This window comes from Perca flavescens, chromosome 14, assembly GCF_004354835.1.
Source record: "Perca flavescens isolate YP-PL-M2 chromosome 14, PFLA_1.0, whole genome shotgun sequence".
Taxonomy (NCBI): domain Eukaryota; kingdom Metazoa; phylum Chordata; class Actinopteri; order Perciformes; family Percidae; genus Perca; species Perca flavescens.
Window position 1 is genome coordinate 16,521,058 of NC_041344.1, and position 112,296 is coordinate 16,633,353.

General features: G+C 39.5%; 1 protein-coding gene and 1 long non-coding RNA gene across 2 annotated transcripts; one reads left to right on the top strand and one right to left on the bottom strand.

Annotated features, from left to right (window-relative positions):
* Positions 1–5,615: 5,615 nt before the first annotated feature.
* Positions 5,616–8,023, bottom strand: LOC114568606 (uncharacterized). The gene is made up of 3 exons (XR_003694295.1): positions 7,986–8,023; positions 6,835–7,040; positions 5,616–6,010 (listed from the first exon to the last, which is right to left on the bottom strand). It is a non-coding gene; the product is annotated as an uncharacterized LOC114568606 (long non-coding RNA).
* A 27,674-nt stretch (positions 8,024–35,697) lies between these two features.
* Positions 35,698–64,791, top strand: LOC114568605 (teashirt homolog 1-like). The gene is given in 4 exon segments (XM_028598200.1): positions 35,698–36,020; positions 36,176–36,804; positions 61,243–62,777; positions 62,779–64,791. Coding segments are annotated over 3 exon segments (3,390 nt in total). The 5' UTR covers positions 35,698–36,020; positions 36,176–36,764; the 3' UTR covers positions 64,594–64,791.
* The last annotated feature ends 47,505 nt before the right edge of the window (positions 64,792–112,296 follow it).

The window sequence follows — 112,296 nt, forward strand, 5'->3', positions numbered from 1 at the left end:
GCTATGTAGATGGCAGTGTGCCGTTTTCGTGGTCAGGTGAGCAGTGCTGGGCAACGATCCTGCTGTTGGTACTCCATTCATTATGCACAAAAATGGTGCCTCTGGTCTTGCCGGAGTTCTTGTCTCGATCTTGCTGGTAGGTAGCTTGGCCTGCTAGCTGCCGACAACAATCCACGGAGCGCCCGGTCTGGCTATGTCCTCCAGGATGTTATGAGCCACCTGGAAGGCTCTCGTAACGGCTGTGTTGTATCGTAGTCCTATATTGATTAGTTCAGTGTGGCTGTACTTGTATAAATATACACCGACAGGAGAGCTAGTAGTCGCTGCACAATCGCACGCCGCCATCTTTGTTGACATTAGTGAACGTGTAGCATTCCAATGCGTAGATGAAAATGGTTTTACTTGTGCCATTCACAGCCGTGCATAATGAAACTTGATTACCAAATGAAGAGCAGATAACAGACCATCTTGTCCTGGAAAATGATATTGTTGTCTTGGAGTGCCAGAGCATGCATATATGGCATCCAACTGCAGATGATGTGCCAATGTTTTTGGATGAGAATCTGGAGAAGATTGCTATGAATGTGTAGTGAAATAATAGATGTCAACATAACTTAAACTTCTAAAGATTTGAACCACTTAAAGGAACACGCCGACTTATTGGGAATTTAGCTTATTCACCATGTTCCTATTTACATGTTGTGATTTGTAGAGTCACAGCATGTACAAAAAACAACGTAACATGAGACACAGCCGTCTTTTAACTGTAAACAAACCGGGAACTATATTCTCAGGCGGAAGAATATAGTACTTGGGCGGAGTGATATGCTCGCAGCAAGCCTGTCTGAGAATATAGTTCCCGGTTTGTTTACTGTTAGAAGATGGCTGTGTCTCATGTTATGTTGTTTTTTGTACACGCTGTGACTATACAAATCACAACATGTAAATAGGAACATGTTGGCGTTATTTTGTCACTTTTGTCACAATTGGGAGCAGTAGGCTAGTTGGAACCAGTTACCTGCAGGATCTGTGCTGGGCTAAGCTAATGCTGGAACCGTCAGACCGCGTTACAGCACTCACGGAGATGAGAAGGGTATGTATAGACTTGTCTTACTCTGGGGGTTACAGTGAATAAGCTAAATTGCCAATAAGTTGGCGTGTTCCTTTTAAAGTGGTAGCATAAAAAGTTATTGCCTATTAGTTTTCTTAGAAGCAAAAAAAACTTGAATTGAGTATAATTTCATCACAATGTCCACAATAGATGGTTGTGTGTAATGGTGTTGTGCTTTCAGTGTGTGTGTTCATTTATGTTCCGCACACAGTCTGATTTGTTGCCATTGAATCTAAGATATTAATATCTACAAAGGGCAATTTGATTGTCAGAATATAAACTAGTGCTGCACAATATATGTATGTGTGTGTGTGTATATATATATATATATATATATATATATATATTTTTTTTTTTTTATCGTTATAGCGATATCAACTTGCGCAATAAACACATCGCGAAAGGCTGCGACATATTGCAAAAGACACTCCAAGATTTTTTTTGTTAGTTTAAAGAAAATATCAGTAGAAAACTACACTTTCAAATGTAACAGTGTTTTTTTTAGGAGTGCCTTTTATGTTCAATTCAATCACCAATTTGTTCAATAACATTAAATTTATTAAATTAATTTTTTTCATTTTTGAAAATTCAACAAACAATTTGCTGTATTTTAGCACAATACTGAAAGGAGCAGAAAGGCAAAACTGAGTACACTTTAATATCTGTGTATTTATTGCATGTAATATCTTTATCCTGATATTCAACGTTATCGCATATTGCATATTTTCCTCATATCGTGCAGCTCTAATATAAACCATACATATAGTTTTAATTTTCATATAAATGCCTGTGTAACACATTCATACATGCCCCTCTGTGTGCGAGAGAGAAAAGCAATAGCTGTCAGGATGTGATGACTCAATTTCTTGACAAGCCTGGCACTAAGCAGCCATTTGTAAAGTGAAGAAGGTACTGGCTGATGAGGAACTGCCACTGCCTATTAATTCAAGCAAACAGAGGGCACATGGAGAGAAGGGCTTGCACAGAAGTTGTCGTGTTTTATCTCAAGTGGTAGAAGAAGCACTATTCTGCTCTTGTCGGTGCACACAAGTTAGCTCATCAGTTTGCCTCTGACCAGCAGTATTTCAAAAACTAGGGATTGTATTGGCATTACCTTTGCTGTATACACTTATGCTCACAGGAAGAAAAAAACTTATGGATTTGGGTGAATCTATACCCTTTTACTGTTACACTAAACTTGGGCTGCCCTTGAACAAATATAATGTGATTGCATTAAAAGGAACCGCTAACATGGAACATTATTAGACAGGTTTCAGAAAGGCCTGTACAATATTTAAAGTGATACTCCACTTATGCCATGCATGTATCTTAGAAAGGTCACTTTTTAAAGTTTGCACTTTGCCCCCCAAAGAACGGAGAGGATTGACAAAAGTCACTGTATAATAGATTTTTAATAGTGACATGTTGTCATGACAGAAAGGTATATCAAACATCCATAAAATCTTCTGAAACCCCCTCTACAGTATGCTTCACAACTCTGCTTAATAACATTTCTTTGTCCAAAATTCTGTAATCAACAAGTTGATTTTTTTAAAAAGAAATCTAAAGCCAACTATATCATACATCTATATTGTTTAGTGCTTTTCCATCACCTTACAAGCCTTACATTTACTGTTTTGTTCTCGCTGGTTGAATTATTATTTTTACTCTTCCCCTGTGCTGGATATATAGTATCTCTCCGTTATGCTGTTTTGCCAGGTTTATCAGTGGGAATAAGAATAACACCCAATAAACAACAAATGTGAAAAGAAATATAAGCTAAGAAAACATTGTGTAACTTCATGTACAGTATCTGAATGTACTGTATGTGAAAGACCTCAGAGATCTGATTCAAGGTTGTTCAGTGGACATAATAGTGTCCTCTATAGCTTATCTTCACTCAATCCCTGTATCACAACTGACAGAGAGAAAATAGCCACATTCTATGTACAGTACAACACACACACACACACACACACACACACACACACACACACACTAATCTATTCCCTATGAGATATAGATAACCCCAGAAACCACAGGTACCACACAAACAAATCACAAGAAGTTCACTTTATCAGCAGCAAAAGGAGACCTGGCAACCTGTCTCCTCGCTATTGTTAATCGTTCTTTCTCTCTCTCTCCAGCCTCCATCTGTCTTCCCCCCTTTTCTTACTCCCATGATCTCTCTCCCTCTCTCTCTTCCCTTCCCTCACACTCTCTCTCTCCCTCTCTCACTCTTTCCTTGAAGCCCGCAATTTAATAACATCAAGTGCTGTCAGAGGAGGCATTGAAAAATGGCTTCTATAAAACATAACGGCCTTAATCAGAGTGCGCCGAGGATTCTCCCTGCTGCCGCCGATCCCCCTCCTCCTTTTTCCCCTGAATCCCCGCCTCTAATGAATTAATGTTGAAATATGCAGGGGCTCAGTAGTCATTAGATGTGCGCCGTGAGACGTGATTTAAGATGGCTGCCTTTATGTGTCTGCCAGGCAAGATGGAGCGGGACGGGCCTGGCTGGACAGTGATTGTCTTGGCTGACTGAGTCAAAAGTGCTTTAAGACCTTTTCTTTGGTTAGGCTGATGGGTTACTACAGAAGTATTTCTAAGAGAGTATTGTTGTTCTATGCTTTTGTTTCTTTTTAAATAGGAAAAGCAGGGATGTGCTTCACATTTCTGGGATGTTGTCTCATCTCTGGGTCAAGTGGACACAGGGGTACACAGGGCTGATAAGTTCAGGAGATGTATGTCCTTCCTCCACTGGCTCAGTATAGCATGCTTCAGCCATGCTACGGCATTCTATGATCATATGCATTCCCACCATGCCAACAAAGCTCAAAGTAACTGCTCTGATCTGTAATATCAGGGCCCTGATTGGCTTAATGTGCATGGTCATGTACCGCAGGCTAAGCGACAAAGGATTTCTATATTTCACCTTAAGAATTAATTTTTGTAGCTTAGGTGTAACATACTGTACATAAGAATCAATTGGAGTTATTTTACTCCTACTCTCTCACTCGTTATATCTCATTGATGTGTTAAACCTGTATTAACTGTTTTTTTAGCCACTTAGGGGCAGCAAAAACAAGTTGTGAACACAACATTGACATATCGTCACCTTTTGAGTTGATATGGTGAAATTGTTAGCAGTTTCTTATTTACACATCCAGCAGATACTGAGCAACATTATCATTCATTTGGAGTTGTGTTTCTGTTACTGATGTAAGTCTAATCACTCTCTTTTAGCTCTCTACCAACTTCTGAGGGAATTATCCGGCTCTTTTCTCACAAGCTTGGCACATACTGTGTCTGTCTGCCGTTTGTTGCAGAGTAGGAAGTGTACAGTGGGTTTTTAGAGCTTTTCCGCTTAAAATGGCTGCCTGCTGCAGCCAAAAACAAAAAACAGCAAAGTTGCAGCCGGACACCTGGACAATGAAACAAACAAACAATGAAACTCACTGTAAAATTCTGTAAAGCCGAGGGAAGCTGCAGATTTGGGTGATAATTCTCTGTAGATTCATCACAACCCCTTTCACATCGTCATTTGATACATTCTTCTCAGAATAATATTGATTATAGTTGCTTTAAGGCATTTTAGCTGAACTCTTCCTTTTGCTGCTTCACATCAACAGCTGTCTGCTGACCAGATTTGGGAGACGGTACTTTTTTGTGAAGGAGCAACAGGAAGTGTGGACAGCGTCACCGAGGTTAGAGACTACTTTGATAAATCAAAGCTAGTCTCTGTATAGATTGTATGTTATAGTTTGATCCGTTTTAAGGAAAATAAGAGGAAAATGATTTTTGCTGCACCCCAAGGACTCTGACCACAATTGTTCAGTGTGAAGAGTGTTGAAACAATCAGTTTATTAAGTAATCAATTAAGTAATCCTCTAAACAAATATGCCAAAACATTTGGTTTGGTTGGCTATGGTTTGAGCTTTACAACATTCTTGCATTCTTAGTCTTCTACAATAATACATTGAATAGTTGAGGTGGTTGAGGGGTTTGAATTGTTGATTTTCTTGATTTCAATGGTTTTCATTTTTTCTTTCTTCAATGTTTTATTAGGTCTCACATAATACATAACTTGTTCAGTCTAAGTCTCATACTGCTAATGGTGTAATATTGAGATTACTTTTAAGTATGGTAATGGTTTAATATTGATATTGTAATTTGTTCTCAATGAGAAAACTCAAAATGTAAAGGCTGTTATAAGGCTGTTGGTCATGCATCTCATCAGTGCGCTCTACAGAATTCATAAAATCCATGATACTACTTCAATATGAGCCTTACCGTCAAACATTCTTCAGAATGTGTTAAAAAAGGAACATCAAAGTGAAGATGCTGTAACTTTTCTGAACATTTCTTGACAATGTTTCATTACTGCTGGGCAGGTCTATAATCTATTTTCTTTGAGACTTCCTTCTTAAGTCGTGATCACACAAATATGAGAGCTTTCATTCTGACGGCAGGGCGAAAATTTATTAATAAATAAACACTGCATTTTTACATTCATCAACATGCGGTAAGAATAGCTCTAATTATCACAGGTGAATTAACACTTTCATTTTTGTGTCAAAAAATTAATTGTATCTCTTAACAGCTATTCCCAGGGGGAAGTTGAAGAAGAGAATGAGGAAGGTAAAAGGAGAAAAAAAACAGTGCAGACCACCAGGAGTGCTAATTGCTGCTTTCAAAGCCTTGCATCAGTGTTACTGTCTTTCCACAAGAGCGTACAGTGTCCCACAGAGAGATGCCGTAGGTAAAACCTTGTAACAAATACAAGGATGTCAAGTTTTGATCTTCAGGACCTGGCAGGGAAGTTCTCTTCATCTTCACTTAACCAGGCAAGCTGACCGAGAACAAGCTGTATTTAGAACAGCAACAGCGTGAGGTAACCTGTAGTGAGATAGGACTAAACTGCGTAAGTCATGTATTTGCATGCCCGTTATGAATCTTGACTTTGATCATTGTGTACACATATTTATGGACCTATCAGTTATCAGGGAAAAGGCTTTATGACTGTGTGCAAAATCACAGGACAAAATGTGAAACAGAAAATATAGATTTTGTGGTCCAGTCTTTCTGTTAAAGGTTAAAACATACATATTGCACTGTATCGGGAGAGAGAAACGGCTGCAACTCAGGATTATTTTAATTATCAGTTAATCTGTCAATTATGAATCAATTCATTGTTTGGGAACTCTGTGATGGGCATTTTTCACTACGTTCTCACAACCAGAGCCCAAGGTGATGCCTTCATATTCTTTATTTTTTTTGCCCAACTAGCACCCCAAAACCAAAATACAGAATATTCAAGTTACTATCACATAAAATGGAGAAAAGCAGCAAATCCTCACATTTGAGAAGCTGGGAATCGATTAATGGACTCATTGTTTCAGCTCTACTGTGAAGTAGCCTGTGATCCTTTTTTTATTTTTTTAGAAGGAAAAAGAGGTGAAGACTGAATAACCTTATGACAAAATGGGTAGACTCTCTCACTTTTCCTTTTAAATCTATGTGTATGTTCCTCTGACTGACAGAATATTTGAATGGGCATGCCCTACAGTATATGAGTGTCTTTAACTCTTCTCCCATTTTGTGTGTTTATGTCTGAGTGAATATCCTAGTACCTCATATGTGACTGAATGACAGAATGAGTGGGAGGTAAATGTAGGGATCACTTCATGCATGCGTACTGTGTGCATGTGTGGTCAACCCACCAGTGAATACCACTGCATTAGCTAGGCCATTAGCACATTTAGCTGTCTGTAATGCCCGACTGTTAGTGACACGTTTGGGTCCCCCCTCCACTTAGCCACCGCATTTGATAGACTGGACTGACATGCCAGGTGACAGTAATGTCACCTGGCATGTGAGAGTGGTGCCACTGCTCTGGAGACCACATGAGATGTTGTTGGCCTTCCATCTAAAAAAGTAAAAATGAGGTTCCTGTCAGGTATATCATTACAGTAACATTTAAACAATAATAACACGAGTGAGATATACATGCAATATAAACACTGATGTGCTGCTGTTGTAGACTCATACATTTACAGTGTGATACGTTTAGACAACTATCTGACCAAAAAGGGTTTGAATATTCTCAATCCACAAAAGTTCCATAAAAAGATTAAAGCCTGTGTAGCCAAGGCCTGATATACTGTAGCTCATGCCTTTGTGCCATAGACCTTTATGCATAAAAAGCCACAATAGGGCATAGCTACCAACACTCCCGTTTTTTCCCAGGTTTCTCCCGTTTTTTAGCCCTATCTCCCGGACCCCTCCCGGTTTGTTATTTCTCCCGGGAAATTCCCGTAATTTGCATGGTCCAAACTCCTTTTTATAAATAATCAGACCAATATGTTTGTTTAATGTTGACCAGTTGCCAGATCTTGTATGAAACTCATCCTATTCACACAATCCACACACCATATACAATTTTCAACCTGTTTGTCACCTCAACCTGGCAACCTATAACCCAGTTGCGCAGTTGATCTTTGCGCAAGCTTCCGGAAAGTTCAGACCAGAAAGCGAGCAGATAAAAATGGCAGGTGAAGGTGGTGTTCCCGCAAAAAAATCAAAATATAGCTGTTTCAGTGTTGACAGTGTTGGGCGCAACAATTTCCATGCATCTTACAGAGTCATATCAACAACCTCCACGCTTTTTGTAAGGTGTGTCACATTGATTTCATAGTAGCGCACGGCAGGGAAAATGACATTACCCAGCACATTAAAACAGCAGCACCATCGCGCAAAAGAAGCACATAAGGGCACACGGGTGATTTCATCCTTCTTCACGAAAGAACAGACAGAGGCAGAAAACGTGAAGCAATCTGAACTCAAGATGGCAATGTTGGTAGCACAGACTTACAGTCAGGGAGTAAGCTTCGCTTCAGAACTCGAACCTCCTATGGCGCCATTTTGATGCTACAAAGAGATCACCTCCCGTTAGCGCTCCACTGATTAGCATTCATTTTGACGGCACTTGACAGTGAATAACTTTACATCTGAAGTTTAAAGACTCTATTTGTCCATTGTTTAGTTCTAAATAAACACGACAATGTATAAAGGGCTCCATTACCTTGTACCTCACGTTATGGCTCCGTAGCAGACGTTTTTGTAAAAATAGGCTAACGATTGTGTCGCATAGTAGAGGAATTACCGTATAGTACAGGAGAAGCTTGCAGGCAGTTTCGACTTACATGAGCTGTTTAGGTTTAATTACTAATGTTAACTAGCATTTTAGTTAGCAATAATTAGCCTGTGCCCATGTTATCTCCTTAAATATACCTACACTCTCCGTCTCTGTAAGATTGTGAATGATTGAGATTTCTCTTGGCATAGCTACAGAAGACTTACAACTTTCAGACACGTTGCTAACGTCACATTTACGTCGTCTCTCTGTTGGAGGCTGCGCAGTAAAGCTGGCCATCAGCGGAAAAGTGCTTCTCTTAGCCTTCACTGGTCTCCGTCCAGAGCAACGGGGTCTATTGGTCCATTATTTACTGTCTATGCTTACAGTACACTTAACAGTAACACCCTGCCCCCCCAATGACACTATACATTCTGATCCTTGCACGCTGCGTTCACTTTGCAAGTTCTTAAAAAAATGAGAACATAATCAGTACTTTGTCACATATTTCATCTACACAGAAATATAAAACATAGACTTTACCATCTGGTTATTTCATATGGACTATTGAATTACCAGAAAACATGCTATGTCGTGTTATCAGAGATGTTCACAAGTCCTTTTTTGGAAGTCCAAGTCGAGTCTCAAGTCTTTGAGCTCAAGTCCAAGTCAAGTCTTAAGTCTTTGAGGGGCAAGTTCAAGTCAAGTCTCAAGTCTTTTGCCACGAGTCCAAGTCAAGTCTCAAGTCTCTGGCCATCTGATCTTTCCCTAACACTGTATTGTAAATCTTATGAATTCAAAGTATGCCCTGTAGCTACCATCCATACAGTACAGTATCAAAATCAGTTGTAGGATAACTTCATGGGGTCTACTTAACACATCCCTCTCGCCCTTGGACCTGGTGAAATATTAACCTAAGTCTGTCACATCATATGGATACAACTATAAAGATACAATGTGCCTGTTCCCAGCATTAGCACAACACTTTGCAATGGTGTCGAAGTGGAAATCAAGAGAATAGTGGCAGCGCCACACCAGTTACAGAACAACATGCATCTCAGTGTCAGTCCAAATTACGCACAATAAACAGTTTGAACTCACTGATGTAATGCCATTTATTTATTTTCTGTTAGTACGCTCAGTTATTGAAAGCAAAACTACGAACAAAAGGCACAACTCCGGGAGGACTTGGTGTCGCCATCGTCAATGCATTTTTTTTATATGTGAGTGCGCGCAGATGAGGCATAGCGCATGCGTTACGTTGCACATTATGGCAAAGGGCAGGGGACATGCAGCTTGTCATACGTTTCCCCAACGTGTATGCGCCATTAAAAGAAAATAGAAATACATTAGTAAATTTAGAGTTAAAAAGCAATAATTGCATGAAAACAGGTTGTTGGAGAGTCTCAAAGCTCAAGTCCGAGTCAAGTCTGAAATCTTTTGGGTCGAGTCAGAGTCAAGTCTGAAGTCAGCTGTTTGTGCGACTTAAGTGCGACTCGAGTCCGAGTCTCAGACTTGAGTCCCCATCTCTGCGTGTTATAGCCTATATCATTATCGAGATATGAAATGATCTATATCAGGATAGAAGATTCAGGACAGATTTTGGCTATATCGCCCAGCCCTAAGCAACAATGTTTATAATGAATAGGTAAGTAAGTGATGCTAACAAATGCCAGATATTGTTAGATCCTTGTTTAAAGAATGTCTTCTTTCTACATAGATTTTTAGCAACCAATTTTAAGGACGTGTTTTCGGTAAGCACGTATATTTTCAATCTATTCAGTATCTAAAAACAAGGCCAATAATGGAGAAGTATTTGCAAGGAGAACACGTACAGTTGAAGTGACATAAGAAGATAATTACACTGGTTATATGCACAAGCTGAGGTGTACGTTGAGAAAATACATTTCTTTTCTCATTCTCCTCCAGTGTCTAACTACATGCTGTGGTTAGACACTGGACTGTCACTGTCAGACTAATCCGTAGGTTTAAATCCAAATGTGGATGATGTGAAGTGCTCCTCAATCTTGGCTCAATAGACTGCACACTGCCAGTTCACCATAAATGAGGCCATTTGATGAGCTAAGTTTGGACACAAGAGCCTAATGGCGGCATTAAAGAGCAGACCTGGAAGAATAGATGGCCGGAAATCAGTCACTTTAATCACCTGTTTCATTATTTAATAAATGGATGCCACCTGGTTGTACATGAAGGGTGTCAATGGGATCCTGGGTCTGAAGAGGAGTTAGGCATCCTAAAGCAGGGCTTTGGTGAGTCCAGTCCAGAGAATCCTCTTTATTTTCAGCAGAGGCAGGAACGCATTTGTCTGGCTCAGACTGTGTGTTTGCTTTTTTGAGAGATAGTTTTCTATAGAAATTGATAATATCTGTGTTGGTCCAATTCATCTTTGGAAATGAGGTCATTTCTTTAATCTCCTTCACTGGAGATTGCATCGTTATGATGAAAATCCAAAGAAACTGTCTTCACAGGGGTTGGAAGGTGTAGCGGTATTACAATCTGTTACTTCAAGTTCTGCTTTACTTTATGTGTTTGGCTGATTGAATGATTGGGGGCAGCCAGATGCAAGCTGGAGCCCTAGTTGGGTCTGAATCTGGATCAGTTTTTTTCTCTACATGAGCAAGATAACTATCTTGCATATCATGTTTTCTGTATAGTGCAGAGTTAATTATGAATTTGAAGAAACATCAAAATGCATGAAAAATTTGACCCTGCTTCCTTTTAAAGATGACCTATGCTTGTGTGAACAGTTCATCTCAGCTTCTTTTTTATTTAACCGTAATGTTGAAGGACAGCACAAACAAAACTGACCTCAGCTTTAGTTGAACCATTTGAATTCTGGGTAAAGGTCAGGATACAGGAAAGGTAACCCAAGCTTATAGGATGATCCACGCTCTCGCATCCCAATGCAGTCCTACCGTCCACTTTTCATAGGCGCACACCACAGAGGAGATAAGAGAGAGAATAAGCTGTCAGCAGGCTGAGTTTGCCCGTCCCCTCTATATTCTTCACATTACTACAGAGGGAACAATGTGTCTGCAGTGGCAGGTGGCCATAGTTCATAATGTGCTGATGCTGACCAAGTGTCAGTTTGATCCATGGGATCGGTGAGTGGGATGGGGCTGTGGCTCCTGAATTCTTAAGCAAGCAACTGTGTGGTGCTCCTATGGGGATGGTTGGAGACATGATACAGATGAGACCGGCAACTATCTGCCTAATGGCAGACAGATACAAGGTAGAGAGAGCGGAAAAGAGAGATGGAGAGGAAAAAAGACAGAAGACAGGACAGATGAAGGGTTGAGTATTACGTTTGAAAAAGGCACAAAGGCAGGTACTGCACTTGTCATTCAGTGTTATTTGTCATCAAGGGCCTGTAACCGTGAAACTAATGTACTGTATCTGTCCCACAAACAGTAAACGTTAAGTGTTTGTAGGCCATTGTGTCGTAACAGTTGATGTGTGTTTGAATCAACTGCTGAGGCTAAAGATGTGCCTCATAAAAGAGTTCCTCCATTTGTGGGTTAGAAAGCAAACAAAGTCCTCAACACTGTCTGCCAGTATTATTACCTATGTGATAATGCATGATGGGGCATTCTGATGTAAGATTTTAATGAAAGAGATGAAAACCGAGATGGCCAGTTAGCAAAGGGAACCAGGGAGTCTGTTTATAAAATGTCTTTAATTATTTTAGTTGGATGTATTCGGTTTAACACATTGAAAGGCAGGGCAATAAAAACAATACAAATGCTGATCGCAATAGACAAATGTTCTTAATCGCATCACAGAAACAAAGCTATTTCTAACCATTCATATGTCAATCCTTTAAGGAATGGAAAGGCCACTTCACAAAATAGGCACAAGGTTTGATAAGCTTGATAAACACACCACATGCCCTTGTTTTGGTTTTAGAAGTGAGGTGAAAGAGACGACGCGCTCATTCATTGTAACATGATCACATGATAACATACACAACTAGAGGGGCACTCGGAGAGCGCAGATCTCTGCCAAGGCATGACCAATATCACAATGTTTAAGCAGTGTAAATTTTCCCAGTCGGCAACTAATTTTTGCGATTTTCCCGACACCATATGCACAAATGCTCAATCTTGCAATGTTAACTAAGGTGAAAAATTATTTGTGTATTCGCCACGTGATTCATATCAATTTCAAGGTTCTTCCTTGGCCCATGCTATATGCTTCTACCAAGTTTCATGAAATTGGGCCAGTAGTTTTCTATTTTCCTGCTGACAGACCGACCAACAAACAAACCAACAAACGGACAAATCAAACCTAAAATAAAACCTCCTTGGTGTAGGTAATAATAATACACGTCATATTCAGATTCTGAACCTACTAATAGGGAATTTTAAGGGAAAGCTCAAAAATATCTACTTAATTTGTATCATGAAATATATTGAGATCAACTTTTCAAAAATTGTTTCCATATCGCTCAGCCGTAACCCAAAGTTAGTTCAGCTAACTAGTAATGTAGCATAGGTACTGTTGCTGTAGTTACTTGCGGTGATTTAGATCAATGGTTAAAGGGCTGACTGGACTGTTTGAGGTGTCCTGAAATTTTACTGGACAACTACCAGCCAACCAGAAACAAGCATTTTATGTAGCTATGGTAAGATACTATCTTATTTAGAGGCAGTATTTCAGGTTGCATGTCTGTGTGCAGAATTTAAAATACATTTTTGAACATTGTGTTATATACTGCAGAAGTGGATTTGTTAAACCACAGCAGCCTAGGTAGAGAGACATACTTTTAGTCTGTAGCGCTGACACAAATAAACTCAACTTTGGACATAGTTAGGATACAGTTGTTTACACACACACACACACACACACACACACACACACACACACACACACACACACACACACACACACACTCCTTGGGGCAGGTTTTACAGTGAGCGATGAGCCGAGTGAGGGTGATCAAAGCAACAAAGCACAGCACACATCTTGAGCAAAAAAAAAGTGTGACTCACACACGCATTGACAAAGCTACTTTATCAGTCTCAGGATCTGACTCAACTGCATTTACATAATTCAACAAACTGTCACATTCACAAATGCCCACTGGAGCCCGAGTCATTTGTTTGAAATAGATAAATTAATTAAGTGATGAGTAAAATATTTACAGTGACAATATTTTAATGTCACCTAAACAATGCACGTGATGAACTGTAACATGCCACAGTATGTGTGGATTTAATAAAATGTTCACTCAATGAAGCTTGTTTTCAATAGCTTGAGTGTTTTTAGTTAATCAGTGAAAGGAAAGTCAGATAGTGTCGTGTGAATCTGATGGTAATGGTAGATAACAGAAAAAATGCAGATAATCAGACTTATTTTTTAAGGATGTTTCACCTACAGCTAACAAAAATATGTTTTTGTGCGCAGGTATGTTTATGTATACAGCTCGGTAATGTTTTCTTTTCCTTTGTACATATTGTACTGTGTCGGTGGGTTTACCCTCCACAACATCCCTGACCCCAGCTCATCTTCTCTCATTGTCCCTCTTTACGCCCTCCCTCCTCTTTTATTTCCAACTACTCCCTTCTTCCCTCTTTCTCTCTTTCTCTTTTGCTCTTCCTCTGCGATTTATTGCACGGGGCAGGCAGACAGCAGAGAAACCTCCCTGTATGGAACGATCTGTCATCTCAACATTATCATCCAAACACACCGCCTTCCATATTGTGCTACAAGGGCTTGGGCAAATTGCTATTTTTATGGGACATGATAAAGGAAATGCTACCTTATGTTCACATTTTTTACTGCCCAATGTTAGAGCAGGACATGCCATGATTCACTATATTGGAAGTGTGTGTGTGTGTGTGTGTGTGTGTGTGTGTGTGTGTGTGTGTGTGTGTGTGTGTGTGTGTGTAGGTTGAAAGGGAGAAAAGGGACATGAATATTGTTGTAAAATTGTCAACCATTAGACAGTTCTACAGAGGTTTCACTCAATAGATCCTCTAGTTATGTCAGTCATAACCGCAATGAGGCATGAGAGTCTTGCACGGTTGGTTTAAATTAGAGAAAATAAATTAAGTGATACATTAATTTCATTAACAAATGGCAACACTACTGTATATAGTATATGTTTAATCTCTGTTTCAAATGGATTACACATCTAATATTTCTAATCTATTTGGGTCAACTACTTGTTCTCATAAATCAAAAAGCCAGAGAGCCAGAAAGGGTAAAAGGGTGAAATAAAATGTGTGAGAGAGAGAAAAAAAATAACTCTAAAGGCAAAAGGTAAACCTATTACCATGTTCTGTGGGTAAGACAAGTGCATGTTGACTTCATCTGTCTGCTCTCTTTTCTCCTCTCTTCTCCTCTCCTGTCTTTTTCCTCTCCTTCAATCCTTCTCTCCCCGAGCCCTCGGCATGCCTGACAGCCAGTGCATCACCAAACTGACAGGCCCTCAAACCGTGGCCAAGAAAGCGAGCATTAATTAAGTCATTGCTGGACTGTAATTTCCTTGAGAAGTAAAAAAATTTCCTCACACGCGAAAAGGTTACCAAGACCTTTTCTGTGTCAAAATTACCATGCGTCATGAATATTAATGCGCTTAATGAAGACAACCTTTGGTTCATCAAGAATGTTCCAGTAGCAGGTGCCAAGCTGATAAACTCACTCGGTGAAGGCTGTTTTTTCAGTTTTTCTTCTATCTCTTTCTTCTTCTCTCAGTTTTATGTCAGATCCTTAGAGAGTCAGTTATTTAAATCAACATCTTGCTATCAGAATTTACTGACTCACATGAAAACACACACACACACACACACACACACACACACACACACACACACACACACACACACACACACACACACACACACACACACACACACACATACATCTTAACACCTTCTCCTCTTATTCACTTTTCCTTGTCCTTGGGTTTGTTTCTGAGGCCGGCTGCCTTTGGTCGTCAGATTTTCAAAAAAAATGTTGATTTATAACCTTTTATTTCTAAGACTGTGCGAGAGAATAAACTCACACATGCCCTGTACATTTAGCTGCTTAAGTTCAGTCAAGCCTGTTAGCAAGCCAGTTGAATCCTTAAACATGTTTCAGACATGCTCCATAAGAAATCCTGAATGTGTAAGTGAATGTTTTAATATTTGAAAGTTCCAATGAAAATCATGAAATATTTTTGGATTTAAGTGTGTAACATAACAGGAGTTGTTCGGCTTCAGGGAACATTTTTAAGTTTGAGTCAGGCAAACTCCCTGCAAGCAGTCTCCTCGTGTGATAAAATATCACACAAGAAGGCGGGGGACCATAATTTTGGAAGCTATGACGAACTGCCGAAAACGCATATTAACTGGAAATTTAGAATGAGTTTTTGCACAGACAAAGGACAGTGGATCAGTGGAGTTAATTGCTAGCACTAGCAAATAATTACTGTTAGCTTATAGACCACCATTTTCCGTTAGTTTGACTCTATACATAATAATAAATAAATAAATAATTAAGGGAAATTATGTTTAGGGCCTTTTTACATCAAATTGCATTGTGCCTGGGCTGTGCTTTCTTTTGTGTCACTATCAATTAGCACAAGAAGTCCAAAGTAAAATAATTTCATATCACATAATATGGGATTTGCAAAGGACTTGTCAAAGAAACTTGTCTTAACAACATGGATTGTTTTGTCTGTAGCTGATAAACCCGTTTTTGCATTGCTGTCTACTGTATAACTTGTCACGGCGGGCAGCACTGTATGACTTGAGAGTTTATTTGGCCTCAGAGGAAAACCAGTGATTTGCATGATCGGGGTGATTCATATTAAAGATGACTGCTGTCTTCACTTCATACCCAGATATCACTGAGTGACCACAATCATATTCCTTTTTAATTTTTAAACATTGATTTTGAAATAACCATTCGTAAACAGTGATGGCGATGCTACATCTTACCGGGTGAGAAAAAGTCACCATGTGGCATTGACAGAGTCTTTGGTCTCTCTAGCTCTGTGGCTGAGCTGCCCCTGTACTCCTCCTCCTCCTCTGCCACGCCGCTGCCTATTATTTCTGTTGTGTAATTGAGATGCAGAAACATTGACAGAACTCATTTATGGCAATAGAGAACTGTGTAATGTGGAAGGGAACACAGATTATTACATCAACAAGCTCACACACACACATACACACCCACATACATACATACACACACACACACACACACACACACACACACACACACACACACAAAAGCAGATGGACACATGTAATTTTGCACCATGTTTGAAGAGCTTCAATTGTTCTGTACTTATGGTCTCATGTAGCCAGGGAGGCAGAGGTGAAAACATGTTGGCTGATTGCTTCCCACCCTGTTGCATCCCTGTGAGTGTGTGCACAGGTGTTTATTGTGAGAATCGCACATCAGTACGGCTATGAGGGACTGGCTATTGAAATGGGATTGCAGTCTTGTCTGGTGCTTTCATTAAGCCAACAAATCAAGCCATTTAAACAAGAAAATGGCAACAAAAACTCAAATCAGAGAGGTTTATCTGTGTCAAAATGCTAAGAAATCTCTTGAGTCTTTTGTCTCCCTTTCATATTGCTCTTCATATTCTTCCTGCATCAGGATGACAAAGAAGGTGGTTCATCCTCTTGAGACAAAGGACCTCACTCACACACATGTGGACACACTCTCAAACACGCACGCATACTCACACATACGCAAGAGCACTGAGGTCTGCTGTCATACACCTCTCATTAATTCCTACCTGTCAGCCGGCTCCCCCTACCGTATCGGCCCCCCGAAAGGTGACAGCTTTCCAATGACTGACAAAGGCTCTTTAGGTGATACAGAAGATCCCTAGCAACCGCCGGCTTCTGTAAAGTGCCCCTCAAATGTCACTTTTGCTGCTCCGAGACGTTCGCACACACACACCCACACATAGTATTTTTAAAACAGAGGCCTGCTCTCAAGTCGTCAACCATCTTTGACATCCAGAGGCAATGGATGTCACAGAGGCCTCAGCTCTTAAAGCTTTTAACATCCGAGAGAGATGGCGTTGTTTGACAGTGCTATTGGTGGATGCTATTGCTGCGTGTCGTTTCCCCCCCCAAGTGCATTGGATTTGCTTGTTTTTTTCTGTTGTACGAGGCAGATAAGGAAGAGCAAGAAACAGAACCAAACTTTCCATCCGTGTCCATTCAGCTGTCACACGTTGAGTGGCAACAGCAAGCAATATTGGTGTCGACTGCTAGTAGTTGGGAAGGGTCAAGTACATAGAAATGTTGGCTTCTTGTATTGACGTTATTCAGCTGTCGAGGCTCATTCCAGAGTGCAACCTTACCAGTGTTCAGTGTTATCTGTGTTGTAGAGCTGGTAATAGTGGGCAGAGAAGTGTAAAATATGTGTCTGTGGTAAAACTTCACACCACTTCACGAGGAACCGCACTTCTTCTTCAAGACCTTCAATATTCGTCCTAATAGTTGTCCCCCACCACCTGTCTCCATTTGACACAATTGACTGCAAACGTTAACGCCACTTTCTCTCAGAGTGACTTGAATTACTTAGATTAGTCTAATCTAAACACAGAGATGCGTCCAATAACTTTGTTTATAAATCCCATAAAAAAGGAGCTTCTGATTACCTTAACATGTCTTGTCTCATAATCATCAGATTTAGAATATTCATCAGTATAAAAGTAATCAAGGTGATTGTTATATTGGTGACTGGTATAGCCAAAGCAAGGGGACTTCTCATGAAACAGACTAACAAACTATATGTTTCACCTAAAAATGAAAAATCTACTTACTCTAAAATCATTAATTGATCTAAAAGTGGCATTATTAAAAAGTATGAAGAACTGGGCTTAAAACATCTATGTCAGCAGGAGGGCTGGAAAAGCATCTGGAACTAAAACTTACAACAATTTTGTAATGATGTAGTTAAGGCTAGCAGCAGCTTTACACTGGTTGCTGCAGTTTGAAAGTTGTGTGTGTGTGTGTGTGTGTGTGTGTGTGTGTGTGTGTGTGTGTGTGTGTGTGTGTGTGTGTGTGTGAGATTATCAAATTAGCAAGTATTACACACTGTGACTCAAATGAAAATCACCACAGGATATCACTGCTCAGAGAACAAAAGCCTTTGGTCTGTTGGTACGCTGTACACTTTCAACCAACCACTCCTGTGTAACTCAGAGGGTCGAGCGTGTTGCCTATTGACTTTATTGGGTCTGTCAATGTTTAAAATGTACACAGCAAGTATGCACGAGTGTTGGACTTATTGTTGGTATTTTTAGCCCTGATGCACTTTATCACAGAGTAGTGTATGTATATACTGTATATAATAATGGCATTTAACTGATAACACATCAGATTTTTTATAATCATAATCACCTTGTTAGATGTTAACTGGATTTAAGAGATTGAGTCCAAAAGCTGTCAGACCTTCTTCACATGAAAATCGGTGTGTAAAAAAGATGAGAAGAGCAAATGATGTTAAGATATGAAAAAGTGCCCCAGAAACCAATTATCACAAGAAATGGAGCAAAATGATTTCACATTCTTATGCACGCAGAGGATGTCGTGCAGGTTTAAATTAACTCCATCAGTAAACCAGATGATTACAGTAAACAACCACAATGTGACAAGGGCTCTGAGCAAATAGCTAGCTTCTCTCTATCCTTCATTTGAATGCAAATAGATTAAATGTGCAGGTACAGATTTGTAAGACTGACAAGTGTAGAATGTCTGTCAGTGGGGAAAACGATAAACTAAATCTACAACCCTGTTTTCTGCTTCACTGATGACAGAGACGACTGGGAAGTAACTGCTGATACTCTTACCATGCTGATTTTACACACTACTGCATATGTTGACCTACTCCTATAAAACCCTTACAGGTCATTTAACAGAAGAATGGCTGATAATAAGTTATACACAGTTGCATCATTTGCTTCTTGTAATTTCTGAAATATTTTGTTATAACGTGGTTTATCTCCTTGTATCTGTCATTTAATCCGTTTCCAAGGTTATTTACTGCGTTGGAGTCAGTCATGTTGCACTTTGAACCTTGCTGCAAGATGATAATGGAGATTCAGTTTTACACTCTCCAACACCAAGGGACTATCACCCTTTAAGAATGAGGAACATGTTGAGAATATATAGCTCAGGGATCCCTGCAGAAATTAATTATATAACCTATTGTAGCATGCTTCAAAAGTTCACGGTGCATGAAAAACTTAATATGCATGGCCTTCACCTTTACAGGCTCATAAAATTGTAGAGTTGTGCTTAATTCTTTTTTTAATAATATGACAGTGATAATTTATTAAGACCGGCATATGTTAATAGCACTCTACATGGCTGAGACTTTAAAAAGTTGAGTTTGATGTCCACTCACACAACCACAGAAAGGTCAATACTATTTTTTAATATGGCTCTAAAGATATTCATGTTCTCAGTCACACTTTTAATTTGGACTTTGTGGACAGCAGTGGAATTAATACTACTGTATTAAAAAAAAAAAATCAGGGGTTTGGGGTTTTGTGTGTGTAAAATACATTATCACAATCAAGGTTTTTCTGTGATTACATTGTATGATTTAGTGGGATAACCTGTGTGAGTTGACAATACATAAGGGAAGTACAACTGTGACATTATACACAGGCTCACATGGTAACTATACTCACACTTTTGTCATAAAAGTTAATTTGATTCCTCGCAAACCAGCTGCCTTTTTCATGGTAGTCTGTAATGTAAAAGATTTGCCGTTTAACATTATGTTTATATATAAGTAACCTATATTATTATTTTCAGTTTGTATATTTGTTCAGTGTAGACAAGATATCTACTACCTCAATGTTCTACTCAACCCATATCTTCACTGTGCTGTCTGTGTGATAGGCTAAACAAACTGAAATTTAAAAAATGACCAATTAAAAAACAAAAACCTTGTCATGCACATGTATTAGCTGGATGTATGAAGTCAGGGCTGTGCGTGTTCTCAGACCAGACCAGGGCAGGTCTGCCTATACTACGTGATTACGCCTCTCTGACAACCCAGCAGCCTGGTAAGGTCAAGCCCTACAGAGTGTCAGAGAGGTGGGATGATGATGTATCTCAGTGATGCCTCAGTTTTTAACCTCTTGACTTTGTTGTTTTTCTCCTTTGCGTCAGTGTCAACTATTTTGCCCATCTACCGGGGATGTGTCTCAGTTGGACAGTCCAACTATTAACCCTCTGTATACCTGGGCAGTAAAAACCTTTCTCCTTCTCATACTTTCTGTTGGTTGTTCCTCATATTTTGGCAGCACGGCAGCCCAGTGGTTACTGCTGTGGCCTCACAGCAAGAAGGTTCTGGGTTCAAATCCAGGCCTTTCTGTGTGGAGTTTGCATGTTCTCCCTCTGCGTGGGTTTTCTCTGGGTTCTCCAGTTTCCCCCACCACTAAAATTATGTTCCCCTCCCTCTCCCTAACTAGCTGATGTGTGGTGAGCGTTCTGGCGTCTGGCGTCGTAAGGCGTTGTATGGCTGCCGTGCATCACCCAGGTGGGTGCTACACATTAGTGGTGTTAGAGAGCAGTCCCCACCCCCCCTCCCACCAAATGCGCTTTGAGTGTCTATGATAAAGCGCTATATAAATATAATAAAATTAAAAAAATTAAAATAAAATATTCACTCAAAACTAAATTTGGTGAATTTTCCACCTTTATTCTACTACTTTCTAATGATGCAACACAGGCTATATTTGACTCAAAAGTGACTTCTCCAAACATTTGAAGGCTGTTTAAAGACCATACATTTGTTGTAAACTATATTATGTTCATAGATGAGTTTACTCTGAAATCACCCACATTAGGTTTCCATAGTCGGGAACATTTTTGGAAAAATCTCTACAAATTTCAGTGGCAGACGTTTGTTAGAAGACACCATTTACTGGCATAATGCAACAAATCAGGCATCATTTTGAGACATGGAATATTGACCCCTGTGCTGGTTTCACACACTAAGAGGTGATTTAATAAAACTAAGTTGTTTTTTTCCATTTTTCTTGCCAGTTAAATTCGATAACATTACTTTGTGTCCACTCCAGATAGAATTCCATTGTGTGTGCACTATGGAGGTATTCAGGGTCAAAGTTCAATTTACTTAGCTGTGAATTCTGGTGAAAAGATTTAGAAATTGCTTGCCACTATGGTTTAAGCAGCTGCTCTCTCCATTGGAATTCAAAATGCTAAATGTCACACTTGTGCGTTTGGTGGGAAAGCCATGTTGTTGTGATGTATCACAAATGTTAATGTGTATGCTACCTTAATCTTGTGAAATGAACAGGTCTCTCCAAAACGTAAAACGCCCACAGAATTTACTATCCATCCTTAAAAGAGTTAGCTCTTTAATAACAAGTCCTGTGTGTTGTACTGTCATGGGAGCACATCTAGTAATATATTTATCATAAATGCACCATCATAGTCATCAGATGATAGTCCTGTCATTTTAGAATGAAACAACCCACAAAGACAAGTCTTTATAGCAAAAGCCGTTTACACACAGTGTATTTATTAACTCACATATGCTGCATTTTCGTCACAAAAACAGAGAGATGTACTCTTCTCCGTGATGATCGCAAGTGGCTTCAAGGTGACAACAGCTGCTGTGATCCGGATGTCTTGCCCTAAGCCAATCTTCCTGTGTGCTGCTGCCTCGGTAGAGATGTCTCTTGTTGTTAGCATGTAGTAGCGGATATTTCAGCGGATAATGCTGCAGACTTCGCTGGAGAAGCTGAGGTCAGGAAATCGGCTATTCTTAGTGTGACCTCAGTCATAATTCCCATTATGTCTGAAAACAAATGGGTATAACTCAAATCCCAAAATGAGAGTCTAAATTGTACAGTAAAAACATTGGTAAATCTGTGTTTGTCAGATAATTTGAGTTAGGACAACACAATGGGACGCTGCTATGCCAGATTTTTCTCGTTTCCCTCTTGGTGTTGGTGTGTCTTTGCATCAGCGTCTCTGTATGAGCAATGGGGAGGGAGGAAAGAAGCTTGTGTGTGTGTGTGTGTGTGTGTGTGTGTGTGCGTGTGCGTGCTGTGGTCGGTGTGTATGTGGGGAGCGGTGCATGTGTCTGTGCTCAGGTGGCACATACCCTAGGTAAATCATTTCAGATCCATTTATTCAGAAGCCTGTGTGCAGACGACACCTGCACAACGCTGCCAAAGAAGTGCCACAATGTCAGCGACTTCGTTTGCAGCTCTGACCTCCCCCGGCTGCCGTGTGTGTGTCAATGTGCGTGTGTTTTTGTGTAAGCATATATATATACATTCATGTGTCTATTCGTATTCTGTGTCTTTATGTTGCTCAGTCAAATGTCTTATTTAGAGAGAGAAATAACAGCAGAGGAAGCTCTTCTGTCATCTGAACGTCTGTGTTATTGCTGTGTTGCTTTCAGTGATTCCTGCTTTAAATCTAGCTTCACTCCCGAGGATGATTAGTTAATTTAATTACTCTAATGAATGCTAAAAAGGAGGATTGTTTGGTTCTTTAGTAGCAAATTAATTTTTTTAAACGCCTGAGATCAAATTGATGGTATTTTTAGTCTGGATGAATTTTCTTTTTTTTTTTTTTTTATATGACAGCTGTCTTAATCTGTGTTCAAAATGAGCTCGTTTGTGTGTGTCATTTGCGCGCTGACAGTCAGTTGTGACAGTTGTAAAGTGTTCTTGAAAAAGCGCCCGACGTGGACACTCAAGACAGCCAGACGAAAGATTTGCAGGTCTGTGATGTCTGTGTGTCAAATTACTTATCTCACTAAGCATATGCTGGCACTTCAGAATCATATACTTCAAACCCGCGGCCTTCAAAAGCGTCAAAACGGACTGTCTTATTCAACACATCAGTCATGTAGCCACCAGCAAAATGAGCGAGATGTCATTTGCACTCAACAAAAAGCTTCCCGAGACATTTAAAGACACTCTTGATGACTGTTTCAATTTGGAGAGACTGTTAATGATATCGTCTCAGCTGCCTTTTGCCGAGGGTTTTTTGGAAGATACAAGTAAACGACAAAGAGTACTTAGATGTGCACTTCAGCTAAAGCTTTGCCAATTATTCATTTGAATCCTGAAGACAATTAGTAAATTACTATGGCACCCATTATCCAGCTGTTGCCCTGGATTTTTGAAGAGCGAGCCAATCGTAGGGTCAATTTAATCTGCCAGTTAAGACAAAACATAAAATAATGATTCTCTCTCTATCACACTATCACACATGTTGTGTGCCAATAAAAGTCTTCTTTTGTGTGATGAGCCTAAAATAAAATTCTACAAATAATATTGACCTAATAATAGAGAAAAACGACAAAAATATCTTTACCAAACACCCGCTGTGCTTTCTTATTCACAGTTTTCGTTAGTTTGAACACACACACACACACACACACACACACACACACACACACACACAGGCCTTGAGCTCCGAGCTTGGTTTGTAATGTTCCAAGTGTGAGATAGGGTTAAACTATTTCATTGCACTAATTGGCCAGTGTCATTTCTGACGTTTGGATAAACAGCGGAAAAGAGAGAAAGCTGAGACAAATGATGGCTAATTAAACGTGTGTGTGTGTGTGTGTGTGTGTGTGTGTGTGTGTGTGTGTGTGTGTGTGTGTGTGTGTGTGTGTGTGTGTGTGTGTGTGTGTGTGTGTGTGTGTGTGTGTGTGTGTGTGTGTGTGTGTGTGTGTGTGTGTGCGCGCAGAGAGAGAGTTTTGACAGAAACCATCTGACAAAAAAATGACTAAACGAAACACCCAGCTTGACAAAAGCAACAACTACTTCTTGCGATGGAAACTTAACATAAAGAGAAAACTACTTTCTGCTTTCTTTGAAATCCTCAACTTCTCTCTAATTGGGTTTCATTCAGTGCTGACTGGGAGGGAAAGGGAAACAATGATTGGACACATTTAGTTTGGAGTATATTGGCAGGAGCAAGCAATTTTAGGCTTCAACTAGAAGTGTTTTATCCTGGTAAGAAGTTTTCTTACTATTTTATTTCCTAAATTGAATGAGAATTTTCATTAAATAGCAGGCAAAGGTGTATATGTAAATCTTTCTCTAGTTATCCCTGGCCCTCACGGCTGCTAATGATCTGATAAAACAAAACTCTGATAAAACCCCATCTTAAAGGAACAAGAAAAAGGAAGATAGAGAGAACAAATGGGGAAGCAAACTCTTAAAATGAGCTGAGGCATGTCTGAACTCCGACCAACAGGGGACATTTGTTTTCAGAGGTAGCGTGTTGGCCCACCACATCATCCCCGGGGAGATATCTTCCTCACCATTTCTCTGCTACTTCACCTCGTGTTACAGCCTCTCTCTCTCTGTCTGACTGACTCACACATGTGGACGCACACACACAAACATACACACATGCTCACATACAATCCCTCAAACCCTCGCCCAACCCCCCCAACTCGCCTTTCTCGCATTTGACCACTTGTCAAGGGATGTTTATGGGCCATTGTTTGCAGTGCTGATGATCATTGTCACCGGTTGATTCCATTACCCATAGTCCTCTGATGGATGGGGCCTACCCTGACGTCCACTGATACGGGTGTCCTTGACCACTGGGGCAGACGCAGTGAACGGAGGGGGGGTGGAGAGTCGGATCTTCTTTTTTTTTATTCAGTAGAAACAATGTATCATACTATTGAAAATATTTTAAGGTGCTTGATTTGCTGGTGGAATGAGGCACAACTGTGGTAGAAAATAGTTTCTAAAATAGTTCCAAAAAATGTTTAAGCATGCTCAGCACATTTCTGAAATGTTGGCAAAATAAAATATGAATCAGTGTGTTTCAAACAACAAAGTGACAAGATTATATATTTGATAGATGATTTTTTTTTTTTTTTTTTTTTACATTATTATCGAAAAAGGAAATTGGATTTCAGTGTGGGCATTAGCTAGCCTAGAAATCTAGACGCACCCTAGCGGCAGCAAATTTAATTTGCAGCCAGGGGGGTCTAGGCACTCTCCGTTGACTTGCGAGCTGGAAAAAAAAAAAAAACTGGTCAGGCCAATCACATCGTGTATGGAGTCGGTAGGCGGGCTTATGGCTGCTGCTGGGAACAGCGGTCTTCTGGAAGACTTGGAGTTAAGCTTTTCTTTGAGAAAAGAACAAAGAACGGCATTCTTAAAAAAGGAAGATGTGTTCGGAGTTTTGCCGACCGGATACGGCAAAAGTTTAATCTATCAACTAGCTTCACTACCTTCTTCGTTGCTCTGCCTGGTTGTAGCGCTATCCTATTACATGCAGAGGGAATTTGAAAGACAACCGTTTATCCCGCCCCTCAGATTGAGCTCTGTCAATGGTGAGTTCCCAGACCCTACATCTTGATGTGGGTCTGGCTTGTCAGGCTAGGCATTAGCTGTAAATTAAATGACAAAAGACATTGTAACTGTACGTACTCCCGATACAACCAAAGTTCTATTTATTCTTTAGTCTCAGTAACATTGAAGCAACGTCAAAGTAGCCTAAAAACCGGACCTCCCATTTAAACAGACTTCCAGCCGTCCAGCAGTTGGATGGACCAATCACAACTGGGGCGGGTTGGTCTGGCTATCTCTGAAAGGTGTATTTCAGAAAAAACTAAATAATTTTCCAGTATGGGAACTTTTCCACCTTGGCTGAGCATCAAAACATTTTTACAGTGTTTGGGCCTTTTTTTAAATTTCTTGCATTTCCACTCATTGTTTTTTATGTGCAAAATGAAACCGTATAAAAACAGGTGGATGGAAACATACCTAATTGGAGTCTTCTCTACTGATTTAAAGAAATCAATACATTTCATAAACAAATAACGCAATTATTAATAACAATCATTTCTCTTTTTATTGCACTATTTGCACATTAAAGCTGTACATTTCATATTTATATATTATTACTGTATATTTGTTTTTATTATATATGTTTAAAGTCTTGATAATATGTTGTTTTTATTGTTGTTTGTATACCTGGAGTGGTAACGAAAATAATTTCCCCCTGGGATTATTAAAGTATTTCTGATTCTGATTCTGAATAACTGTTAATACCCAGACTGAGGTCGTAGTTTAAGGCATGAACAAAGCCCGCTTATCTAATAACACAAGTTTGTTAGTTGTCTGATAGTTAACGTCCAGAATGATGTGAGGTACAAGAATAATAGGAAAACAATATGAAAGAAAATGCAGGGACTTTGTTGGTGAATTTAAAGGACTCCCTAATGCAATGTATTAAACGCAGTGTTAGTTCTTCCTTCAAACGCGTCACTTCAGACAAACCACTCTGTTGATTAAGAGTTTAAATGACAAGAGTAATTTTAAAGAAAGATATTTAATCATGTTCTGTTTATCGAGTTTTACGTACTCTGTTTACGACCTTAATTCATATAATAAGAGTTAACATTGATTCTTGTAGTAATTTGTGTAGCTGTCCTCTGGTCTTAATCACATTATTACAGTGCATGTAAACACACCGAGGGGTTGCCCGTGGTCCGGCCTCCTGCAGTGCTCAAGTGTCACAACATTATTTGAAGATTTCTTCACCATCTCATTGAATTAGTGCTCCACACTCACTTAAAACAGATGAGCTTGGAGTGAGGGAATTGTTCACAGGTCACACATCACAGGCAGACAACTGCAATTACTGATGGGAGAAGATGGGTTTGGATTTAACCAGGCCGAGGCCACGATGTAGTGTCAGTGAAGGATTGGCTGTGGTGTTTGGTGACGGCGTATGAAGCAGTGTTGATAGCTAAAACATTTACCGCGGCTCCAGCTATCGTAATTTTTCACAGGGCCGGGGCGTCATTGATCAGGATATCTGGCGGAGGGGAACGTGTAGTTAAAGGCACATGTTTAACAAGCTTCTCCCAAAATTTGTCACTTAAAGACTTTCCATTATTATTCTGAACAAAGACAGAGTCGTTTTCTATCCCTCAGATCTGTCTTTTGTCAACCCATCCTCGCTGGACAGATTGCTTTTTGTTAGGAAACAGCTTTGCTGGATCAGACGAAATATTGTTCTCGGATAGAAACAAGGCCACATGCTGCACTTTGAGGTAGATATTAGCCCCATTTTGTTAAAGTGTCTTAATGATGGTTGAGTTAAACCATTTCTATAACTATCGAATGGACTGTCTTGTCCTTGTTCCTTTAAGACAATGCCAACGTGCAAAAAAAGCAGGAAAACCCAAGCCTCCAATAAAACTAACATTAATGGCACTGCAATATGCAAAGCTATGCTAATTTTATGCATACTGTCAACCTACATAGTGGCTGTTCTTCGGTCATTTCAAAAGATATGACTGCAATTAGACGACAGTTGATTGAAATCATTTGCTTTTTATGATTCTGGTACTTTTGAGAGCTGACAGGGTGTTGTACAATTCGCTGACAGTATATTTTCTCTGCACGTGGAGATTAACTGCTATTATTGACCCTGATGCATCCAACGGGTAATACATTTCAAACAAACTGCTCACTATCTCAGTGATTTGCATGTGGTGTGTCATGTACCATATTCCCTGATTACCTAATGATTTATGCTTAAATATAATGCACATAAGGTCTTTCAAAGCAATATGTGTACCGTACCTTTACAGTGACTTAACATGTCGGAGACAGAGAAAAATTGAAATGATAGTTTAAGGGCTGCGGGGAAAAGAGAAGTCTTATCAGTTAAGACTTTCTTTGTATGTAGGATTTTTTTCCCCTTCTTTCCTTGGAAGGCAGGGGTGCAGCTGATGAATTCTTAAGCAGATCTGGCTGATAATTGTATTTCATAACTGTCATGCGGAGAGGGACTGTCCGCTGAGAAGCTATTTGTGTCACTGCATCTCTCTCCCTCTCCGTCTCTCCCTCTCTCTCTGCAGCCTCTTCAATAAAACTCAAATCACGACAGAGATTGTTAAGTCTACCTCCAAGATTATTAAATCCAAATGGAGAATTTACGGGTGACACTTCATAACAATTAATCTGAGATGCTTGATTAATAAAGTTGGCTCACCCCCCTTCCCCTCTTTCTCTCTCTCATTCTTTTCTGTCTTCACCCTCCCCATCACTAAAGTTGTCCTGTTTGAGTGGGATGGAGGAGGAGGGGAACAGACGTACGGTTGGCAGGATGGTTGTCAGGGACGACATGAGTGTCATTCTTTTTGATTAATGGAGCATTGTGACCCCGCCCCTAACCCTCCTTCTTTCCCAGCATGCCCACTCTCACCTCTGCAAAGCCGCCCCCCAATAACAGGTAAAAATAGATGTGGGCCATGTTATGTTCTCCCATTTGAATTCAAGCTAGACATTACCTGATAGGGAAAAAGTAAGAAGGTAAGAAATAAAGGACAAAAATGGAAAGAAATATAGAAAAAAGTGAAGAGAGAAGTGGAAGGAAAGAATACAAAAATAATAGAAGAAAAAAAATTTGAGAAATGGAAAGACGCAAAAAGAACAAACTAAAGAAAGGAAGGCTAAAAAGGGAAAAGGAAAGAAAGAAGGGAAGTATAAAGACAGATTTTTGGAGAATGTCACCTACCTAACCTTGTCACCATGTTGAGTCAGCTGTGATTAATTAGTTGAGTGAGAGTGAGCAATTAGGTCAGGAGTTTGGGGTGTGTATGAGTACAAATGTGAGTATGGATATGTCAGTATCAAGATCTTTTCATGACCAAAGTATGTGTAAGCAGTATGTACAACATATGAAACGGTTTCTTTTTTTGCTTCCCCTTCCCTTTCCATGAGGACAAGAACAAGAAAAATCCAGTCTGACAAAAGTACAAACAACAGTAAATAAATATTTCATAATTATAAATAAATAAGTTAGGTGATGGTTAAAACATGAAGAAGGAAGACAAAATGGCAAAATATAAATGCATAAATTAAAATAAAAGGCATGTTACAAGTTCAGTTTATCGGCTTCCTCGTTTTCAAAAAAGCATTTTAGGATTGATTCCTTAATGGAATACTGAATCTTTTCTAATGAGATGTGGTGGCAGTGGCTCTCTCCACTTCAGAGTGGATGTCCTACAGTAGCAAGTGGCAAACAGAACCATCACAATGGCATGAGGGCCACACATGTGAACATACCATGGGGTGACCTCAAACAGTGCAGAGTGCTGATTGTTTTGATTGTTTTTGTATAAGTGTTAAAGATGGATTTCCAAATGGCTGTTTTCCATCGGTCCCATGACAGTCCGCTCTCATCTCACACAATCCTGCTTTGCAGCAATAAAGCCAATGTACAATTTTGAACAGTTTGATATGCGACTTGCATTTGAATTCTGTGTCAAATCTGAATTTACAACAAAATGCAAATGGTCATATAGTCACAGTTTTTGCTTGGTTTGCAATAAAGAAAACCGGGGTAAAAATAAGTGTTTTTATTAAAGTGCCCCTGTGGTGTATTTTTGCAGAAATGTGGCTCTAGATTCCTTTGAAAGAGTTTGAGGATAAGAAACCCTTAAACAAATCCCTGAACCAGTAAAGGCTTACAAAAGATCATATTTAACAATGATGGCTATATATTTTCCTTTTTGCAATTAAAGAGTCCCTCTGTGTAATTTAATGCTTCTTTTCAAGTGTCGGGTCCCCTGAGACTTGGCCTGTAGCTATGCTATCGCTCTTGGTGATTATCATTAATGAATGTCGGCTAGGACCATCCCTCAATGTGACTAGGGAGGAAACAAAAGCCCTAATTAAAGGTTCCTATTCATAAATATATGCCTCAAACTGCACGGATCGACAGGCGCTGTGCACACAAGTCATTTTAATGTCGGAAAAAGCACCTTTTTAAGAGCGTTTTCTTCCTTAATGTACAGCACACCAGCAGCAATGACAAATTTCTGCAGCCAAAGCCCGCAGCAAGAGATCTGTGCAATTTGAGATTCACAGATTTAAATTTAGGGGTAAAGATGAAGATTAGGATGCACTAATTTGACATGTAAGAAGGCTGAAAGCAAAATAGCTTGACTCCTAACTGTAGTCTTACTGTATATCGGAACATTATGATACAGTTTTTGCATGTAATCCTCAAGAGACTCTGGTGTGTTTTATCACAAAAGGTTATAGGGAGCTCCTTGTTTTAAGATGTCATACTGTGCATGGAAACGTATTCCTCTATCTAAGTGGAAATATTTACAAAAATAAAATGTTTAGCTGATTACAGGATGTCACTGAAAAAGAAAATAATCCTCATTGCTTGTGTTCTCTCATAAAAAGCTATTTTAATCATTTTATTTGCTCCAAATGCAGACTGACAACTGCTCTCTCAAACACTAGTGGTTGCATCGTCACATCAGTTTCCCAGACAAAGCTATTGGTAATTGTTACGTGAAGAAAATCATGTTAACATTGAGGATAATATTGAGTCTGTCTAAATGTTGTATTTTTTTTCTTTGGGGCTCAAAGAGTCTTGTCGGAAAAAGGAGCTTGGTGAGATAAACATTTGGCTGCTTCTCTTTCCTCCTTAATGGCAGAAAAATGCTAATTGGAGTGCATGTGTCAAGGAAAACAAAAGGGAAAGGCAGAAGAGAGGAAGTGTGTGTGTGTGTGTGTGTGTGTGTGTGTGTGTGTGTGTGTGTGTGTGTGTGTGTGTGTGTGTGTGTGTGTGTGTGTGTGTGTGTGTGTGTGTGTGTGTGCGTCAGAAAGGCTGGTATTTTGAAACGTGAAATGTGTCACTTTATATGGCCGAGTTAGGAAGGATTTTTTTAGCAAGGTTGTTTCCAGGAAGCAGGAAATCTCAAATAAAGTTCTGCCTGTGGTGGTATGTAGCTCATGTTTAAAAGAAGAAACAAAACCTCTCTGACGCTGAGGTATATATTCTGCTGAACAATTATTTCATAGTTCATGTAAACAATCTGAAGTTGCGTCCACTCCTTTCAGCTTTCTTGTTGCTATAAAATAACACCTTGAATCCCTGCGAGACTCGGATCCTTTAATAAAATCAGAAAAAAGCTCAGGTGGGGATTACAAACCTTTAATTGCATTGTCAAAACTACAGCAACATATCATTTTTTTAAGTCTACACATTAAACAAGTCATGGAAAAGTAAATCTCAATAAAATATCAAAACCTCTCTCTCCCTCTCTCTCTCTCTCTCCATACTCAAACTTGGCATTTTAATTATGCAGTCTTATCTGATAGATGTGGAGATATAGCTCATGTCAAAGTTAGAGCCTCTTCTTTATTAATTTTTTATTATATATTCTTATATTCAGCCTGTCAATGAGTGTCTAGAATCTGATAGGACCCATCATTGATTGAAGATTACTCAAGATTATGAAGAGAAGCCTTATCATAAGCTGTAAGCCTTTGTCATTCCAAATGTTAACTTATTTGAATGACACTAAGGGAAAAGATTACACTCGATTTCAGTCCACCAAGAATAAGTTTATATTAGTAAGTTTTGACATGAGAGGTTTATGGCTGCAAAATAGTCCGGGTGGTTAGCCACAGGCCAAAATCTGCCATACAACATTAATTATTTATGAATATTAAAAGGTAGGCATTAAATTCTTGGTTTATATCATGATGATTTTTGTTGATATTTGCTAAATATATCCTTGTGTTTTAACTGAAATGCATCAATTTTACCAAATAAAGCAAAGATTTAAAGGATAGCATATGTATATAGTAATCTGTATACTTTCAGTACAAAAACGTGTCTATACTGCAAAGCAACCAGTTCCACTAAAACCGGTTGCCAGCTTGTTTAATGGTGTCAAATAAGAATGCTAAATTAATTAAATCATGCTACAGTGTGTGGCTCCGACACACGTTTTATATTATTTTAGTGTGGAATTTCTCTGTGACTGTGATGATGATGATAAAACTACGGGAGAAGTATAGAGATGGAAGGTGAAGATGATGAAGAATGGAGAAGACAAAGAGGAAGAAAAAAGGAGAGAAGGTATATATTTACTGTGATAATGTTTCCAGACATTTTTAAAGTTGCATATTTCTTTGTGTTGCATGATTTCAGCAAAATGTGAACACAAACCTCAAAGCATGGTTTTATTTTTTTATCATTTTTTATTTTAAACTCCATTAGATTTTACAAATAATTTGCAGAATTGATAGATGGCATACAGAAAATGGTCCAAAGGAAAATAGCTAAGTTGGAATTGTAACCCTGGGAGTTGAAAAATGTGTATTACAGTTGACAACATTTATATTTGACACATACATTTTAATAATGAGGTTTCTCACTCACTATAAAACGTATTTGATTACATTTATATGAGTAAATGTATACTGATGGCATATGATTTACACTAGTTTTGTTTTATTCCTATATGGGAACCACACAATATTATTCAGTTAAAGAATTTACATGAAAAAAAGTATTTTTGTCAAGATTTGGTCATATGAGTTTAAACAAGGTCCCTCACCTCATTTGACAACCTGCAGAGCTCTTTTGCAATATGATCATCCAGTAGATCTTATAAAGAGCTTCTCTTTGTTCATGATCACGTCAGACCTAGGAGAAAAAAAGACAAGAGACAAAAGAAAGTAGAGAATAATACATGTGAAATACGTGACGACTACATGGATGTTGTCACCCGCTCTGAGGGACTATCACCACACAGAAGAGAGGGAAACGGGATGACGTGTTAGCACGCTGTCACTGTGCCACAGTATATTGAAGAGGAGCTTCATGTATACAAGTTGGGGGTGGTGGGAAACAACTGTTTGTGCGTTCAGCTTTTGTCATACATGCACATGGACATGTGTGGTTGCATCACGGGTGGTGTGTAACTACTGTAGCAAGCAATTTGGATCATGATGTCCTGATTGTGTGTGGCTTTCTGTTTTGAAAAATACGTACATAATAGAAGTCACTGTACATCGAACACATTGGTCATAGGTTATAAAGAGAGTAGTGCAAATTCCCAAACAGTATGTGTATGTGTGTGTATATATATATACGTATGTATATGTATATGTATATATATATATATATATATATAGACCTACGAGAATATTGTCAAAAAATAAATAATATATATATATATATATATATATATATATATATATATATATATATATATTATTTATTTTTTGAAATTGCTGTGAAGTTTAAATTTCTGTGACTTTCAGGGATGAGTATTTAGTAAATTCTTTTAAAATAAAACCCCAACTGATACACACAAATACACATCAAATGACACTCGTGGAAATCAAAATGTTGGGCTTTCACAGTAGTTGTATATGTGCCATCTAAAGAGATGTGGGACAAGAAGAAAAGAGAGAAAGAAGCAAGACACTATGAAAGGAAGAGAAAGACACTGTGAAACAAAGGTATGCTACAGACAGAACAATTGTTCGTAATAACAGAACACTTTGTCATTTTAACATGAAACATGAAAATGTTGAACTTGAACTTGCTCTCATTCTGAATAAGTCCTGCTCATGCAGACATTTCACTGCACAGATGGTTACTACCCCTGCCTCATGAACCACATGTCCCCCCCTGCTGGCCCAGGATCAGCTCCTGCACAAGCTTCTCTGCTGTGATCCCTCTACTGTGTCACTGCTCCCTAAAAACACGCAACCTTTAAAACAAGAAAGGATGCCCTACTCACTAAATTAACACCAACAAAGTAAAATGACTACATTAATATAGTCTATTGTATATTCTGACAGAAGCTTCATGTTTTTCTCAGTGTTTAGTCACTGACCTCAACATTTTCACAATACCTTTCCTCACACTGCATGAGTTTGCCTCACAGAAAAGCAAAGCATTTTACTTAATATCCAACAACAGTATTTGCAATTATTTTAAGTAAACTAGCATAGGCTGCAAAATAAAGCATTCAAATTAAACCTTGCATGGGTTTCATGTTTCTATATGATCAGGTTTTCAATTTGATCAGTCTGAATAAGTACATTTTAAATTAGGGTAAAGCATCTCAAAGACAAAGTACAATAATTGATTATCTGCAGCTCGTCTGTCTGTCTGTCTGTCTGCTTGCCTGCCTGCCTGTCTGTCTGTAGACTTCGGGATGGAAATAGTGACGTAACTCGGCTCCATCAATCAGCGGGCAGGCCGCGTTGACAGACAGGGATAGACAGATGTTGGGGCGGTACTTGGTATTTCTTTTACCACATAATAGACTACCTCAGACATCCTCTCTGCGCAGTTGATCAGTTTTTGCAGCCAGGCAGTGGCTCAAAAAGCGCAAAGACGCAAAAATGTTCACAAAACGGCTTCACTGCTGTGCGTAATGAGGAGGAGACACCCGGCTGTTTCTTGCCTGTTCACTGAGAAAACGTGAGGTTGGATGGGTTAAATTCAGAAACTCACCAGAATCCGTTAAACCAGGACGTGTTGCAGAAAGTTGTAATCCAGTTTCTTGTAAATGATCCGGTCCAAACCTTCGGTCGTAGCCCGGACTGGAGCGGGTGTAACTGGGTGGATGATGTCCTAAAGTCGTATGGCTGGCCGCAAACGGAAGAAGAGCGCATCCAGTCTAAACGGAGCCAGCTCTTGTGCCATCCGAGTTATGCTGTGATTCTATCACTCAGTAATAAAAACAAACTTTAGGATTGTTTCTCTTCTATCTTCACTATCCTCTTCAGTAGTAAACGGATAAATCATGCTGTCTCATTTTGAGATAACATTAACCTACTTGTGTGCCCTTTATAAACACTTTATGGTGGATAATAGTTAGGATGGAGTGTAGGCTATTAATGGAGCCTCTTGTGGATTCAGAGCCCCTCCCCTTAACCACAAGCCTCGCTAAAAAGGTGTAACGAATCGATCTGCAGCCTCCTTTGTCCCGCTAAAGAGGTCACCGAAAAGCTCCACATTTTAGCAAACTTTGGAGCAAAGCTAAGAGCTGATCTGCACTGCACACTGTCTGAGTGAAACTACGAATTTTCTTACTTTATGTGCCTGAGGGAATCGTGTTTTCACAGTTTAAACAGTTTTACATGAATTATTATTGATTGGTGTTTCAGGGTATAATCCCAATAATCAGTCAGGCCTTATTTCACTGTGCTTAGTTGTAGCAAAGATTATCCTCGTGTCCATCAACAAAGTCTAAAAGGTTTATTGGTGATTTTAGCGATTATATGTGGACCTTTTTATTTGTATATTTTTTTTGCAAATTAAAAAGGCAGGATTTGTATTGTCGATGGAAAATATGATGCAGTTCTCACCTAATAGGCCTACTATATCTTAACTGGCTGTGAAATAGCAGCAGTGACTACACCAAATCTGATTTAGATTGTAGAAATGTCTCTCTCTCACACACACACAGGCTGCACGTCAACTTTTTGAGGCACCTCTCATTCATTTGTTTGAGTGCAAGTTTACAAATCGGCCACTTGCACGTTCACGAACAGGACGCGCTTCTCCTGTAGTAGCCTATTATGTGCGGAGAGGCGTTGAAATGAAAGCCATCCCAGTGAACAATTAGAGCAGCAGATTGACAGGTGGGCTCTGACTGTCAGGGTGACGCTTGTGGAGGGGTGGAGTAAAGGAGAGGCCGGAAAGGCAGCTGGATGTGTCTGTCTATCAGTGGGAGCTGTCTGAACGCACCGAGCATCACCAATGTGCGCACATTGCACTGCGGAGAATATCCAGGGACGCTCGTTGCGCTTTTTAGAATAAATAACAAATAAAAAGCAGGAAACAATAACAACGTTATCTCACAGTCTGCGGCTCAGAGGGCGGGCCTGCTCGTTGTGTTTTGGGATGACTTTCTGAGAAATTCGTCAAGTGTCCGTGTTGACAATCGGACGGACAGCATAGCCTATATGTGAGTATTTCCTTATCCAAGGGGTGTTTTCAGGGAGACTGGGTGTGAGCTGATTGCTGCGGGCTTTCTCCGCGCGCACACTTGACTGATTGACACACACACAGCCCGGCTAACGTGTTACTCTTTCCTCTCTTTTTCCTGATTTCATCCCAAAGACTAGCGGAGATTGGAGCCCGGAGCTGGCACTTGGTCTGACGGAGGGAGCGAAACACTACAGCGCAGTTTGGACTCATCTCTACCGCCGAGTGAGTTAAAACGCAAGAAGATGAGCTCCGTTTTCTTCACTTTTGCTGTGAATAGAGGTATGAAATATTCCATTGAGGGGTGTTGATGGAAACGCGGCGAGGAGCTCCCGTAGCTGTCCATATCCCCACTCGATAGACTGAGATCCGCACGGAGCTTTCCGCCAGGTTTTCGTCGAGCCAGCCTGCGATGACTTTCTGTGATCGGCAGAAGTTAACGGACGAGCCCCCTTTTTGCTTTACATGATTTGTAATCTTTGTTTTCTCACCGGACATATTGATTATAAAATGATCAGTAGATATTAAACCTCCACTTCGGTTAAACAAAAAAAAAACTGACTGACTGATTTCACCCTGCGAGGGATCTACACTTTGATTCTAACATCCCGCTGAAGAAGTGAGGAAACGCTTCTGGCTTTGATTTCCTCCCTTGGTTTCCTCTCCAGCGTGTCTGCTATTTTGATCTCTGCATGAAAAGTCAAGCGGAAAGTCTTGCAGCAGCATGCCGAGGAGAAAGCAGCAAGCACCGCGGCGGTCAGCAGGTAAGCTCCGGCTCTTCAAACAAACCCCCCCCTGATCACAAGCACACACACTTTATTCTCCCCACAGTAACGATAGCCAGCCAGGAATTAGACTCAGTATGCAGACAAGTTTACACAGCAGCGTATAGGCCAGATGCAGGACACAGTACAAGGACAGTAGTAGCCTATAGTCAGAAGGCTATGTGCATTCACTGTTGAGCAAAGCAGAATGTCATTATGCAGTTTTCCAACATCTAAACGGCACATAAGTTAATTTCTACTAATCTAAGGCGTGTTTGACTGGCAACAGCATTGTTTCATTTAGCCAGCCACGCTTCGATGCCAATTCTGCCTCTTGAGAAATGAATGCGCTCAGCTGCACTTCAGTTTCAACGCTTTAAAGCTGATCGTCCACTAGGTTGCCAGCATCCAAGTTCTCCAAACAAAGCTTGTCTTATCTCATTTTTACAGGCTAACGTGTTTGATGTGTTGGTGCCAGTAAAAAAAAAAAAAAAAAAGAAAAGAAAGCAAGCGAAAAAACAGAGAAAGAAAAGTGGCGTATTTTCAGCTTGTGTTCCGCTCTGGGATTGCCATCCTTGATTTGATGCTTGATTGATCGCCTGTCATGCGACTGCCTTTGATCTATTCAGTCCTGATAAACATCAGTAAACCATTCACCATAGAGACACGCATGCGCTCCGGCAACTGGACTCCCTCAAAGGATAACTTTTTGCCCCCGCCGAGGAGCAAAGAAAAGACAAATTGAAAGAAAAGTTCTCAACCGGGATAAATACTTTGCGATTAATACCCAAGGGGGCGGGAACAAGGGAGGACGGGTGCTGGGGCGTTACGAGATCACAGAGAAGCATCTCATGCAGAAATAGCCCCAAAACTGCAGCGTGAAGTGTTGAGGTTACCTCTAATGGTCACTTCAAGTTCTTGACCTGACCTCTGTGTTCAAATCTTAGAAATAGGAAGTGTTGTAAATCTCTCATGAATGTTTACGAGGCAGGCTGCAACAACATCATTATATACATCTGTATATACAATCCCTATTTGGTAACAAAAACTTGCTTAAAATAAATGTAAATTTAAGTATTTAGGTGTGTTTCAGATGAGCATCTGCCATACCTCAATAGGTAAATTGTAAGCACACATTTTAATTTAACAGGCATTATTTTGTTATGTTTTCTTATAAAAAGGGCCCAAAAGCAAATAATTACTATTTTCATAGAAATGCTATGCCACAATCTCTGTTTGGGCACCTACGTATTGCCGTTTGACAGTCATGCCTACATGTTGTCGTTAAGTTGACCAGACGTGAACTGTTCTGAGAGAGAATCGCATGTTTGCCTGAATCCATTTGATGTCCCTGGGCGATGTGTGTGATTGACATGCATTTCTAAATGACGGGGAGAAAAGAGGAGCCTTTGAAGTAGTGCAGTAATGACCAAAGCCGAATAAAACAGCTGTAGAATGTTAAGCAGGCGGTGGAAATGTGAGGTTAAGCAGACTTAATCAAGGTTGTGACAGAAAGACTTTGAACTCAGTGGGGCTGTAATTTCTAATTGACGCCAGGCTTTAGTGATAGATAGAGAGAAATGTGTTTGAAGAACAAGCCTGAAAGTGAATAGTGTTGGTTTATACCTCCGCCACAAATAGTAGTGAAATCCCCAAAAGAGAGCATACAAAAAAGAAAGTGTATCCTGTGTTCCAGCCTCTTCTGGTCACTCAGCCGAGCTCTGAAGTGGCCCCATTCCGGCTCAGCTTTTGAATATTGATTTAATTGTCTGTTTTTGTGACAGACACATACATCACAGGCAGTAATGGTCAATCCCAGCTTGGCAGGCATTGTCTCTGTTATTTCCAGTGCATGACATATGGTCAATCCAAAAACTTTAACACCTCTACTGGTGTGTGTGTGTGTGTGTGTGTGTGTGTGTGTGTGTGTGTGTGTGTGTGTGTGTGTGTGTGTGTGTGTGTGTGTGTGTGTGTGTGTGTGTGTGTGTGTGCGTGCGCGCGCGCGCGCTTCTTCAGTGAATTGGTGTACACATCTTTAAACACAGGCTATTTTTTTTACAATACATTAGAGAGAGAGAGAGAGAGAGAGAGAGAGAGAGAGAGAGAGAGAGAGATGTAATGGCTCTTTTTATGCCATTTCAAATAGGCTCTGTTTCATCAGTCACAGTGAGGATTTCAAACCCTGTAATGGCGCTGTACCCTATCGAGTTTATGACCAGTGACAATACATCAGTGTTCTTTCATTTGGAACGACATTACTGCATCTGTTAGTTTTGGCAGTTGAGTTCAGTGCAGTGCAATTTGAGCAGCAGAGACTTTGCTGCAGTCATTTGTCGTCATTTTCAGTTTTTTTTCTTGTCTCCTCTCACTGAAGTGCTGTTGTGTTGTAAGTTCTCACAGGACCTTAAGGTAAACAATGTAGTGATATCAAGTAAATATGATGAGAATTAAGTTTGGTTTCTCTGTCTCTGATGAATTCTCATGTTGACCATTCCAGGATAAGACAGCAGCAACAACAAAGTGTAAAGCTAATGCTATTGTGCCAGTATAATTGCCTTTGATTACGTGCAATCAAAGTTAGCGCTGAAACAATAAATCAATCCACAGAAAATGAATATCAATAAATAAATAATCAGTAATTGTTTACGTCAATTATCACGTAAACAAAAAACCAAACATTATCTGCTTCTAGCTCCTCAGATGGGAGTTTTGCTGCTTTTCTCTGTTTAATATCATCGTAAAATGTATATATTTGTTTTTTGGAACGTTTGTTGGACAAAACAAACCAGTTGAATACATTACCTTGGGATGTGGGAACTTTTAAGCGTAATTTTTCAGTATTTTCTAACGTTTTAGAGACTAATCGATCAATAAAAAACAATCGTAACTGCAGTAATCGGCACCAATTTTTATTGCTGTTTAAAGAAAACCGTGCATGATATCTGACTGTTTGCATCAGTAGCATTAGCATATTTAAATATGACAACATACTGTACATATTACATCTAGATAAGCAGTAATTAGTTTACTTTGTATTGGATACAAGATATACAAAGAAGCCATAATTCAGTATGTGCCATGATACTGAGGTCACAGTTTTGATTGCTGTTGGGAAATTAATGGTATTGCTGCACGTCTGCTCTCGCTTTAAGTTTGCCAGCCACAATATCTTATATCAAACACTGTCACTCTAAGTAATGAATCTGTCAACTAATCATTCAACACGTCAGTGTGATTACAGTGCGACACTATGTTGAATTTATTCCTCAGAAGCTAAAAAGGTCTACCTGGAAGAAAATATCATTTTTTATTACCTGTCCTGCACAACATTTAGTTTAACGGAGACACAGGAAGAGGCGGGGCAAACTGTTAGTGTCCAATCCACAGTGGGATGGACCAGGATTCAGGTCTATAAGTGTATGGGATTGAGGTCTTTATACTCACTGTTCTTTGGTTGAATTAGGAAGGGAGTCTGAAATCCACTCAGTTTCCTTTCACTCTTAGATGTGTCAGTTTGAAAATATTTGATCCTGTGCTGGATTCTTATCTCCACTGAGAGCAGAGAGAGCAGATTTTACACTGACAGAAGTAGTACGGGTCATGAAGGGAGAGAAAGTGACATGCTGTGATACTGTCAAACATGACCGTGTGAAAATGTGTTCCTTTATAGCCGAGGACCGTAATTAGTTTGCCTTTGTCTCCTCTTGATAGAAATGTTAGGCAACTGGCTAGGTTTCGGCCACTCACACACCAATGTCATTAATTAAAAAGTTTAACACGCTAAACATAAATCATATATGATTCAGTGTCTCCAATAAACGGACTTCAGTGCTGCATTTTAATGATCTGTCTGCATAGCTTAGCTCAGCACGTGTTTAATTAAAGCGCTCTGCAACATTTGTCCATATTGTAGACACAATGACATACACACTGAATGCACAGACAGTGCCTTGCCTTGTGAGCTTCTCCACTGATATCAGCGGCTGCCTAAACAGATCCCCCCTTTACTGCCATTATCACTACCTCAATGCAAAAGGAGTCTCTTAATTATGACTCGTGGGTGGGGGAGAAGTTGAGCTTCCCTTCTTCCCGACGGCATCGTTAGCCGCGGTCCCTAATTATCCAGGTAGCTGACGGATCAGTGACAGGGGCCCGCCGATTAATGCTTACAAATTCAGCAAGGTGTCAAGTCTGCAAGCTGCCTTGATATAATCCACTGGGTGTTAGCCACTTCTAATACACACACCCCTAGTTGTTCCAATGCAACAGCAGAGGTTGCTTGCAGCGTGAAGTGACAAACCGAGATTTGTGACTTGTGAAGCGAAAACCGTGCTGGACACAAATAGCCCTATAACGAGTTTATGAATGGTCGTAGTCTCAAGTCTGGATGTACACTTACGCTTAGTACACTGTAAATAGTCAGTACAGTTTATGCAGTGCAGGTAGTTTTAAAAAAAATAGCTGAACTGGCTCCCATTGAATGTGAAAGATTTTCTTAATACTTTGCCTTTTCCTCTGATCTTTCTAGTAACAGCTTTTTGGTTTGTTTGACAGAACAGGAACAAAGTTCTAAGCCGAGCAGCATTAATATATTTTGTTGTTGTTGTTATTTTGCATTGTATTTCCTCTGCAGAAATTTTGCTCACGGCACCTGTCAACTAAGAAGCCATCGCCTTGGAACCTTGTGTTGGTTTTATCAGGATGTTTAGGATAAAGTATTTAATAACATTTGTCAGGAGTTGAAACTGCGCTGTGGAAAAAAAAGTTTTTTGAAGTGAAAAGTCTGTAGATGAGAATCGAGCATGTCGGTGTGTTTATGTGTTTGTGTGTGTACGAGTCACTGAGCAAGACGAGCAGTTTGCACAACCCTGCGTGCGTGTGTATGAATGTAAAATATTCTGATCCTGTGATCCTAAAGCAGTGTATGTAAAGTGTCATTATCAAGTGACATTGACTGAAGGAGTCAGTGGATATATTTTCTATCCCACACGCCGCTACACCCGCAGTTTCATTTGCATGTGGTGTCAGAGCCAGTAGGCCTTCAGGAAATCAAAGACGCACACTAATATGCGCACTAGCACAACTACACTCTCTGTCCTCATCTTCGTAGAGGTTAAGTGACAAATGAAGATCGATGACTGCTCTTATGGAAAAGAGAGGGTCGGATTGAAAATATGTGGGAATTAGGCTCGCCAGCAGGGTGACGATGTAAAGGCATTCAGGGCTGCAGCCGCAAAGGTAAAACTATCCCAGAGCTTAATGAGGTTCAGAGGAAGCAGGAAAACCTGGATTTTCACTCAAGCATGACACAAGGAGCTTTGACAAAGAACGCAAGAAAACAAGGTCATTTTTTTTTGCAGGAATAAAACTCACTAGCATCCTCACTCTTAAACACATCCTGCATGTATTTATTGTCTGTGATTTGTAGTGCATCTGTTTTCCATTCACAAAGATATCTTGGCTCTGAGTCAAAACAGCTGCACAACAAAAGCCACAATGTACAGTGGGGATGTAAAATAATAATAACCGGAATAATAACAAGAAAGAAATTATTCACATGACTTATCCTTGAGGGCTTTAGAGCTCCGGTTGCTGATTATTGTGAAGCACACACACAGTTTTGCTACTGATTAAGTAAAATAGTCATTTGGGTGAAATCACAGGCACAGTTTACAAAATAAATTCTATTGATTGCTTTATACGTTTATATTAGCTGCAATCTTATTCACCATTGTATCCAACACAAACATGGATTTCACAAATCATATGTGACTGTGGGCCTTCATCCTTTTTTGATGAAGCTGCAGACTTTGGAATATTCTCACTATTTCTGTAAGCTTTGGCAAAGCAGCAAAGGATTGTGGGCAATCAGACACCCAAAGTGGGCCAGCTGCAATTGCTTCTTCACTCAAACATTTATCTGACAGTTTCTCTGATAATTCAAGCTGTTTTATAATCGCACAAAAGAAACATGTGGGAAAAGGAAAGAAAGATGTAGAAAAGAAAGAGAAAAATGGGAAATGATGATTTAAGGCAAGAAGACGGGAGGTCCAGGGTACACTCAGAGGTCAGTATGTACTCACGGGAGCCTCAAGTCTAGCGTGTGCTTTCTGTGTGTGTTTTCGGTTTTCCCATATTTCCTTTGCAATACAGCAGTCTTGTATGTCTGTCATCTAAGTACTGTAATGTTACACCAGAGTATCTGTATGGATTGTGTGTGTCCTTGCATGATTGATGCTCTGTCGGCCAGACAGACGCCACTATTGGAGAGACAAAGTTAGCCAGTGTTGCCTGCTGTAATCTAATTTGTCCAAAGCCAAAAAGACTCTGCCCTGATTCGTTTTTTTTGTTTCAGCATTTTACCCGGGTGAGCTCAGAAATTACTCTGCATTCTTTTTTCTTTTTCATTTTTTGTGCTACACTTGATGTATTATAAATTGCCACTGAGGCGGCGCCTGTTGCAGTAATCATGGTGATCATGCTAGAGATAAGGCTGGAGATACATGGCCACCATAGCAGGCGCAGGGAAGTTTAAATTACTCTTGGTACTCCTTTTTATTGACTCTCTTGCTCCCCCGTATTGCTGATACTTGAGTCAAAAGCTGAGACTGGAAAACTGCCTTTGATTCACAAAGTAAACATTAAAAAAACCATGTGTTAAGGTTAGTGAGTTGCCACTGGAGGACCTGTGCCACCCAGCCCTGAAGTTGTGCTGCTTCTGTTAACCAGCCTTGAATATCTGGGTTGAAGCAGGGTGGGTAAGAGAGGGTGTGGGTGAGGGGAAGAAGACAACAGAGAGAAAGGAGGTCTGTGAAGAAAAGGTATTAAAAGTGACAGATGAACAGGACTTGGGTAGACGTTCTCCTGCAGCAGCTGTGACTGCTGCCATTGCTCTGACAGGTGTCAATTAAGAATTACTGCCGAGGCCCTGTAGTCATTTTTTCCTGCCCAGCTGTCTGTCTGTGTGCCTTTTTGAGAAATAACACTTTACCCTTGTCACTGCTTTAGCGCTTAGCCACGGATGCCCCAGAAAATGAGAGCATGGCGGGCACGCTAATCGATAACCATTGTATTAGCAATTATTTTGCCCATTGATTTACAGTGGGGCAGCAACTCCCACTTTATTACCTGCTGATTATACGCCTGTGCTATACTGCAGACACGCACGGCAACACATACACTTTGCTGTTGCCAGGTAAATATATATTTTATCCTTAGAGCTAAGTACATAACAAAAAGAATCATACATTTCCTTCTTGATTGTCAAAGTTTAGTTTCTTTTAAGGACAGTTAAATTATGTTTTAAATTATACCAAGTCTGGTTACAGAAACCACTTTCACCACTAAATATGACTGCTACAGTAATACACAATTTGTATTCAGTCGAGACCACCTGATTGTGACCTTGTGGGTTAAGGTCCTTGTAGTCTCGCATTGCCAGAAACTTCCTCCACAGCGCCGCACGGAGCCCCGGTGCCGCTGCAAAATAGCCTCAGGACAGAACTTGTTTTTGGGGAATGTGTATGTTCCAAAGTTGTTTTAGCAGAAAACTCTGATTCGAAAGATAGTCCAGCTAGCTGTCTCGAGTTACCTTGCAGCGAAGAGGAGCAGTTAACTATCGTCCTCATAAATTGACCGGAGTTTAAAATTCCAACACTAAGAAAACTTAAGGTAACGGCCATCCAGCCGAAAAGAAGGACATACAGTGGAATTTCTGGCAGCAACGGAGCAATCCCTGAAGTGGAAGGTCGTGGATATGGACTAAGGTCCTTGAATAAAACAGCATGATGTTTAAGTTACGAATGAACCAATCTGTTCCGTATTGGGGCCTATAATGACCTAAATAAGCAGATCAGTTATTAAAATATAGTTGCCTCATCAATAGTATCAGGAGAGAAGAATTTGGCCCCTAGTAAACATAATATCCCTAGTTTGATCTCAACTTTTGATTTATTTACTTAAATTCTTTAACTTAAAGCTAATGAATTGAAAAGTTCTTACTGATTTCAAAAAGGGATGCTAGCATGCTAACAATATCTACAATTTGCAGGGAGGCTTGAAACAATTGTAGAAACTGTATAGCAAAGAGAAATATGAGTCATTTCAATGCACTAACTACTGCAGTACTCTTTGGCTGAATATTGTATCTCAGCAGAAATTCCATTAAAGTTCACTTTTCAGGAAAGTGAAAACTTTGTAATAGAGTTGCATCAATTCTTCACGCCAAACTATAAAGAAACCCTAAAAAGGCTGGAGGCATACAAATAGAATTAGTGTATTTTCTTTTCATTTTTATGTGGTTGCCAATGCAAAGGCTGGATATGGGCTGGAATATTTATGCATATGATATCTGTGCACTGTTGGTGCTTTGAATATAACCCCATGTAATCATAAGGAGAACATTAATCAAACGTATGCAAACTAAGCAGCAGCTAGTGCTAAAGTTTATTTTCCCCTCATAGCTCTAAAGATGGTTGTACTACATGTATAGCGTGCTATCAAGAAGCAGTACTGTATATCATGAGAAAAAAAGGTACTTGTTTTTATCACAAGGATAAAAGCTGGCCTCAGCGTAATCCAAACAGCAGTTGTTGCAAGTGGACGAAGTCAGGGGGCGGAAAGTTCTATCCCCAAAGGGGTGTTTACTTAACTGATAAGGTGGGTTGAGAAGTAATGAATATCATTTTTTGGACACAAATTTACTGCAAATAAGCCATGTGAGAATGAATACAGTTAACAGTAGGGGGTGTAAAAATTAGCTTTTGTAAACAATCAGTTTACAGTTTTTTTAAGTAACTTTTAAATGAATTGTAATAAAAGAAATAGAGTAATAAAATGCTGCTGCAAACTACTACAAATAAGTTATCCAATAAATAAAGATTTAAAAAATATATAAAACATATAATAAAATATATATAAATAATGCAGTTATTACTTGTTCATAAAGAGCGGAGTATGACTTTATGGCTGAAATACCGGGCCTCAAACACCTTCACCATGTCGTGTTTAAAACCTGTGTTTTTAACAACTGAATATGGTCGTATATCAGTTGCTATAAAAACACCAATAGAATTTGTTAATGCTTTGACCCGATCTTAATTACCCACAAAAGTCTGTTTAAATGTCAAGGACATTCTTCTTGTAGCAGCGATATTCACATTCACGTGGTGCTGTTTCAAGTGAGTTAGCAAGTATGACGTGTTGCCAGCCACATTCCCGATCACTAATGAGCAATTACTTTCGTCTTATCCACTTGTTTTTGTCGTTTTTGTATTTCACCGAGAAACCCAAGTGTTCCCAAACAGGAGACCTCAATGACAACAGAGGGTCTTCAAGCTCTGGCTTCTTTACATTGGCCATGACGCTAGCTAGCTAGCGGGAGGCTTGTGGTGGATGTCAATACCCGATGTGAGTCGAGTGCAGATGTGAGTTGCGCATGCTCAGATTTAAACGGTTTACGGCATAACGCCAAGGGATCCGGATCCGGCTGCAAGCAAGGTGTCACAAGGTGGGCACATCTGTGTCACACTGAAATGGTGGGTGTGTCTGTGTCATACTGAAATTTGTGAAATTCATAAAATAATAAACCTTTCTCATTACAAACAATAACAGAAGATGGAAATCATTTCAAAAACGTTTTCACTATCTGTGATTGTTTGATTGCTACTGTAGCTCAAAACGCCATTCAAGTGACAGTCTTTGTTGTGTTTGATTGCTAACTTGTAGCCAGCAGTGAACGAACTTTGTTATTTTTATTGTATTGACATTACAGAAGTCTCTTGTTAGCAGGTTCTTGTAGGCTACTTCAGCCTCTAATCTAGAACTGACATCAGGGATCATGCCGTGAAAATGTGATGCCTTACGCTAAATGATAAATTACTGCTATGTAATGTACCTAGAGCTGGGCGATTTGTTTCCCTAAAAAACTCAATTTACGATTCGATCCCCCCTTCCATTTAAAACAAAATAACTGCGAACTGTAAATATATTTTAAAAATATATATTTATTATATTTAATTAAAGTGCATCAACATAAACTAAATTGCAAAGGCAAACCCTTTCTCTAAGTGAAAAGTCACTGTGCAGTGTGCAACAAAGATTGTTAAACATCCAAATTATTTATACTGTATTTGGATTAAAAAAAATCTAAAAAAGTCGATTTTTTGAAAATATGAATCTATTTGACCAACCAACTCAAGTTTTAAATCAAATCGATTTTTTTCCCAGCCCTAAATGTATCTGACGCATGCGCAACTCACATCTGCACTCGACTCACATTGGGTAGTGACAGCGGAGACTAAACAAACTTTTGGTCTATCACTTAATATGTTCGTGTGGGAACTCAGAATTGAAGTATGTTCCACACGCAAAACAAGCATTTCTGTTAAAGATTGCATACTGTGTACTGTTCCGAAAGTCCTGTACCAAAATGGTCCGGTACATGTACCTTTACACTCCTTGAGAGTGGACGCTGGGGAAGGTCTTGCTGCAGCCTGGTGTAGTGCCATTGCCATCCTCTCCTCACCTTTTTATCTATATCTCAGCTTTCTCTCTCTCTCTCTCTCTCTCTCTCTCTCTCTCTCTCTCTCTCTCTCTCTCTCTCTCTCTCTCTCTCTCTCTCTCTCTCTTCGTTTTTGGAATTACTGGCCCTCTCTATCTCCCTGTAAGCCTTTTCTCATCTTCCTATCTGTCATCAATCTCTATCTTACTGACTCAATTCTCCTCTACACTGCTCATATTTTCTTTCATCTTCTTCCCTGTCTCTGGCGCTCATCTATCGCTCTCCCTCGCACCGGATGCTCAAAAGTCAGTGAACAGGTTACAAGAACCTGAACCCGACATTGGAAAAGGAGAGTGTAATATACCCTTTTAGGCCCACTGGCCCTGTTCTCATATCTCAAGAACCTCTTTTTGCAATAGTCTGATTTCAGCAACATCCTGCAGTTGCACTTCTGAGTTGTGAAAATTGGAGAGGTCACAGGGCAGTTAAGTCTTCAAGTCATCTTCTTTGAAGTCTAAACACATGACTGTCACATATTTTCCAAGAGACATTTCCATTCCCATAAGGCATGTTGCTCAGGAAAATAATCAAAGTGTATTTTGTTGCTATTCAGTTTTGTTTGACTCTTACATTTGAAAGAAAACCTTTGACCACAATTTGCCCGGGGTTACACAAAGTAATCACTTAACATTCGTCAGCTTGATGGGCAGTTTAAAGGGAATATGTCTCTGGATTCCAGTCGATTCAATAACACCACATGCTACCCCCCAAAAAATTCCTCCCAAATCGTTCCTGAGCCGCCGTGTTGTCTCAGACAGTGACAATCGCAGGGGGGGTGTAAGCTCAACTCTGTCCCTCTAAGTCGTCTGTCTCAGAGAGAACAACAGGAGGCCTCTTGTACACCCGAACGTCTTCCCCTGTTAGTGTGTCTCTCTCGTCCTTTAGTCCCTTGCACAGGAAACCAGCTCTGTCTTTCTAACTTGTTGTCCACTTGAGCATCTGTTTCTGATCACCTTTCTGACCCAACTGTCTTGTTTACTTGTCTGTCTCTGGTCCATCTGCCTCTCAATGGTACATAATGACAGGACTGCCCCTGCATCAAACTAACCACCCTGAAAACATTTAAATAATGTTTGTATGATAGTCTGTACAACATTGAACTTTGACGTTATTATAACAATGAATGTCGTCTGGTGTAGCCAGTTGTTGAATTTAACTAAATACATTTACTCAAGTGCTTTATTTAAGTACAATTCAAACATACTCGAGTATTTTTACTTTATTCTGTTACTTCACTACATTTTAGAATAAGGTATTGTAATTTTTACTCTACTACATTTATCTGACAGCTGGAGTTACAAGTTACTTAATTGGAGTCTTGTAGTCACTGTGAGGTTGCCAGGTAACCAGCCGAGACACTAGGAAGTTACTGTGCCAGGCCAAGAAATAGTTATAACATAACCCCCTATAAAACTACAAATTGTTGTTTCTACACATCAGTTTTTATACGGATACAACAAACGTGATGTAAAATGTTAATTACTGAGCATTAGAGGTACTATTAGGTGGATTTTTGTTTGATTCAGTGTGCTACAATTTGATTTAAGGTTGCAATTTTGAGATTATTTTGATTATCAATTGAACTGCCAATTATTTTGTTGAATATTCAATTAATTGTTTGGTCTATAAAATTCTGAAAAAAAGTTGAAAAATTGCTATCACATCTTACTAAAGCCCCAATGTGATGTCATCAAATTGCCTGTTTTGTCAGACTAACAGCCCGGAACCCAGATATAGTTTGCTCTCACAAAAGATTAAGAAAAGTTACAAATCCTCACAATGAAGAAGCAGGAACTTGGAAATGTTTGACATTTTTTCTTCAAAACAATTAATATAACATTAGAGAAGCTTGATACACCATAATGCACTTTTTTATCCCATACATATGTAAAACATTAATTAAAACGGCATAAACATTAGTATCCATCAGGAAAACTTTCAGATGAATTCACTTTCACCATCATATATAAACACAGCAGAAGTATACAAATTTATAAGTTAAAGTTTAGGTTAAATGTTAGTATGATTTCCATCTTTCTTCTCCCCAACAAGAGAAAGAAATGTGTGCAACTTTGAACTTGCTTGAGGGGTCTCTGGCATCCTTCTGAAAAAAACTCAGCTCTAGACTTTGCTCTAATCTAAAAAACTTGTCATAATAACGTATCAGCGTGAGAAGCAGGAGGTGCATTGTAGGCCTGGAATGGTTGGATCGACTGTAAAATGACAACATAATTAACAACCACGTTGATATATCAGGTTACTTTATTTCGCAAGAAGAACTGGACAATATCTGTTACGTAAATACTTTTGTGTGCACAGGGTGAAGCTTTTGTCAGGAGGGAGAATATGCATGTCAGGATTGGTTAATTAAACTTGGTCAAACTGAAAAACATGAAGGAGCAGAATGGCTTGCGCTAATTAACATCAAGTTTATCAAGTTCGGTCAATTATCTCGTTAGTCTCTCTCCTCCAGTATCTTCACCACGGTATATAACAGCCAGAGAGAGGGGCTGAATTGTATGATTTTAAAAGATAAAATCACTACATATGTAAGAACTGCTTGTTTTCTCACCCGTTTTATAGCAATCTGCATTAAATACAAAAAGGATTGTGTTCGCTGCGAGTGACAAAGTTTTCTGTAAGACAGCATTATTGTCCATCTAGGACACTTGCATCTAAAGCTATACCAGCATCCCTGGTTGTTGGAGAAATCTCAAAACTTATCATCCTATTTCCAAAAAGACAATGTATGACATTGTGCCGTGAGGTTCAATTATAAAAGTTCAGAACAGTTTGTGCTAAGCTGTTAAAAGTGCTCTCCTTGTGACAGGAAATTAACACACACAACTGGACAGGCCTGTTGGAATAGAAGTTGGTTGAAAAAAAGACGTTTTCACATATTCATAGGAAGCCTTAAAACTATTTTAAAACTACAGTCAGACATTTTTAGCCTCGCAGTGCCAGACAGTGGAGCTACTGTGGAAGCAGTGCTGATGGCACAATCCTGAGAGGGTAAAAATGTGCACCCCTCCTCTTGATATTTGGGCTCTATTATGTATGGAGGAGCGGAGTGTCTACATGACCGGGGCCAGAGAGCTAGAAAGGACTGAGTGAGGCACTATTGTGTGTGTGTGTGTGTGTGTGTGTGTGTGTGTGTGTGTGTGTGTGTGTGTGTGTGTGTGTGTGTGTGTGTGTGTGTGTGTGTGTTAAAGGGGTGAAAAAAGAGTGACAGCAGACAAAAAAGAACCAAGGAGGAAAGAGGGGGGCAAGGGAGAGGGGGAGGTAGGGATGAGGGAGTGGAAAAAGAGGAGGCAAAGCAACAGAGGAGTGAAAGAGAAATGACTTGAGGGGTTGAGGGATGGAGAGAGAGGTGAATAAAGCGAGAGAGAAAAGTATCAAGGCAATGGAGAAGAAAAAAAGAGAGATAGTGAAAGCAGTTGGATAGTGGAGGAGAGAGAGAGAGAGGGGGAGGATGTCACCCATGGCTGCCACTCATCACTCACAGCTTAATGATGCTGTTTTTTTTTCCTTCTCCCGCTTCTTTTCTGTGGGAGAGGAGGGGGGAGGGAGTTCTGCCCAATCAAACAGGGTCATACAGAGTTCACAACCTCCAGGTGGGACTGTCCTCCACCAGGGAAATGTGTAGCTGTAAGGACCGTCTGAACCTGGAGATAGTTTAGTGACATCGTTTTGAGAAATTCTTACCAACAAATCTGGTGAGGTTTGGAATAGTTTTAGGATTAAGGGTAATCAAAGTTGTGGCGAAGGTTAAAACGAGCATGCTCATATGCAGAAAGCAGACTGGAAGATGCAGTTTTTTTGTTAATGTCTAACACTTCTGTAAACATGGTTAAGGTTTTGTTTTCTCTGCCTGTCAGCCTCTTTATGTTGGTTAAGGTGCAAATGCCTTGTCCAAAATTTGTGTTCATGTGTTTACATATTTACATGAAGCATGTGTGTTTACGTGTGTGTGTGTACGCACATTTGTTTTCGAGAAAACCACTCCGGCTGTCTGTTGCTTCCTTCTGGGATTGGCTTGATTCCTGTGTGTGTGTGTGTGTATTGTGTATTGTGTGTGTGTGTTGTGTGCGCGCTCAGCTCCTCTTGTCCTCTCACTCCTTACGGATTCTGGGAAGCATCAGCCGTTTAAAACTCAAACGGCAGGATTTTATCCTTTGCTCTCCTCCTCGCACCAAATTTGGTGAACAGCTGGGGCGGCCACGGCGATGATTTGTCTCCCTCTGCCCGTCTGCCTGACAGGTTGAGAGAGACACACGCACACACACACACACACACACAGAGACACATGTACACAGACACTCACTAATAGGCACATACACACAATTAAACATGCACTGTGTATCACAGACGACAGGCACAAACACACAGACACATACCCCTTATAAGAGGCCATGTTCTCAGGGTGCTGCCAAAACACTCTGATTTCCTTTAGCCTGGGCGGCCATACATCAGCTCAGGGCCTCCCAGCCCGGATGGCAGGGGCTGACAGAATGACATGTGTCATTTATCAAACGAGGGGCGCCAGGCCTCAGGAAAAGAGCAGACCGCCGCGTGACAAAGCCCCCGAGAGCTCTCCTCCACTCGCAACGAGGGGAGTGTGTCATGGGATAGACACTGACAAATCTGCGGAGATAGAACACACATGGATACACGCTGACACCAACACACAAGCAGAGGAAACACACACTGAGAGGCACTTCCAGCACAGATACAAACCCAGTGATAACACTTTATATCCAAGCTACATTATGGCTTTAAAAGCAGTTTTTTTGCTTTTGTTTAAAGAAAGAAAAGTCTTGTTAAACACTCAACTAAAGCAAAAAAAAATATTTTCTGGATTTGAACGTGCTGGCACTGGACCTACAAACACACATACCCACACATACACCCACATATATGTTTCCCTTGCAGGAAGAAAAGCTGCATGCCAAAGCTTCTCCTGTTGCCAGCAGCAGGCCTGTCTGTGTGCCCGTCCTTCTTAATGAACGGTCACTGGCTGCCGAAAGGAACTCTCTTAGTTGGCAACGCCGCTCCATCTCTTTCCTTTTATATCCATGCCACCAGATACTCACAATATCCCTCTTTTCTTCTGCATTATGTCTCCCTCCTCTTCATTCCTTCCCTTCCCTCTACCCTCTCTCTGTCGTGATCCCCCTCCACCCTAGTTTACTCTTTCCATAGCCTGTTCATTTGTCTTCATAAGCCTAATTTATTTTCTCTGTCAAATGCAAGCTGACAGCCATCAGTCTCTCACACACACACACACACACACACACCTGACATGCAGACAAATACACTACCGTACGCACAAATGCACATAGCTGTTTTCTCGCTTTTTTTATTCATTTACTCCGTTTCTACACACACACAACCAATGTTACCTCACACTGCTCTGAGGTCAGCTCTGCAGTCATATACCCTCTGTTTTACCCCTGTCCTCCACCCCCTCCAACCCCCAAAACCCTCCCATTAACATTACTGAAGATGGATGTGTCTTCATAGCCGAGATTGATTGCGGATATAGCGTGTGTGTGTGTGTGTGTGTGTGTGTGTGTGTGTGTGTGTGTGTGTGTGTGTGTGTGTGTGTGTGTGTGTGTGTGTGTGTGTGTGTGTGTGTGTGTGTGTGTGTGTGTGTGTGTGTGTGTGTGTGTGTGTGTGCGCTTCTGCGTGCGTGTGTGTGCTTCTGCGTGCGTGTGTGCGCTAGATAGAGGGCACTTTGGGAGGCAGCTTGGAGCTGAAATGTGAAGGAGGCAGGCTTTTCTCTCGTTTCCAGAACCTTCCAGCCGTTCGTTGTCTGTCCGCAGTCTGATATTGTGCTCTGTTGAAGGATTGCTTCCTCTCTTCCTGCCTCTTTCTCTGACTGTGAAGCTGTTCATAGCCATTGTACGCATACACACACACACAGGCATGCATAGTCGCACACAGGCTAAAATGGCTACTGATACTAGTCCACTTTGAGAGCCCAGTACATAATTTACTGACTTTCTCCAGGGACCGTTTTTCAGCCCCTAATCCCTCCTCCCTCCTATCATTTCTTCTTTTGTCACTTTATTGCCATGGTCATCAGCAAAGGGAGAAAAAAAGCTCCACACATACACACTCCAAACTGCTGTGTGGTACAGCGTATGCTTTTGTTATATTGTTTTGTTACGCCCCTATGCTATTCATCACGCTTTAAATCCTAAACTAGTGTTGAAATGAAACAGTAGAACTTTGTTTAATGGAGCTCCAGACTTCAGCACTAACTCGTCATTTGAATGAATGAAAAAAGAAAATGTGGCGATGCATAAAGGATAGTGTTTTTGATGGCGCACAATTACTGGAATTTCCCTGGTGACACATGCAGCTAAAAGCACTAAAATGTTTGGGGACGTTTGGTTGTCCTGACTAGCCTCCTGCCCTGAGGGTTTGTGGTTCTTATTAATTTCCCAAAATTGACTTTATGGTTTTTAAAGTTATGATTTCTTTGTCTGTCTCTGAGGTCATGTTCTCACAAAGTCCTCTGCATTCTTGTGTTCAGGCTTGTAATGCATATCTGCTGTTTGTTTTGTTTTTGAATTTCTTACCTAGAAGTGGGTATTGGGTAGAGAGGAGCTGATAAGTTAGCAACTGAGCTAATGAGCTTGCTAGCGGATAGTTAGCATGCTCGCTATCTCAGTGAGCATTTTGACTAAGCTCTTTTTTTAGAATGAAATTATGTTAAATCTTGAAAACTAAATGCCAAGGGGAGCAAACAACCCATTGTAAAGAGTAGAAAGAAGCCCTGAGAGCTCACGAAGAGTAGGAAGAGGAATGACCAAAAAAGTCATAAAAAACATATCCAGACACTCAAGGTTGGTTACAAAAAATAAAAGGCCTTTCATTTATTTGGCAAGACATTGAAAACTACACAAACGCAAATCGGCTTGAGCCTTCCTCAGGGTGTGAGCTGAGAGCTATTGTGACTGACTAGCACTAGTGTTTTCATCTAGCTAGCTTGTAAGTTGTTAGCTCTCCAGTTACAGTCACCAACTAACTCTGCAAGTGTTTAGCTAGTCACCAGCCAAATATTTTGCAAAGACTCATGGATGAATTTTACAGTGCCATTTTCTGCTGTGAGTGGGTCTTTAGAGTAAAGGATAAGATTCGGGGAACTGTGTGTATGTATTTTTTTCTCTCCCTCTGTCTCTTTTGCTTCTCTATGTTTTGTTCCTCAGCAGTGTACAAAGTGGATGGCCTCTGTGAATTGAGGGGAGGTCTGACAGCGTGGAGAAGGTTGATTGATGGCTTATTGTACAACCGGACTCGGCTAGACTGAACTGGTTAGGTTGTGACCCTGTTTTGGCCCTGTGCCCTATCATTTTCTACTTTTTTTTTTGCTCTCTTTTCCCTGTATCTCACGGTCTACCTATGTCACTATCTGACACTCAGCAACACATACAGTGCATAAATATACACCTATGTTCAGACGGTAAACACACTTCCGCTTTGTGCTTCTCCCCCCCTCTTTGCTGCACTAAACTCATCATTGTTGCCATCATTCATTCTTCGCTGTTTCCTTTCTTCCTTCCTCTGCCCACTTTGTTTTCTTTGTCCCTGCTCCTTCAGGACAGGTTTTGTCCCATGAGTCATTTTATCAGGTTTCATTTTACAGCCCCTATTCAGTCTAAAACACTGGCCTCTCTCAAGAAAAGCTCATTACGACCCTAATAGTCAAATCCAATTGCCAGCATAAGAATCCACCAACAACAACTGCTGTTCAACAAATTCATGAGAGACAAATTTAACCTAACACCAGACACACTAGTTTAAATAGTGCTTTGGCCTGTTTTTCTGTTTTTTCCTACAATGATTTTCTGCTTCTATTCTCCACACAACCATAGTGATTTATGGTAATTATCCATCTTTGGGGTCATCCATCAACTGGTTGTTGCTAGGCGATGGGAGCAGCTGTTGTTTAGTCGGGGTAAGCTCCACTGTCAGGGGGAATGCAGGTGAATTCAAAAGACGGCATCTATGAAGAAATGTTGAAACTCTGTTATTTTGTTAGTTTGTGATTCATTCTCTTCTGATTTAAACAGAACACCTTTCTGTCATGTAACAGCCACCCCTGATTGAACCAAAATAAAACACCTTAAATAACCTAAATGGTTAAAGATGTGTGCAATCCCCCAAAGGGCAAAACTATAACATTACAACAATACAGATATTTAAATCGGAATTTTGATGAGGCTTACTTCTTATGGATGGTAAAGAAAGTGACAATATTTTCTTTAAAAATATCAAACAAATGGCATCTGTCTAATGCAGTCTACATTGAATCCGCGCTTGGCATTGGTTGTGTAATTCTCACTCACATCATCTTTAATTAGCATTAGTTATGCTTTATCTGTACTTTGCCTGAAAACAAACCAGATGGTTTGAAATATGTGTGCAGCACAAGAGCAATGTTCAATTGTTGGGTGTGGGGGGTTTTGGCTGAAAAGCAGAGAGGGCTGGAATCTGCCGTGCTGATGATCTAATGGCTGTTGTTTCATCTCAGAGCAAGCAGGCACTGACAGTTCAGGGAAAAAGGTGATTTATAGACCACAGTCACTGTCATGGCGTGTCGAAACTGCCTCACTGGAGATCTGAACAAACAAGGCCAGAAAGAAAGAGAAAAAAGAAGTGGAGAAATGTGCAAAGCAATTAAAGAAAGAACTGGAAATCCTTTTCTTCAGAAGAAAATGGCTGCAGTTCTCAGATTTGTTGATTTCTTTCATCACTGATCTATTCTTTGAGCAGCCATCATTTGGTCTTTCTCAGTCACACATATCCTACTAGTAGTGGCCATAATGAAGTTGAGCAAGAGGTAAAATGTATGCATGTCTATGTGACCCATTTAAAAAGGCTATTAGCATAATATGAGTTCAAGTAATTGCAAATTACTTGGAAACATGTGAAAGCCCTCAGGACAGTCAAATGTTTAGGAAAAGGTCATTTATCTTAATTTATCTTCTATAAATACTAACTCGATAGTAACAGAAAAGTGTTGTTTGCACATGTAGCTACCAGCATGAAGAGCAGACTGTGCTGGCTGTTTTGTTTTCCCCAACTGGAAGAGTCATAGAAGCTGAGAAGGTGGATTTGTACGACACAAGCTATTAGAGGCCCCGGAGCTATTGTGCCATATGGTGGACTATTTTATGTGGGTTAGGGGAGGGGGGCAGTTAGGTAGGTTTTTAGATGTCTGGATAAGCAAGCTGCGGGTTAAATTATTGCTAATACATGGTATCCTTGGCAACCCTTATCTATATACTGTAGCTTTGTACTGAGTTGGGAGACGGTGGCGATATTAAACACTCACTTGAATTTAGCCCTGCAAAGTTGCTTTCCTCAAATTGAGCAACAGTCTGAAATCCCGTTACTAGAAAGACAAAAAGAAAACCTTGGTTGATACGATTTATGATTTAACTAACTTTCCAATAATTTGGATGACATGCAAATCTCCCATCATTGATTATTGATATATGATGGCAGAAATTTGATGTCTCTGATGAGCAGAATTGTATGAAAAGCGCTATTAGTTTGGTAGTTGACTGTTGGGTCTGTGCCAGTTTGCCTCAGTGTGCGTTGTACACAGAGTAGTCCAAAGAGAGTGTCAGGTCCTATGAAACCACAGCCGCGACTATCCCAGAGAGAGAAAAAAGAGCAAGAATGAATAGGACGGGGGAGAGCAGAGAGAGAGAGACAGAGATTGCCTGACATACTAAGCATTACCATAATTGGCTTTTCTACATGATAGGACAGAGGAAATAATAATGTCATTTTATTTACAGCCTTCTCTCTGCTGAAACACACACACACTCATGCACGCCGTACAGGTCAATGACACACACTGATCAGGCCTGTCCAAAGCCATCAGAGGTGAGTGGCAGGGAATGGAGGGGCCGGTGACAAAGCGAAACGGGAGAGAGAAATAAGACTGCTTCGCCAGAGCTCCCATTTTGAAGGGCCACTAAACGGTATGAGGGAGCCTCGCCTGCTGCCCCGCTCCGAATGCAGCGCTCAGCCACGCAGGGTAAATCAGCAGGGTGAAAGCTGGCGGAATTGGACATTAGCACTGCAAATGAGAGCCAGGATTGCCCTCTTCTCCGAGACAACATGAATAAATGAAGGTTTAGAGGTGTGTGTGTGTGTGTGTGTGTGTGTGTGTGTGTGGGGGGGGGGTGTCAGAAAGAGATAGGTGGTAAAAAACAAAATGTGATCGTGCCAGTGCCATGTCATACTCAAGTTATCTCACCTGGTCTGGTGTTTTCTCTTAGAACTTCTCAGTATGTCTGACACCAAGTGTTGCTGGATCTGTATCTATAATAAAAACATATTTTAGTATGTTGTGCTATTGGGCATTCAAAGTCATAATTAATGTAACTTTAAATTGAAAATGAATTCACAATTGTCTGTTATAATATTTCTTCCTACTGTTTGGCAGTAATGTAATGATTGTGTGTATAGGCTAAGTTAGGGCTGGGCTTTGTTTGACATTTTAGATACTAGTCGTGATGAAATACCTGAATTTCTTTCAACAAACTTGAATTAATATCTTAACAAAAGCAGCCAGACACATACTTCACTTAAATACAGTTTGGTTTCAAATTGGCAAAATTATGATTTAAAGCAGTAAATATCCAATTTGAGAATTAAAAAAAACAAGATTATGAATCTGCCCAGACATTCAATGCCAACTTTTGGGACTCGTTGCTATGGACACATTTCAGTTGATAAGAAGAAGTATTGAGGTTTGATATCAAGGCCTACACATGTACATGTTTGCATGATTATTGCATGTGTGTTACATGAGTTTTGGTAGCAAGGAAATTGTTTTCTTAACTGTGTTCTCCGCTCAGTCACATTTGCTCTTTCAAATGTTAATTAAATGCAAGGTGTGTGTGTGTGTGTGTGTGTGTGTGTGTGTGTGTGTGTGTGTGTGTGTGTGTGTGTGTGTGTGTGTGTGTGTGTGTGTGTGTGTGTGTGTGTGTGTGTGTGTGTGTGTGTGTGTGTGTGTGTGTGTGTGTGTGTGCTGCATCTGTAATATTTGTGTCCCTTTACTATTTTTTCTTTATGTGGACATAAATAAATGGTTAAAGTGTGTGTGGACCTCGCATAGCTTCCTGCCTGTAGATTAGGGGGTGAGGTGTGCGTGTGTGAAAGAGAGAGAGACCAGGGGGATGTCCTACTGTGGTGTCACCTGTCTCCAGCAGGAAATCCTGGACTCTGGGCACAACAATACTGACAGGCTCCTCTCCAGACGCAGATGGCTTCGCTTTCCCCCCGCCAGCCACATTGCATCCCTGCATGCACCTGACACACCGTGACACTTGACACACACAAGTGATCAACCACACCTATCCTACACACACTTACAAACGCGCGCACACAGCAGAAATTTCACTTCTTTCTCTCTCCTGATATTTTGTACATAGTTTGTTGGCTGTTGTTTAACTTGTTTCCCTGTCACGTGAAATATGTGCACACACCACACACATAACACACACCTCTTGTTCGCTGGCCTAAACACATCTTTTCTTCTCTCTTTTCAAAACTTCCCCTCTTTTCCCTATCCTCCCTGACAGCACAAAGTGGGCTTACGTTTTTGACTGACAACCACAACAGACACCTTCCCCTACCCCCCCCGTTTTAATCCTATCCCTCTCTCCCTCCCTACCTCCCTCTCCTCTTCGTCTTTTGTTCTGTGTGACGCTCGAAAGCCGCCGTGTCAGCATCTTTTCCATCTCTGATTGCCTTATTAGCCGGCGGTGGCACCCGCAGCTTTTCTGACACAGATGGTGAAGAAGAAGCTCGAGCAGGGGGGTGAAAAAAATGGCTGACTTGTGTTTGTTGTTACTTTCCCCTCCCACCTCTTCTTGAGCTTGTTTGCGTGGACACTGACACCTTGGGCTGACACTGACACACTCCTGACACTGATGCCTGTCAAGACAACATACGGAGGATGGCAGGGAAAGACTAAAATTTAGTGTCAGTGTTTCCGTGTGTGTGTGTGTGTGTGTGTGTGTGTGTGTGTGTGTGTGTGTGTGTGTGTGTGTGTGTGTGTGTGTGTTTGCACTGCTGTCAGGCTTTTCTCACTTTGTCAGCCAAGCTGCTTTGTCTTTAACTATTTTCACCACATTGACTTTGAATAGGTTCAGGTTGGCATTTATTTCAATACAGTGGGCTGCATCTTGATAGGGAGGACTAGACATGTTGAAAGAAAGCTGTGCAGCTGCATTAGCAAAAGATTAAAATCTTCTAATTTAGTGACTAACTCAAGTAAATGATCTCCGTGTAGCCTGTGTATAATTACAAGCTTACAGTTAAGAGCAAAAATGGCACAGGAATAGTTTAATTAAGAAGAGGAAGGGTGTACATTTGAGCATGTACATTCTCTCTCTCTCACTCACACACACACACACACACTTTCACATACATACAAGGCTGAGAGTTGCAGCTGTTGGACCTCAAGCTTTTCCCAGGCAGCAGTAACTGGCACCTCACAAACATCAGGTATTACGTCCATTCCGATTATGGGATAGAGAGCTACATGCTGTTTGAAGCTGACAGCACATCTGCCTCCTCACTGGAGACTGATTCTGGCACCTCAGACAAGCATCTTACAAGGAATGGATTGGGGGAGCTGCCTTAGCATATTTAACCCTCTATTTGTCCCTCTCCCTGCCTCTGTAATATTTCTCTCTTAATCTGGTTTTTCTATCGTAGAGAATTATTCCTTTTAATTTATAATTTTTCTTTATCTTTGTCATCTTGAGTTTAAAATGAATTGTAATGCAGATTTTATCATTTTCTAAACTAGTTATTTCTAAAAACAGTTACCAAGAGTGGGCAGCCATTTTCCATTGATACTCTAAATCTGTCTTTTTTTCTTTTAAAATGGCACACTTGAAGCTGTGGGTACTCTGGGAGCATAGGCAGTAACAACACGGCTTGTCATGTCCACTGGCCGTTTCCTAGCATCACGCTGTGAGGACTTCCACAGCCGATGCCAAGTTGACTCCAGCCAACCATGGCTTGGCAAGGCTGATGCAGCTGGCATTTTCCTCCACTATCTCTTACTTGTGAATCCATAGTATGTGCGGTATGTTGGAAGAATAGAGCAAATCAATGTCAGGAAAAGATCTATGTTGGTTATACAGCAGCAAAACAGACAATGAAATACGGAGTGTATAGCTGTACGCAGACTGCTCTGGCATTTCAATTTGCTGATAAGGGAAATGTTTTATATTTGATAAATATACTGAAATGTTTGCACATATGCAGTAAATTCATCTTATTAATTAATTGTTCACACTCAGTATATATTGTGAATGAAACATCAAAGTGAGTCTTTAACTGCACAATAAGTGAGGCATGTTTTCCTCTTTCCTGTTATTTTTTTTTTCAATTGTGAAGAGATAAAAATATCTTCATATTCTATTGAGATCTAACAGCTCTCACCACATGATTAATAAGTATTATCTTCACTGAGGATTTGTTCTCTATATAATTTGAAATGTTGCTTGTTTTTAGTTTTTAAACTAAGCGGAAACATTTCTGTGTCTCATCTCTGCTCTCTACCCTTGCTGAGCTGTAGTGTTCAATAGCTTCATTAGGCAGCGCAGTGAAGAGGACTATCCGTCATTGTCAAGATATGGATGTTGGCCACTTTATTTTATATATACCTGTGTCCTCTGCTGGGACAATTGACAAAAATCTCTTTAGGATTATTGCACATACCATCTTCATACAGTATGAGGGATATATGCATAATTAATGTTATTCTAATGTATAAAAAATATATTTATAAACAATATAATGTCAATTTCCTGCTTTTTTGTGTTTTCCAGCTTATGGACCGGAAGACGATTTTAAAGCGGATAAGATTGATGAAGAGGAACATCTGCAAGATGATGGCCTTTCTCTGGATGGTCAAGATGCAGACTATCTTTTCAATGATGACGAGGATGCAGGAGATCGTTACAGCTGCCAAAACTCTCCACTCAGCAATGGCACCAACCCAGACGCTGGGTACGCCTCTCCGCTCAGCACCACCAGTGATCATCTGGCCGACCTTAAGACCACGTCCTCCTTTAATGATCAGGACAAGGTAGAGGAGAAGCTAGGGGAGAGCACAGAGTCCATCAATGGCCTCTCACTACAGGACAGTCTGGCAAAAATGAAATCTGTCTATGCAAACCTGATCTCTGATGCCTCCTGGTCCAGTATTGCTCTGGACATGCTTAAAAGTAAACAAAGTAAAAATTACGCAGCTAACAACGACAATGGGAGCAATCACAAAGAGAGCAATGGGTTCCTTAACAGTCACAGCCCAGGCAACATCCATCTGAAGAGCAGATGTAGTACTAGCAATGCCTCAGCCACTACTAATATTACCATCAGCAGTACCAGTACCAGAGCAGTGTCAAGCAACAGCAACAGTGGCTCCAGTGTAAGCTCTGGAAGCACAGGAGGATTATCTTATGATTGGCACCAGGCAGCATTGGCCAAAACCCTACAGCATACCCCATACCAGCTCCTTCCTGAAGCAAGCCTTTTCAGCACTGTGCAGCTTTACAGGCAAAACAATAAGCTCTATGGCCCTGTCTTTACAGGTGCCAGCAAGTTCAGGTGCAAGGACTGTAGTGGTGCATATGACACTTTGGTTGGCCTGACGGTGCACATGAACGAGACGGGCCACTACCGTGATGACAATAAAGATACTGAGGATGATCGAAGCAAGAGGTGGTCCAAGCCACGAAAGCGTTCTCTGCTAGAGATGGAAGGCAAAGAAGATGCCCAGAAAGTTCTTAAATGCATGTACTGTGGCCACTCTTTTGAATCCTTGCAAGACCTTAGTGTTCACATGATCAAAACTAAACACTATCAGAAAGTGCCTCTAAAAGAACCAATGCCAGCCCTTACCTCAAAGCTGGTACCCCCAACCAAAAAAAGAGCATTTCAAGACTTGATGTCCCCGAGCTCGCCAGAGTCTGTTTCATCTGGCATACTCCTGGGAGAGTCTCCCAAAGACCAAAAAGTGGCCAATCCTTATGTCACTCCAAACAATCGATACGGTTACCAAAACGGTGCCAGTTATACTTGGCAGTTTGAGGCACGCAAGGCACAAATTCTCAAATGCATGGAATGTGGCAGTTCACATGACACCTTGCAACAACTGACAGCCCATATGATGGTCACAGGGCACTTTCTCAAAGTAACCAATTCAGCCTCTAAAAAGGGTAAGCAGTTAGTTTTTGATCCTGTCATTGAGGAGAAATTTCAGTCAATTCCTCTTCCACCGACTACGACAAGACTACCAGCACCCAATGGGAAGTCACAGCCTGATTCCCCATTGCAGCCAACTAGCCCTGAGGAGAAAAAACGAAGAAACAAATGATGAAGAGGCAGAGGAGGAAAAAATGGACGTGATGGAACCAGAGAAAAAAATAAAAGAAGAGAAAGAAGATCCTCCTGAAAAAGCTGATAAACCTAGAAAGGCCAGATCTTACCAATATCTAAGAGAAGAAGACTTGGATGAGGCACCTAAAGGTGGCTTGGACATCCTAAAATCTTTAGAGAATACAGTTTCAAGTGCAATCAGCAAGGCCCAAACAGGCACACCAACCTGGGGTGGATACCCCAGCATTCATGCCGCCTATCAGCTCCATGGATCCTTGAAGTCTGCTTTGCCATCATGTGCACAAGTTCAACCTTTGTTCAGCAGCAACAGTTTAAAGTTACTGTCCTCTGATTTAGGCACTCTGATCCATTCACCAAATAGCCCCTCTCCACCTCCCAGTCACAAGAGCAATGTGCTGGCCATGGAGGAGCTAGTTGAGAAAGTGACAGGAAAAACTTCTATAAAGATTGAAAAAGAGGAAAAACCTTTACAGAGTAAGTGCAGGTCTGCGAAGTCGCCATTGCCAAATCCTAAGGACAAACATGCTTCACCCAATCCAGAAAACCGCTCAAAAGCAGTGACAAATACTGCAGTAAAGGACGAGAGTCGAGGCAAAGAAGGAGAGCAGACAGAAAGTAAAGGAGAGACCCCAATAAAGAGTGAAGTTGATTCACCAAAAAAGCCTGTAAGCAACGGCTGCAATAACCTGAGCATCATCACTGATCACTCACCTGAACAACCACTTGTCAACCCTCTCAGTGCTTTGCAGTCTATCATGAACAACCACTTGGGGAAAGCTACAAAAGCGGCTACCCCCTTCGTAGACCCCTTTGCAATGCTTTATAAGATCAACAGCAACTCTGCTCAGACTAAGTCAGCAGACCCTGTGAGTCAGTACTATGATGATGATGATGATGATCAGCCCATGGACTTGACAAAATCCAAAAACACCAATGGAAGTACACCTAAGGGTACTTCTACAACAAACAACAATGGCAGCATAAACAACAGCAAACCAGCCTTCAAAGATTTCTCACAGTCTTCATCTCCACCTCTACGGGAGAATGCTTTGATGGATATTTCAGACATGGTAAAAAATCTGACGGGCCGTTTAACACCAAAGTCTACGACCCCTTCTTCCGTCTCTGAGAAATCAGACATTGATGGCTGTACTTTTGAGGACAGCTTGGAGGAGCTGTCTCCCATCCAAAGACGGAAAGGCCGACAGTCGAACTGGAATCCACAGCACCTCCTGATTCTCCAGGCCCAGTTTGTCTCTAGTCTTAGGGAGACTCCTGAGGGAAAGTTTGTTATCAGTGACTTGGGACCCCAGGAACGAGTCCACATCTGTAAATTCACTGGTCTCTCAATGACTACTATCTCACATTGGCTGGCCAATGTTAAATACCAGTTAAAGCGGACAGGTGGCACAAAGTTCCTAAAAAATATTGACTCTGGCCAACCTCTGTTTTTGTGCAATGACTGTGCTTCCCAGTTCAGGACTCCTTCCTCCTACATTCACCATTTGGAGTCCCACCTTGGGTTTACCCTGAAGGACCTCTCAAAGCTTTCCATAGATTTAATAGAGCAGCAAGCAGTCAACAGAATAGAGGACAAGACTTTCAGTTCCTCTGGACTTACAGAAGAAGACACTGGCTCAATATATCAGTGCAAACTGTGCAATCGAACATTTGTGAGCAAACATGCAATCAAATTGCACCTTTGCAAAACACATGGAAAGTCGCCAGAGGACCATCTTATCTTTGTGAAAAAGTTGGAAAGGTTTGACAAACAATGAAGCTAAAGCTGATGGCATGACAGATTACTGTTGCACTATAACTCTAAACTACATTCATAGCTACAGTCATAATAAATAGTGCCACAACTGTATTGAGCATTGTTACGACAGATATTGTAATGAAAACATGGTTGCTTTAATACCACATTCTGTAATTATTCAGTTATCCATAAATGGCAGGACCTTGCACTGCAGAGGCTCAAAGCTACATTGTAGGAGTTGAATTTTTGGTGACAAAAACGTACCAAATTGGTGCAGCAGCCATGGCACTATATAGTCACTGACTGATTCTTGCTTTCCTAATGCACTGCATCTCATCTGAGCCTTTGGGAAAAGTCCATCTGTTGTTTTAAAACTGGAACACGCTCTTATTTTAATCACTCATTTTGAATGATTTTTTCAAGATGAATATATTTCAACACAACTTGCATATTATTTATGAGACAGTTTGTGCATGTTTTTTTTATGTAAAACAGTGAGCATATTATGTCTAATGAACTTTCAACCAGGAAGATAAAACTGATATCCCTGTTTAACAAATTGCAGGTATAGCCATTTATATGAAGGTATATGGTTGTAGCCATGTGAAAGAAAATATTAAGATGACATCAGCACTTTAAGGAAGTGTAAATTGATGAAGAAATGTGTGGGTAAAAATGGCAACACATCACCCTTTTGAGTTTTAATTCCCTTGACTAATATGGCAATTTGGGGGACTAACTATAATGTTGTTTTGTATTTGCCATTAAATCACAAAAATTCTTACAAAATGTTTTGAATATTTGTTTCTCTAGTAAAATATAATTTCCTGGTTGTTTCAACATGTACAGTATTTGCGTTAGTAGGCTACCAATTTTATTATTGTGAAGACAGTTGTAAAATAATGAAGTTTAAAAGTTATTGTATGAATAATCAGCAAGTATGTATACATGTATGTCAGCATATCTTGCTCTTTACAGTTCAACATTATTTGTACTGTGTGCATTTTTATAATGTTATTTTCTAGACAAATATGTATAAAACTACAGAATATTGTCGGACCACAATGTCATTTTTCAGTGAAAAGTAGGTCCTTCAATGTGGTTTACATAAAATGACACAACTTTACTGGCATCTGCTCTGATGCATGGTCCTGTACATACATAACATTGAAAAAATAAATTCTCACCGAATGATAGATTTCCAGGTTTTATCATCCAATACCAATTATTCAGAATGGCAATCTGCTATCCTCAGTTGTAAAATAAACTCCATTTCCTGGATTAAATTGTTGTGTTGTTTGAGTGATTTTGGAAGATTGTGAAATCCAGACTGACCTAAAACACAATATCATACTGCAAACTCTTGCCAATATTTTTTTCCAATAATGTTTGTTCTGTTGTCCTTCTTTTCAATGCTTATTTTTAGGTGCTATGAATGGTTTTCTAAAGAAGACTTTCTTAGAAGATTTTTAACAGACTATTTCTCTGCTGCATTTATATATTTTAAAACAAACTATATGACAATATCCAAAGTAAGTTCTGTGAAGCTGAAAGAAACAAGTTTATTAGTTAGTTTATTAGTTATGTTATGAATTGTTGCTTTATGCTCCACATCAAAATCATAATCTTTTTGTATTTTATATAGGAACAGGGGCTTAACCCACCTGGCAGTCAACAAATTGCATCCTGACCCAGGTGTAAAAAGAGGTTGGCACAAAACAAAATTGTCCCGCTGCAAGCATCCCATTTAAGTGGTCCCCATACTACAAGGTAGAGGGTGATCTTATCCAGATTGCACTGAAATGTCCATCCAACCATCTACTGTACTGTCAGGATCAAAAAAAACAATCCAGTGTGACAGCCTGGGTTTTGACAGCGCTCTGACAGCCCTTGGACTCCGGCTTTAAGCAGACAAACAGACTTTTTCTGGATGTGTGTATAATGGAACTCTTCCTGTGGGATTGAAAGGCTCAAAAGTGGCGAGTTTGAACAATTCAGGGCATTTTGGGGGAGGAACACTAGGTTCATATCTGGCATTCACCCCTCCCATTTTCAGGTAGGATTTAATTGCGATGCACCAACAGAGCCTTGACTGGCTTTATTGGGACTAAGCAACAGCCACACATTTTGTCCTCAAAAAGTGCTTGCTGCCGCACACTGGACCATCTCCAGGGAGGGAGGGAGCTGCAGCTTTTCCACTGTAAACCACAGCTCTTCCTAATCTGAGCAACTTCCATAAGAACTGAAGTGTATTTGAAACAGTGTCTCCTGCAACAGTTTTCAAAGATCACCCTGCAGGCTTGTGATCTTTGACTCTTACATAGCTACGAGCTCAGTCTCCTCAGGTGCCAGACAGAGCTTGAGTCCCTTGGGTGAGGATAATCGCAGCTTCTTCCAGACTGCACACCCTCATTACTTTTTAAGGGGAAGCAGACTGCAGGGTTCAAGTCCACTGCTGTGCCACTGAATCAAAGCTGAGGAGGGAGCTGAGCCAGCTCAGAGCTCCAAAGAATGATCCACGTCCTTTTAACATTACCTAACTAGCAGAGGCCATATGCATGAATATGGACGGTTTAAACTAATTCCATTTATTTCAGGGCTGTCGATTTTTTAACAAATCTTATAAAAGTATCTTTCAGTTAACTTTCAGAATAATTTAAAAAACCAACAACTTTACAATATACAGAATATGTATACTGGGTAATTAAATCGTTTTACATTTTTGATTATTTAGCTAATTTAAATATGCATACCTTGCGTCTTAAAAAAAACCAACACACTTTTAACTTGAACTTAAAGTTGCAGTTTTACGGGAGGTTACGTGCTGGACTATTTCTTGTCAAGACGCAGTGACTTCCTGGAGAATGGTATCCATCTTCTCATCTAGCTCTCATAAAGAAAGCTAATAAAAATATTTCCCAAACTGTTGAACTATTCCTTTTTGGTATTAGCTTTCTGTTTTTTATGTTGGTCCGTTACAGTAATGTACCGGCAGGTGCTACGAGAGAAAAGGCAATTTTGCAAAGTATATGAAGCAGACATCACTTGCTGCATTAATGAGTGAGCAAAATTATTACATTTTTGCTTTTACAGGGTAGAGCAAAAGGTCTAGTTTAACGGGCTGGTAGGATGATGGTCAAAAATACACTGTAGCATATACAGTACATGCTCAGCACAAATGCTCTAATGCAGCCTGGTAGCTTGTGAGCACGAACATCTTTTGCATAGTTCTTTTACTACGTGGCATCTTGTTAGTATGACACATTTTCATATAGTGGTAAATGAATGAGTTTTTTTTTTAAGTTCAGACACTATGATGAGCTCCAATTCAATGAATGTGTATGAGCAATTTCAAATAGAGACATAATAATTTTTAGGCGAAAAAAAGTGAATAAAACATTGTCATAAAAAAAAAACTGGATTTGACTTTATGGTTTAACATAGAGCTAAGCTTTATAGTTCAGCTAGTGAGACACCTGATAAGAGAGGCTATGGCATGTCTCTACTGAAGGTATTTAAGTCGACATGCTCCCACCCTACGCAGCTCTTGAACACTAGCCTAAGGCATTTTCCCCAAGAAACAATAGCGTTCCAGTGCCTCACAGCATGCTCTCTGTGGCAGGGAAACATAAGAAGCAGCAGTGAGAAATACAGAGAAGAGTCACATACAATAGAAGTCACATATGATAGACGGCAGCGTGCAGGAGCTAATGTACAGAAAGTTAACAAATGTGTGGAACAAGGAAGACTGATTACCAGAAACGTGATACAAAGGATATGAAACAATTTGGGAGGACCTTCAACTTCTTTTTCATTAATTCTTGTCTCTATAAAGAAACTTTGAAGTTTAGAAAAACTTCAGACAGTCAGAAAAGAGCATAATCCACTTTTAACTTTGAGGAATTTTCTAGTTTACTTTTTGTGCATGACTTTCTCCATTTTCTTTTTTTAAATGTGCTGTTGGTCTGAATTTTGCAGTGAAGACTGTCAATGTGGCAAACAGTATACATTTAAACATTGGAATTTGTCAGAACAAAACATGTTTCAATTTACATACAAATGAAAATCATTGATTAATTGATCACTTTTGAATGAAAGAATAATTAGTTGCAACCTTGACCTTCAATGGCCTTTATAATCAGGCAAAAAAGCAACTACAAGGCTTATAAATTCAAAGTTTGAACATGTAGTGCACATACTACACCATTACATAGGATTACACACAATCTACTTTATAGCTGCTTTTGTAGAGTAACTACTTTGAGGTGTCCAATTCAGGATTGTTGAGTCAATACATTTATTATGATGTCGTCTCATACATGGTCTCTAAAACAAGCCATCTTTGTCTTGTCACAACCGATACAAAAGCTCCATGTACGACTTTGTCAGGCAATCAACGTTTTGTTTGTTTTCTCTCGTGACTCTCGTTCGCTTTAAGAGCAAACACAAAATAAATTGGCTCCATGTCATCACCATTACCAGGTGAGCAGAGGCTCACGAGACAGCAGCACAAATCTAAGCTTAAACAAAAGGATGTTTATGACAAGAGGTGTCCTGATGCAGGGTGTTATCCATGTATAATAGCCATAATGGAAAGCTTCGATTCGCAGTAAGCTGCTCTGCTACTGGGTGGTAACATCTGTACATCCATGAAGTATTACTTGTCAGCAAGATGCACACGAAGGTGCGGGGCAGTGTTAGAATCCTTGTGACATGCATATTGTGTGTAATCATGCCGACAGCAGGGATTTGGTGAATTAGCATAATGCTCTCTTGTGCCCTCTCACTGCTTTCTGGACAACCTTGTGTTGATCACAGCTCTTTACAACAAGACCTCACTTTCAAAACATGTGTGCTCTCTAGAGGGAAGGATATCTAGAGACATTTCTCTCCTGATGTGGAGAACATGCGGCCCAACAAAATCCTTTCATGTAAGTGGTTTCATAATGAAAAAAGTTTCTGGAGCCACATTTCTGTGTTTCTAATTCTTCTTTTAGAGCTAGGCTATAAGCTATTTATTAATGAATCAAGTACTCATCAGCACTAGTTCATTCTAAATAAGCATTTATCTATTATTTTATTGTCAGTGTTCGTTGTTCTTACTCTTGCTGGTTGCTACGCTCAGCCTGTAGTCAATAGTCTGGTGGTCAAGCTAAGTGTTAAAGAATATTCAGGTGTTGTTGATCATTCATTCTTTGATATTAGCATGAATCACTTCATCCCAGGTGACAACTCTAGCTTGATGGTGTCTGAAGTTGTAAGGCGTCAATCAGAAGTGAACTTACTTGTTTCTCACATAAAAAATAATTATTCCTGAAGTGACTCATTTCTTTTTACTGCAGACATTCTGACAGCAAAACAATATAGCACCTTAAATTTTTGTAAAAAACATTAAACAGGATTTGAAGAGAAGCGGAAGGTTTCAAATCACCCGAGACATCTCATCATGGACAGAGAGTTCAATCCGATTGCTTGTTGACACGTTTGTCCCCGCTGAGATCTGCAGGCAGTCAAAACCATCTTGTAAAGTGTTGTGTACCTGTCAGGAATGAGCCTTGTTTTGGAAGATACAGACGACATAATTCATCAGGCCGAGGGAGAGGCTCTTGAAGAATGGAGAAGTGACAAAGTCGATTCTTTCGAGAATAATGACGGCTGCCAGCGTGCTGAATGGATGGAGTGTCTTTTAGGATCTATCAAAGCCTTTTACCATTGCTGTAAAGCCCACAGGTGTGATGTGAAGCGCCGTCACTGTTGTGTCAAAGTATCCAAAATATTTAGACATTATATATAAATGCATTGTTTTTGTGGATGCCGTAATTTCACCATTATATCATTTCATTTAATCATTCGATGGAGTGGACCTTCTGCAAAAAAGTGGGCACACAATAAAAGAGCACTTGAGAAAAGAGCTGTGGTGGAAGACGTATTTAAATCACACTATAAAAATACTCCATTATAAGTAAAAGTACAGAATTTAGCAACAAAATATACCTGAAGTATCAAAGTAAAAATACTCATTATGCTGATTGGCCCCTGTGAGTGTTATATTATGCATAGCCATATTATGTGCCATTATTATGAATAAATGTAAGCGGTACTTCAATGTCATAACTTAGTAAGTTAATAATGTTAACTACCTCATGTACCTTAGATTGTATTTAGTCATATCATTGTTATGCAAACTGTACATTTTGAAAAGTAAGTATAATTGAAAAATAAATATAGTGAAGTAAAAAGTACAATATTTCTCTCTGAAATGTAGTGAAGTAGAAGTATAAAGTACCATAAAATGGATTTACTCAAGTACCTCAAATTTGTACTGAAGTACAGTACTTGAGTAAATGTACCGCTTTCACTGCAAAAGAGACCCTTCTTTAGTATGGTTTCCACTACAGGGTTAAACAGATCTGTTTTCAATTTGTAAGACTTCTTTATGACCATAACATAGGTTTGATTCCATCTTCTTGTCAATTTATACTGTATTTATGTTTTATATGAGCTAAAGCTATAAAAATGCTTTCTATTTTATGTGATTTACAATTTCTGAATCAGCTTTTGTGAATAAAGGGTAACTCTCTAACGGGGGCAGCAGGGTGCTTCTATGTGTTTAGTAACGGACTCTGCATGTTCCTATTGGAGTTCGGATATGTGCTATTTAGGACCTAAGAAAAAGTAAATAGGTTACATTTGTGGTGCTGTGGTTCCTCTCACAAATTCCTCATTATTTTGAACTATTCTTGGTATTGGTTGCCAGGTTTGAATGTCAAATGTCGTATTTATTTCATCTTGAGCTGTGGGAGAACCCACTGTCATGTGGTTGGGTTTAGACCCCCGGACAGTGTGACGAGTCTCATTCACATTCTGTCCAAACCTGACATCATTTGCATGAGAATAAGCCCAAACTCTGCAAACGTGACACTTCCTAGACAAGGGATCACAACTTGGCTGTCATATTAGGCCGGTAAATTCAGGTGACATGGATCCTGTGTCCTCATCTGGGCCAACCTGACAGTGGTTCATGTTCCCTGCTGTCTTTTTCTGAGGGGCTTTGTGAGGAGGGGGTTGCTTTTAATCAGCATGACGAACCCTGCCACCCCCGCGTGCGTGCACACACACACACACACTTACATTCACACACATATGTGAGGGTGGGCATATGCTGAGGGGCAGTGGGCTGGCCGTTGTGCCATCATTAGTCCAAGCCTACACGGCAAGCTTCTGACACATGTCGAAGGCGCTTCATTCGACCTACAGAAGGTGCATCCGCATTATGCAAAGGTAGCAGTGTCTTTATGTGCAGCACTACTGTCAGAGGCTTGAAGGAAGAACTGAGGAAGGAAGTACAGGGACCTAAGGAGGGGGTGAGAGAGAGAGAGGTGGGGGGGAGGAACAGACATGGAGAGAGAGAAGCTGAAATCAATGAGAGAAGTGGAGCGATCTGTTTTAAGTGATAATTATGTGCTGCAAAATCATATTTTCTAAATATATGAAAATAAATGGCTGATTTCACTTGTTTCTGATTCAAATAGGTTAAACAGTATTCTTGAATCTAGTGAAACACAAATTATACCTTATGTGAAGGTGTTATTTTAACACAGCATGAAATTATCACTCCTCATTGTCTCAATTTCTTTAGACTTTTGACTGAGGTTTCTTTTTTTTAATGATGTAGCAGTGAGAGGGCGTTTGTAGTGGCGAAGACAATAGGTTGTTTTTTTTTGTCACCTGTGCCCTCTGGCATTTTGATGACTCACTCTGAATTGGACTGTGTTCAAGTTACAGGCATAGTAGGACACGTGTCAGTGATGATCAAATGCTGCAGTGCAGCAACATTAGTGTCATGGACTGCATGACGCCTGCTCACGCCAGGGAAAAGTGCACATGGTTGTGTTTATTAAGTATTTTTGTGGCTTTAGTGTGTAATACATGCATGAAGCAATCGTATTGGATTGCTTCCAGACTATTTGTGATCACACTTGTATCTCTTCAGCAGAAAAATATGACCTTTCTTATTGTAATTGTATACATACAGTATGTGGCTGTGACCCAGCAATATATAAAATAATTAACATTAGCTTCACCTTTACCAGCTGCAAGATTAAAGTGATGTACACTTTAAAGCGTCAATAATTATAAACCAGTTATATAGTGTGTACGATTCTGAAATGGGTCATTCTGCATAATTAGTGTACTTTTGGTACTTTTACTTGAGTACGATTTTGAATGCAAGACTTTTATTTATAACAGAGTATTTTTTCACTGTAGTATTTTTACTTTTAATTAAGTAAAAGATCTGAATACTTCTTCCACCACTGCCTACGACCAACTATTGCAACACGTTCTCATACCTAAATGACAGAATAGGTATTTGTGGAATATTTACTTTATTTACATTTCTCATCCTGCATGGCACAGTGCACTTTGAGTGTCTTCAACTATGGACTAAACTTTTGCACTATTTTCCTACACACACATATACCTTTTTCTCATCTTTTGTAGTTTTTCCAACACTGTCCCTTTAAACTCCATTTTAATTTAAAAGCAGCTACTTTATTTGGTTATTTTTCTACTGTTCTATTTACTTTGTACAAATGAATTATTGGCTCACAAAGAACATTTCTTATTGAAATATCATCTTACCAATGAGTGCATTTGTAAAAAAACATAAATAAGAGTGTCAAAGATGTGAGGCTGCCTTTGTCGCAGTAGACGCTGATAATTACAAACTCGCTTTAATTTTGATGCTTTTTTTAAATGATTGGCTGACTGGAGGTTGACTGCCATCCCATCTGATGCATGCATGCTCTGCTCTCAGGACAAAATGCTCTCATCTGTACAGACAGACAGGTAAAAGTTTGAAAGAGACATGAAGCAAAAGGAGTCATAAATTATTACGTCATCTGTGTTCCTCTTTCGCCTGGCTTCAAACATACGCTCAACGACTTACTCGTCTTTAAGAGATGTGTTAATAGAAGAACCAACAATCCACTTAATGCCCAAAGTGAAGGGTAGAGTCATTTTTACAAGTCCAGAGATGAGATTCTGCTTTCATTGCCCACGTCAGTATAATGATTTAGTACCAGGCCCTGCCAGTCCTTTGTCACTTGGGCACTGCAATCTTTCTCTGTCAGTTGCCAGGGGGAAGGACTGAGATTCCGTTTTTCCAATAACACTAAATGCATCGCCAACAGTGCATGGTCCAATACCTCATGAATATGAATATACATATAAATAGACAAGTTGAGGAGGCGGATGGATGTTGGCCTGTCACTTTTGCCTTGCCTAACATCTCCACTGAGGGTAAGTTGTGTCCTGGATTCACAGCACAAGCAACTTCCTGCAAAGGCACACCAAGGCTTACCTTCTTCTCTCTTGTACTGTGTTAAAGGCATTGCATGTAGCACTGTTTTATTTTCACGCCCCAAATTAAGTCGCAATCATTATCAGTGAGTTAGTCATCTCTTTAATTAACAGTTATCCAACAATCATGATCACAGTTGAATAGAGTGATAGAGAAATGACAGGAGAGCGGTGGAGGAGTGACACGCTGTGTGGACTTTGTTCTAAACTGTATTAATATGATGAGTTAGTTTGATGAGCTAAACACACCCAAACAGCTGTTTTCATACAGAGGGGCCGCCTGCAACTGGGTGGATCTAATCTGAGACCATTACAACTCAGATAAGAGATTGAATATGAGATGTTTATATTGTGACTTAAGGGGAACTATGCTTTATTAAAGAATGAGAACTGACAACTAGTGTGTGTGGGTTTACTAGATTAATTACTGTGTTGTACTCTCTCTGGGAAAATGATGTTCATCTTTCACTAGTTTCTTTCTTCCTCACATGAGAGACTATATTACTAATTTGACAGCTAGTCTATACTTTTGGGAATGCAGTTTCCTCTTTTGTGTATTAATTCATTATACAAAACCAAATGGCATCTCATCTTTTTCTGATATGTAATCAATATCAGTAGAATCACTTTTTTTTCAGTGAAGACTTCAAAGAACAACTCCTGTCTTCACCCTGTTATTGGAAGTGTGTTTAGTTACTGCATAACTGTGCACTTAAGCTAAGCAGCAATAAATTAATTTCCATCCAACTTTTTTTTTTGCATATTCATATTCTCAATTTACGCATAAACAACCTGAGTGTTAATGCAGAAAAAAAGAAAATATCACAAAAACGTTTTAACGCTTGGCTGAGGTGGAGAAGTTGGGGTATCAATAAAAAAATCAGAACAGACTTGGACAAATAAATTACATATGTCTATTTAAGTTTAGGCTTTACTGGAGAGATGAAAAATGGCAGCAATCGAAAACATCAGATCTGTGTGGACTGACACAGATGACAAACATAAATGCCATATTTTCGTCTTGTTTTTCATTGTTTAACGTTGACTTGCTTTTACAGTAATTATACATTCTAGTTGCACCCCATCTTCTGCAATGGATTAATGGCACCTGACTGAAGCATTAGTGCCACCACCTGCTTATCTCGATGTGCTCAACATAATATTCTCTTAAAGCTATAGTGTGTAGTTTCTGTCACCCCCATAAGGAATTCTAAGTAATGACGACAACACTGTCGGCGTGTCCACATGATACAAGCCTTCTGTGATCGCGCACCACCCACCCCTCCTCCACACAGTTGCTAGTAGCCAAGGAGGACACGGAGGATTAAAAAAACATGATGGACTCTTCAGAAGAGGTAATTATCTTCACTTGAGTTTCTGCGTGCGAAAGTCGCCTGACGACACAATCTTTTGAACATACTGAGAAATACAGAGAGAGTTGCGTGGAGCTGATAGTCTAAATTAACTTTGTAGCAACTCATTTGGCAATGGCTTGAATGTAAAGGACGTTTATTAATATCAAAAGGTTACGCACTAAAGCTTTAACAGCAGCAGATGGAAATGCACATTAATTAGCCTTTTCTTTTGCAGACCTTATGAAAAATATATTAAAATGTGCGCTTCATTAGGATGAAAACCTGGCTATTCTAACAAATCACAAGTTTGTTAGATCTTAGGTCGATGAAGTTCAGTTAGTTTCTTAAATCGTGACACCTATCTATGTATCCCCCAAAATTGCAGCTCTATGTCATTTGATGAATGAAAGGAAGTCTTCTGAAGGTCCTATAAATAGATATTGCAGTCATCTCTGTTAGATGGCCTATAAAGGCTTCATTTGATGCTCTTCAAACAACGCTGTTCAATGCAATGTAGTACACTCAAATTCAGACAGACACTTCCAAATGTATGTTCTCAAAAACTAATGAATTCCTGTCTGTTGACCTTTGCCAGGATGCTCGTTGAAAAATGTGTATATTGATTACATACTTTGTTCAACAACTATGCTGGAGGAGAGGATAGTAGTTGACTAATTCAGAAATCTTAAGTACAAAAATTGCAGAACAAATACATAGCTTCTCTAAAGATCACCTGTCAGCTCCGTTAAAATCCTTTATCAAATTGGAGGGCATCGAATAGTCGTAACACCACTCAATCCTCTGAATAAAAGAGGAACTTTATTGTGAAATGTATCTGTTGGTGCACCGGTGAAGCTTTTGATTTGAGCCTCCTTCCAGTGAAACTACACATATTGCTCTTGTCATACCTGTCCAGCACACAATGCAAGGAGAGCTTTGTTTGTCAAGACACTCACCAAACTTGGCTCTCCAACTCCTGGTTTTACTCCCACACTGTCACTATCTGGCTCACTTCTCCACCGCCGTGGGAGTATTAACGCGTGACATTTACAATGGCCTTAACACAACACGCTTAGATTGAGTTCCTCATTCTGCCTATACGCGTCTCCTCTTACCTTCACTCTGAGTTAAGCCAACCCCACTGCTGGGAAAGAGATGTGACAAAACCAGGGGGAAGGCAAGTGGAAAATAAGGAAGCGCCAAAGCCTAGCTGCCACTCAGCGACAGGCGTTTTGACAATCATAGGCTGTCATCACTTTCTGATCAGACCTGTCAGCAAGAAATGCGGCAACAAGACAGCGCTGCAGAAAGAACATCCGCATGTCTCCCTCCTTACTGTACACACACACACACACACACACACACACACACACACACACACACACACACACACATTGTTCAGAGTTGTGTTATTTATGTACACACAGATCACACCAAGACATGCAAACATCAAACATTTCAGAAAGTGCTACGTACCGACCCTAAGAATAAAACAGGTTTGGTTACACAGTGAATTGGCTGCGCTTCCTGCCAGTGCTGTAGGGATTTCCCCCCAAAAAAGCCCAGAAAGGCTGCGTACAGTGGCTTGCAAACTGACAGCTGATGAAAAAAATTATTTTTGATACAATTGGAAGAAGAATTTCAGTACTGAGCTTGATTAATGTGACACTATGGTCAGCGATCAACTCCATTAATCATTTAAGTGCAGCTTTCTTACTTAAGACATATTTAATTGAGTGAATCCAGTGTTGGAATGTAACTAAGTACATTTACTTAAGTTCAAGTTTATTAGCCATTTCAACAGTGCAGTTGATAGGGATTTATCTTGGTGTGCCCACATATACCACCTAATTGACAACACCGACATAACAACACATTGCACACATTTACCTCACATATTGACATCAAATGCACAGACATAAACTTAAACAACACATATTGCACTTTAAAGTGTGTAAACGGGTTGTGGACCAGTCCATAAAGTGCTTGGTGCAGGAGGCACAAGCCAGAGCTCGCGACTACTGTACTTAAGTACAAATGTAAGGTACTTTTGAGTTTTTTTCTTTTCATGCCACTTTCTACTTGTACTCCACTACATTTCAGAGAGATATATTGTACTTTTTACTCCACTACATTTATCTTACAGCTTTAGTTACAAGTTTCCTTACAAATAAGATTTTTGCACACAAAACACATGTATTTATTTGATAAAATATGATGTTTTATTACAAATTAAGCTACCCGACAATATAACAGCCTACAAGTCCAGCTGAAAATATAGACCATCAAACACAGAACTGTTGGGATCGTTTCCAGTTTCTAAACTGTGAGGATTATTAAGAGTACTTTTACTTTTAGTAACACACTTAAAGTACATTTTCCTGATGATACTTACACATATTTAGTTAAGTAACATTTTCAATGCAGGACTTTTACTTGTAACGGAATATTTTTACATTATGATATTAGTGCTTTTACTTAAAAAAGTAAAGGATCTGAGTACTTTTTCCACCACTGAGTGAATCACATAGAATCACTCTCTTGTGCTTGTTGTTCTCTGTCTTAGCCACAGTGTTAAATCCTGAAATTTAAAGAGTAACCAAAATGCTGCGGTAGTTTGAAAACAAAATAGAGCTAAAACAGACTCATGAGGCAAACTGAGAGAGTCGTATGAAATTCCATCCAATAGATCCCATTATCATTCTCCATCCAAACAGAGGAAAACAAGAAACAGAGAAATGAAATAACATCTGTCATGTCATCTGAGTCTAACTGACAGTCAAAGGAGCCAAGCTGCCATCTGCGTGAATAATGGAAATGAAAGGGGATGTCTAAAGCATTATTTATTTGAATTTTTTTAAAGACACAAAGTGGCGGGAGGACATTGTCTCACTTGCTTCATCATTTTTTAAGAATTTAAAAAAATGTGAAGAGTCCATCATTACACTGCAGCTATGGCGTTTTTGAAACCAATGATGACATCAAAAGAGACTCCAGCTTCATGATGTATATTTATTTATATGCTGCTGCTGTTCATTAGCTGCACATATGTCACTGCTGATGATCATTATAACACTAACTGCCACTAGAGCTGGAAAATTATGCTGGAGCTCCGAAAGACATCAGAGAGGCCTGAGTGGCAGCTGTCAACCCAAAACGACATCTGAAACGAAACAGTCTTAACACACAAGTCATGTCAGTGTAAAGTGGTTTAGTCAATGAATAAAACACTAGAAGTGTCTAATGTTTGGATCCAAAGTGTGCTTTAAACCTCAATCAGCTTTCCCCTTGTTTATGGTTGAAATGACAATTCAGTGGCCGGGTTAGCTCAGTTGGTAGAGCAGGCGCACATGTACAGAGGTTTACTCCTCGAAGCAGTGGCCGAGGGTTGGACTCCGACCTGCAGCCCTTTGCTGCAAGTCATTCCCCCTCTCTCTCCCCTTTCATGTCTTCAGCTGTCCTGTGGAAATAAAGGCCTAAAAATGCCCAAAAAATTATCTTTAAAAAAATAAATAAAGACAATTCTATTAAACTTGAACTTTAATAATGAACTCATTTAAGCAATCATTAAAATGTAATATAAAATGCGTGTAAAATCTGTGTAAGAAAATTAAGTGCAGGGATTCAAACTTTTATTAAATCTAATTTACATAAAACCTCGAACAAATAAGGTTTACCTAAAAATCAAACCAGCAAGTTTGTCTGGCTTCTTTCTTATTTTTATGTAACATTTGTTGTAAGTCAACACCAGTATGTCAAGCTGCCATTTCTTCAACAAAATCCTTTGAATAAAAAAACCTAAATAAATACTGTGTACTGTAAATAATATTTTCTTGGCACGACTCAACGGATTTTTTTTAACCCATCCTTTATTTATCTCGCTTTCTTTATTTTGCACACCATACTAGATCTTTTTATGAAACATTGAGAGGCATAAATTAAATTCAAACAGAAATGGTTGTCAATCCCAAACACAACATTTAAAATTTACAACATGTGACCAGACAGTTGATTTCTTATTTTCTATAACATTAAATATTATACCTTTTTCATTCAGCCCTTCTTGCACAATTTCCACTGTCACCTTTTTCTTTTGTTTCCAATGTTATATTATTCCCCTGCTGCTTTTGTCATTTGCGCAACCTCGACCTGGTTCGGAATCTAATGGGGTCCTTTAATAAACTCGTTACGTCTTTACCATGTCAATTGTGGAATAGTTATTGGAGATTGAATAGATAGTACATTTCACACTAGAGGTAAACAGAGAGAAAATAAAGCAAATAGCGCTGATGAGTTTGCACTGTAGCTGTACAGGACTAGGGGTTTGAGTAAAGTGTATTACACTTTGTGCAGATAGATTGTAAAGAACAGGTACAGATTAGGGAAGTGTTTTTGTGTTAATTGTATGGTCCCATACAAGGAGTAGGATATACAAGTCGGGACATTTTTACCAGCTGAGAGGAAAGGTTGTATCCTTGTCAGAACTTTCATTATCTTTCTGTACGTAGTTTACTGCAGATTGTGTCATCAGTGCAAACTCAGGTGTACATACAGGTGTATACTTTTCTTAAAAAAAAAAAATAGTTTTTGTTTTGTAATTTGGTGTCCTCTTCAAGCTGCTGCAGCTACATTGTGGAAAAAATGACTTTTCACTTGAAATCAAGGTGGTTCTTCCTGCCAACTTCACATAATTAGAAACATCTTTTCCTGGGCGCCGCGAGCCTGCCTCGGCCCAAAACTCCACACAGTACTGTCCTGGATTACATTTCTCACCCCCCCCCTTTCTCCCCTCATATCCCATGAGGTACCATTGTGCTCCAGGATGATTATGACAAGAGAAACAAGGAAACAAGAGGGGATGGTCCGGTGCTGTGGCAGGCGAGGACCAATAGTCTTTCCTGCCACCATCTAGCAGGAAATAAACAACAAACAAGACAACACTGGGATGATCTAAATCAGGGCTACTGCAACAGCTTCCTGTTCTTGTTTTTGTTCCTTGCACTAACAACTAAACAAACACAGCTCCCACAACCTTGTGAGTGACTGTTAGCCTTCATCGTGTTTCTCTTTTTTCTTCTTCAGCTCTGTTCCTCCCACTCAGACATCACTCCGACACACATCAGTGTTGAGTAACTTCCCTGCTGCTTGATGAACCCATGGTAAGTGTGCAGCATCTGAGGACGTGTTTGTGGCAGCTCTCGGTGTCAAGGTGTTTGCAGATATTAAGTGATTGTTACACTAGACTAATTAAAAAGGTGCATTTCAAAAGCAGTAAATGAATATGCAAATGGTCTGTGTCTGCGCCTCGTTTTCTGAAGCAGTGATAACAATGTGGCTCTAAGCTCTTCTCTTAACTGTAATTTCTTGATCCACCATGACAAACAAACAGAAACGATAATCCTATTATATTTTTAATGGTACAGTTTTGTTTTCTCGAGGCAGTCTGTGAGAGACATTGTGTTTTTGTGTGCAGTTGTGTTCTTCACCATCACTGACAGAACTTGAAATCAATTTTCAGCCACTTCTGTTTGAGTCTGCACAGTTTTGTTCAGCTTATTCCTGCTTCTTTATGTCTTCATTGTTGTGATGTGTTTACATCCTTGTACCGGTCAACTAAAGAAAGCACAGTTTTCTTCTCCAGGGCAGAATTTACATTAAGTAGCTTAGCATCACTCTGGGTTTATTATATGCTGCCATTTTTCATTACTCTAGTAAAGATACGTCCATTTGTTTTGGAAGGTTTTACAAAAATTGACATTTGGAATATTCTGTTGTCTTTCTTATTAAAGCATTTGAATTAATGTCTCTTCAGTGAAAAGTTGTTTTATCCACATGATGCACTCTGCTTTATTAACATCAAACATAACAGGCTGTGTTGTGTACTTGTGGCTGTCAAGAAAGTCAAACCAAATATAATTCAACTGCCTCCCATTGTTATACATTAGAGGCAGGAATAAGCCATCTGTAATAGTGGTGGAGTAATAATTTACATTTTTAACCTGCATGGACTATAAATTATCTACTTATACCACATTATAGCTATGTCATAAATTACTGCATATTAGATGTATGTGCAAAGTATTAAAATGTGTGTGTTGTGTGTATATATATATATATATATATATATAAATATAAAATGTGTGTGCATACTTTTGACAAAAATAATTGAGCCAGTCAGAAAAGTAGTCAAAGCAACCCAATGTGCACCACATCAGTTCCATAGCAACAATCTAGTCCGAGGACAATTGTTCAATAAGAACAGACATCAAGGTAAGAGGTAAGTGTTGTTTTATTAGCATTATTTATCTTGAGAACAACATTAAAAAAGAACCACTCCATTTAAACCAAAATAAATGTTGATTCCTTATGCATTCGTAATTGAAAACATTATTTATAAAACATAAATATATCACAATTAGCTGACCTGCTGTGCACTGCCTTCTAAGACTCCCTAGCTTACATTAGATATGAATTTGGATTATTATAATATATAGGAGTACCTTTTGGACACTGTATCTATTTTTTCCCATAATTAGTACCCAATTACAGTATTCTTTCAAGGAAATGACTGATTATTGGGATTTCTTTAGGAAAAAACAGACCCCTAAAATAAAGTGTTAACTTGACATTTATGTGGTATTGGCATCTCTTAATAATTACTCTGATAATAAGCATACATTTGCACATTCAATCTGTGGTTATGTACAAAAATACCAGCCCAGTATAAGAATTACATCTCACTATTTACGTCCAATGTCCAATTGTTAGTGATAGTGTATGAAGTAGTAATTTGCGCTAATTGACAGAGCAATCTCAGGGTCCACTTACTGGCTAGTTCTGGAGCTTTTAACCACATTGCACAGTCTTCATCAGCAGATGGAGTTTGCTCAGATAGTGTGATATGGCTGAAGTGGACCTTGGGTTGAGATTGTTTCATCAGACTGCTGTTTTATAAGTCAATATAATGTCAAAACACTATGAAATGCCATCATTATTTGTCAGTATTTTTCCCTGAAGAACTTTTCTACACCGTATGTGCATCTCTCTCTCCTCAAACCAGGTTTTGACAGTCACCTCTCAGCCTGCCAAGTTCATACAAATGGCCACTCATGTTTGCATTCAGCAGCACCAGTCACAGCTGCTTGGACGTCTGACAGGCCGTCTGGAGTTCAGCCATCCTGTCTGTGTTGACAGCTTCTGCTATTAAGGACACCAGCAGTCCACGGCTTCCCACTGAGCTACTGACTGGTTAAGAGAACACCGTGTGTGAGTGTGTTTTCCTTCTAAACTCCTCAGCTTTAAAGTCTTCAATGTGAAACGTGAGTGCAGTTATATTATAATATTTGTCTATCTGCAGCGAGGTCAGAGGTCATAGCTGGATGAAGGATTTTGTTTGCTTAAAGACACAACGGACAGAAAAAGAAAGAGAAACCCCAGGTCTTTCAGATATAAGTAACTTTCAGTGTGTGCATTAAGACCGAGAAGAGCTAAAAACGGCAAATTAAGCACACAATGTCAACGCTATAAGCAGGATAGCTTCAAGAAACAACTTTGACAACCAATGGCACATTCATTTCCCAACTAATACCTGAACTAAATACCCTATTCCTCTTAAACTCCAAAGGCGTATTATGTTTTTTTTATGCCATGTGTCCTAATCAGTGAATAATAGTAAAAAAAAAATCATCTTGAATAAACAGCACAGGGTACTTATGTTGACAATGTAGGAGTTTTATTTGAAAATGTGTTACCTTCTCCTCTAGCAATCAAGAAAAGTCAACTTGTAATTATTGTGGAAGTGTTTGTTTGAATCTTAGTCGACAGAGGTATTTAAGAGTCTGAGCCAAATCCTCATGCAGTCTCCCTTGAACCCGACAGAAGACACCGAGACCCCTTTAATCTTGGCGGTAATGCACTGACAAGCTCTTCTGACGCACCTTTCATTTGAAATGTTTTAATGTCTCTTCACATTCTGCTCCTGTCGTCTCCCTCTCCTTTGCTTCTTCATTCTCCTCATCCCTCTTTCTGGAGGTAGGCGTTGTCAAACATATGAAAAAAAAAGAAGTTTGAACTAACTTCTGAGGAGCATCAGTCCAGCTTTAATCAGAATTTAGTGCAGCTTTTTTGGAGAAGTTCATTTATTAAAGTGATGGCATTTGTAACATCCTGCTCTGCACCTGTTTTTGCATTCCCAAGAGAGGACAAACCCAATCATTCCCAGTTCTCCTCCGTTAGAAGCTGGCATGTACAGCATTGTATCCATTGCATGAACATCCAAGCGCAGATAATGAGATAATGGGCCCCTGGGCACAGACATGCAAAAGGCCCCACCATCTTCCCAACATAGACTTTGTGATGCTTTTGCCTTTCTTTTGTTGTTCTTTTGCTTTGTAGTCGTGTATTTGTGGTTTTGCGTCTCTTTACAGTCATTTTATGTTTCATTGTGCTCATTTTGCGTCTCTTTGCAGTTGCTTTGTGTCCCCTTGTATTAATTTTACGTTTCTTTTAAGGTCATTTTGTGTTTTTTTGTGGTTGGTATGTGTCTCTTCAAGTGACATTTTGCAGGTAAAGCCCAGGGAGCACCCTTGGGTCTCTTCAAGTTACATTTTGCAGGTAAAACCCCATTTTGAGGGCTGAGGGTCAGGAGACTGGATGTTTTTGTGATGCACAATCTCATGATGTAGTCCTGCCTGGCATTGCTTTAATGCAAGGCAGCCAAAGATTTATCACAATTTCCATTTTCGCCATGTGTCTATCCAAGAGGCTTATTGTCTAGTGGTGTAATAATGGCTTTTGTTTGGCCATTCCAATCTTCTGTCTGTTTCCAGTTATACTTTTATGAAAGCCTTCAGTGCAGTATGAAGCTTTGAAGATGATTAGATTGTTCTATGATGAAACTATAAGCAAAATAGAAAAAGAAAAGTTTCAAGGTTTTATTTTTCTCTTGTACTAATAAAGCGATGAAATTGACCTATAACATTAATTACCAGTCTCTGTTTCCTCCCTGAGGCTACGTAATGGACCTATTAAACAGTGATCCTTAATCTCATGCACTTTGTTAATTGGAGCTTCTTAATTGTCTGTTTTTTTTCAGACATCAGACTTGTGTAAGAGGATTGAAATGCTTCACGTACTGTACTTTTGAAACTGATTTGTCTTAATACCAAACTAGACAGCTGAAAGATTTTGAGGGCTGTGTAGCTGAAGGTATGAGGGGTTATGGGGTCTAAACTGTCAGTGTCCCACTGTGTCCACCACAGGGGTGCACAACTTGCCATATGGAGAGGAATTCAGATGTTTTAACATGAGACATTTGGATGCTGCTTTGATCCAAAGCACATCACAGTATTATAGTGATATATGGAGGGTATCAAGAGTATGCATAGCTGCCAGGAGAACCTGGGTTCATTCAACTTGTGCTCTTGACTGTATGAGGATTTTGATGTTCATTTGGGCCCTCAATTTTCTCAATACTTTCTTAGTATTTTCCAAGACGTGTCCTGTAAAGAAATAAATTAGAATTAATTAAATTTTACTTGAGTGTAAGTGGACCTTTTCTTTCAAGTACATTGCTATTCCCCCTATTATTTGTACAATATCACATAGTACTTTTCAGGAAACTGGAAATTATTCCTTTCCCAATTACCTTGTGGTGAAAAACATAATCCCTGCCTGTATATTCCGAGGCAACATTTTCTTTTGAGTGTTTCGGCAACACAAGTACTTTGGTTAAGGTTGGGGAAATATTGTGGTTTCAGTTAGATGTTAATAAACACATTGTACCTTTTCTGTATTAAATATTAAACAAGATGATCTTCCCTTATCTTACCTATCCCTAACCCCAAGTGTTGCCTAAACATAAACATAAACATACCATATAAAAGTTTAGTAATTCTGTAGTCACTATGAGCAGATATTGTATTGCAAGATAAGATAATTGGGCAGAAAACCAATTAAATACAGGAATTACCTTACCTTGAAAATGTATTTTAAGTTGTTTTAGTTGGTTGTTTAGTTCTTCTTTAATCAATACAAATATTATGTTGGAGTCAGATCAGCTACAGCCAGAGTCAACTCACAGAGCAATGACATTACTAGATGTGTATTGTGCTTGTAGACATCGAATTTCTGCAGATTAGAGAGAGACAACCATTAGAATTTGTGCCTCATCCGCTCTGACCTAAGCAGAACCATGTACTACAAATATAGATGGTTTTACTCAGTTTGTAAAAGTAAGGATAACGATCCAATAGTTCAAACACGTTACACTGTATTCCACAGCTTCAAGTGTCTTTCCATTGTCATGGTCATAAATATTGATATATAGGCTACTGCAAATCCTGCCCATTAAGAATCTGAAGACACTTAAGAAAGTTAGATCTCTGAGCATTTTGTTGCACAATAGTTTATCTTTTAGTGCTTGTAGGAATCAAAACACAACTGATTTGAAGCCCTCAATGCTGCCCAATAAAACTTGTTCGAACAACATTTTTACAACACTCCCTGCCTTGAGAAGTTCAAAAATATAAAATGTTATATCCTGAAGACAATGATTGTTGGGCTGATGTAATTTAGTGGCAATTAAAGGCCGTAGCATCTTGACCTCGTCTGCAAAAATACACAAATGCACAGATGCACACACACCCACACACTCACAAAAGCATCATTAATGTATTTCACTTCAAAGTCTTGGCAATTTTCTAATGACATTCACACTCCTCCAGGGTCAAACAACATCTCACTGACTCCGTATCAATTATTAAATATTTTAAGCAGCATCCCGCCTCCACCTCCGTCACCCCCTTGAGACAGATGCCGTTATCATTTTTGTCAGAGTCACTTTCCATCTGCATTTGTCATCCCCGCACACATTTACGAGTTATCAATCGCTGTGTCAGGATGCAAAATAACTGATGTTCTTTGGGGCGGGACTGGATGGGACTATCTGGGGCTTTCAATCAATGCATATTCTCTCTCTCTCTCTCTCTCTCTCTCTCTCTCTCTTTCCCTATGCCAATACTCCCTCATAAATCTCAAAGCATTGTGGGGCTGTAATGTATTTGTGGGGGGTGGAGGCTCGGCTGTGGGTGCAGATGGGGTGGGGGGTCCTGGTGACAGAAGCAGTAGTTATATTATCAAACATTACACCTTAGGGCGAACACGGTATCAAGGGCTTTCAGACTGTGTAAGCTCGGCACGGTGGCAAAGGAGGAGGCACGACTACAGCACGCAGGACAAGAAGGGATTACTTTCTGTCGTCCATAAATCAACTCTCCAGCTAAACTAATCTCTCTGGCTGGATGGCAGAGTAAATACTCAGGGTATAGGGATGTAATGTGTGCTTGATGCATCTGGTTATGGCTGCCTGGCTGCACACAGGAAGGGTGAGAAGCACTCCGCCAGCAGTTACAAGTTTGTTAATGTATACTTTCCTGCCTGCTATATCCTTCTCTATCTTGTTTTAGATGATTGTGGTGGGTCGGCCAGCTGCACAGTGGTGATAGTGTGTGAGTGTGTGTGTGTGTGTGTGTGTGTGTGTGTGTGTGTGTGTGTGTGTGTGTGTGTGTGTGTGTGTGTGTGTGTGTGTGTGTCATCTCCCATTACTGAATATTGGTAATAGATAACAATAAAGCATTTAAGCTGTCCAATGAGTTGATGATGATTTGACAGGGCAGGCAGATGACCGGATGATGTTGAATGAAACGTATAGGGAAAATTCAGTTTTTGCATGTATTGTATGTATGTATTTAATAGTGCAATATGTAATATTATATGTAATACTGGCAGCTAGCGGTTAAAATAGTTACTGCACTACCAATTCAAAATACTGGAGAGTCGTCTCCCCCGCCCCCTCCTGCTCAGACTCGAAATTCATGGAGGTTGCCAGGCTGAGACCGCAGCATTCACAACAATGTTGCTAGACGCTTTTCTCACATAGCCAGACATTACTCCACAGCACAGCGGAGTAGCTAACGGTAGATGCTGGCTATATTGACAGTCATAAAAGCCCGTGCTCACGCGGAGCTCTGTAACCAACTGACACACACTTTTTTGGCTTAAAATTACAGTATGAACCGCTAGAAACACAACAACCTCACTGTCCTCTCCACACGCCAATCAGGCACACTTCCTCGGCTTAAAATTACAATATGAAACGCTAAAAATACCACTACCTTGCCGACGAAACACACTTCATTGGCTTAGAATTACGGCAACAATCGCTAAATACACTGCAAACTCACAGTCCTCTCTTTCCGATTTACAGCCCCCCTCTCGTGGCTTAAAAAACTCACATTGTCGGCTGCAGCCGCTGAACTACACGTTGTAAACAGCCATGGGCTGCATGCCTGGTCCTCCCGGTAACGTAAGCTGGCAGTTAGCAGGGTTAGCATGGCGGCGTTAGCCAGGACCAGTCGGGATCACTTTACTGGCTATGTCTCAATTGTTTTTGCGAGTAACCAACTTGGGTACTCTAGCTATATAATTCAATGTGAGTACACAAATGTTGAAATGACAAAAAATGGCCATTCCTAGTGGCTGTGATAAATTAGCCTGAAGCTAATGCTTACCTGTTCAGGAGGAAATAAGCCAACTCTGCGTCCTTTTGGGCTCTAAGCTGTCTCCATCTTTCAAATACATCTCCAATATTTACCAGGGGGTTGTTACGTCTCTGGTCACGCACCTGTTAGAAACATGCTGTTTTGTTTTTTTATGTCATGTAGAATCTATCTCAGTTGATCCTGTTCGTTTGTTTGCTGCTTTCATGGCTGTACTACCGTTACAGCTGTAGCGCGCTGGGTTTACGTTTTTACAGGTATACCTGGCAACCCGGCCTGGCTGTCAAACTGGGCCGTTGATAACAACACACAGATCAAAACATAAACATAAATTCCGTCACGGAATGTAAATTTCAAAAAGAAAAAATACTGACAGAAAAGATAGTATTTCAGTTTAACATGTTTCCTAAATATCTAATGAGGCACTGGTGTCATTTTTGGATTTATTACAGTACAAATATTACATATTGGACCTTTAATTTAGTTATCACAACCTCAGTACCTCAGGCCTCAGTACTGTAATTCAGACAAAGTCTATTTCTTAGCTGAGCAAGTTGTCTGCTGGTTGCTGGTAACCTCCCTGTGAGAACAAGACTCCAGGAAGTAACTTTGCGTGGCCCATGTCTCCAGTCTTTATGCTATGCTATTCTATGCCAAGATAAACTAAACCATATCTTGGCTGTAGCTTCTTACTTGAAATATAATCATTTGCTCAGTTTAATTATGGCAAAAAAATTTGATTTGGTTCATAACTAACAAGATTGTAAAATGTTAAGTTTTTGCAATAATAATATCAGTCTGTGCAGTGTAAAATTTCCTTCAAATGTAATGTCGCCATTTTTAGAAATTTTCTAAAACTGTGCTTCTCAGCTTTTACTTCTCGTCTGCTTTATGATGACCTGGAATTTAAAACATCCTCAGCAGTTTGACAGATGGTTGCATAGTGCATAGTACAGCAGAGTACATGAGGCTCCTTAATGTCCGAGCAGTAGGAGGGGCAACATAATGAGAAGCCAAGCCGAGTCTTCACAGTAGCAATTTAAGTTCAAATCAGACCTCAGGGAAACAAAGAAAGCCCTGGTGACATGTAGCCCGCTCAGAGTAAATCACCTCTTACATTGTGTCTCGGCTCACCTGATAACTCGGTAGGTTTCTACATTTCCCTTTGAAAAGGATTTTGTCACTCAGGTTGAGGACACCACTGGGGCCTCAGAACCCTAAATGACTATTTGAAATTGTAGCACGGACAATTGTGCATAATCTTGCACTGTGGAAAACAATAATTGACCCAGAAGATGCATAAATGTTTTTTGTTAGAAATGATCTGAACAGATGTACAGATGGTTTTCACTGTTTCTGGTTCAGTTTAAAATAAAATAAACCAAATCAGAGTTACAGCTTGTGTTACATTGTAAGGAGCAGACTTTAAATAATTAGTTGATTAATGAATTAGGTAACCAAAAGAAGATTAACCGTCATATTTCAAGCAAAAAACTAATGCCCAAAAAAAGCCAAATGTTTGATGGTATCAACATCTCAATTATGGGGAATTGCTGCTTTTTCTTGTCATAAATGAAAGTAATCTGAATATCTTTGGGGTTTGGACTTCACATTAGCCTGAAAAATTACCTTTTTCTTATAGTTTTCTGACATTTTATAGACAAAGTGATTAATCAAGATTAATTGGCAGATTAATTAATAATAAAAAAAAACATCTGTTATAAAAACAGGATGGACTATTGATGGTATAGTGCAGACAAGGATGGTTTAGCATTAGTTTAACATGTTAGCGTGAAAACATTTGCTAATTAGCATAACGTACAATTGAGGCTGATGGAAATGTCATTCATCTTTGGTTTAAAAACCAAAGTACCCAACAAATTAAAATTTGACCTGATAATTGCACTAGAGGAATCGCACACTGATTCCAGGGGATCACCGAAGTCATTAGGAAGTTTTAGTTAACATTTGAAATGTGTAGACAACATGATATTGGATGCTGTTGAATGCAGGCTAAAAGGATTTTGGGAGCTGGGAACCTACACTCCCCCTCACCTTTCCCTTCTCTGCTGAACAAATACTAGTTAAATGATGTCTGTACGTGTGATGTTATGTGAGTGATAAAATAGACCAGGAAGTGAAGCATCAACATGATCTACAGGACACTGAGATGTGGCACATGCTGTAGTGAAACCCCAATAGCATCTCTTGACCTTCCTTGTGAATGCTAACATGCATTTACCTCCTTTTCATTCCAGCAAACAGAGCTGTTTGCTTGTATGTCGACTTATATATGTCTGAATGTCACTGCCCAAATCCAGCTGGCCAGTCGCAATATTGCATTATTCATAAAACATAAACACACAAAATAGATTCCACTGGTCCACTCCCTCCAAAGTCAGAAGATTAATGAGTCACTCTTTAGGTTATAATTCAAAGTTCATCCTCACATACATCATATTTTGAAGCACATAGATTATAAGAGAGAGAACATTTATCATATGACAGGGCATACACAAGCTCTCCTGCACACATAACACACACTCAGACATGCACACACAGGACTCCCGTCTCCCGCTACGCGCACACACACACACACACACACACACACACACACACACACACACACACACACACACACACACACACACACACACACACACACACACATACACACACACTCATGCACACTCATGCACACACAATTTGTTTTAACACAAGGCCCCACCAGAGTGAACCTCCTCTTTCACATCCAGTTATTCTAATTTTATTCAGACACATCTCCTCTGAAGCATTAAAGTGCCGTTTGCAAAAACAGATGAGAGATAATAGTCTAAGAAACTGGTCATTCCTATACTCTGCTGCCCTGTGAGAGCAAGAAAGATGATAATCATTCATCACAATAATCAAACCATGAGACAAACGCAGGATTTGATGCAGCTTCCTGCAACACCTGAATAAATACACTGGCACTTTTAAGTTAAGAATTTATGAACAGAAAACTGCAATTTGCCTGTGGAATAATTTAAAATAAAATGCGATACAATGCTATTTGTAAGCTTCTCTAGCCTTGTGTCTTTCATAGCATTTGCGTGACGGGCCTGTTAGCAGCCATTCACATACTGTATCTATCTTAATGTCAGTACAAAGAACTGTTCCTTAAAGTTTTCTTTGTGATTATATGTGTCTGTTATGCTGACTTGTTTTAGTAACTATCTGGTAAGTAACTATTTCCTTGCTGAATTTAAGTTTAGTTGTCATTGTTTTATTTCATTTTTTTGTGAGATGTCTTTATAAACCAACATAAAGGCATATTTGTTAGAGAAATAGTTAGACATAGACAGGGTAGCTGTGGCTCAGGTGGTAGAGCGGTCGTCTGCTGAAGGTTGGTGGTTCGATCCCTGGCCCTTGCAGTCTACATGTTGAAGTGTCCTTGGGCAAGACACTGAACCCTGAATTGCCCCCAATGTTGCGCCATTGGTGTATGAATGTTTATCTAATAAGCAGGTGGCACCTGGTATGGCAGCCTCTGCCACCAGTGTATGAGTGTGTGTGTGTGTGTGTGTGTGTGTGTGTGTGTATGGTTCCTGTAGTATGTAAAGCGCTTTGAGTAGTTAAGACTAGAAAAGCACTATATAATGCAGTGCATTTTATAGTGCACCAGTTAAACACCAGCCTGGCTCTGTCCAGTGTGCAGTGACTTCCTGGTTTTCTGGCAACTGCTCCCGGCCAAGTAATAGTGTGACACTTAACTCTCCGTAAAACCACAACTTGTCAGATTAATCAAACAAGATACAACATGTTTATTTGTGAGCTTTAGAGGTGGTGAAAGGCGGATCTTGTTACCATTGGACACAGCCAGGGTAGTCTATATCCTCGATGTTCCACTTCCAGGATTGCTCCGGTGCTGCAAGAAATTCTTGCTGGATGCATGTATTTTTGCCGATGTCCGTTTCCTTACGCTTTCTTTGTGTTGGAATTTTAAACTCCGGTGGATTTATGAGGACTATGGTTACCTGGTCCTCAGATCTCTGCAGGGTAAATCCAGACAGCTAGCTAGACTATCTGTCCAATCTGAGTTTTCTCTTGCACGACTAAAACAACTTTTGATCGTACACGTTCCACCAAAACAAGTTCCTTCCCGAGGCTATTTTGCAGTGGCTCCGCACGGAGTTTAGCACCACCCATGACAATTGTGATTGGTTTAAAGCAGTGGTTCCCAACCTGGGGTCCGGGCACCCCCAGGGGGGGCGGCAAAGATCACAGGGGGGGCGCAAGTCTTTATCTGGTTTGAGGTTGAGGAAAAAAAATATATATATATTTGCACATGTTAAACAAATTGTGATAATACACTACAATATATAATGTATACAAAAGTATTTTGTTGTATCCTCGTTTTTCCTGCCGCCACGGCATCACTATTTTATAAATGAAACATGGAAGAGAATCTTAACCGTGCTGATAACTCCTCTGTATCAAAAAAGAAAGTAAGGCTCTATCTGGAGAGTTACCTCAACTTTGGTTTCGGGGGGGCTCAGCTTTTCTTAGACATGAGTAGGGGGGCGCCAAGGAAAAAAGGTTGGGAACCACTGGTTTAAAGAAATGCCAATAAACCAGAGCATGTTTTTCTCCCATCCCGGAATGCTATGTGGACTAGACTCTCCTTCACACTGTGGAGGAGAGTCTGGCAAAGCAAGACTACAGCCAGGGTAGCGGTTTCCCAGCATCAAACTTCTCATCTAATTCTTGGCAAGAAAGTAAGGAAGTGTATTTGTAAAATGTACCATGTTGTTTGTAGAAGATCCATATATTTTAGGAACAAAACTTAATGGTACCAGGCATTGAGAATAAAATGGCAAAACCCTGACAGTGACAGTTACATTCATGGAGCGCATAAACATGCATGAAAATGACAAAAAAGGGATGACGGGCTCATCAAAAATAATTCATCTCAGAATACAAATCGGGTACATTGGATTAGCTGCTGGTCACAAATGAAACACAGACTTCATCAACTTTCTAGCAATTTGTACTGACAGCTGATAACCTCTCAAACATCCGAGCAAACATTAACCCTGCCTCTCAAAATGATAGACTGTATTATGTTCTAATCTTCCCTCAAATACTTGATAAGAAAGGCTAATTTGAGTGCTGATGGAGTTGAGAATACAGCTGAAGCTCAAGAATAAATACAGATATCATATCATAATCACAAAGAGGCCTGACTGCACACATTTAGAAACAAATTGGTCTCTTCACAAGTCCAATCACAGTTTTAGAGAGTTGATGCCGGCAGATTGAATTCTCTCTAAATTGGCATGGCAATGTCACAGATGCCACTTCAAATGAGGTTTGAACATATATTCATTCTGTAGCTCATTGGCTCATGTTAATCCTCTCCATTTGCCACTTGTCAGAGGCAAGTGTCATTTAGTGTTGCCATCATCGCACAGTATTTCAGCCTTTCATCAACTCACACAAGACGTGTCAGTCTTTCAATCAGGCAAAGAGGTTTCAGATCAGCTTAAACTTTTTTTTGGACACTGATTAGATAATAAATTATGCCAGAAATGTATCCAATTTGGCAAAATATGAAGGCTTTGTAAAATGATTTATAGCTCAAGAGTTTGTGGTGTTTGGATGTAGTTTACAAATCCTCAAGCACTGATGGACTTCTCCACACCACCATACATATTACAAGGGCATGCAACTGAGCATACTCTGTCCTTACTGGCATATACTGTTAAAAAATGTGCCTTACCACGATGTGTCACGCTGCAGTGGGGGCAAATCGGCTCTGATTGAAAGCTCCAGAACAGCTACTAAATGGACCTTGAGGTGAGATTGTTTGGTCAACTCTTATTTCTAAGGTCAAGAATGACATTTAAAACTCAACTTGTGAGCCCACATGTTCGAGAACAATTCCTTAAAGTGCTGAAATTTGGAAAATGTTATTTTTGTGGGAATTAGACAAACTCCATCTGCTAATGAAGATCATGGAATGGATGTTAAGGGAGCCATGAAAGCACCAGAACAGCTACTAAATGGACCTTAAAGTGAAATTATTTTGTCAAGGATCCTTGTTCTGCTCATCCAACATCACACCTATCTGCATTGTTATCCCCATCATGGCACTTATTATAGAGCTCACCAGCTCCAATGAGAGGCTCCAGGGATGTAGGTGAGAGAGACTAGTGTAGGTTACACAGTACATTTAACCCCAACATCAAACACAAGCCAAACAACAGCAAGCACATTGGGAACCAACTCTTGGAAAACATATCATCCCACACAAACATAGGCTACGTTTAATGACCTGACGCCTGTAAGTGTGCTTCAACACTCACATTACAAACTCTCCTGGCTGCAACATAGATTAGCCTATATCAAATGCACCCTCTGATGAAGCCGATCTATCTATGATATAAACCCGTCAGAGCCCCGCCCACTCGTTTACCATGCGGCTCACCTGCGGGACAACAGGTGTGCTAAATATGCTGTAAAGCTGCGGCAAACTCTTGCTGCTGCTGTTTATACAGCGTTTCTAAAGGAATCATGTTTGCAAACAGTGCACACATGTCACTTTAGGGTTGCTTTCGGAAGGAAATGTTACCGTTTGTTTCTGCTTCTGAAATCAGCTGAAGGCTTCCCTGAACACTTCAAACCAATAGTGGAGTTTTTTTTTCCCACTGCTGTCGCTGCAAATTGGGATTACATCAAATCAGATCATACTCTACAGCTTCCCTTCATAGATGTAGGCTAAGTGTTTGCTGCTCCTGCTAACATGCATATTGTGAGTTGTTCTCTTGGCTCTGTTTAGTTGGTGTTTGCATGCAGGAACTTGAAGCTATGAGGCTTCTGACCTGCTGATGTGCACTTCTGACATCTGACATCTGCTGTATTTCTGCTGTCACGCTGCTGCTGTCTGTGTGGATTATTTTCTTCGGCATTATTTCTTTGGTGGTGGCTATGTAATGTGTTGCAATAAAAAAGAAAAAAAAAAAGGAAACTCACATTTGAGTATTCATAATGGGTTGCGTGACATATTTGCTCCTTGGCTGCTTGCTGTTTTTGTTTTGCAGTTTTGTTATTGTCTCAATGCAAACTTTGAGTTTCCAGTAGAGGATTTAATTGTATGTTGGATTTAGGGATCTAAATATAAATATTGTTTTGCAGCATTTTTTCCTGTGATGTGTCTGGGGAAAATCATACTTTTTGACACTTTCTTGATTCTACCCATTTCCTCCACCTCATGTTCCGTGAAGTATTCGAGAAACATTCAAACTCAAAGCGTGGGTTGTATGTCAGCTTGCTTTATACAGTAGGTGCATTTAACTGATGAGCTCCTGATCTGTGCTTTATGCTGCTGCTAAACCCAGCTGCACTCATTTCTCATTTTAAGATTACAGTATACCCATGTACTCTTGGTCATCTGATTCTTATTTGGAGTTTATGAAGTTTATAATTATCTGCTGCATAATTGATGCTTATGTCTTAGCCATCTGCTGCTGCATACTGTACCAGGTCAAGATCTTTCTAACTCCATTTATTACACTATATTCCTATTCAGTAGTTGGAAGTGCTTTGTTAGGTAATAGCCACATAGATATTACACATAATAGTTGATGTTGGGCTTTGTATTTAATGAGTTATGAGGTAGATATTACATTCACAAATATTAAAGGTGCTCTAAGCGATGTTGGATGACGTCACTTCGTTTGTCAAACAAAACGGAGGCTAGCTCGCCCCTCCCTCCTCCTCGTCCCGTCCCCTCCCCCTCCCTTCCGCGCACTAACCCCCCCACCCCCACCCCCAAATCTTTCTAGTCGGTTATTGGCTGGAACACTGTCTGTTATGTTTCGTGGTGCAAGTTGGCGCAGTTTGTTTTTGTTGCCGTTTGTGGAGCCTGGGCTGTCTAGAGACCGCGTTTTTTTTACAGTGTGTTCAGGGGACAGGCAGCTCGTGGATAGTAAGGAGATGTTTGCTGTATGTGACAAAAAATGTTGTAGCCTAAAAAATGTGTGACATCGCATAGAGCACCTTTTAACTTTGGACATAATAGATCTGTTCCACATAAGTTAAAAGACAAGTTAAGTTATACTGAAGCTGTCTTTTCTTCACACATGTATTGCTTCCTTTATTTATTTGCAGTTTATATCTGTAATGGCCAGTTTAGTCAGTCTCACGCATGCACTCTAACCACAGGATTATTCGTGAAATCTGAAATTCATAAATGTTCAGTTTGCCGCGTCAAAACAAACCAAACAAAAAAGTTATCAACAATCCAAACATTTTCCATCAGTTTTTTGAAAACAAAAGCAAGTGGTGGCTGCTAACTGTTTAAATGTTGTTACAAAAATTAAGATTTTTTTTTTTTTATATCTCAGGATTAAACATCACAAAACACAAACTGTTCAGTTCAGGCTTAAACTTCAATCTTCACTCTCAGCATGAGACAATAAAGGCACAAACACAGATCATATTTTTTCTATTATAAACAATTTCATCTTATTATTGTAACACATATCTCATCTTGTTTATCCGGCCTGCTCAATGAAAAAATGTTTTAATTTTTTTCCCCCATGCTTTCATTGACTGCCTCACACACTGGATTGTGCTCCTCAGTTCCCCTGAGGAGCGTTGTGGGTAGGTCATGTGATCTCGCACTACTCATCATCTTCCCTTTGATGAACAAACGAGAAGTCCTGTGCCCTTTGAAGCATTTTTGTGTGGCACGTTCAGGCAATTAATTCGCACGTGAAAAACCAAAGTGAGAATAGATGAGACACGATGACGAGGATGCAGGAAGGAAACGAGGGACGGGTTTCAAGCTTCATCATCTCTTTCCAGGTGTTTCTGCCCGCATGATTTCATCTGTGAACTGCAATCAACTTCCGTAATGAAATAAGTAATTAACATATTATAATTGTGCTACAGTTTGATTTGACAGAAATCATTTTCCATATCTAATACTATGCTAATTTAATCTGTTCCTTACTCGCCAACATGACCTTTTGTGATTAAGTTTCATAGCAGATTTTGTGTGTGTGTGTGTGTGTGTGTGTGTGTATTTTAGAGACTGAAAATGTACAGATCTTACTACAGCAGATGTGTGTGTGTGTGTGTGTGTGTGTATGTATGTATGTATGGGTGTATATTTATCTGTGGAGAGAGTGTGAGATAAACTAGCAGATTCTTTTCTGTACGTTGACTAGTATCTCCTCCAACGAGTGTACGTTAATCACATAGTGGATTAGTATGAGGTTGGGATCGGTATCCATGCGAGTCTGACCTTTATTAAGCAGGTGAGGTACTGGGCATATACTTGATGTACATTAAATGCACTTTTTCCATCAATGTTCATAAAATTCAGTGTTTCCACTATCAGTTACATTTGTTCTGTCATGACGGGCCACTGACTTGTAAAGAGGTCAAGCCACAGCTGATACTGTCTCATCACACCAGCATGTGCTTTATAATGTGAAGTGAGTGTTTTACAGTTAAGAGTGATGTACGGACATTGCCACTCTTGGTTCGATCATTTTACCAAACCTTTTCTAAAAACACAAAAAAAGGAAAAAAATGTGCCTTCATCCATATGCTGACTTAATACAATCCAATTCCAGACACTCCACCAGGCAAAGCACTGATGTAGTTTTAATAATGTATGGGCCATATTCATAATGCACTGGCCCATATCAATTAAAGGTTTTAAGAACTTTTTAATCAGACTCTTTAGTGACTAGAGATTTTTTTAATTCTACACCCTAACCATGGATAAAGGCATATTTTCTGCTGTTTTTGTTGGAAAGTCATTTTGAAATATTATTGGAAAAAATATATTTTAGTAAAATGTTTTGATAAAAGAGAGAGTCGGAGATTAATGAGGCCTGATGTTATATCTTATTCACAATTTTGTTAGTTAAAGAAAAGAAGCAAAAACTGGGCATGTTATATATGGTAAAAATGTATTGCCAAAAAAAAAAAAAGCCAGCATCACTCAGATTTGGAAGGCCGCTGTTTGCTTCTTGACTGTCAAGGTTAGTTTCTTTTAAACGCGATCGTTTCCTAACTGGAACCAAGTCGCTTTTATTTTGACCATGATGACGGATTAACTAAACAAAGTTTTATTTTGCCTCAAGCTAAACAAACCTTTACTATAGCTGTGTGTGATTTATAAAACATTTTTATTTTTCCAGCAATGATTTGTAAGGATTTTCAAAGGCAGAATATTGATGTTGTCCTGCCGATAAGGGCATCCAATCAGAAAAATGTGTCATCCTGGAGGGCAATTACAGATCATGTATTTATTTCTGTTGTCAAAACAAATACTCTGCAAAAGAACACATTGATACAAGATCAAAAACGCAAGCGATAATGTGACTACATCTTAAATATTCCCAGGGTTTCCAGACAGCAGCAGAGCCCCCTTCCTCTGGCTGAGACTCCGTTCTCTCCGAGAAAACGAGCTGCCTTTAGCTATGAACGCTAGCAATCATGCTCATGAGAGACTGTAGTCATGATGATCACATGAGACTCAAGCTATCATGATCACAAGTTTTTATGTTCCTGAAATTTACCCTCCAGAAAGAGCAAAAATAAATATCATTTTATGTAATTACAAAAGGTCAAGCAGTCTGCGAGGGATGTAGGAAGTGGAGAGGAAGTAATCAGAGCAGCAGTCTGGCATTAGGAAGACTGACAGAATATGTGCCAGCCAGTAACGAGACAGCGCACCGCAGAGCTTCTTGTTTTGCTGTATGATGGCTCCAGGCCTCGGGGTGCACTGACAACATTACCATACTCTTCACCTCCTATGTACAATACTCGTGTCATCATCGCCTTGGTGTGGCAATGCCCATTTGAGACTTGACACTGTTGCTATTTTAGAGTGTCACTTAAGGTTTCAGGCATGAGCTTATTAGTTCAATCAGACTCAGTGTGGATGCTTAGTGTGTGCCAACTTAAAATCAAATCTGAGCATGTTGCTCTTGAATGCCAACTTCTCCCTGTGTGGCTCTTACAGTTAAGTGTAAAATCTGATTTCTTAGAATAGAAGGTGGTTTACGGCAGTCACAGTGACGGATTTGTTGGAGACTTTTAATTTAATATTGTGTCGGGGAGTGTTGCATTTTTAGGTAGATTTTACAGTTAAGAGAAGATGCAAAAGGTAATATTCATATTACTGAGGCACAAGTGTCTGCTGTTGTCATGCACAGTCTGTCCATTTTGATTTGTGTCTGCTTAGCGTTATTCCCCAGGGATTTCCTTTTACTGTCACAATACTTCCTTTCATCTTCTCCATTTCTCACTCTCCACTTTCTTGCACAGTTGAGTCAGTCGCCACCATAATCACCACCTGGCTTTTAAATCTCGTGTGAATGCGACCAAGCCAAACAACCAAGGTGAAAATAAATTTGTTTTGTGGCTGAGGCAATAAGCTCGTATCTGCAGGCTGATACATGATTTATTTCTTTCTACAAACTGTGAAAACTGCTTGATTTTATTCTTTTTCCAGCGATGTCCATTAGTTTGATTCCACACACACACACACACACACATATATATATATATATATATATATATATATATATATATATATATATATATATATATATATATATATATACATACAGTATATATATATAAAACCTACAACACAATTTATGTCAAGCACCATTTACTTTAAACTTTTTATTGTGTTAAACAATTGGAATATAAACCAGACCCAGGCACAATTGTAGTAAATGGTCTTGCTTTAAAAACTTATTTGATGATTTTGTGGGTTTTCATAGAATTCCAAACATGCCAGAAACATTATTATTATTTATAGACTTATATTATTTAAAGACTTCCCCCTGACATCTCACCAGTTCAAAACTGATATAGTCTACCAGAAATAGAAGAAATATTTTAATACACTATCATAGCAAAGTGTGGCCCTATAAGTACTGATGCTCACACTCCCTATAAGTGTGAGTGACACAATAATAGTAAACCAAACTAGGGCTGAAACTAATGATTGTTTTCTTCATCAAACAGCCGATTATTTCCTCAATTGCTCGTTTAGTCTGTAAATGTCAGAAATTTGTGAAATGTATTCATCCCAGTTCCTCTGAGTCTATGGTTACATTTATATTTTTTACATAAAGCAGAGTTAATCAGCAAACATTCACTATTTAGAAAATTTTTGCTTGAAAAAAAATATTTCAATGATTGATCTATTTGCAAAAAAGTTGATCAACTAGGCTATTTATTTATTTTTCAGCTCTACACCAAACTGAATACAAAATGACACACAGTGGTATGATGGCAACCAAAAACCTTTTCTGGCCATGGTGAAGATTGGACAGGAGCAAGTTTTTTAACAAGAGAGAATTTCTAAATTGTTGTACATTATAATCAATATTTCAAAATGTAGGAATCACTGACCTTTTTACATCCTTTAGTTTGCTTTCATTTGGCTCTTACTTCAAACTGAAATGTAAAACTGAAGGTTGTAGCTCAGTTTGTAAAGTGAGAGATTAATCCCAAATGTACGTTTCTATACATTAGTTTCTGCCAAAGGAAAAAATATCATCTAATATATCCAGCATGTTGTTGCCCTCTGCAGCGGTGAGAGATACGTAGCTCAGATGGAGTTTTGTAGATGGATGCTCTTTATTTCCATCATTTACAGCAAAATATGCCAACTGAAGTTTGACACCACTGGGCTTGAACTGTTGATGCATGATGATACAGACGTGGTGTGTGAAATGCTTTGCTTGCATTATCCTTGCTCCACTTTGCATTTGCATTATTGGCACTGACAGAAAAGCAGGTGCAAGCCAACAAGCCCATCAGCATTTGTCAACGGCAGAGCAGAAAGATCTTCTCTCTCCATCATACCAGTGGATATATTAACAATCTTTTGATAATGTAAGCAGCATTAATGCAGAAAATTAACGCAAACATTAACATATTTACATTTATACTCCAGCCTTTCCCATTTTACATGCAAAATGATTTTGTTGATATCAGGGATCAGACATTGCCCTCTGATGCATCCTCATATTGTCAGAACTGAGGACTGTAAATATCTCCCCATTCACAAGTTGAATGTGTTGGCATGAATCAGGCAACATATTCACAACTATCACAATTATCATGACAACATGTTAAAACTTCTGGCATATGAGTGATCAAGAAAACAAAGTGTTTGATACATAAGCACACATACCTAAATAAATTACTGAAGAACTGGAATCTCACTTTCAATTTCACATCTTGCCTCTCATCACTTTGAGTTACTTTTAGGTCACCTGCAAAACCTGAGCACAAATAGATCATTAAATATGACTAGAAAGTTTTGTCCAATCTGTAGGTTGTTGGTAATAAGGAGTTATTATATAATATATATTAAAAAGTAAGATATTCATGTCTGTAATTGTATTAGAAATGTTGTTGTTTATCTTTGCAGTACTGTGTGGGCATGCGTGTGCTTGCGCTCACTCACTTGTTCATGTTTGTGTCTTGGAAAGAGAAAAGAGCTTCAGGTTGGCCTGACAAAAGCTTGTTATTCTACCCAGCACTCAATCACACAACAGCCCCATGAAAAGAGAATAATGCTGGAGAATCATCCTCCTTGGCGCTTTCCCCTTCGTCGACCTCTGATTTTCTCTCTCGCTCTCTCTCTCTCTCTCTCTCTCTCTCTCTCTCTCTCTCTCCCTCTCTCCCTCCCTCCCCCTCCCTCCCTGTAGCTCTCTCTCTTCCTCTCTCTCTCTCTCTCTCTCTCTCTCCCCCTGCGGTGTGTGTGAGTGGTATCCATCTGTCAGTTGTCAGTGCCAGGGAGTGATACAGAGAGCTGTCGCTTCTCGTCAGCCCGCATTGGTGAGGCCTTTTGCAGCTGCCCTGCTTTCCTCGGGGCCAGAGGAAGTGTGTGTGTGTGTGTGTGTGTGTGTGTGTGTGTGTGTGTGTGTGTGTGTGTGTGTGTGTGGACACAAAGAGAGAAGGGTATTCAGAGGGCAGTAAAGCATTTAAACTGGAGACAATTGAAGGAAAGCAGGAGATAGATTGGAACCAGTGCAGGACACACGACAGATTGTAAATATCACATTACCTTAATATGTTCAGCACTGTATCACTATGTGCTCCACATGACATGAAGTCATCCATGACCTTTATCAACCTCTGTTGGTGACCAACAGGAAGTGCAACAACATTTAAAGATGCTGTATAAGTGTCTGGTACAGGCTAAACCCTGAAATATTTTTTTTATTATTATTATTTTTTTTTTTTTGATTCTTCAGGTTGCAAACCTAACATTTCTTCTGTGCAAACATACCCAATTAAATTTGAAATACATTGTTAGCCTAATCACTCCTGGCTTCCTCACAATATTTTACAGGAGCTTATGTATTAATTGATTTTGAAGTACAATGATTTTAGTAAATGTAGTGTAACTCATGATGCTAAATACTGTTACATGTGGAGCAGGTGGAAGTGTTGAGACTGAGAGTGACCTGACATTCAACTAATTTGTTGCAGGCATTTTTGACCATAAAGCTCCAGCAACTATGGCACCAGTGGAACCGAACTCAAGAATTAAAGAAGGAACTAAAAGTCCTTTCTACACATTTCATGTTTGCATTTTCATCACACCAGAAGAACCATAAATTAGGCAAATAAAAAAAACTGCAGCATTTATAACCAAAAAAGAAAAAAAAGTCTTTGTACTGTATGTACTGTTGCGCAACTCTGACTCTATTTGAGTTGGATGTATTAAAAGTCTTAGCACTCACTTCAAAAAAAGAAAAATAATCATACTCACTTTTTACATTAAAGCAGCATGACATGCAGGAGGTTCCTGCTGCTTGTAAAAGGGAAAAGACTGAAACAACATACCCTAATATATCTATTCTATACTGAGCTTGAATGACTAGTATAATTTAAAAGATTTCATGTTCCCGTGTAAATGAATAGGACAGACTAAACAGCCATGCGCCAGTCCTCCTTGTTTAGCTTCTTTTTTTTGGTAACACTTCCGGGCTTTCCCCCATGTTTAACATCACAACGCTATGAATTGTGGGTTATTCCCTCAGGCAAGGTCTGCAAAAATGAGAACTCACAGAAAGTGTGCATAAAGGGCTCAAAATTTCTGCGAGGGAGCCCTCAAGCACTTGACAATTTGACAGAAGTACAGGCCTAAGCCCTCGCAGACTTACCGGGAACATGCCTTTAAAGTCCGTGAGTGTGGACATTGGGATTGAGCCTAAGGCTGGAGTAGATATAGCATGCTTTGTATTATGAGCCGTCCAAGACAGCCAATATGGTACACACACTTCAGACAACAATAATAGTCTTTGACTATTCAGCATCATTCCTTGATTTGTCAGCGTCACTGTCTTTTAGAAACAGCTGCATGACTCAGATGACATTTATACTGCACTGCAAAAGATATTCATTAGATGAAAATGAACAAAGTTTGCTGTGTTTGACTTTTTCTAACTTGTTTTCCTCTGACACAAATCCAATATGCAGGACAAGAAATTACAAGTTTATTAGTTTTCATATTTATCACGTTTATTTAGAAGAACTACACACTCTGTAGAACAAAGCTGTTTTCATGTGCAACATGGACACACCTGTAAAATCATGTGAACAAGCAACATGAATGTCTTTATTATGAGAATAGATATATTAGTTTTTTATACATTGAGGATACTGATTATTAGTTGGCGATAAAGTTTCATTTACAAAACTGTTACTTATTACTGTACATGCTTGACAGTAGATCAATATTAATCTTAAATACTACTTAGCATTCAGTATTCATTTTATCTGATCTCATTTTATTAAATGTTCTTTCTTAAACAGCTGTCTACTTGTGCTTGTAGACGCGATTGTCTTTTACATGTTAGACCCTTCGTTCGATAATTGCAAGTAAATCAAAACAAATGTGTTTGTTTACAAGCACATAATAGTGGTGATATGTAAATTTAACACTCTGACAGCAGTGAATATTTCTTCACCTCTTTCCCTCCTGGCCTTTCAGAGGAAGCAACCTTCAGCAACATTGAAATGACGCATCCTGTGTCCTGTTGAGGGATCCGAGAGCCGTGCCTTTTCTTTCACTTTACCTTTCATCTCTGAGCTGAGTCATTTCAAATTACGATCGATAAAGAAACAAAGATAATCTACAGCTGTTACAGCTTCGGTATTGATTGATGTAATGCAGTTTAAAAACCAGTTGCATTGATTTGCAGTTGCACTGAGAGAGTGTGTGCAGAGACAGAGAGAGATGTGCAGGGTTTCTTTTAGAGCAATACTGAATTCATAAAGAAGTGCATGGATGCCACAGCGGAAGCTCTTTTCTGCTGAAGTGAGACTCGTGTTGTCATTCTTTGTCCTTTCAACTTTTCTTTGTCAAATTAGGATGACTAATTTGGCAACATGATTGCCACCTTCAGCAACGCTATTATTCAGAATGGAGCTATTATGGTGAACATTTCAGGAGAAAAATGTCCACATTCAGGCAAAGTGCAGACTCAGCAGAGTTTATGAATCATTTGGTAACAGGAACACAGTCTGAGCACCTGAGTTGGACAGCCAGAACTCACCGCTGTGATGAATAACATGTATCAGGGGAAAAATGTGTGTTTATTGTGCATGACCTGGAAAGTGTATGTTCAGTAGTGTTTTATAGTTGGGTCAGAAGGACATGTTTGCAGGAAAAGTATAGAAACCACGCAGATTTGTGTCAAATTTGAGAGGTTAACAAATAAATGTAGAGTTTATGATTGATTGTGTAACGCCAGCAGGCCCTTTTCAACATAATTCATTGCTTAATTTAGCTGGTTGATGGAAATGCAGCAGGCTGGTCACGAGCCATCTGTTCCCATGCAGTTTTTCTCAAATCACAAAATAGAGGTGGAAAAGACGAATCACTGATTCTGACGGTCTTCATTTCAGTCATGTTGCTTGTTCAAACTGCAACAGAGTTATCTATCATGATTGCTTCTGTGGCTTTCAGTAAGCTTTTAACCAGGAAGTACTCAGGGCTGAGCTGACAATGTGAGAAGCTCCACTTCTACCCAGTGGTATATGCTGTATATTCTGTCTTATCATTTCTCTGATCTAAGTATGTTTGTGAGCGTGTGTGCATTTTTGTGTGTGCGCCTGATACGTGACATTAGCAGGATAAATAAAAATCAAATGCTGTTTTGAGACAAGAAAAAAATTGCACACCTTTTTAAGAAAACTCTCTTCAAAGCCTCACCACCAAAGCTAGAAATTCCTTCCTGAGGCAGCAGTGAAATCAAAAACAACAAACATCGCACTTATGCTCCTCTTTAGTTACTCAAATGTTGTTTTTTTTCTGCTTAAAAGGAGCTATGCTCAAACACTATCAAAAAAGTTTCAAAGCACAAACACATACACCCCACCCTGTAAGAATGTATCAGTTTTTGTCTTTCTAATCTCGGCGCGCTCAAGGCAGACGCATGCAGAGTGTGTTTTTGTGGATTTGTGACAAAAGGTTGGCAAATTTTGACAAATTGCTTTACCCTGGATTTACCTCGTCTTTGTTGGGTTGCACCAAAAAGAAAAGATTTCAACTAAAGATTTGTTTAACTATACTTTTAAAAGTATACATAATTGTATAACATGCTGTGATGCAAGAATTTAGATTAAACCATGTCAAACTTTTATAAAGTTACATTTTCTCAAGCAACACTGTGCAGACTGGAATTTGTTTCAGTGATGGAGAGAAATGCTGTTACATGTGGTTACAAATAGTCATGCAGAGAGAGAGCGAGAGAGAGAGAGAGAGAGAGAGAGAGAATCTCTTTGATTAGACATTTTGTCATGTTTTTATACCATTCAACTAATAAAACACAAGTCCTTGAAAGACTTGGGACTCCTTTATGGATGTCTGCTCTACATTGGCAGCAATTGTTTTCCTTAAACGCACACTCTTCCCACATCAGCAATTACTTAATGCACTGTTTACTGCCTAAACATGTTCATTTACCATACGTTAGGAATACTTGATGCTGTTGTAAATGATGATTTTAAATTTCACCATCCAAGACAATTAATGCCATTTGTTCTTTAAAGACCTAGTTTGACTGTTAGTTAGTTGTCTCATATAAAATCAGAAAAAGCGGAACAAACTTACTGAAGACATTCCAAACAGAGATGATTACTTTGTTACTTTTTTAATATAAAATCTGCTACTGTAATGATGGAGGGGGGGGAAGAGAAAATGAAAAAACTTAAAAAATGTACATGAACAGTTGTACTTAAAGGTGCAGTAGGTAAAACTAACTTTCTGTCATATTTGCATGAAATGACCCTATGTTCGAGTAGAGCTACATGAAGCAGAAATCCACAGCTCCCTGTTCATATGCAGCAATCAGGGCCGGGGGGGGGTGTCTAACTTAGTGTCAATCACTGCTCATGCACATTCAAGTACATTTTTTGGCTAAGTCCTGGATCTTCACAATCCTTCCTACATCACCTTTTAAACAACACTAAGAGTCTACAGCCATGCTAACAGCTTTGTGAGGTTATGTTTAGGCACAGCGGTGCTTTGAGCTACATGCTAATGCCAGCATGCTACCATGCTCACAATGCCAACTGTAGCATGCTGATCTTTAACAGGTATTATCTTTACAATGCTTACCATCTTAGTTTAGCGTGTTAGTATGCTAACATTTGCTAATTAGCACTAAACGCAGAGTACAACTAAGAATGTCAAGGGAATACCATTGGAATTGCAGGTATTATGTCCTAAACCAAAATATTGGCAAAATACAAATTTCATTACATGCAACACATCTTTGCTTTATACTAATTAAGACACATTTTAGGGACTACAAATGTGAATGTATTATCCTGAATCCGTAACACCCACGGCGGTCTCGTTACCTCTCAGGCATTTTTCAAGGTAAACGGAGGGGGAGTTTTATTGTTAAGTGGGCTTGGACACAGTAAAGAGCCAAGAGCTGGTGTTTAACAGCACTATTAACAGCGAGATGGAAGATCAATACAACAAGGTAGAGAGGAGGCGCATCTCTGTCACTGTGATGTGTTATTAGTGCCCGACAGTGGCAAGATCTGGCTTCTTTCCAGTCCCTGGGCCTTGTCGTGTACTTTGCTCTACAGCAATTAAACCAAAACCCCTCTTTCCACTCTGTGCTACAGATTCAAAGCCTGTAAATAACCATTTCATAAATTACAAAAGCATTAACAAGTGTCGGTGTGCAATCAGATCTTTGACATAACAAATAATACCTTTAGCTGAGAGATTTATTTTGGCACCATCGAGATAATATTCTCTCAGTCTTTTTAACAACGGCAGTATATTACTGCGATACCTTCAAGGTCTTGGATGATGCAGACAGACTCTCTCATATTCATGTTCACAGTCAGGTAACTTTTTATCTTGTTAGAAATGCTATTTATTTCTCCACCTATTGTTCCTTTAACAGCCAAATGCATCTCTATTCCAGAGTTCCTTGAGGTGAAATAGTGCAGTGTTGTGGAGTAGGCTAACTGTACATTTAGAGTGCCTTATGTGTTGTTAATATTTTCCTAAATAAATGAGTAGTGCTTCAGCAAGCTGGATAATGTCTGCATATCCACTCTTTTTTTCATTGAAAATGTTTTTTTCCAGCAGTGTAAGATGAAAGAGTGGTTAATGAAACTTTAAAAGATGCAAATCACTGAAAATGTATTTTCTTTTTTGTCTTTGATTCGAGTGAGCGATCTAAATTGAGATGACCAGCTGTTTAAAGGACAATTCCAGCACAAAACAAACCTAGGGGTTATTAACAGATGTGTACCCACTTGATCGCTCTCTGGGACATGTTTTCATGCTAAACAAATGTGTTTGTAGCTTGAAAGAAGCTAGCACGGACCGCTGATTAGCTTACAATGCTAGTATTCGGGGCACAGGGAAAGTAAAAGTATTTATACCCCTAAAAAGGCTCAAAATATCACCAAACTTCAACTGTAGCATAATGAGGGTCCCTAAATGCCGCATATTAACTTGCATGTATACGAGGAGCTAAGAAAAGCTCAGAGGGCAAGAGTAAGCTCCATTATGTTACAGTCCCAACCTTTTTGTATGCAAAATGTTTGAAATGGGTTCTTCTTTTACAGATATTGTTGAACAAATAGAACTTTTCTTCAACTCTTAGTTCATTTATAGCTCTGGCATATGTGTTTTGAAACTGTGGCACAAAAATGATATTCTGCTTTCCTCAATGTCACACTTGTTTAATTTTCTGTTGTCCCTGACTTTAAGAACTTATTGCAATTGGTCTATTTTCTTACCTTTTCAGGAACTGCTGAAGGAAGCAGAATAAGTAATGTGTAGCAAGATGGTGAATTACACAGTTCAAGAGCAAGATGAAATTAATTTCCAATTTTCTCACCTCAGGTCGATCACAAGTGAAACCACACACTTTGATTATACTGTGTTTATACAGTTGTCTTACCATGCACATGCCTTAAATAAGTATTTAAAAAAAAAATTAGATATGGTGATGTCTTGTTAATTGAAAACTTAGTATAGTGCAGTATATTCAGGTGCTTCATCTAACTACAGTTATCATGAAAACATTCATCATGTTTTTCACTTTTAAATAACGTTTTACACAAATTAACTTTCAGATATTTTCATGTGTGGGATACATGAAGTGCATTGTAGATAACTAGAGTGTGGAAATTGGCTGTTATTTGAGAGTGTCTTATGACCAAATATGTGTGTTTTACAACTTGAAGATTAAAGCAGGAATAATTTTAGTGACAGTATTACCTCAGGTTAAAAAAAAAAATTCTCCCTATTGACACAGGGAAATAATATTGGTTTGGGCAGAAATAACACACTCTGGACATGTTTCATTCAAGGAAATCACCCAAAGATGTACAATACAACATTGAGTATCTAGTGTGCTGCCGCAGGTTTCTCCTACTACATAAATCTAAAGCATGGCCTGTGTTGTGTTTCACTGTCTTCTCACTTCCACATGTTTTCCAACAGTATATCACTGTCAACTATAAAATAAAGGCAAAATATGGTTTTAAAAATGTTATAAAAACAATAAAGTAGTATATTTAGACCCAAATTTGAATTGATTTTTTGTGCTTTTGGAGTTCTATCTTAGTGTATATGAAAAACCAAACACCACAGAGTGATACGATAATGCCAACTAAAGCAGGTCACAGTATACTTAGTATACTTACTTAAATAGTTCTGTACTATATTCTATGTAGCAGACGTTTTTGTAAAAATAGGCTAACGATTGTGTCATAACCACGTGCCTTACTGTTGCATAGTAGAGGAATTACCTTATAGTACTATATAGTAGAATATATATAGTAGAAGCTTGCAGTCAGTTTCGACTCACATTAGCTGTTTAAGTTTAATTACTAATGTTAACTAGCATTTTAGTTAGCAATAATTTACCTGTGCCTATGTTATCTCCTTACATATACCTATGCTCTCCGTCTCTGCAAGATTCGGAATGATTGGTGGTATAAGTGGGTTAATGCCCTTCAAGGTGTCCATTGTTAGGTATTAATGGACTTCAGCGGAGGCTGCGCGTCGGACGGTTCACGCCTCACCGTCGTCCATTAATACCTGACAATGGACACCTCGTTGGGCATTAACCCTTACTTAGAGACCCCCAACATTTCACAAATCATGTTTTCTGGGATGTCCTATTAAGAAGAGCTAAGCTCTCCCTGGCTGCCCTGTAAGTAGTTTGCACCCAGGCCTTATCCTTTGAGGAAGCCACATTACTACTGGTTCTGCAGTGTTCACCTTGTATCCTGGGAGCAAATCATACCTGATTAGTAGAAACCATACTGTGCTAGTGGTTGTACAAATGGTTATTAATAAATACATTCTAAAATAAATAATGTAATAATCCAAGATATAAAAATAGTATATTTTAGGTAAGATTTAAGCTTTTACAAGACATGGGTGAAGGTTTTAGCATTAAAAGTGTGATTATCAATATGACTTTCAAAGTAGCTGAGGGGATTTAATTTGAATTTATTGTATGCATCTTTGTCACCAAACTGCATGATATTGACTTTGCCAACCAACACTATGTCTATGTCTATGATGACTGTCTGGCTTTGATATCTTTTTGTGGGACCGTGAGTATCAGTATTTTTAATGGACTGTTCGGACATTTGTGTGTGGTGTTGTGGCGGCGATCTATTTGATAAAATGTAAGGTTGGAACATGATTTTAACCGTGCAGTAGCATTATACAACAAATCATTGGATTTTGTCTGTTTGTTGTTGTGTTTTACCATCTTGAAGCCGTGCCCATTGATTTTCTTCTTCTTCTTTAAAAGAGTGTTGTAACTGAGAGTGCAGTTACTGTGCGAGTTTGTCCTCCAGATGTCTCTGTGAACTCCAGATGCTCTCAAACGCTGTCTCGTACAATCATCCTTCTTCATTCCCACTAACAATTAGGTAATGAAATATTGATTTTTAGTTAGATTCATATTGATGCTATTAGCTTTGCATTGATAAATCACTGATCCTGGGAGCCAGACCAGGAAGACATTACTGTGTGTTAATCTGATGGATATGCCTTCTTCTTCCTGCATGTCTCTCTCTCTCTACCTGGGCTGTCACACTTCATCTTTACGGTTTAAGGTTTAAAGCAGGTTCATAATGATGCTCTCACAAACTTCTTTTCCCACTATATCTAAGGTATCATTCTTGGTTGTGAAATGATGATTGACTTTTTGATGAAGATGAAAACTTTAAAAGCATTTTTAATATGAATTGCAATGTTTGAAAACGACAAACAAAAGTACCTGAAATTTATATGTGAGAAAACGACCTCTTCTTAAGCTTATAATTATCCTTAATTTGATATTTTCCAAATATTTCTTGCAATAAATAAATTATATTGCATTTAGTGGTTGCTTGTATTTAAAGCATCATAAGTTGCACTGGTGCAGGTAGGAATCTTTGACCCTAGCAATTGTAATGCCATGCTCTAACAATCATAGTATACAGAACAACATTTCCAGTCACATGCATGCTGTGACTGCTGGGAAATCTCCTTATCACCAGTGTCCACCTGTCTGAGACGGCGCTCAGAATTTCAGCCTGCTGTCTAGTCATTACTGTCACAGTAGGGCCTCAGTATCGAAAACCTGAGACTGCAATACACTTTAAGTACCTGAAACAAATTCAAATTAACTTTTATATGGAAATATAACTACATGCATAACTTAAGAAAAAATATACAGAGTTTTAAATATACCTATTTTAAGAAAACACATAAACATATGGATATTTGATGAAAAGTAATGTAAAGCAGTCAGAGGTAGAAACAGGAGGTCGGTCATTTAATGCAGAAGGTCGACAGCTTATTAAAAAACGTCTTATTACGACCCCTCGTGACGGAGTTGAGTGTGATTTTTACCTTCTTAGATTGCTTATTTTAATATATTGTAGAGGCCTGAGGAGGTAAAACTATAAAGCTATCACAAGAAGAGAAAATAAGAAAAATAAAAGATTTTGTGTAGGAGGACACCTTTTGAGGCAAATTTGTGATTTTGGGCTTTACCAACAACACTTTTTAACTCATTTTAATTTCCCATCCAGAAGGAGAGCTGTAGCCAGAATTTTAGAAATACTGAGACTTTAAGCTCAATTTCCCCTCCGCAGAGCCCCACCCACCCATGACAATTTTGAAAAGCCACGTGCCAAACTCTATTTATGAACATCACAATGTATACTGATTCCAAATGTATTTTCTATCACATTATGTTGTGGTGTGTAACTGGCAGAGAATGCTACATTCCTTTCATTTGAATCTAATTTAAATATCATTTTGGCCAAAAATAGTGGAATTTAGTCAAAAAATAATATTATTATATTATTTTTATATGCATACAAACTCCTATTCATACAATGATAAACCCCTCAAAATCTCCTGTGATATTACTAAGGACATGACTTCAAACTACCTTTTTGCTTTTACTTTGACATTAAAGCCAAATCCTAATTCTGATTTATCTCCTAAACCTGAATTCTAACCTTAAAGCACACCGTAAGTAAAAAGCAAAGACCACCTCCCAAAATAAGGTCACTTTACAATACTGTCTTCACTTGCGCGCGCACACACACACACACACACACACACACACACACACACACACACACACACACACACACACACACACACACACACACACACACACACACAGTCTGTCCTGACAGCTGTCACTCCAATCGGCCACTAGTCCGTCTCTCCTCTCCGCTTGACAACAGCCAGTCGTTTCCCTGTCATACAACATATGCCACTGCAATTCTCCTGCTCCCAGCTGCCTGACAGTATCCACTCCCAGACCCTGTGGCCGGCACCAACTCTCAGCCCTCTTGCTGGTGGCGCTGTGAACATGATCTCTGTGTTTCAGGCAGCTA